Genomic DNA, 144,179 nt, shown 5'->3' on the forward strand with positions numbered 1-144,179 from the left:
TTCTCTCAGTCATACATTAGTCACACATTTCTTATTGTCCAGTCACGATTTCTAACATTCTATGAATATAAGAAAAAGCAAACGAGCCAGAGAATAAACGCTGCATGGAGACAGAACAGGTTTAGTTTAGTTTAATTACGGTTATAGCTTATTGTAACCTAGCACACTTAAAGAGCTCACAGGTAAATCATGTATTGATGTATAAAATGAACCAGCAGTCAGGATTTTGATAGATGCTTTTACATAGCAGTTTTATTTGACAAATACCCGTCCATATGGGCACATAAAAGAAACATAATAATCAAAAAGAACAAAATAACTCAACCCAGGCAGTACTGCGGTACAATTGGAGTGAAGAAATGAATAATACTCCAAACAAGCTATTAATTCTCCACAGCATTCACCTAGGGCTGGCCGATATGCCAAAAAAAATGATCACGATAATTTTTTTTATATCAGTCGATATCGATTATCACGATAAATGTCAAATCTTTATTTATTTCAAGTTTAAAGGCAGATTTTTGCTCCTAAGTGAAAGTTGTAGAAACCAGAGCATTAATTGTGGTTTTAAACTACTCTTTATTGTCAGAGCATGTCATGACAAACACTTGCCAAACAGGGGAATATTTCACAAATCTGAGGTATAACAGCCAAACATTTGTCATTTTTCCTTAAAATAAATATCTGAATAGAAAAATATATTTCTTAGTTTCTGCATGTGCTAATGAGGGATATTGTTTCAAGTCTTGAAACAGGTTTATGTTGCCTGACTTTGATGGCACGAATCTTCAGCACAGTTTGCAGTGCAGGCTGCAATATTAATATTACATGTTTTGTCTCGAAACGCATATTTGACAGTGAGTTAACTAGGGCTGCAACTAACGATTATTTTGATAATCGATTAATCGGGCGATTATTTTTTCGATTAATCGGATAGAAATTAAATTAGATTTTTTTATTATTATAACTAAATAAAACCGTAAATCAGGGTATTTATGTGTAAAAGTGTACTTTTAAAAGTGCAAAAGCCACACATTGAGTTTTACTAATATCAATATTTGCATTGTTTTTAATGATAATTGCTGATGGCAAGTTGACAAACATGATTATTGTTAAAAAAATGATATCCAACATATTATGTTTTAACACAATTTTTGTTAAAACAAATTTACACAGACATGTTGTTCAGATGTGAATATCTGAACTAAAAACAAACTAAAAACATCTAAAATATATAATTCATTTAATTTTTATTTAAAATTAATTATATAAGGAATATAAGGATAAAGAATATAATATATATTATATATATAATATATAAAATAATATAATATAAGGATAAATTGATTAAATAAATATAGAAAGACTGAAAACAATTGTGTGAATGTAGAGCCGCAGTAGATCGCGTTTGAAAAACAATTAAAACTTAGTAGACAAATGCTATAAAAAGAGAACGGAATGGAGGTAACGTTACCCAGAATTTAAAAAATCGGACTTAAATTTTTCACCTTTTAGAGCCAAATTATCCCTCTCTCTCTCTTTACACAATCTAGGTCAAGGACCTCTCTAGGACAAGTGGTGACCTCACCAGTAAGAGAGCTGGGTTTTCTCTGCACATTTTGATATAAACATATGGGATTATGTTATGTAATTGCCTTTAAAAAGTGAATTTAATAAGATATGTAAAATCGAAGGAAAAAGTGAAAAAATGCCCTTAGACCTCAGAGGGTTAATGTGAGGTACAGATTTAAGTCGTTAAACTCAAGTTCACCGAAGTGCTTCCCTCCGCTGCGACTGTCAGTCATTCTCCATTCAGCGTCGCACGCGGGTACGACAGTCATGAAACTCTCTCCAAGATGAGTCAATGTTCCTATTATTATACTGTAGATCTGTAGATAAAGGTCTATGGTTTGCATAAAAGGACTTTAACTTGCTGGAGTTTCACATGTTACTTTCTCCCGGGTGTCTGTTAGATCACAACACTGGAGTAGAGAGCGATATAATTGTTCTTCACGCGCACATTAACTGAAATTAAAACTGTTTAAAGGCTCAAACTAATGAATGAATAAATAAATAAATGTATATCTTACTTTTGTGCTTTGAACTTTTCAATGCGAAGCGCTGTGCGCTGTGACTCCATGTTGTTTCAAACACATCATTCTTCACACGGGAAGCGCATAAGTGTTTCGTGCCGCTCTGAATTGGAGCCTTTCATATTACAATACTTTTGCTCAATGGCAGTTTATTGATAGCCTTAGTAGTTCTGTCCTGTCTATCATATGTTGCTGCTTCATTACAATTTTAAAATAAATGTCTTAATTATATAGTATATATTTTGTCTGAATATTGTTTTACAAATTAAGGAAAATGTTTAAGTCAAGCTTGATACCTTTAACAAAAGAAAAATCACAATCTTTTCCCCACAGTGAGGCATACAGATACAGTTTATTAGGTAATTCGGCACTGTTTTTTTAATTGTTTGTATTTAATTATTTTAAGTATTGGATCGGTACTCTGTATCGGCCAATACTGAATCCCAGGTATCGGTATCGGAGGCAAAAAAGGCGGATCGTGTCACCCCTAATTAAAAGCCCAAACCTTCATAAACAAAAGCTCAAGCTATATAGTTAGCCTACCTCTTCTGAAAACGGTTAAGATGCTAACGGATTTTTTCGAAGACAAAGCATTTATATAAAGTAAATATTCAACAAAAGCATGTCAATTACAAGCAAGAGAAGCGTCAAGTACATTTGTGTGTATCATTTGTGTGATTTAAGAGACTAAACTAACCTGAAAGCAGTGAAAACACCACGAGAGAGGGAGTTTTGCTGCTTGTCAGTTGCAGCCGCCCCGTTTCCATGGCAACTCTTGCGCCGCGCCAGTGTTTGAAGGCGTTTCGGACGGTCACGCGCATTAAAACACGTCAAGTCGCGCACGCAGCATTTACACACAAAAAAAAACTAAAATTAGAACATTACATGAATAAAAATCTCAATAATATTAAATCATGTATTTCATTTTGAAGTTCTATAACCCCTTCATAGGTGCAAGATCCTGCACGTGATAGTGGGACAGTTGTGGCATCTTTATAATTACAGTAAAAACTATATAATCTATCCAAAACTAATCACGAAATCTAAACATTCATATTTATCTGTAACATATCGTGTTTATGATATATTAACATATACATGTTAATTTGCAGTTTGTTGCTTATACAGACATTTTACATTTTATTTCAACATATTTCAGTCTTTTTTTAATATCAGACACGATTCAATATCACGATTAGAACAAAGCACTTAAAGGGTTAGTTCGCCCATTTAAGACATGAAGTTGTATGCAATCATTACCAGCACTATAGTGTATACACACTGACCCACTCTGTTGTCACCCCCCTGGTCCGAGTTCTGACCGCTGGAAGTTTTTGAATGAAGTAATCCCGGCTACTTTCCGGGGCCACAAAACTGTGCGTTTTTACGTGAAAAAAGATTTGCGTTTCAAAGCTTGATTAATTTAACACAAAAAAAACACGCCGGGCAAAATTCATACCTCAGTTTTAATGCGGCACTATTTTCCTTCCGTTTCTATCAATCCGCGCTGCTGTCAATGTCAACAGTGCGCACGTGACGATCAGCTCTTCCATAGTGTTTACACAATCGATCGACAACAAGGTAAAAAATATTAAATTAACAATGGTGCGAACTTGTAAATTCCCAGGCTGTGACAACAAGCATGTGCCGGGATCAAAGTTCAAATTTCATCGTTTTCCTGTATCAAATATGAATATGAGACAGCTTTGGCTGGTTGCCATCGGCTACTCAGCGGGAGCTAAATTATCTCGAATAAAGGATTTTCGTGTGTGTAGTGCTCACTTCAGCGAAGACGATTACATCTCCAACCAAGGAGGAAAAGGAAAAAACATGATTTTAAAGAGTTTTGCTGTACCAGTACCACGGGTAAGCTCTATTTACTAACTTTATGATCCCATGTCTAAACTGTACGGTAAACAAGATGATGTTTAGACTCCATTATAAAACACGTGAAAAGATGTGTAAAAAAAAAAATATATATATATATATATTGTTACAATTTGCTGTGAAAAATATTTGATTGAACACACCATTTGTCATTCATCCTGCCTCTTGCTACAGCTGTGGTGGGCCCAGCATCAGATTGGACAACTTCTCTGTCCTCTCGCTCTCTCTCTTCCCGTTCTTTGTCCATCTGCTCAAGTTCGGCATCGGTATACTCCGGTTCATAAAGATATCCCTTTGTCGTTGAGTTAAAATTACTGTCTTCATCTGATCCGTCTGACACTGTGCTAAAATTAGTTTCATCATCTGAAGTTTCGTAGTCGGACATGTTGTCGGCGAGTCGCGCTATCAACAGCTAATCGTCACGTGCGCACTGTTGACATTGACAGCAGCGCGGATTGATAGAAACGGAAGGAAAATAGTGCCGCATTAAAACTGAGGTATGAATTTTGCCCGGCGTGTTTTTTTTGTGTTAAATTAATCAAGCTTTGAAACGCAAATCTTTTTTCACGTAAAAACGCACAGTTTTGTGGCCCCGGAAAGTAGCCGGGATTACTTAATTCAAAAACTTCCAGCGGTCAGAACTCGGACCAGGGGGGTGACAACAGAGTGGGTCAGTGTGTATACACTATAGTGCTGGTAAGGATTGCAAACAACTTCATGTCTTAAATGGGCGAACTAACCCTTTAAGAATAAATGACTTACTACATCAGCTGGATCCGTTGCTCCTCGAAATGAAACTACCAGCACTTCTGGTACATTTTCCAGGGTTATTAGATAGTATTATTCCTCACAGAGCAGCAAGACGAGGTAAAGTACATGATTCTTATTATACATGATGTGTTTTATCCAGCTGGTGGGCGTTGGCATGTTTGCATGGCTTGCCTTAGATCATTTGCGTTTGAATAGCGCGCGCTCTCCGTGGGCGTGGCACATTAACACGTAATCAAGTATAATGAGCTGAAAAGAAAAAGACTGACATCTCTCTCTTTTCATACAGATTACATAAACTGAGAATATTTGTTTATAGAATATACTTGAGAGTTCAAGCTTCATTATGAAAAAATCTCTCGTGCCTGTGTGACAAGTATTTGCGGAGTTACAGTTCATTTTCGGACGCGTTTCAGAATGGACTTCACTGACAGAGAGAAGGCAAAACTCGCATCATGTTTATTTTTCTTTATTTGGCAAAAAGCACAATACTTTGTTTTTATTGTGAGTATACACACAAAAAAAAAACACTTAACACGATCGAATTATGTATAACACTTATATGTAAGATCAAAATCAACAGAGTATTTTGAGTCTCTTTTGCACTGATAAGAAAAAAAGCGAGACTATCGCGCCGGCGCAATAGCCGACCCCAGGGGGTTAAACCATTTAATTGAAATTGTAAAATTTGTATCAAGCAATAATAAAAGCAGTAGCCTATACCAATTATTGCACCATGCTGTGTCACTAAACTTAAAAAAGTATGTTTAGTTAGGCTACCAAAATGACAATCACAATAGCTTATACTTATAGTTTGTGAGTCTCTAGTTATTACCACTCTGATTCATGTCCGTTTCAGCCTGATGTTTCTGATGTTAGTTTGAACATTTCCTTAGGTGACATACAGAAAGAAAACATCATGCATGCATCGTTACCCGCCTATACCAATTATTGCACCATGCTGTGTCACTAAACTTAAAAAAGTATGTTTAGTTAGGCTACCAAAATGACAATCACAATAGCTTATACTTATAGTTTGTGAGTCTCTAGTTATTACCACTCTGATTCATGTCCGTTTCAGCCTGATGTTTCTGATGTTAGTTTGAACATTTCCTTAGGTGACATGCAGAAAGAAAACATCATGCATGCATCGTTACCCGAGGGAATGGATAGCATCAGTGCTCAACCATCGACCAGCGCTGCTGTGTTATTGCAGGAGCGTCCTCAAACTCGCGGACAGGAGCCGACTCCAGCCACAGATACGCTTGAGACCGAGCCAATGGTGGATTACGCTCAACCATCGACCAGCGCTACTGTGTTATCGCAGGAGCGTCCTCAAACTCACGGACAGGAGCCGACTCCAGCCACAGATGCGCTTGAGACCGAGCCAATGGTGGATTACGCTCAACCATCGACCAGCGCTACTGTGTTATCGCAGGATCGTCCTCAAACTCCCGGACAGGAGCCGACTCCAGCCACAGATACGCTTGAGACCGAGCCAATGGTGGATTACGCTCAACCATCGACCAGCGCTGCTGTGTTATCGCAGGAGCGTCCTCAAACTAGCGGACAGGAGCCGACTCCAGCCACAGATACGCTTGAGACCGAGCCAATGGTGGATTACGCTCAACCATCGACCAGCGCTGCTGTGTTATCGCAGGAGCGTCCTCAAACTCGCGGACAGGAGCCGACTCCAGCCACAGATACGCTTGAGACCGAGCCAATGGTGGATTACGCTCAACCATCGACCAGCGCTGCTGTGTTATCTGAGAGAAACCCCAGCAGCAGCCCAACAGATGGACCTGTGAAGATTAACCCAACAGGTAACTGTCTGAGGACATTAATACAAACCAAAACTCACATGTAGTGGTCGACCGATATATCGGCCGATATTTGCCATTTTTAAAACATCGGCCGATAAGGTTTTCTGATTGGCTGATGTGTTGGAAGCGGGACTTTTATTTTGACGGGCGGCGCTGAAAACACAAGCGCCTGAGAAGAGAACGGCAGCGCCTGATCACACACTCACATTCTCCGTCTTCATTAGTTTACGATCTCTGTCAGTCATATCTTATACTTTTAGACAGAACTGGTAAACAAAGAAAGTAAATGGTATGCGAAAAAGTAAAGAGTTTGCTTTCGTATTATTTGTAACAGAAAAGGCAAACAATCATGCCAAAATACTTTCTCATCTGCCGTCAACATTCATCAAATCCACATCTACATCATTTAAACAAATCTCTGAATATCAAATACACATTTAATTTCACAATTCAGTGATATATGCAATTTCGGATCCAGCTGTGATATCTTGTGAAGTGTGCATTTGTAGCCGATATAAACGTGTTCCTGCGAGTGACGGTCGGGCCGTGTGAAGCGAGTGAATGTGAACAGAAGATCAGCGTCACGGGAGACATGATCGAAATCCTTCATTGTAAAATATGCTTTGCTATATCCAGTTGGCCACTGTGTCATATTCATATACTTTTCACTGTGTGCTGTATGTAAAATTAGCATTAACTTGCCTTTATTTGAAGAAATATGACTACCAGTGCGCACAAAATTACCAGATTACTGAGTGTCCTGTTACAGTGTTTACTTCCTTTTTATTCACATATTCATATATTTTTAAACAATGACTTTATTTGTGAAAAATACTGTAATAGGCTTGCCGATTCAAGAAGTTGCCATCTCAAGTATAAGGAATATGAACTTAAATGCAAAACCTCAATTTTGTTGCCTGATTCCTCGCCTGATCTGCACAGGTGTGTTTAGTCATAAGCAGCTCAGTCTCATGCTGTTGTGTGTTTTTCAGGATCCTTTGACTCTTTTTATGAACTGGGAAAGAAACTGGCATCAAAATCCCATGGCATCGTCCATGAAGGAATTCGAAAATCAGATGACAAACAAGTATGTTGCTCTTTCTGGATACACCAAACTTTCTGCCTCTTGTTTCCTTCTGTCTTTCGAGTCCTGACATAAACATCAGTGTTTACAGTTTTGATCAAAACATGTTTTAGAAAGATTGTAGATTGTCATCTAAACAACTAAAATGTATCAGTTCACTTACGCTTGCACATATTTCCTTTATTTTTTAGGTGATCATCAAATTTGTTAAGAAGCGCCGGTTTGATTTCCACGTAAGTTGACAGGATTTTATTCTTCATGAAAATTACTATTAAGAATTATTTATTAAATTCTTATTCTGTAATTGATAATTCTGCATGTAGACAGCATAAGATAAAACTGAAATAGACAATCAAAGCCTTGAAGCATCAGTTGTAGTGTACATGTACAGTTGGTGGTTTTCTTCTTGAATGTCCCTCACTCTTTAGTGAGGAGGTTTGAGGTTAGCTTTTGTCAATCTCTTCTTTTAGATTGGCCACTCCGAACCTTTGTGCCGAGAGGCAGCTATAATGCGGATAATGAAACACAGCGACCATGTCGTGAAGTTATACGACTGGTTTGACATGGAAGATCACAACATCTTAGTTATGGAGCGTCCAGGTACCAGCATCACCTTGTGTGATTTCATCAGAGAAAACGGAGGTCGTCTGACTGAAGCGGTAGCAAAAGACATCATGCAGAAACTCATCGCTGCGTTTCGGCTCTTCAGTGAACGGGGTGTTTATTATAAAGACATGAGCCTGAGAAAAGTACTCATCGACCCTGACACCATGCAGATCAAGATAACCGGCTTTTACAGAGCACTGACCATCAGCGAAAGACGTGAGTTTGCTTTTTGAGCACAAATCACTGATTTATTATGCACAGGATATGGAAATAAGGGTGTTTTAAAGTTTTTTTAACACTGAAAAACATATTGCTTACAGAAACAGCCAAATTGAAGTCAGTAGCAGAGAGGAGAATTCAGGCTTTAATGGCAACAAATGAAGGCTTATACAGAGTGCTGAAGGAGATGGTCGAAGCAAAATCTCTGAAACTCTGGTTTGGTTGGAAAAATACACCCGTGTCCAAAGGTGAGGCCAAAAACAAGAACGAAATGGAAATAGCATTGCTTGAAAACATGTCAAGCTCTTACACAAGTGACAGTAAAGTTACCTTGATGACAAATAAGCAAAGTGTAAAGCACAGCGGACTGACAGTGAAGTTCAGCACTGAATAAATGTTCATGGGCATCCAGAGAATGCCATAGTAACAGCAACAAATGCAGTGTATTTGATGGTCACATTACCTTACTTACATAAACGACATATCTCAAAATCAAACAGGACTAATCAGCTCTCTTCTGAAAACTTTTACAGAATGCCAGGATCTACTTCGGAAACTTCGTGACAGAGAGTCAGGGATCACCTTACAGAACATGTTAGATCATGACTGGTTTAAGAAAACACCAGGCACAGATGCACTCGAGTCAGACGGTGAGTCTCGAGTTATTACCACTCTGACTCATGTCCGCTTCGGCCTGATGTTTCTGATGCTGGTTTTAATTTTTCCTTAGGCACCATGCAGTTTGAGGGAATGGATAGCAGCAGTGCTCAACCATCGAGCAGAAGCCCAACAGATGTGCCTGCGCAGAACAACCCGACAGGTAACTGAGGACATCAATACAAATCAAAACTCACATGTACAGTAGGTAGTCAACCAGAATGCCTATTAGCTCCCGCGGCAAAGTCCCCGCAGCAAAACTAAACCGGACGCATTTCAAAGTCATTCACGAAATGACCGCCAGGTGGCGCTGAGGGACATTCTGCAAAACAGTAAGGATGAAATACTACAACTATGGTCATTTCCAAATAAGCCTACAACAAACATGAAAAATAAAAAAGAGCTATTGACATTCCCTGTACAATAATGAAACAAAAGTTACAAAAGTTGAAACTGTGTCACAACAGAAGCCTATTCAGCGCGAATAGCAGCGCAATAGCAAACAAACAAACAAAAGATACAGCAAAAGAGCATTATAGGCATATCTCGCAGTCAGTGAACATAAATGAGCTGCAATGATGCTGATTATTTATACTATTCTATTGAGGAGTGAGAATGAAGAGCGCTTTTCTCTCGTGTGAGCGAACACACACTTACTGAAGTGAACAACTGCACTTCTGTCTAGTGAATTTGTGGTCGTGTGGCAGAACTTAGGTTTCATTGATGTAGATGACACCGGTTCAGATCCCGAACAAACATGGACTTCTGTAATTGTTTTATTATTATTAATGGAGAGAGATTTGTCCTCTTCTAAAACTCTGTTACAGCATTTAGGTTTTTTTGTGCTTATTTTTAAAATAAAATGACCATGCATTTCCATTTTATACCAAGGAACAAATAGTATCCAACAGAATGACTGAATTTGTTTAATAATAATAAAAATATGGTTGTGCAAGGTGTGATTGGCCAGGGAGACGCGGATTTCCATTTGGTCTAAATATCCCTGCTTTTGCTGAATCATTTTATTCCCTCAATGATTCCCTCAATCAATGCTATACTTCACCAATAGAGCATATAAAATATATAAAACGATCATTAGTTATTAACTTTAGGGGCCGCTCAGACGAAATCGTTTTAACAGGAAACTCTTAGTTCTCTACGCAAACTTTAAACGTGAGCCTGTGATAGACGCTGATGGCGTTCACATGCACATTAAGAATTAAGTCTTATGTGCGTTTGAATGTGTTTGTGCGCAGGTTTGTAATTCCCTACAAACCAAACCAAACTACTTGTCTGGCCTGTATCAACATTTTGATACTGAATTTCATAACTTAGAGGTAGATACCCGAACCGAATTTCCCACAAGGCTTTATCTGTAGAGTGGTATAGGGATCCTCCATAGGGAGAGGCTAGTTGGCACTTCAGCACTGCATTGTCATCGGGTCCAGGCGAAAGTCCTTCGTCAGATAGGGATACGGCCTGGATCCGGCAGACTGCGGGAAAACCTCGGGATAAACAAAGACACTAAAATTAGCGTAGATGCCATTCTTCTTATGATGTAACGAGTACATCAGGATTTATGGGAAGTGTTCCCAGTTCCGGCTGACCTAATCTAAGCAGCCTAATATTGAATTATAGAAGTCTATAGAGTGTTATGTGAATGCTAGGTCAAAGAGATGTGTTTTTAGTCTAGCTTTGAACTGACAGACTGTGTCTGCTTCCCGGACAATGTTAGGAAGATTGTTCCAAAGTTTTGGTGCTAAATAGGAAAAGGATCTACCGCCAGCAGTCGATTTAGTCTGTCCTTAATGCATGCACCGCTTTTAAAAATGTCACAGCACGTTTTGGGATTGTTTTGAATGAGATATTGAAGTTTATAATTAAGTATTTTGGCACACAACTCCAAGTGGCGCTACAGCATTGTTCTAAAATCGGGTTTTATTCTGGCATGTTGAATGTTCGACAGATGCGGCGGCGCTTTCATTTGATTTATTTTTCTCATAAAACAACTTAATATAGACTAGACTACGTAGGCCATGTTTTGGTCTTACAGATACGAGTAAATCATTCAAAACTGTAAACTTTTATTCATGTACACTCACAATACACTAACGACAAAACGCTTTCTGTGGTGGAGATACCCACTGTGGTTCGAGATTTATTTGAAAAAATAAAAATAACTCTGCCTAATTCACTAATCGCTCCCTGGTTCTCAGGATCCAAAGATTCAGCCCGACTGATCTCTGTGGAATTTGATATATAATAATAATAATAATAACATATTTAGTTCAACTTTTTTATGACAGAAATATTACTACATGTAGCCTAAATGATTTAATTCTGTCATTATCAACACTTTAATAATGCTAATGTCTGCGACTTCTGTTGGTCTCAGCGCCTGTGGGGGTTTGGGGGGGCAGTTATCGGGGGGGCAGGACAGTAGTGTTAAGCCTATGGGTGTTAATGTCCTGTCTCTCAGACGGAGAGTGTCGGATAGCCAGCTGTGATACAGAACTGGCAAAGGAAAAATTCCTTTCAGATAAATCTCTCGATGTGTCCAAATAGGTTTTTCATAAAAAAATGGAATTGTTCAATGCAGTTGAATTGCACCCCCGCCCCCGCCCCCGTCCCGAATCTCATCTGGTCACCCTAGCTTAACGTCTTATCCTGACGCAAAGACTCATTGATGGGACATTTTTCTATTGCAATGTTTATGTTGAAATGTTTTTATTATTTATTAAAGAAAAGTATGCTAATAATAACATCCTACTGTAAGCCTTATTTAATTCTTAATTAATCCTAAAACACAAATGCTGCCGACTAACATCGGTTAGGAAGTCCTGACAATGTTTTAATTTTACAATCATTTATTTTAATTTATTTCACTGTTTTGTCACTTATTAAATCTACTAACAAATTAAAATAACACGAAGTAAAAGACAAGTAGGCTATTATAGTATACTCAAGTGTTTAACTTGAATTTATCTGCGCCCTCAGCCCTCAACGAGCCGCGGCAGATTACGCCATAGAGAATACACTGACACTTTTCAAAGTCTGTGATTACAGCGCCACTTAGCGGTTAAGGGCAGCAAATACACACCCCACATCCACAACCCCGCCATTCCCCCGCGGTAGCAAATATATATATTTTCCTAATACATGAAGTCATTCCAAAAAAAGTTTGATTCTCTCTGTTTATTGCCTGTTATTGCATCAGTGCATTTTCATTACAGTTTAGGACTATACCTATAAAAAGCCTTTTGCACTACATGGTGTTCCACTGTGTTGTTGCAGTTCATTTTTACTTGCTCACCCCTTTCCCATCGTTCCCTCTCTCTCTCACACACACACACACACACACACACACACACACACACACACACACACACACACACACACACACACACACACACACACACGGGAATCCAGGATTAAATCAGGCATGTTGCATGAAAATGCTGTAAACATATATATTTATATATATTTATTTTGTTTTTTTATATATATATTTGCAGTGCGAGAGGGAAAGATGGAGGATAAAGATCTTCTGTCTGATCTGCAGGACATCAGTGACAGTGAGAGGAAGACCATCACACCAGAGTCATCATCACTGGGTACATCTCTCTCTCTCTCTCTCTCTCTCTCTCTCTCTCTGAGTTGTGTTAGATGTGTGTTGATTGTGTGTGTGTGTTTCGTCAGGCTCTGGCACTGAGGAAGAAGAAGGTGAGGAGAATGAAGAGGAAGAGTCCAGCAGCCAGAGTGAGGGTGAGTCAGGATCAGAGTCTGAGGGGCCAGAACACAGCGGAGGTTCACACACACACACACACACACACACACCGCGGGGGAATGGCGGCATATTCTGGTTTAGTAACAACTGTATGCAGAAATAACAGCGGGACACATGGGGGTGTGCGATATCACAATATTTGATCGTGGAAGAGTCTCCACGATCTGCTTCTGAAGAAATGTCGTAGTATCGCGTTATAGCGCTCATTCTATCAGTGCCAGTTCTGTTACATTCACATCACATGTTAAGGCAGAGGTAGAGTCACACTCACCGGACACCGCCATTCACTAAAGTTCATTATTTGCATGTGATTGAAAGCCTTGCCGGCTAAACATTTCATTCACATACACCGACGCTCACAGGCACTAAAAGCCTGTCAAACAGCGCCTTGAGCGTCCACAAACACCCGGACAGGAGCCGAGGCCAGCCGAGCCACAGACCGTGAGTCTCCCGTCATCATGCAGCGCTGTAGTCTAGAGTAAACTGAGATTTCTGCACCCCTAGTTCTAGAGACAGTCCAATATAGCGACCACCCCCTGCTGCTACGGCTACGTTCATGAGAACATATATGCTACTTTTGCTTACAGTAGAGGCATCACGTACCACTGGAGTCATCTCCATCTCAAGCTGTTGTTCTGGTTTAGTTTGTAATCTCCACTCATACTGGCTCCTGTTCTGCACTGGTGTGTTCAGTCTCATGCTGTATGTTAACACGTTGATGCTATGTGTTTTTCAGTGAACTTAAGATTTCCTCATGAACCGACATGCTTTCGGTGTTTTTATAAAGTGGGAAAGAAAGTGGGATATGATGATCGTGTCCATGAAGGAATTAGAAGATCGGACGGCCACAAAGTATGTTGCTCTTTCTCCAAAAACAAACGTTTTGTCTCTTGTTTCCTTCTGTGAACTTAGAGTCTTGCCATAAACATCAGTGTTGACAGTTTTGATCAAAAAGTGTTTAAAAAATGTAGACTGTAGATGATCATGTGCAAAAAATTGTCTTTATTTTTTAGGTTGCCATCAAATTTGTTGAGAGGTGCAGATTTTGGGAAAGATCGGTAAGTTGACAACACTTTATTCTTCATGAAATCCTCTAGAAAGAATCGGTTTGTTAAATTAGGTAATATAGATAGTATGAGATATCACTGAATTACACAGCCAAAGCCTAGAAGCATCGGTTGTAGAGTTCATGTAAAGTTTTTTTTTCATTAGCTGGGTTTCCATCCAAACGTGAAGCAAATCTTTTTCGAATGAGCATCATTAAATGTGAGCAAATGTTTGACTATTCCTTTTAACTCTAAAGAAAATAGTGTCAAAGTCAGTTAGAATAATCAAATGTAACAATTTATTATGTCAGGTAAATGTATCATGCCAATTACATAATCAATCCAAAGATAATCGATACACAACATCAAATGCTCTGGAATAAAGAGAAGAGATGCAAACCCAGCATTTTAAAAGATACATGACGCTGAAAGTCTCGGTCACACTCTCAGCCTCACGGGCTGATCTGAAGTACAGAAAGGCCCAGAATCCCTTGCTGCGGTCCATTAAATAGCCAGAACCTCTTTTTGTTTTACTTATTTGGAAATGAGACATTTGTACCAGTCACACTGAGACATTGATTCGAATGATACTGTGATGTGCTTACAATGGTTTTATTTTGAATAGTTCAATATAAATCAAATTAATTTGGCAAATGCGTTTCCATCTCCCAATATTTGCATTAATCCTTTTTCGCACAAGTCAAAAACCACCTCAAGCGAGTGTGTGTGAACTTGAGTGTGTGAACGACTTAAGGGACTTAAGGGATTTTTTCCTCATTTGCCATTTCCATCACGTTTCTGATGCGAGACTTTAAAATGTGCATAAAAACAGGGTGATGGAAACATGGCTAATGCTTTCATCTTTCATTTCTTCCTCACTCTTTAATTAGGAGATTTGAATTTAGCCAATGTTTTGTCAATCTCTTTTCTTTAGCCTGAGTTTGTCAAGGAGGGCACTACATTGCGGGAAATGCAAAAGCCTCCAACTTGTGACCATTTCATACGGCTATATGAGCGTTTCTTCTTGAAAGACCAAACCGCCCTGGTAATGGAACATCTTCCTGCCTATGTGCCCTTGAGGAAGTTCATCAGAGGAAACAGAGGGTGCCTGACCGACGAGACAGCGAACCGCATCATGAGCCAAATCTATGTTGCAGTGCTTCACTGCAAGGATAAGGATGTTATTTACCCATTACTCAAGAGATTCATACTGATCAACCCAAAAACCCTGCATATAAAATATGCACACGTTGCCGAAAAAGAATTCAATAGTGAGTTGGCTTTTTGAGCACAGATCACTGATGACTGGTGATGTTTTACTAAACACTGGAAATGTATTGCTTGCAGGAATTCTTGAGGAAATTCAGGAAGAAACGGATGAGGTTTTGGGAATGGAATGCACGGCTCTATTCGCTATGGTACTACACAACATAGACCCGTCCTGGGGTAAGATCGATAACAAGAACAAAGTGGAACTAACATTGCTTGGAAAACACATAAAGCTCTGAAACATAAAGTGACATTAAAATGATAATTGTCAAACCTTGATGACGAATGAGCAAAGTGTAAAACACAGGGGACTGATAATGAATGTTAGCAGTGATTAGATGTTCATGTCATAGTAACAGCAACAAATGCTTTGTATGTCATGGTAGCATTCACCTTACGTGTACACGCCTATTACAGAAAGGCCAAACGTGATTAATCCGCTCTCTTCACAGCCATTTCCCCAGAACATGTGCCTGATGCAAAATACTACTTGACTACAGAGAACATGGCAGATCATCCCTTGTTTGCAGAAGATTTGGACAGAGAATGAAGAAGAGAGAAGCCAAAAAAGTAAGAACAAGAATTTTTTGTTTTGTCTCTTTTTGTTTTTTTTGTTTTGATTTTTGTTTAGATTTTTAGTTTTTTGTTCAATTCAGGTCTTTAAATCAAAAAGACATTATTTGAGATAGAACAGACTCGGACCTAGTCACCCTGAACAATATAATCTAAATAAACTTGAAATCGCTATGGCTTTATGAAAGTGCTCAGACTTGTGGGTGACTGACAACTGCGAGTCTGGAGAAACAAGCATTTATTTATTCATTCTCAGTGTTGAGAAATGTAGCATGAAGAATTTGTAATGTTCTTGTGCTAAAAATAACTAAAGTACCTAATTATGTTACGTATTCATTCAGTATGAAAACTAGCGTGTTCATTACTTCTGGATTTAAAAGTACCGTTGTCTCAGTGCTGCGCGAGCTCTCTCACAGACGCGACACAGAGAGAAGACGGGCTACTGTACGTCTAAAGTTTGTTCTTGCTTGTGTTTTTCTGTCAAAATATCAGAAAGCATCATATCAAGTAGCCTATATAATGAGGGGTTTTGTTTACGGTATTTTAACGATTTTTAAAACTGGAGAATACAAAACCCCTCATTATATAGGCCTACTTCATATTCTTTCTTGAATAAGTGATTCGTTTTGCTACTATTGGTCCTGTCTATTCATTGTCAACAGTTTTCTGTATAAGTTTGTTTTGGCTAACGTTTATTCAGCTAACGCGTGTCCTGTTTATAATGTGCAAGACAGCACAAATATAAAACCTTTCTCTGTGGGATTTAGTACCATATTTGGATATTGGAATAATAAATTAAGTGGCCTATTTTAAATGAATCACATGTACACACAATGTTCTTATGTTTTTTTTTTATTGTTTTCTATGAGTTTCTTAATTTTAGACTTGACCAGCACACATTATGCAAATCAATATTAATCATGAATAAAAATAGTTTTGAGCTGTATTGAAACTTTAAACTTTCACTTTATTATAATGTAGTGTACATTATAATGTAGCCCATTCAGTGCGGTGCAAGTGAACTTTTTGATTTGGGTCAAATTCAAAAAATGTTATAAGTATAAACTAGAATAATGAAGATAGGCGTGTGTTTTGTGTATGTCTTGCATTCTCAAAACTGTGAGAATATATGAGCCCACTCAAACCCCGTGTCCCGTCCCACTGATGCTACTCAGAAAAAATGTCAAGGTTGGCCGGTCTGCAGAGTAATAAATAACTAGATTTGTTTAATAGATGAAATTACTGTCACACAACAGCCAGTTCTTCAGTCGAGCAGTTTTAATGATTCTTAATATTTTAAACAATATTTAATTGTGTTACCGTGGCGAGCAGGACGAGGCGGAGATGAGCACCAGTCTCGAGTGTGTCACAGAGGAGCTACGGGAGCATTAAAGCAGGAGCGACGACAGTGAAGAACAGGAGAGGACCAGGCCTGGACATTCACATTACATTGAATCATTTATGGTGGACACCCAGCTGAATGGAGAGGTTGTGATGAAGTGCTGGGTTGTCGGGGGAGCGGAGGAGTCTCCACCGGGGGCCGGAGCTGCTGCCGTCCGCTTGATGGGGAGGAGCAGTGAATGAGGAGCCCGGAGAAGCCGTCGCTGTCCCGCAGGAGTGTGGAGCGTCACAGGCGGGGAGTGTGTGTGTGAGAGCAGGTCAGTCCAGCAATCATCACAGTTTATGCAAACACACAGTCTATAGACACAGTAGTGAGATACAGGTTACAAACGCAGTCTATAGACACAGTAGTGAGATACAGGTTACAAACGCAGTCTATAGACACAGTAGTGAGATACAGGTTACAAACGCAGTCTATAGACACAGTAGTGAGATACAGTTTACAAACGCAGTCTATAGACACAGTAGTGAGATACAGGTTACAAACGCAGTCTATAGACACAGTAGTGAGATACAGGTTACAAACGCAGTCTATAGACACAGTAGTGAGATACAGGTTACAAACGCAGTCTATAGACACAGTAGTGAGATACAAGTTACAAACGCAGTCTATAGACACAGTAGTGAGATACAGTTTACAAACGCAGTCTATAGACACAGTAGTGAGATACAGGTTACAAACGCAGTCTATAGACACAGTAGTGAGATACAGTTTACAAACGCAGTCTATAGACACAGTAGTGAGATACAGGTTACAAACGCAGTCTATAGACACAGTAGTGAGATACAGGTCACAAACGCAGTCTATAGACACAGTAGTGAGATACAGGCTACAAACACAGTCTATAGATACAGTAGTGAGATACAGGTTACAAACGCAGTCTATAGACACAGTAGTGAGATACAGGTTACAAACACAGTCTATAGACACAGTAGTGAGATACAGGTTACAAACGCAGTCTATAGACACAGTAGTGAGATACAGGTTACAAATGCAGTCTATAGACACAGTAGTGAGATACAGGTTACAAACGCAGTCTATAGACACAGTAGTGAGATACAGGTTACAAACGCAGTCTATAGACACAGTAGTGAGATACAGGTTACAAACGCAGTCTATAGACACAGTAGTGAGATACAGTTTACAAACGCAGTCTATAGACACAGTAGTGAGATACAGGTTACAAACGCAGTCTATAGACACAGTAGTGAGATACAGTTTACAAACGCAGTCTATAGACACAGTAGTGAGATACAGGTTACAAACGCAGTCTATAGACACAGTAGTGAGATACAGGTTGCAAACGCAGTCTATAGACACAGTAGTGAGATACAGTTTACAAACGCAGTCTATAGACACAGTAGTGAGATACAGGTTACAAACACAGTCTATAGACACAGTAGTGAGATACAGGTTACAAACGCAGTCTATAGACACAGTAGTGAGATACAGGTTACAAACACAGTCTATAGACACAGTAGTGAGATACAGGTTACAAACGCAGTCTATAGACACAGTAGTGAGATACAGGTTACAAACGCAGTCTATAGACACAGTAGTGAGATACAGGTTACAAACGCAGTCTATAGACACAGTAGTGAGATACAGGTTATAAACGCAGTCTATAGACACAGTAGTGAGATACAGGTTACAAACGCAGTCTATAGACACAGTAGTGAGATACAGGTTACAAACGCAGTCTATAGACACAGTAGTGAGATACAGTCTACAAACGCAGTCTATAGACACAGAAGTGAGATACAGGTTACAAACGCAGTCTATAGACACAGTAAGGAGATACAGTTTACAAACGCAGTCTATAGACACAGTAGTGAGATACAGGTTACAAACACAGTCTATAGACACAGTAGTGAGATACAGGTTACAAACGTAGTCTCGAGATTCACACAATAGGCAACATGGAGCCAATGTTGGGTTACGCTCAGCCCAGCAGTAACCCAACAGATGCTGTCTGAGGACATTAATACAAGCCAAAACTCACATGTGTGCAGAAATAACAGTGGGAAACGATTACTGGGGGACGTCTCACTCAACTCAAGCTTGCTAACAGTATGAATGAGAACGTAAGAATGCAGATTTGTCATTTTAACTGAAATTAGGACTGGCGTTGCTTAAGACATTGTCGGTCAGTGTTTCTGTAAAAAAAAAAAAAAAAAAAAAAAAGAATAACACTGATAGAATAGCAGGGCTCAACATTAAGGCTTGTCCGCTTGTCCGGGACAAGTGGTTTTTTTTTTTTAGGACAAGTGGAAAAGAAAATTAGTTGTCCCACTGGACAAGTTAAATTTCAAACAAAATAAAATGGCATGTTACTTCACGTTATGCGTCACTCATTACGTCGATTTTACAGATTTCATTTTACCGATTTGAAACAAACACATTTTTTCCCCCCACAATCAGTCGAACCAGCGTCCAGCTCAGAATGCTTCTATTGGCCAATCAGGAGTTTAAACATTTTTACCTGACTCAAGAACAGTGGTGGAGAGTGATGTTTCTTCAGGCTCCGCAGCCCGGCCAAGCGCCAGGAAAAGCTCCAAAAACAAGTCACCTTACACCAACAACCACACGAATTAAAACGGGAACGAAAATTTGTAACCAAATGGAAAGATGAATTCGACTGGGATATTTATGAAGACGGAGTTATGCTCTGTGGCGTCTGTCGGGGGCAACCCAACCTGGCTGACAAGCTAAGTGACGTTAGCTAGCTAGCCGTGTAACTGTAAACAACCATTAACAGCATTTGTATTAGGGCTGCACGACATTGGTAAAAAATGATACAGTATATGCAACGTTAAGGGATAATGTAGAGCTTCGCTTCGCGTCGGGGTCCTAATCAGCCTGAAGGGGTTGTATTCGCAATAACAACCGCCTCGCTCTACATTATCCCGCTTATTACATGGCTACCTACCAAATAAATCAATAATTTTACACAAAATATTGATTTAAAAAGGAGTTTATTGATTTAAAAACGATTGTATTGCTTCCGCTAAAGAAAATAGTCCGTTCCGTCTCTACGGTTAGAATCCATGGCAACACTCTGTTTTTCATGGCAACGGTGTGTTAAGTTAGCAGCGGTCTGTTATCAAGAAATAACACACCACATTCTACATTAGAATTCAACCAAGCCATGTAATAATGCGTTATAAAAACAATTTCACCCGATGACTTGAATAGCTCTATTTGGAAAGAATGAATCATTCTAGAATGACTGGGGTGGTTTTGTCATGGAGTAAATCCGCATATAAACTAATATTAATAGAATGTTAAATAATCAGTTAACTAGACTTTAATAAATGGAACCTTATTGTATCCACAAGTTTCCGACGTCCCATGAGGCCTTGCGTCAAAAGTGGGCGCATCTTCCGGTTCTAAGTAAACAAGCGAGACCTGACGGGACCTATGGACGGGACACTCGTTCATTCATTCAACCGTTGACAGTCATTCAAGATGTAACGTTAGCGATCCAAACTTGCTAACGATGTGGGAAAATAACCTCAACGAAATTAAAAAAGGGCGAAATAGCAGTAACTTAGCCTTCTAGGGATGGGCATTCGATTACATTTTCTTAATCGATCGTCGGGAGAATTAACGATCGACTGAAGGTGATGATGCACAGGGCAACTTTTTGAGCAATGTTGATGGGCAATGTTGCTGTCAACGGGCAACCAGATGAGACACAGGGCCCACAACCGATCTAAATTATCCAGATAGAAATATATTGCCCATTTTCAATGGGAAAGTGCCCAAGCAACAATCGCTCGGCAAGATTGCCCAGCAACATTGCTCAAAAAGTTGCCCTGTATCATCACCTTAACGTTATAGGCTAAACTAATATTTATATTCAAATCTATAATTATTTAACTTTTTATAAATTAAAAATGCAATAAAAATAGGCTATAGCATATCTTTAAATTACTATTAGTAGCCTATTATTTGAAGTTAACATTATACAATGCAATACCACAAAAAATGCATTTAATATATTAAAACTTCTGTTTATATATCATACTCCATTAATAAAGGAGTCCAGACATTAGAAAAATATAACACATGCATTTTATATTTAATATGAGGGAAATACACATGCTATGTGTAACGGACGTGACGCAAAAAAAGGTGGTTTTAGGTGGCAAATGTTTTTTTTAGTAATTCTGTGAAATGTGTGAATTACACTGCGCAACCTAAAGTAATACTACCCACTGTTCGCATTTATGGCGAAAAAAACAATGTTACGGGACGTGACAGCTCCCTGAAAGCGTTAGCCTACTAAAAGACTGCTTTAAAACTTTTACAGACCTCAAACAGAAAGCACTAAGCCTTTCTTTAAAGTTAAATTTTGTTTTGTATTAATTGTATCTTCATTTTAATTAATGTTTCATCCACAAGTTACCTGGATTTAATAAATAATAAGTAAATATAGCAGACAATAATATCACCACACGGAGGCGCCGGCGCCTGAACTGCAGCTCGTCTCATAAATGAACCGAAACTCAGCATAGTCTACTTGCCTTACAGACCTGAGAAATATATATATATATATATATATATATATATATATATATATATATATATTATCTACAGAACGCTTGAAATGTCTTAAACGGAACAATTCAAAACGAAAGAAAACGATGTAATCCGTATGAAATGTGCATTTTTCTCCGGCGCGTTCACTAATGTGTAGATCGCGAGTCAGCATCGACACAGAAAACACTTGTTTATTAATAAATAGCCTAATTAAAATTTATCATTGCCATATTTTACATATTCATAATCATTACTTTTGCCGGTTCTTTGTGACAGCTTTTAGGTGTTTTATTGGCAGCGCCACCCTTACATGTTACATGAACACGTCTGCATCAGCACCGAAAACATTGAGATGTTTATAATGGGATATTTGTAGGCTATAATAAAATTGGCCACTGAATTAGCACATGTTGTCCATGAGCCCCGTAACGACATCTCTCATAAAGGTTTGCGACTTAGTTTAAATAGTAAAAAAATGATCTGAATAAAAAGAAAACACCTAGCCTCTTCGCTAAATAGCACACAAAATACCATTGGTATGCTACTTCCGCCACCTGACCGGAAGTTGCACCCACTTTATTTTTTACAGTAGCGCCCCCCGGAAACAAGTGGATAGTGTTTCCGATTCCGATGTCTCTTGAGTTCAGTGTTGGACAGATCAGTTGTTTTAACCATTCATTAAAGTGAGTCGGTTTAAAGGAGTCATTAACGTTAGTTCGCGAATCAGACGTTAACGGACCACGGCACACGTTGTGTGATTATACAGGCAGTTTAGGACATCGTACAAGATTTGTGTCAACACGGAAAACATTTCATCACTGGATAGATTTTTTTTGTTTATTGAAAGTGTGGTTTATGTCATCTGAATGTGTGAAACGCTTTTCAGAGAAGATAAGGCAACGTTATTTTAGCACAATTCACAACCAGTGTTAGTTCAGAAAAAAAAAAACTTCGGTCTTCCGACCTTTTACCATCGTGTATTCTCAAAGATATTTCAGTCAACAACTCAATTCATTAATATGCGCGAGGGAGGGAGAGAGAGCAAGACAGTTTGAAGACAGTGAGAGTGCACGCGCGCGACCGGGGCTTTCACTCTCTCTGCTCGTTCTCTCAGTTAAACAAGCGCAGCAGTCAGTCATCTACACTCATCTACATCACTCACGGTCAAATAAGGCGATGGCGGGACAAAAATACGGTTTAGAAAGGCTGACAGAAAACAGTGCGCAAGTTCCAGTTCTTGCGCTTGATGTTTAAACTGACAGGACTTGCAAATTGATTACCCGGACAAGTGACTTTTGTGCATGGACAAGTGAAACATAAATTTAGTGCCTCAAAAAGTTAATGTCGAGCCCTGGATAATAGTACTACTACGAATTCTGCTACTAATAAGAATATAAACCGCACTAAGGATTGATGAGCTGCCGGGTTCGTGAATATTAATCAGTGCATTCGCTCAAACTGATTTGCTGAAATCAAAACGATGAGATTGCCGTTTGCGCATTAGTTTCTTGCTCATAAAGGCTGAATAGTTGAAATGAACTACATAATTTTTACAGGACAGTACAAATAATATTGTTCACATGTAGGGCTGGGGCGGTATGGATTTTTTCTAACCGCGGTTGAAAAGCAAGATTTTCCCGCGGTATGGCAGTAAACCGCTTTAAATAGCCATATTGTCAAATATTGTCACCTACACCTACATTGTCACCTACATCCGAAAAAAAACAAGCACAATTTGAAATAGTCTACAGTAGCCTAGTCAGGTAGGGTCAGGTTTTTTACTTATTCATATTTATCCCTGTGCGCCGATCGGAGACGGAGTTCACTGCTGATAGTCTGGGGATACAACATAGCCAATATGCTAGGGACTTTAGCCTTTAAATATCTTTGCTGCATTGGATCAGTGTTCTTTCTAGAACAGCCAAGAGCTTTCTAGCCTCGCGGCAGCAGCGCCTCGCATCGCTCATAGACCTTAAAACAGTCAGCGCCGCGGATGCGGTTTCGAAAATTGATTGACGAAGAAGACGAAGAAACGTTGGTGCGGGTGGATGGCGGACAGATGATGAGTTTTATGATGCGGTTGCGGATGAAATAATAATAGCCCATCCGCGCATCTCTAATACGAATAGAATGTTATTATGCGTCATGGAACATTGCGCTCCTCAACTCGTGAAAGATTGGATTTGCGCCATCTTTTGATGATAAGTTTTGTTTAGAAAACCTTGAATCCATGTAAGCCACAATATCATTAGACATAATCCATGTCATTAGAATCAATGAATCCATGTCATTAGACACAACGTGCACACACGTGCAGGCCAAGTTTTTTTTGTTTTTTTTTTGCGTTGATGACGGTGACGAGCTCAGACCCGCGGTCGGAGTCACGTGACCGCGGTATTGCGGTAATGCGGTATCCGTCCCAGCCCTATTCACATGTAGCACGTCAATGGACTACTTGCACAACTACTTCCGCGTTCTAGTTAGTGCATATCGGGAGTTCAGCGCACCTCCACACATGCAGATTATTATCAGTTTAATGGCTGCCATTGATTAAAACAGTGAATAATGATCTCTGTATTAATTATCTTGAGCCTGCTGAAATGTTCCTACAAATATATTTTCTTTCCAACTGTGCATTCTGAATAATAAATTTATTCAGTTTTAAAAATTTAAATTTAAAAAATATAAATTTAAAAAATATTTATCCACTAAGCTGCGGCAGTCCTATATGCTCGTCTTGTCATGAACAGTTTTTTTCTATTTCTGACATGTCATACCTGTTGGGTTTACATTTTTAAATGAAATTGAGTATTAAAAGGATTGCTTGTGTGCGCTGGTGTTTAATCCAGTCTTTTAAAATGGGGTGCCCGAGGTGCCTGTAACCATGTTAAATAGGCTAGGCTATTTGATCAATAACGCACACAGCGTAGAGGAGAATGACACTCAACTACTTGGAATATTATAGCATTTTGGGCATAAACATGTAAATAGTGAAAAGATTGACATTGAAAAATGACACAGAATGGTTAAAATATTTAATCCCAATAAACAAATATTGGTGGTTCGCACTGATGTTATTCCTCTGTTCTCACACACTTCAGCGTCGCGGTCGCTAGTTTAGACGAACACTGACATCTCATTGATCACAGTACATTGAAAGTAAACATAACCAGAAATAAGTGAGGTGTACTATATCATTCAAATATTATAAAGTTGTTGTAATTTGTGTCCAGGTGCAGGTCCACCATCTGATCTGGATACGGCCGGGATCCGGCTGACTTCAGTAACAGGGAAGGGACTGCTTGACACTTCAGGACTGCTGTGTCGTCATGTCCAGGCGCAAGATCTTCATCAGATCTGGATACGGCCTGGATCCGGCGGACTGCGGCAAACCTCGGATAATCAGAGAGAGTAGTATTAGCGTAGACGCCATCCTTCTTATGATGTAACGAGTAGATCAGGATTTATGGGGAGTGTTCCCGGTTCCGGCTGACCTAAACTATGCAGCCTAACATTGAATTATACACACACACACTCACTCATTCAATCTCTCACACACACACACTCACACTCAATCTCACAGACACACACACACTCACTCAATCTCTCTCACTCACACATACACACACACACACACACTATCTCACTCTCTCTCACACACACACACTCACACTTAATCTCACAGACACACACACACTCACTCAATCTCTCTCACTCACACATACACACACACACACACACACACACACACACACTATCTCACTCTCTCTCACACACACACACACACACTCAATCTCTCTCACACACACACTCCCTCACTCTCTCTCTCACACACACACACTCAATCTCTCTCAAACACACACACACACACTCACTCACTCACTAAGGCCGATCTCGATTGCTCCTGTCTACCTCGCTGCTCTGCTGAGTTGGTTTGCGTCTGTAGCTTCTAGGGATGGGAATCGAGAACCGGTTCTTCTTCAGAACCGGTGCCCAGTGAACCAATTCCTTGGAACCGTTAGTATGCCTGCTTAACGATTCCGCTTATCGGTTCCGCTCGTTGCAAATGTGTCATGACGTCACACACGCGCTGCCTTGTTTTGGTTCAAAACGCAGCAAACATGGCATTGAGGCAGAAGCGCTCTAAAGTTTGGTTATATTTTAAGGGAAAAGACAACAATATGAGGCGCCGTCTAGGGCTTAAATCAAATTTCATTCACGCACACATATATGAAACACTTGTATACACGTATACTAGTCAAACATACATGTACACTGCTGAATGCTCAAACAAATACATATGAAATGCACAACGACACACCCTCAAGTCGCTCACGCACATAACACGCAAAGTCTACACACACGAGATGCGAGATACAAGATACCGGTACTCACTCATATGAGACGCGCGCGCGCGCACACACAAACTCTCCACGCACATACTCATATGAGACGCGAGCACACACACACACACACACTCAAACTCACGCACATACTCAATGAGAGTATGACGGCGCCTCATAACAATACGGTCACTTGCAACACTTGTAAAATTTCCATTTCGTCAAAGGGGTGGGGGGGGGTGGGGGGGGGGGTTCACGAACAGGTGAACACGCGCACGCACACATCACTTTGGAAGTAAAATTGAAAATTGAGGAGCCAGTGCATGTACTGCGTCGAGATATTGAATTGAACTGAATCGATGACATGATAATCGTAATCGAACCGAGCAGTGAGACCAGTGTAGGTTCACACCCCTAATACTCTGTGCTGTGTCAGCGAGTTAATAATAATTAACAAACAAATAAGTTATAAGTTCAATAAGTTAATACAAACAAACAAATTTGTACTTATTCCCTCACCCAATGAGAATCGATAAGGAATCGAATCGTTAAGCAATATCGATAATGGAAACGGAATCGTTAAATTCTTATCAATTCCCATCCCTAGTAGCTTCGTATATCTTTCCATTTTGAATCATTATTTACTATCATTCTCTGTTGTTTATATTGCTTAAATATAACTTACTCAACATCACATATTAACCCGACATCGCTAGCTTCAATCTAAATCGTTACTAGTACAACACGCTAGTAATTCGCTAGCCTGTTGGCGTGCCATCCGTGCGCTCTTTATTTGTTTATTTATTTATTTATTTATTTCGCTCATGCCTTTTACAAATCCATCAAAGCTGTGGTAAGTAGAATCAGTCAACAAACACGGTAAGTCATGTCTTCTCCTCTTATTGTCACTTGCACTTCATGTAACATGTATAGTAAAGCCTTCTCCGTCTGCATAGGATTTACATGTGATAAATGCAGGGAGATAGTCAGGCTGACGGAGAAGATTTCAGAACTAGATACACGCATCCAAACTTTAATTGAGGATTGTAAGAGTGCAAGGGCTTTAGATACTGCTTTGGATGCGATTAGCTTAGAGAACACTGTACATTGTTCGGTTCCGGCTGAAGTAGAGCCCGTGCAGCAGGGCAATTGGGTGACAGTGAGCCGCTGTAGTTGCGGGACAAAACACCACTCTTCCGTTCCGATTACAACATCAAACAGATTCTCCCCTCTCAGTGAAACACCCACTGAGAATCCTGTTGAAAGTGGTAGTTACTGGCGATTCTATTACACGGAACGTGAAAATAGAGACACCAGCCACCATAGTCACATGTTTGCCGGGAGCCAGAGCGCTTGACATCAAAGCAAATTTAAAAGTGCTGACTAATGCTAATCGTAAATTCTCTAAGATTATTATTCACGTCGGCACTGATGATGTTCGACTTAGCCAGTCGGAGATCACTAAAATTAATGTTAAAGAGGTGTGTGAACTCGCAAGTACGATGTCAGGCTCTGTAATTTGCTCTGGCCCCCTTCCTGTTCGAAGGAGTGATGGTTAGCAGATTGTCATCACTCAATGGCTGGCTGTATAAGTGGTGTCCGCAAAATAATATAGAATTCATAGACAATTGGAAAAGTTTTTGGGGCAGACCTGACCTGTTGAAAAGAGATGGTATTCATCCCTCCTGGGATGGTGCTGCTCTTCTCTCTAGTAATATGGCTCATAGTCTTAGAGATCAAACATGACAATCTGGGGCTCAGGTCAGGAAGCAGACAAACTGGCTAAACCGACCGTCTGCTAGCGGCCTCGCGTCACCAAGGTCAGATAAATCCCATCACATAGAGGCTCTTTCACCTAGATATCATCATATAGAGACTGTGTCTGTTCCCCGAATTAGGAAATACAAAAAACTTTCAAACCCATCTAAGGTTAAAAATTTAATTGATGTTCAACAAATAAAAAACAGATTTAATACAAATGATAAAGCTTGGGTTGCTGAATATTCGATCCCTTACTTCAAAAACACTTATTGTTAATGATATGATTACAGACTATAACCTAGATGTGCTATGTTTGACAGAAACCAAACAATAACATTACTTTAAATGAGTGCACCCCCCAAGATTACCCCCCAATGCACCCCCCAAAGGGGGAGGTGTTGCTGTAATTTATAGTAATACTTTCAAAATTAGTCTAGTTTCAAATATAATTCTTTAGAAGTGTTGGTGCTTCATGTAAAAATATATAATTTAAATGATAAATCCCGTTTGAGATTTGTGCTGGCTACTGTATACAGGCCACCAGGGCACCATACAGACTTTATCAAATAATTTGCTGACTTTCTATCAGAGTTAGTACTGGCTGGAAATAAAGTCCTAATTGTTGGTGATTTTAATATACATGTAGATAATGAAAAAGATGCATTGGGATTGGCATTTAAAGACATTCTTAACTCTATTGGAGTTAGACAACACGTGTCAGGACCTACTCATTGTCATAATCATACTCTAGATTTAATATTATGACATGGAATAGATGTTGATGCTGTTGAAATTCTGCAGCAGAGCGATGACATCTCAGATCACTATCTAGTCTTGTGTAAACTTCATTTAGCCAAGGCTGCAAAGCCAACTCCGTGTTACAAATATGTTAGACCTATCACTTCTGCCACTAAAGATTGCTTTATCAATAATCTTCCTAATCAGTTTCATCATCTCAGCATCCCAGATAGCTTAGAAGAACTCGATATTGCGACAGAAACTTTTAACTCTCTCTTTTCCAGCACTTTAGACACAGTTGCTCCGTTGCGCTTAAAGAAGATTAAAGAAAATAGTCCAACGCCGTGGTACAACGAGCACACTCTGGCCCTTAAGAGAGCAGCCAGAAAAATGGAGCGAAACTGGAAGAAAACTAAACTAGAGGTATTTCGCATTGCATTGAAGAAGAGCTCGATTGTATAGATAGAGGCCTTAAAAACTGCTAGATCTGCTTATTTTTCAACCCTATTAGAAGAAAATAAACAAAACCCTAGGTATTTATTCGAAACAGTGACTAAATAAAGAAAATAAAGCTTCAAGCCCAGAAATTTTCAAGCGGCACAGCAGTAATGACTTTATGAACTTCTTTACTTACAAGATTGATAATATCAGGGAGAAAATTATAATTATGCAACCGTCTACTACAGTATCGCATCAGGCAGTGCAGTGTAGTCTCACTGAGGAAAAATTCGATTCATTCATTGCTATAGGAGAGGGTGAATTTTCTAAACTCGTTAAATCATCTAAATCGACAACATGTATGCTAGACCCTATACCGACTAAACTATTGAAAGAGATGCTTCCAGAGGTCATAGATCCTCTTCTTAATATCATTAATTCATTTTTGTCATTAGGATACATACCAAAAACTTTTAAGCTGGCTATGATTAAACCGCTTGTTAAAGAAACGCAACTTGATCCTACAGATTTAGTCAATTACAGGCCGACCTCGAATCAACCTTTTCTGTCAAGGATACAAGAAAAGGCAGTTTTTTCACAACTATGTTCCTTTTTAGTGCTTAGTGCTGCATTTGACACTATCGACCACATTCTTTTAAATAGACTCGAACATTATGTTGGCATTAGTGGAATTGCACTAGCATGGTTTAAATCATACTTACCTGACCGTTATCAGTTTGTAGCAGTAAATGAAGAGATGTCTTATCGGTCACAAGTTCAGTATGGCGTACCACAAGGCTCAGTACTAGGACCGTTGATGTTCACTCTGTACATGCTACCATTGGGAGATATTATTAGGAAGCATGGCATTAGTTTTCACTGTTATGCTGATGATACTCAGCTCTATATTTCTTCAAGCCCTGACAAAACTTACCAATTCACCAAATTAATGGAATGCATAGCTGATATAAAAAATTGGATGACTAGTATTATCCTACTACTAAATTCTGAAAAAAACAGAGATTCTAATTATTGGACAAAAAACTACCTCACGTAATAACCTAGAATACTGTCTAACACTTGATGGCTGCTCTGTCAAGTCCTCGTCGTCGGTTAGGAACCTGGGTGTGCTCTTAACGCACTATAGTCCTTCACGTCTATTGCGATCTCAAAATTCTGGCCAGTTGATAATACCTAGAAAATCAAAATCGACTGCTGGCGGTAGATCCTTTTCCTATTTACCACCGAAACTTTGGAACAGTCTTCCTAACATTGTCTGGGAAGCAGACACAGTCTGTCAGTTCAAATCTAGACTAAAAACACATCTCTTTGACTTAACATACACATAACACACTATAGACTTCTATAATTCAATGTTAGGCTGCATAGTTTAGATCAGCCGGAACCAGGAACACTCCTCATATTTCCTGATGTACTCGTTACATCATAAGGATGGCGTCTACGCTAATACTAGTCTCTCTGTTTATCCGAGGTTTGCCGCAGTCCGCCGGATCCAGGCCGTATCCAGATCTGATGAAGGACCTTCGCCTGGAGACGACGACAACGCAGTCCTGAAGTTTTAAGCAGTCCCTTCCCTGTTACTGAAGTCAGCCGGATCCCGGCCGTATCCAGATCAGATGGTGGACCTGCACCTGGACCCATCCATGACGCATCCTTCATCAGCCCTGTGAAGGCCTCATTGACACGACAGCCATCGGCACTGATCCTCAACAATCTCGTCTCCATACCGGCAGGATGACTCCGACTTCCAACCAGATGAACTGCATAATATAATGTTCTGATCCAATCTGACCTCTGACCTGTAATGCTGCCTGGATCATAAACAGACACTGTTCACTCGTTGGCCAAAGGAGAACTGGCCCCCCGACTGAGCCTGGGTTCTCCCAAGGTTTTTTTCTCCATCCTGTCACTGATGGAGTTTTGGTTCCTTGCCACTGTCGCCTTGGCTTTTAGCTTGCTTAGTTGGGGACATTTAATATTCAACAATATTATTGATCCGCCTCACTTAAGGTGGACGAGGATGCAGTTTTCTTCTAGAAATAAACTGTTGTATTATTTTCACGTTATCATTGTGAAGCTGCATTGATACAATCTATATTGTAATTAAAGCTGCAAGCAGCCTTACGGGGCCAAGCCCTTATGGTTGTTTGGCTTGTTTGGATACATGATTTATTAAGTTGGCTTGTGAGTTACTGAACTTACTGAAATACTATTTAAACTTCTTCTTTTTCTTCTTAACATAAAATGGCTGACTCTAACTCCTCCTTGAGCTTTAACTCTACATACTCCAAACTCGGCTCAGACACTCAGACTGTTCTGAATCGAGTTGCTATATCTTTTCTAACTAATTTGACTTTCAGATTTCTTAAATTAATATTAAAAACCTTGAAAATCCCATAGACTTTCATTGCAGAATGTTCAAATTGAGCCAAGGCTACGGTGGCCTAACCTGGCCCTAGCCAGATGAATTTCGCTCCGCCTAGCTTCACCCACATCCATCTGGAACCGATCCATTGAAATGTGATTTCAGAAGGCTGGGCCTTATCAAAAATCCTTGCATATGATTGGATAAGCCACTTGTCTGTCATCTTTATTGACGTGCTATTTCAACCACTCACTATAAGTTTAACCTGTCACTATAAGTTTCTCAGAATACAATAGTGGTCAAATACTGAAACTTGAGTCTTATATCTTTTTAATTATGTATAGTTTGTCAAGTTAATAACATTAAATATGATAGTAACTTTGAACTATTTAAAAAAAACGCTTCAGAGCGCCCACGCTCTGGTGAAGCTTAACAGGTTAACTTACCATTTATACGTGACGTGAACCTCATCGACTACGATCCCCACCAAGTTCTTCAGGTACACCTCTGAAGCAAGCATGCTCCGCCATTTCTCGTTGAGCCACGACTCGGGACTTCCAAATACCAGCTGGCAACGTCCGTCGAGAATGTCGTTTTCGTTTCTTCCTCCCAGCTGCATACCTGTAACACCCAATTTTCCAGCCTCTCTGATCTGATCCTCTATGAGAGCAATCAGCGGGGACACGATGATAACGATGGGGTGCTGCACTAGTCCCATTTCCTTAACTACCAGAGGAGCCATTTGGTAGATCAAGCTCTTGCCAAATCCGGTCGGGAGAAGGGCGAAAACATCGTTTCCACCAACAAAAGCCTTAAGAGCCGTTCTCTGATGTTCTTTTAATGAAACAATATTCGGTAGATTGGACAACACGGATGAAATAGCAGCATCAATGTTAACGCTTGCTTCCTCGATGCGAGCCGCCATTGTTGTCTGAATCAAAACAGTCTCACGGTCGCTTCTCCACTACGTCACATCTATGAAACTCCCGCCCTGCGTCCTGATTGGCTAAACCATAAAGTTGGTTGGAGAAATCACATTTCAATGGATCGGTTCCAGATGGATGTGAGTGAAGCTAGGCGGAGCGAAATTCAACTGGCTATGGCCAGGTTAACGGTGGCCCAGTTGTGCACAAAAACTCAAATCGAAACTGACTGAAGCCCTAGACTCAATTAAACTACCATTCAATAATAATAATACATTTTATTTGTAATGCGCCTTTCTCAGTCTCAAAGCGCTACAACATGAACAGAACAAAACAATCAAACAGGAAAATAAAAAAATATATATATAAAAGGATCAAAATACATAAAAATAATACAATTATAAATTAAAAGCTTTACCAAAAAGATGTGTTTTAAGAAGTTTCTTAAAACAACCCACAGAGACAGCATCCCTAATAGATGTGGGTAGCGTGTTCCATAACTTGGGTGCGTTACAGAAAAAGCCCCCCCCCCCCCCATGGTTTTTAATTTACAACGAGGCTGACACAGAGAAATAGAGCCAGCAGAGCGGAGAGAGCGAACGGGAATGGATGGAGTAACCAAGTCACAGATGTAATGTGGAGCCAACCCATGTACTGCTTCATAGGTTAAAATAAGAATTTTAAAATCAATACGTGACTGAACTGGAAGCCAATGCAGTTGCTGGAGCACGGGTGTTATATGATGGCGTGAGGATGTATGAGTCAAAACACGTGCGGCAGAGTTCTGAATATATTGCAACCTCCTAATAGAATTTGCTAGTTGACCCGCAAAAAGAGAGTTACAATAATCAAGCCTTGATGTGATGAAGGCATGGATAAGCTTCTCAGCATCAGGCCTAGAGAGAAATGGTCTAATACGTGCAATGTTCCTCAGGTGGAAAAAAGCAACCTTCGTTATGTTTTTAAAATGTGAATTAAAAGTTAGCTGGGCATCAAAAATCACACCTAAGTTACGCACCTGACCAGAAGGGGACAATTGCGTATTGTGTACTGAAAGTTTAAACTCCTTACATTTACTGACATTAATTTGAGTGCCAATTAATAAGATTTCAGTTTTGGAGCAGTTTAGTTTTAGAAAGTTGAGTTTCATCTGCGCTTTAATTTCCAACAGACAGTCAGAAAGTTTAGAAGAGGCAGAATTAAGATCGGGCTGAGAGCTGATATAAATCTGCGTGTCATCCGCGTAACAGTGATAGCTCAGGCCATACTTCTGAATGATCTGCCCAAGAGGCAACATATAAACACTAAATAAAACAGGACCCAAAACTGAACCCTGAGGGACACCCTGACTCAGGGGCACAGTCTGAGATCTGTTAGAACCCAGGCAGACAAATTGGGAACGATCTGAGAGGTAGGATTTAAACCAATTTAACACAGTTCCAGACAGACCTATCCACGTATGCAATCTGTCCAATAATATGCCGTGGGATATGGTATCGAATGCAGCATTAAGGTCTAACAAAACCAGAATGCCACAAGCCCCAGAGTCGGCTATAACGAGGAGGTCGTTCAGGACCCTGACTAGAGCAGTCTCTGTACTGTGTCCTGATCTAAACCCGGATTGAAAAGTTTCTAATAGGCTATTCGTACAGAGATGAGTATGGAGTTGGCCAACAACCACTCGCTCAAGCACTTTTGCCAGGAAAGGTAAATTGGAGATGGGTCGATAATTTGACATATCGGTGATATCACTCACAGGCTTTTTAAGAACTGGCGTAACTGCAGCCATTTTTAGAGCAGAAGAGACATTCCCTGTATTGAGTGAAGCATTTACAATAGCAGTGATGTGGGGCACAATGACAGGCAGACAGTTTTTCAGAATAGTTGTAGGTAGGGGATCAAGTATGCAAGTTGTAGAATTCATTGACAAAACAAGTTTAGAAATAAAATCAAAATCAACAGAAAGAAAACTTGAAAAAGCATGACCAGAAAGATTAGGAGAATGCACCTCAACAAACTCAGAAGCATCCTCACAGGCAATGGCGTTATAAATATTCTCAATCTTAGATGAAAAGTAGTTGAGAAATGCATTACACTGCTCGTTGGTAGAACAGTTAAAGCCACTGGGAGATTTAATTAGATTGTTGACTGTTCTAAAGAGAACTCTGGGATTCGAGATGTTACTGCTAATGATAGTAGAATAATATGCCACCTTTGCAGCTTTGAGAGCATTATAATACTCAATCTGATGCTGATCAAACATTGATCTATGAACTGTTAGGCCAGATTTTTTATATTTTCGTTCCAACTGCCTGCCTATCACCTTCAATTTGCGCAACTCAGATGTATACCAAGGGGATGATCTTTTATAAGAAACAACACGTTTTTTTCAAAGGGGCAAACTCCTACAGAATAGATGTGAAAGCAGCATTATACTGATCAATAGAGGCCGCAACTGGTAAATCACCCATAGTATGACTAAGCAGATCAAGATCCATCTCACTGATTTTCCTAAAACAAATAACACGTTCTTTCACTGTCTGCGAAGAAGAAAGAGTTAAATTGAACGTGAGGAGCTTGTGATCACTTATACATACCTCAGTACACTCAAGTTGTTCAATAAGTAGGCCTACTCCTGAAGTGCAAATCAGATCTAATATATGACCGTGTTTGTGTGTCTAAAAGTTAACATGCTGTGTGAAGTTAAAACATTCTAGTGTATCCATGAAACATAGCATTATTGCAAGCCATATTGTCAACATGAATATTAAAATCACCAGTTAAAAGAGTAACTGGACAGAGTGCACTGGCAAGTGTTAAACACTCAGTAAATTCAGATAAAAAGGTCAGAGTTAAGCTTGGGAGGACGATAGATGTTTAACACAATAACTGATGAGAGACCAGTCAGCTTAAAGGCCAATCATTCAAATGATGAAAAGCACGGCAATGGAACCTCAGTAACTGCAACATCAGATCTGTAGATGACAGCAAGACCGCCACCTCTACCGGTGTAGCGCGGCCAGTCAAGATAAGTGTAGCCAGGCAGAGCAAACATATTTAGATTGAAATAGTCATTTGGCTGATGCCACGTTTCACACAGGCAGAAAAAGTCCAGTTTTTTGTCCAAAACAATGTCACAGAGTATAGCCACTTTATTATTTATAGAGCGAGTGTTCAGATGTGCAAACCTGATTGTGTCAAGGCGGACACCACAGCTGGATGGAGTAGACTTCTGGAGGTAGGAGAAGTTAGCAGGGCAGACATGACGGATAGGTAAATAGTGGCGATCCAAACCCCTTTGCGGCCAAACTGAGTTAATAACGTCTCCGCTTGAATGCAAATTCCGGCGGGAGCCACGATGAACGTATTTAGGCCGACAGAGAATTTGTAGCGATCGCAGTTTTTCCCAAACGCCAGTCGCAGGGGGCACAAGATGACCAAGCTGTAAAAGTTCCATGGCAGAGTATTTCAGCATAGTGCGGTCCGGGAGGTCGAAATAAATCTTGCCGTAAACTCCAAAAAATGCCAGTATAAAAACAAATAAAAACCAGCAAGGCCGCATATTAGCAGCAGGTAACACAGCCGATAAAACCAATCAACAGCACCATAAAATAAACAACTTAACGCGCTGAAGGAGAAGCGGCAGCCAGAATTGCGCCAGCGTCCTCACACTTCCGGGCACCAATCTATCTATAACTAATCTCTCTTTCTAACAAATATTTCTTTCTTTCCTTCTAACTATTCTTTCTTTTTTCTTTCTAACTAATCTTTTTTTTTTTACTATTTAAAACTTTAAACTACTTCAAACTACTTTAAACTACTTTAAACTTCAAACTAAACTTCAAACTTGGTCCAAACTTTCACAAGCCAACTTAAAGGTTCTCAACGAACTTTTCAATCTAGTTTTTTACTAGGAATCTTTTGAACATTGCACAATTCACATGTTTTAACGCTTGCTACAAATTGGATTTGATTAAACAATCTTCAAAGTTATAGCCTTTTGCTTTGCTCAGCATTTGCTTTATAGTCATACACTGTGTTTTGCTTAATTTTACAGAGACTTAAGTTGTTGAAGGTAGAACTGCAGCAATTGGCTCCAAATTACACAATCATCTAAAGTTGTATAACATGGGGCTCGAACCCACTATCTCTGTGTCAGAAGCCTGTTACTCATCTCATTGCGCCACTGTGAAGTTGTGTTTTTGCTAAGATGCAGAAGGTCCATAGTTCAAGTGCATAAACCAAGGAACATAATGGCAAAGTAATCAAAATTTGATAAATTTTTTCAAAAGTTATAAGCGTTTTTGCAAAAAAACGTATATCTCAGGAACACTAGGTGGCGTTGTGTTCAAAATTTTCATGTCCCTTCAAGACATTTTGTCGATCATCCCTACCAAATTTTGTGCTAATATGTCAAAGAATTTAAAAGATATTGCAATTTATGACAAAATTCAAAATGGAGGACACGCGGTACATCCAATCCTGGAAAAAATTATATCCACAGAATCGACATGACACAAGGAATCCATAGATACATTTATGATTTTCTGACAAACTGTTCAAAAGTTATTGGCCAAAACATCATTTTTTCATATCTCATGACCCGTAGGTGGCGCTATTCCCAACTTTGGCATGGAACCTCAACACATGCTTCCGATGAAGTGTACCAATTTTCGTTTCGAATGATCAAACTTTGGCCGAGATACAGCCTCTTAGCCAATTTTAGATGGACCTCGTAAAGTTTGCGACACCATAACTTTTTTTTTCCCAGTAAATCAAAAAAATCGGGAACAGTACTTTTATGCGGCTCAGTCCGAAGATCATTGAGCACATGTTTGGAGAAAATTGATTCTCCAACCAACCTATATAAATTGGTAATAAATAACCATAATAATAATAGTAATAATAATAATAATAATAATGATAATAAAAAAAAATTAACCAACACAATAATCCTAATAATCATAACAATCATAAAAATAATCATAATAATAATGATCATAACAATCAGACAATCCTAATAATAATAATACTAATCATCATACTACTACTACTACTAATAATAATAATAATAATAATAATAATAACCTAAAAATCCCCCTCTTGTGAGGGGTAGGTTTAGGTATATTTAAATAACCATAGCCCTAATCTCCTATAAGGGGTAGGTTTTAGTACTTGTGGAGGTACAGGGATAGTCTAATTGTATCCTACTTAAATCACCCTCCTGTGAGGGGTAGGTTTAGGTATATAAAAAGAATTTGGTCCTAATCCCTTGTAAGGGGTAGGTTTTAGTGCTTGTGCAGGTACAGGGATAGTCTAATTGTATCCTACTTAAATCACCCTCCTGTGAGGGGTAGGTTTAGGTATATAAAAAGAATTTGGTCCTAATCCCCTGTAAAGGGTAGGTTTTAGTGTTTGTGCAGGTACAGGGATAGTCTAATTGTATCCTACTTAAATCACCCTTCTGTGAGGGGTAGGTTTAGGTATATAAAAAGAATTTGGTCCTAATCCTCTGTAAGGGGTAGGTTTTAGTGCTTGTGCAGGTACAGGGATAGGTTAGGGTTAGGGGAATGAAAAAACCATAAAGTGTCCGAAGACACTTCAGGTTGTGCACTGGCCCTGCGCGCAACTGGCGACTCCCCGAACACAAACACCCACATGCACCAAGCAACATCCCAGAGAGACGCACATAATTATAAAATATTAAAAAGGGCTAAATCGCCATGGGTTACATCCAAATGGGCTATATTGCCACGGTTTACCCCAACAAGGGTTTAATTTAACCTCAAAAAAACGAAGGGTAGGTTTTAGTCAGATGTGGTGAGGAGCATATATCCCACGTCTGTATGGACATGGAGAGGGTTAGGGTTAGGTTAGGATTTTTGTAAGGCCAATCGACAGGTCCCGAAGGGCCTGAAGACGGTTATGCACTGTCCATCCGTTCCGCTGACCGCTTTGCGATGGTGTGGGACCAGGAAGGATCCCACCACGGACTCACCCTTGTTACATGATTTTTTTCCCTTTCTTTTTTTCATTTCAGGTACCAGGATCACTCCCAAGACTGGAAGGTCAAGAGGTCAACCCAACCGGCATCCACGCCACAATGAGGCCAAGGATGACGTTTTACAGATGTGGTAATGTATAGTACTTTATAATTTTTATTTATTTATTTATTTATTTGTTTATTTATTTATTTGATCAATTATCTTGAGTTTCCAGGGTGTTCGTGAGCGGGCTATTTGGCCTCGTGTTGTTTTACCAGAGGCCGTTTTGTCCAGGGTTACTCTGGGTAGGGTTAGGGGTCTGTTAGAGGCTGGTCAGTCCAGGGATAGAGGGTTAGAATGGGTAGGTTTAGGAGCTGAGAGGGGTCATGTGTCCTGGGCTGGTGATGCACAGGCGGTTGTGACGGTAGGTTTTAGGGCTGTGGGGTGTGAGGGTCCAGGATGGGTTGGCCTGCAAGCCTGTGACCCTCAAGGCCACCAGGCCATGCAACAGAAAGTGTTGTACCACGTGTCTGCGTTTTTCCATTTTATGTGTGATGTTATGTGCGTGCTGATTTATGCGTACTCGTAGTTCATTCTTTGTCTGGCCGACATACTGTGGCACTTGGTACAGTATAGCAGATAAATGCAATTGCAGGTTTCGTGGGACAGAGTCCTGGGAAGCTGAAATACTTTTTTGGAGAATCTACTGACTACTAATTGTGCTTGAGTGTAGTATTTGCATTTGCCAATACGGCCTTTGGCAGGCGCTGTGTGAATCTTGCTTTGTACTAATCTATCCAGCAAATTGTCATTCCTCCTATATGCCGCTATTGGCTTATATCTTTTTAGATAGTTAGTTGTTTCTAGAAATTTTTGGAAGTTGGCTTTGAGTTCAAGATTCAGCTGTGTACTTTGTGGTGAGAAATGGGCCACCAGAGGGAGTATTTTGTCCCTCTGGCCTGTGTTTTCCACAGGAGGGGCCCGTGCCTTATCAAAGGTTTTCAGGATCCTTCTGAGGAAGGACCGAGAGTATCCCCTTTGTTTAAGGGCCCTAAAGAGGGTTTGTACAGCTGAATAAAAGGAGGACGGTTGTGTGCAGATCCTTTTAAATCTGAGCAATTGAGATTTTATTATACCCTTGAATGTATGTTTAGGGTGAAAGCTATTTTTGTGTAGAAGTGAATGTGTGTCCGTCTCCTTGAAATAGACTCTAAAATCAAGGAGGCCAGTTTCCAAAAATGTGGGTCCTTTGTAGGAGACCACATCCAGAAAATTGACCTCCTTGAGGTCAACTGTATATTTGATTTTTATGGATTTTTGGTGTGTGTTGAGATGGTCAGTGAAGGCAACAAAATCCTCCATAGAGTACGTCCATACCCCCCATATGTCGTCCAGGAACCTGTCGTAAGCATATGGTTTTTTACTAGCTGAGGTCAAAGCTGATTCTTCCCAGTCTGCCATAAATATGTTGGCATATAAGGGCGCAAATTTCTTCCCCATTGCTGTCCCCTTGGTCTGTAAATAGAATCTGGAATCAAATTCAAAGTCATTTCTAGTAAGATTGATATCTAATAATTTAAGTATATAATGATCTGGTCTTTTGGGGTCTGGATATTTTTCCATGAAATTTTTGACAGCTTTGAGGCCTACCTCAGTCTCTATATTTGTATATAAGCTATCTATGTCTATGGTGAAGAGGAATGCATTTTTCGGTATTTTTAATTTTGTAGGGTTTTTTGTAATTCCAATCGACAGGTCCCGAAGGACCTGAAGACGGTTATGCACTGTCCATCCGTTCCGCTGACCGCTTTGCGATGGTGTGGGACCAGGAAGGATCCCATCACAGACTCACCCTTGTTACATGATTTTTTTTCCCTTTCTTTTTTTCATTTCAGGTACCAGGATCACTCCCAAGACTGGAAGGTCAAGAGGTCAACCCAACCGGCATCCACGCCACAATGAGGCCAAGGATGACGTTTTACAGATGTGGTAATGTATAGTACTTTATAATATTTATTTATTTATTTATTTATTTATTTGTTTATTTATTTGTTTATTTATTTATTTGATCAATTATCTGAGTGTCCGGGGTGTTCGTGAGGGGGCTATTTGGCCTCGTGTTGTTTTACCAGAGGCCGTTTTGTCCAGGGTTACTCTGGGTAGGGTTAGGGGTCTGTTAGAGGCTGGTCAGTCCAGGGATAGAGGGTTAGAATGGGTAGGTTTAGGAGCTGAGAGGGGTCATGTGTCCTGGGCTGGTGATGCACAGGCGGTTGTGACGGTAGGTTTTAGGGCTGTGGGGTGTCCGCCGTCGAGGTTTAGACCCCACCAATCACAGATGGAGACTCAGGTTTCATTCAGACCTCTGGGAAAACGTGTAACCAAAAGTGGGATGTATTGGAGCCTCGCTATGCCGACGCCGTCACGAGTCCGGTGGTCCCAGTTCCGTTGGTCCCAAGTCCGGGGGTCCCCAGTCCGGTGGTCCGAAGGCGGAGGAGGAGGAAGAAAGAGACGTCTACCGTCACTTCTGCCGATTCAGAGACTGTTCACGCTCCATCTGCCCAGTCAGAGACTGTTCACGTCACGTCTGCCCAGCGAGAGATTTTTCACGTCACGTCTGCACAGCGAGAGACTGTTCAAATCCCGTCTGCCCAGTCAGAGACTGTTAACGTCCCGTCTGCCCAGTCAGAGACTGTTCACGTCCCGTCTGCCCAGTCAGATACTGTTCACTTCCCGTCTGCCCAGTCAGAGACTGTTCACTTCCCGTCTGCCCAGTCAGAGACTGTTCACGTCCCGTCTGCCCAGTCAGAGACTGTTCACGTCCCGTCTGCCCAATCAGAGAATGTTCACGTTCCGTCTGCCCAGTCAGAGACTGTTCACGTTCCGTCTGCCCTTCATGGACCTGGACTATCTGGAGCGTCTGGCTCGGATCCTGGACATGACCGTGTCTGCCGTTCAGGGGCCGGAGGCAGAGCCAGTGCCCGTTCCAGAGCCGGAGGCAGAGCCATTGCCCGTTCCAGAGCCGGAGGCAGAGCCAATGCCTGTTCCAGAGCCGGAGGCAGAGCCAGTGCCCGTTCCAGAGCCGGAGGCAGAGCCAGTGCCCGTTCCAGAGCCGGAGGCATAGCCAGTGTCCGTTCCAGAGCCGGAGGCAGAACCAATGCCTGTTCCAGAGCCGGAGGCAGAGCCAATGCCTGTTCCAGAGCCGGAGGCAGAGCCAAGGCCTGTTCCAGAGCTGGAGCCAATGTCTGTTCCAGAGCAAGCGCCTGTTCCAGTGCCAGAGCCAGTGTTTGTTTCTGTGTTTGTGTCTGTCCTTGTGACCATTTCTGTTCTAGTGACTGTTCCTGAGCCGGTGTTTGCAGTTCCTGAGCCGGTGGCTGCTGCTCCAGAGGCAGAGCCAGTGCCTGTTCCAGAGCCGGAGGCAGAGCCAGTGGCTGTTCCAGAGCCGGAGGCAGAGCCAGTGCCTGTTCCAGAGCCGGAGGCAGAACCAATGCCTGTTCCAGAGCCGGAGGCAGAGCCAATGCCTGTTCCAGAGCCGGAGGCAGAGCCAGTGCCTGTTCCAGAGCTGGAGCCAATGTCTGTTCCAAAGCCAGTGCCTGTTCCAGTGCATGAGCCGGTGTCTGTTCATGAGCCGGTGTCTGTTGCTGTTCCTGTGCCATGGTCGCCCTCGCCCTGGTCGTCATCGCCATGGCCACCCGAGGGGTCTTCACCGCCCTGGCCGCCCGAGGGGTCTTCACCGCCCTGGCCGCCCGAGGGGTCTTCACCGCCCTGGATGCCCGAGGGGTGTTCACCGCCCTGGCCGCCCGAGGGGTCTTCACCGCCCTGGCCGCCCGAGGGGTCTTCACCGCCCTGGCCGCCCGATGGACTGTCTGCTTCGCCCTGGCCGCCCGATGGACTGTCTGCTTCGCCCTGGCCGCCCGATGGACTGTCTGCTTAGCCCTGGCCACCCGATGGACTGTCTGCTTCGCCCTGGCCCCCGGCTAAACCATCACCCCCTGTTTCTGTTCCCTTTCATGGACCTGATCCTCCACCATTCCACCTCCCTCCGTAACTCTTGTGTTGTGTGTTTTGTCTTGGAGCGTCTGGTAGCCGCTCCGTAGAGGGGGGGTTATGTCACAGTGTTGGGTTTGTGTTCCCCAGGTGTCCACTAGATGTCCTCCTTCCCCACGGTGTCATCCACTTTATGAACTGCATTCCCTACAATCCTTGTCTGTACCCATCACTGCATCATTGCACTCAGCTGTTCCCCATCATCATTGCACTCAGCTGTTCCCCATTATCATTGTTAGCTCTGTGTTATATATACCCTGCCTGTTTAGTGTTTGTTACGGAGTCCTTGTATATTGTCACACCACTTCTGCTAGCCTGTTTTTGCCTGTTCTTGTTTGTTTTCTTGTTTTTGGATGTGACCCTTGCCTGGACTAGTTTGTGAGTACGGATTACCCTTTAAATAAAACTGCAATTGGATCTGTTTCCCGTGTGTGCATCGTGACACGCTCGTGATTATTTAGCTCCGCCCACACGGCACGCCTCCACCCGCTCGACTTTTTCCGGAAAGACTCGGTAAAGCCTATCTTTCTTTTATAAATATAATAAAACTAAAGACTTTTTGGAGATATGATGGATGCAATATTACTCTATAGGTACTCAAGATTAACATGAGTTTGACTGAAACTGAGTGTTTCACCCCCCCTTTAAGAAAATGTGGATTAAATTGCTCCATTATTTTGGAGTTATTTTCACAATCTCATTATGAACTTTTTGAAGTGTCAAATTGTTAGTTGCGTTTCTGTCAATGGAGGAACAAATCTCTCAGATTTCATTAAAAAATATCTTTAATTTGTGTTAATCAATTGACATCCGAATGTAAATGATACTGAATCTCTTTTGCTCATGTTGTGCTTATAATTCAGTGCTTTATAATACAAACACAATATATGTGATTCAATTGTGTTTTAATTCTGTTTGAAATTGAGTTACATTTTCATTTGAATATCTCCAAATGTAAGAGTTAAAAACTGCTGTAATTAAAGTAATCAGTCTATTACAATGTTTAGTGTGATTAATGAGGTTTGATTTAAATTTATAAAGTGATTGTGTAGTTTGTATATTGTGTACATATCACACACACGGCTATCTGATGTGTTTTCATCTGGAAGATGTATTTTTAAGAGTTTCATCTGTCATACTGTACGTCTGTAAAATGTCCCGTCAAATATTAAACACACACTTAGGAAACGTCTATGTTGCATTTGGTTACGAGTGAATCCGCACTTTTTTTAAACAAACGTTTATCAGATGTTTGTACACAGTTAAAGCAATACTTTCAAGAAAACAATGTTTAACTAATCTTGAGAAGTGTGTGTGTTTAATGAAGCACGACTGGTAGCTATATGAAAATGAAAGTGTTACAGCAACTTAATATAATTAATATATCAATATTTAATATTAATGTCTTCAAATCAATAGTTTCCAAGTCAGTTGTTAAATAAGTGCAATTTAAATGTTAATAATGACTGAATCAATAATATGTATGATTCTGTCAATAGACTCTTCAGAAATGTGTGTATAATAGCTTGGCATTTTGCAACATGAGAGTTTTTGGAAAATGTGTGTGTGACTGATCTACAGTCTTCAGGATAATGATTTAAATAGCGAGAGTCACTTTGCATTGTCAGCACATGCTTCAGTGCTCTGAGAGTGTTTATAGTGCTGTGAGTTTAACACTTCATGACTGAGAGCAGAACACACACACTCTTCATCATCACACAAGACTAAACTACAACAATGAACACAATCAACATCTTCATCTGGACCATTGCACTGTTTGCTCAAGGTTGTTACTTTTTAATATAAATGTAATATGCCATTGTTGTTTTGATCATTTTAATATACAATTATAAGGTGATAAACAAACCATTTTTACAATGATTGTTAGTTCTCTTAAAATGTGAAATATATTTATCATATACTGTATATCATCATATATATTATTTTCATCTTTATTTGTGTTTTCTTTCAGAGTGTAGAGGACAGATCACTGTAACTCAGAGTCCATCAATATCAGCAGTTCAACCAGGAGAAGAAGTCAGAATAAACTGTAAAACCAGCAGTAGAGTGACAGTGTATAGTGGTAATCATTATTATTTAGCCTGGTACTCACAGAAACCTGGAGAAGCTCCTAAACTCCTCATATATGTGACATCAACCCATTACACTGGAACTCCATCTAGATTCAGTGGCAGTGGATCTGGCAGTGATTTTACTCTGACCATCAGTGGAGTCCAGACTGAAGATACAGGAGATTATTACTGTCAGAGTTATCACAGCAGTGGTTCAGTGTTCACACAGTGATAAAGAGTGGTACAAAAACCTCTGTCAGTCAGACGTCACAGTGACTGCACTGATACAGCTGAGAGAAACTGCAGCTGCTGATGGAGGATCACAAACTACACAATATCAAACCTTTCACACACTTTATTCATTTATTATGATCTACTAAGTAAACATAATCTTATATCCATTACTAAACTGGACTAAAATGTGTAGTAAATGTGAGTGGTGCTTATTCTTGTAAAACTTGTTGTTCTTGTAAAGCCTCTACAATGTAATAATTGCACTTGGATGCTTCACCACTAGAGGAACATCTTTATATCACTGAGTTCCTCTCTGCCAGCAAGAGAGTTTCTCTGGGCACTTCAACGAGCATCTAGAAAGAGAAATCTCACACTTCACATCAGAAGGCCTACTCTTTCATCCCAGCATAGAAAGACACACGTACCAATAAGACGCTACAATTAAAATGGTTAAAATCACCATTTTTAATGAAAATGTACTAATCACACTGATGCACATTATGACAGAAACCCTTAACAATGTTCTAAAACCATTATATGATATACATTTAGAGAAAAAACGTCTCGGTTACGTATGTAACCCTCGTTCCCTGAGTAGGGAACGGAGACGTTACGTCGGATGACGACGAATGGGGGTTTCGCTTAGAACACCTATCGACTTCGAGTATTACAAAACGAGCCAATGGCGATGAAATGCCATGGGTCTGCGGAATTTGCATAGCGTATCTCCGCCCCACCGCGTGGGTATAAAGGAGGACGCCGGCAACATGCAGGTATGTCTTCGCTGAGGAGCCGAGACTGAACTCAGGCGTCTGCCCAGCGGTACAGCGGAAGTGGCAGGGAGACGTAACGTCTCCGTTCCCTACTCAGGGAACGAGGGTTACATACGTAACCGAGACGTTCCCTTTCGTAGTCACTCCGAGTTACGTCGGATGACGACGAATGGGGGTCCCCGTGAAATCACGCCACCTTCACAGCTGTCTTCCAGTGCCCTGCGAAAGTCTGATCCCCTTGTCGTGATACTGGCACAGACGAAGGAGTCCTACTTAACACAGGAATACCAAGGTACACTGGGAAGCATATCTCAGAGGAGATATGCCGCAGCATGCCTACCCGTAGGGAGGACTTAAGATACACATATGGCCGGAGGGCTACATATGGGTGAACACTGAAGTGACCAGCCCGAGGGGTGGCAACTTTCAACTCCAGGAGGGCAAGATGGCTTGCCAAGGGAAAGACACATGCTCAAGGAGGCTTACAGTGGAAATACACATGTGGGGGTTACTCAGGGAGGAACCATGCACACGGAGGCACCTAGCCGACGCCCAGGCAATAGACACTGGCGCCAGCGTCAACAGTGCAGGAGGAACTCAGGGCTTCAAAGAGGAAGGCTCACCTAAGGAATAATCGCACGTATCCAGTCCGTGGAGTGGAATGGCGAGCAAGCGAAGACACCTGAGCGGGTCCAGCACGAGAGGACACAGGCTCCACTCGGAGATTATAGAATCTGGCGAATGTGTTGGGTGTCGCCCAGCCTGCAGCTCTACAAATGTCTGCCAGCGAGGCGCCATGTGCTAGAGCCCAAGAGGAAGCCACACTCCGAGTGGAGTGGGCTGTCACACCAAGGGGGCACGGTCGGCCTTGCTGTTGGTAAGCCAAAGCAATGGCGTCCACTATCCAGTGAGACAACCTCTGCTTTGAGAGAGCCTTTCCCTTCAGTCTCCCACCATAACAGACAAAGAGCTGGTCTGAGGTCCTGAAACACTGCGTTCTGTCTACGTAAGCGCGGAGAGCGCGTACTGGACAGAGCAGTGCCAAGGCTGGGTCTGCCTCCTCCCGGGGCAGCGCTTGCAGGTCCACCACCTGGTCCCGGAGGGGAGTGGTGGGAACCTTGGGCACATATCCAGGCCGGGGTCTCAGGATCACGTGAGAGTGACCGGGCCCGAATTCCAGGCACGCTTCGTCAACGGAGAATGCGTGCAGGTCCCCTACCCTCTTGATGGAGGCCAATGCAACCAGGAGCGCTGTCTTCATAGACAGGAACTTAAGCTCAACTGGTTGCAGAGGCTCAAAGGGAGCCCTCTGCAGGGCATTTAAGACCACTGAGAGGTCCCAAGAGGGAACGAGAGGAGGGCGAGGAGGATTCAGTCTCCTCGCTCCTCTCAGGAACCTGACGATCAGGTCGTGCTTCCCCAGAGACTTACCTTGAACTGCTTCGTGATATGCGGCGATAGCGGCCACATACACCTTCAGGGTGGAGGGAGACAGCCTTCGCTCCAACCCATCTTGCAGGAAGGAAAGCACGACAGAGATCGAGCATCTCCTGGGGTCTTCTCGACGAGAAGAGCACCAGTTGACGAAGAGGTTCCACTTCAACGCATAGACATGTCCCGTGGACGATGCTCTAGCGGAAGTGATGGTAGCCGCCACCGCTGGTGGCAGGGAACTCAAACCTGACTCGTCCCGTCCAGGAGCCACACGTGGAGCCTCCAGAGATCGGGTCGAGGGTGCCAAAGGGTGCCCCGTCTCTGAGAAAGGAGATCCTTCCTCAGAGGAATTGGCCAAGGAGGTACTGTCGCGAGGAGTACCAGTTCGGAGAACCAGGTCCGGGTGGGCCAATACGGCGCAACCAGAATGAGCTGCTCCTCGTCCTCCATGATCTTGCACAAGGTCTGTGCGAGAAGGCTCACTGGGGGAAACGCATATTTGCGTAGGCCCCGCGGCCAGCTGTGCGCCAGTGCATCCGTGCCGAGAGAGCCCTCAGTCAGGGGATAGAACAGGGCGCAATGGGTCGAGTCGTGAGAGGCAAACAGATCTATCTGTGCGTCCCCGAACTGGTCCCAAATCAGCTGAACCGACTGGGGATGGAGTCTCCATTCGCAGGAGATGGGCCGAAACCGTGACAGCTCGTCGGCTGCAAAGTTCCGATCTCCCGGAATGTAGATAGCACGAAGGGACCTCAGGTGCTTCTGACTCCATAAGAGGAGGTGGCGTGCGAGTTGCGACATACGGCGGGAGCGTAGACCACCCTGACGGTTGATGTATGCTACAGTCGCGGTATTGTCTGAACGGACTAGTACGTGTTGACCCCTGAGCAACGTGAGGAAACGGTGCAGGGCAAGGCGTACTGCCAGCAACTCGAGGCAATTGACAAGCAGAAGGCGCTGGGGTCCTGTCCAGGAGCCCGCGGCAGCATGTCCGTTGCACATGGCGCCTCAGCCCGTGGAAGAGGCATCTGTGGAGACAACAACATGCCTGGAAACTCGTTCTAGGGGAACACCGGCCCGTAGAAACTGAGGTTCCACCACGGGGTGAAGGTCTGACGACAGGTCGGAGTTACTGTAACTCGGAGCGTGCCATGATGCCATGCCCACCTCGGGACTCGATCGCGAAGCCACAGCTGAAGCGGTCTCATATGAAGCAATCCGAGCGGCGTTGCCGCAGCTGCAGATGCCATATGCCCCAGGAGCCTCTGAAACAATTTCAGTGGGACCGCACTCTTGTTTAATGGCTGAGTGGAGAAGGCGACCAAGTCCATGCCGAGAAAAGAGCTCCCCTGCACGGGGCAAAGTTTACTCCTTTCCCAGTTGACCCGAAGGCCCAGACGAGCTAGGTGCCGGAGCACTGGGTCCCTGTATTCACAAACCTGGTCTCAGGAGTGAGCTTAAGACAGCCAGTCACCGAGATAGTTCAGGATGCGAACCCCGTGCTCCCATGGAGGAACAAGGGCTGCCTCAACAACCTTGTGAAGGCGCGAGGAGACAGGGCTAGCCCGAATGGGAGAACAGCGTACTGACATGCGCGCGCCCTGACAGCAGAACGTAGGTACGGTCTGAGTCGAAGGAGAACGGAGACATAAGAGTAGGCGTCCTTCAGGTCGATCGCTGCAAACCAATCCTGTGGCCGCACACATCCAGAAATGCGTTTGGCCAGGAGCATCTTGAACGGCAGCCTGAGAAGGGAGCGGTTCAGATGCATAGGTCCAGGATTGGCCGTAACCCACCAGACTTCTCCGGGACAATGAGGTAGGGACTGTTAACCCGGACCTCATCTCGGCTGGAGGGACAGTCTCAATCGCACCCTTCGCCAGTAGGGAGCAACCTCCGCTCTCATGATAGGGGCATAGCCACCGACGAAAGTGGAGCGGACTCCCGTGAAGACGGGAGGAGACCGTGCGAACTGAATCGCATAGCCGAGCCGATGGTTCGCACGACCCAGCGGAACAGATAGGGAGCTCTAGTGCAGGCTCCCAACTGTGCCAGCGGAGTGAAGAACCACAGACGTCCCCCCGGTGGTGCAGCGAAGCGGAAATGACCAGCCCAGACGAGGGCGGCATAGCGGCCCGGTGTGGGGGCAAGGTCATAACCGCACCCTGACAGAGGAGGCCAGGGAAGGACCAGCGTTCCACGGGGGCCTGCTCTGTCAGGGGTCTGGCGACAGAGGGGGACAGGGGCGAAACGGTCCGTGGACGGCACGCCGTGTCAACCACCTCTGGGGCAGAGGGGGAAGAGGAGAGCACGGCTTGTGGGCGGCGCTCTGTGTCGTCCGAGAACTCTGTATGCTCAGAGAGGAGAGAGTCAGTTCTTCCTGAATAAGGATTCTTCCCCAGCCCTCCACCGGGGAAAGGAGTGGCCCTGCTACCAACTCCTGGAAAGAACTGAGTCTCATCTCTGAGCAGCCCATCTCAAAAGTGCCGCTTAACCCGGCGTTTAGCGGGGTGCGGGGCTGGAGAGGGCTGAGGCATCCCCCTACGGTCTTCCAGAGCCAGGCCCGGGTGGACGGGCGGGGTTGGAACCGTGGGAGGGAGCCTTCGGCGGTGGGCAGACTGAGGGATCTGAGCGGACGGCGGGCCGTCGGGCAGAATAACCTCAATCTGCTCACGGGCGGTTGAGAACTGTGGGCAGAAGCACTCAACCGCACCGCCGAAGAGGCCGACCTGGGAGATGGGGTGTCGAGCAGACGGGTCCGCCCGACATCTTGCACATCAGACCGGTCAGCCCCAAACTGGTGAACATCACCTGACTCCGAGAGCGTACGGCCACTTTCGTCGCTCGGAGAGCAAGGTCAGTGGCGGCGCGCAGCTCACTGAAGAGCCTCGGGTCAGTCCCGCCCTCCTGCATGTCCATGAGCGTCTGGGTCAGGTAGACCAGCAGAACGGTCATGGGATGCAGTGAGGCAGCTGCCTGTCCTGTGGCACTATAGGATTTCGCCACAGATTACTGTGACGAAAAGAACTACAGGCTTGGACGGGTGCTTAGGATTGCGCCGGGAAGCACTCTGAGGACACAGTAGCATGGCAACAGAGCGTTCAACCGGGGGAACCCCAGTGTACCCATGGGCAGCGGCCCCTGAGGGGAGGAAAGGCGGATGAGACCAACGAGAGGACCCGTGAACTCATCATGCACGTCCGGGAGGAAAGATATTGGGGTATGCCGTGGACGCGTCGGCGGCCTCACCCAAAAACCAATCGTCCCGGGAAAGCATGGCCATCATCTCCGGATCAGACTCAGGCACAGCCGTATGCACACCAAGGGGTGGCAGCTGTGAAGAGTCGTCATTTCCAGAAGAATCAAGCCCACCTAGTGATGCTGCTACAGACACAGCATCATCCTCTGTAGCTTCAAATGAAAACACACGGGCCACCCGTGGGTAGACTCGTGGAATCATCAGTTCGCTAGCGGGCACCGTCATTAAAGAGGGGGGGCTGGGGCGTGGACACAGAGTCGGCGCCTTGTTCCAGACCAACACCCTCAGGTCACCCTGTCCACCAGCCGAAGATCGGGTAGTGGATGGGGGGACTCTCACTCTTGCGAGTTCACCGAGTCTCGACCTATATATGACGCGATGATCACGTTCCCAGAGAGAACATGAGTCATCCACGAGCGCTGTTCAAGCATGATCAAAGCCCAAACACACTAGACAGCGCTCGTGCCCATCAGAGTCCGATACCAGTCCGCTGCAACCAGAAATGCACGGGCGAGCCGTCTTTAAAAAGACGTGCCGCGTGCGAGCTCTTTTATGAGAGGAGAAAAAAACTCCGCGATGTTGAAGCGCACAGGGAGACACACACACACTGGCAGATCACTGCACAGATCAGCAGGCACTGTGAGCTCGCTGCAGATCGCCGTCACACCAACACCGGAGAGAGAAGCTCGTCTCATAGAGCGAAGTCAGAGATGATTGTGGAGTGAAGAAATATTCTTGGCTCCGAAGCGAAAACATACCTGCATGTTGCCGGCGTCCTCCTTTATACCCACGCGGTGGGGCGGAGATACGCTATGCAAATTCCGCAGACCCATGGCATTTCATCGCCATTGGCTCGTTTTGTAATACTCGAAGTCGATAGGTGTTCTAAGCGAAACCCCCATTCGTCGTCATCCGACGTAACTCGGAGTGACTACGAAAGGGAACTATTGTTTACTGTAATTTAAAACAATTTTTTTTTTATTTGTTTATTTGAAAAGGGACAATGTACACTGATCAACATTCAGAACAAATGTAAGCGTACCCGAGTTAGCCACAGGCTTGTTTTCATCGGCAGTCCCCTTGCCAGATGTTATTAGGCATCCTTAAATAGCAAACTGTTACAATACAATACAATTATTTATACAATAAACAAAAGGTAAAAAATTAGACTGGTTTAAAATCACAAAAAATCGAGTAAACAAGACGAGCAGATAAAATCTAAAAATAGATGATAATAGATGATACAGTTATTGTTGGTGGATGGGACCAGCGTCAGTGTTGTGTCACGGTGTTTGAATTCATTGTATCCTTCTTGTCTCGTGTCATTGTTGTTTTGTGTGTGTGAGTGTGGGCGTAGTCTCCCGTCCGTACCGCTGATCAGTGGCGCCAGCTGCATTCGATCCCAGCACCAGCTGAACCTGATCAGCGATGCCTATTTATACTCACTGTTTTCGTCTTATCCTTGTCAGATCGTTGTGAAGTGTTCCTGGTGTTCGTTCCTGTTCCTGTCTGACTGATTCTTGTACCTGCGTTCCTGTCCTGGATGTCTTCGTGTTACTCGTCACTACTCTACAGCACTTCCTGGACTGGCTATCACCGCTTCACATTCATCACATCACTTCACCGGCGTTCATCAAGGTCCCTGCATCCCTTGCCCGTCTCTGTGTGTCTGAGACTGTGACTTTGTTTCCCCGTGCTATTTACTTCACTGTAAATAAACCTCACTTACCTGCTCTTGTCTCCACTCTCGTTCCTTGTCATGACTGAACGATCTGACCGTGGCATGGAGGCAGCAGGGGGTTCGGAGATTTCTTTTAATGAGTTTGTTTCTTCTTTAATGAGTCAATCGGATGGATTCTCAAGAGGAATGTATCTCGAACACAGGGCGGGCAGTTCAAGCTTTAGTGATGCAGGTGTCCGAGCTCACCCAACAGCTTCAACATCTTAGGAGTCCCACTGCGCCGCCCACACCGCCGGTTCAACCCACACCACCGGGACCGTCCTTCCAGTCGGAACCTCGTCTTCCTGTCCCGGAGGCTTACGGAGGGGAACCCAACTACTGCAGGGCGTTCCTTACTAGGTGTTCAATGCACTTTTCGCTCCAACCTCGCACCTTCAGCAGCAAAAGTTCCAAGGTGGCCTTCGTGTTGACGCTGCTGACTGGGAGGGCGGCGCTATGGGGAACTGCGGTGTGGGAGAACCAAGACCCATGCTGCGCCTCGTTCCAGGCACTCGCCGAAGAAATAAAGAGAGTATTTGACCGGTCGGTCGCGGGACGAGAGGCAGCCAGACTCCTCGCCGATTTACATCAGGGAGACCGACCGGTCTCCGATTACTCCATTGAGTTACGCACGCTGGCGGCCGAGTGCCAGTGGAACGAGGAGGCGCAGTGGGACATGTTCCTGCGTGGGCTGGCTGACCGTGTCCAACGGGAAATTTACACTCTGGACCTACCCACAAGTTTGAATGGCCTCATAGATCTGGCTCTCAGAGTGGATGCTAGACTCGCCAGGATGGAACGTCTAGCTCCCCCGGCTCGTTTTCCTGGAATCACGGAACCCCCACGAGCCAGCGGCAGAGACACGGTCAGCCCCGTCGTCGATCATGAGCCCATGCAGGTGGGTAGAGCTCGGCTTTCCCGGGAGGAAAAGGAAAGGCGGAGGTCCCTCAGACTCTGCCTTTACTGCGGAGGGGCAGGCCATTTCGCACATGACTGTCCGTTAAAAGGCCAAGCCCGGTAGTAACATTGAGGCTACTATCGGGTGGGATCTCCGCCGAGAAGTCCTCACCACCATCATCCACGCTCCTCCCGGTAAGACTGAGATGGACGACCGGTACTCACGACTGTCATGCACTTCTGGACTCAGGGGCTGAGGGAAATTTCATGGACCGTGAGTTGGCACATAAACTTTTCATTCCTGTCACTTATCTTGATCACAGCATATCCGTCAACGCTCTCAATGGTCAAAGACTGTCCAACATTGCTCTCACTACCGGCCCTATAACACTTACTACATCTGGTAATCACACTGAGACACTGTCATTTTTCATCCTGGACTCGCCCCTGACACCCATTGTCCTTGCTCACCTCTGGCTCACATTACACAACCCCCGTATTGACTGGCGCCATAACTCCATCTCCGAATGGAGTACTCAATGTTATAAGTCTTGTCTTACGTCTGCCTGTCCGTCTGTACCTGTTTCTGTGTTTCAGGAGGAAACAGTGGATTTATCCAACGTGCCCGTTGAGTACCTGGACCTGAAGGAAGTGTTCAGTAAGTCCCGTGCTGCTTCTCTCCCTCCTCACCGTCCCTATGACTGTGCCATAGATTTACTGCCAGGTAAGTCTCCGCCTAAGGGCAAGTTATATTCACTTTCTGTTCCAGAAAGGGAGGCTATGGAGAAATATATTTCTGATTCTCTAGCATCTAAGTTTATCCGGCCTTCCTCTTCTCCAGCGGGGGCGGGGTTCTTTTTTGTGGGGAAGAAGGATGGTTCGCTGCGACCTTGTATTGATTACCGGGGGTTGAACAACATCACGATAAAGAATACCTATCCTTTACCGTTGATGTCTTCAGCTTTCGAGAGGTTGCAGGGAGCGTCGATCTTCACTAAATTGGACTTGCGCAATGCCTATCATTTGGTTCGCATCAGAGAGGGGGATGAATGGAAAACCGCTTTTAATACCCCCAGGGGAAATTTTGAATACTTGGTTATGCCGTTCGGGCTATCCAACTCCCCAGCGGTTTTCCAGGCACTCGTCAACGACGTGCTGCGAGATATGGTTGATCAGTTCATATATGTCTACCTGGACGACATATTGATTTTTTCATCTTCTCTCCAGGAACACGTGCAGCACGTACGACGAGTGCTTCATAGACTGCTAGAGAATGGGCTTTTTGTCAAGGCGGAGAAATGCGATTTTCATGCACAGTCTGTTTCTTTTCTAGGGTACATCGTGTCATCTGAGGGAATGCGCATGGATCCTGACAAGGTTAAGGCTGTGGTAGAATGGCCAAGCCCAGACTCCCGTAAGGCCCTACAGAGGTTTCTGGGATTCGCCAATTTCTATAGGCGTTTCATTTGCAATTTCAGCCAACTAGCCGCGCCTCTGACTGCCTTGACCTCCCCCAGAACGACGTTCAGGTGGTCCGATACAGCTGAGGCTGTATTCGCCAAACTGAAGAGCCGCTTCGTTTCGGCCCCCATCTTGATAGCCCCTGATTCCTCACGTCAGTTTGTGGTGGAGGTCGACGCGTCAGAGGTGGGGGTAGGCGCAGTTCTTTCCCAGCGCTCTCCCACAGACGACAAGATGCATCCGTGCGCGTTTTTCTCCCGTCGTCTATCACCTGCTGAACGTAACTATGACATTGGCAACAGGGAGTTGTTGGCGGTCAAGCTTGCGTTAGAAGAGTGGCGTCATTGGTTAGAGGGGTCGGGGGTACCTTTTATCGTCTGGACTGATCATAAGAACTTAGAATATATCAGCACGGCCAAAAGACTCAACTCCAGGCAAGCTCGGTGGGCTCTTTTTTTTCGGTCGTTTTGATTTTTCTCTATCGTACCGCCCAGGTTCCAAAAACATCAAACCTGACTCATTATCTCGTATTTTTGACCCATTCGAACGCCCGCTTACTCCCGAGTGCATTTTACCCGAGACCCTAGTTGTTTCCACACTCACATGGGAGATCGAGTCGAAGGTCAAGACGGCCTTAGAAGGGGTAACGCCTCCGCCCGGTGGCCCACCGAGTCAATTATTTGTGCCAGAGGGGTTACGGTCCGACGTCATCAAATGGGGGCATTGTTCTAACGTGGCTTGTCATCCAGGGGTTAATCGCACCTGTTTTTTGGTTAAGCAACGATTCTGGTGGCCACTAATGGCTCGCGACATTCGCAGTTTCATCTTGGCTTGCTCGGTTTGTGCCACTGGTAAGACTTCCAATCGACCCCCGGATGGGCTACTCCAACCGCTGTCTGTCCCTTCGAGACCCTGGTCCTACATTGCGCTAGATTTCATTACCGCCCTCCCAGGGCAAGACGGTCGTTTTGACCGTAGTGGACCGGTTCTCGAAGGCGGCTCATTTCATCCCCTTGCCCAAATTACCCTCTGCCAAGGAGACAGCGGTTACTGTGGTGGACCACATCTTTCGCTTACATGGCCTCCCGATTGACGTGGTTTCCGACAGGGGTCCCCAGTTTGTGTCCAAATTCTGGCGTGAGTTTTGTAAGTTACTGGGAGCGACTGTCAGTCTGTCCTCTGGGTTTCACCCCCAGAGCAATGGCCAAACCGAGAGAGCCAACCAGGATCTGGAAAGAGTGTTGCGATGTTTGGTCTCAAAGAATCCTTCCTCCTGGAGTCAACAGCTTTCCATGGTTGAGTACGCTCATAACTCGTTGCCAGTGTCATCCACGGGCCTATCTCCGTTTAAGGGTAGTTTAGGTTACCAGCCACCGATTTTTCCTAGCCTGGAATCCGAAGTCGCGGTCCCCTCCGCTCACGCCTTCGTCCAGAGATGCCACCGCACATGGACCAGAGCCCGCGAGACTCTGCTCCAGGTGAGGGCGCGCACCAAGGCTAAGGCCGATTGCCACCGGTCGAAGCCTCCCGTTTACGTCGTTGGTCAAAAAGTGTGGCTTTCAACCAAGAACATTCCTCTCCGCTCCGTTTCCAATAAGTTAGCTCCTAAATTTATCGGCCCGTTTCCTGTCACCAAAATCCTTAGTCCGGTGGCAGTCCGAATCAAACTTCCTCCGGCGTACAGGAGAATTCACCCCGTCTTCCATGTTTCCAAATTAAAGCCCGTGTTTCATTCACTTTTTAATCCGCCTGCCCCGGTCCAACCCCCCCCCCCCCCCCCCCCCCCCCCCCCCCCCGCCGCGACTCGTAGATGGGGAACCAACCTATTCGGTTAGTCGTATACTGGACTCTAGACGAGGGGACGCGGATTCCAGTATCTGGTGGACTGGGAAGGTTACGGTCCGGAGGAGAGAAGTTGGGTACCTGCTAGGGACATCCTGGATCACTCCCTTATCGATGATTACAATCGACAGGTAAGGGCGTCTGGGAACGCCAGGAGGCGTTCCTAGGAGGAGGGGTACTGTCACGGTGTTTGAATTCATTGTATCCTTCTTGTCTCGTGTCATTGTTGTTGTGTGTGTGTGAGTGTGGGCGTGGTCTCCAATCCGTACCGCTGATCAGTGGCGCCAGCTGCATTCGATCCCAGCACCAGCTGAACCTGATCAGCGATGCCTATTTATACTCACTGTTTTCGTCTTATCCTTGTCAGATCGTTGTGAAGTGTTCCTGGTGTTCGTTCCTGTTCCTGTCTGACTGATTCTTGTACCTGCGTTCCTGTCCTGGATGTCTTCGTGTTACTCGTCACTACTCTACAGCACTTCCTGGACTGGCTATCACCGCTTCACATTCATCACATCACTTCACCGGCGTTCATCAAGGTCCCTGCATCGCTTGCCCGTCTCTGTGTGTCTGAGACTGTGACTTTGTTTCCCCGTGCTATTTACTTCACTGTAAATAAACCTCACTTACCTGCTCTTGTCTCCACTCTCGTTCCTTGTCATGACATGTTGACAGTGTTGATTTTCAATAAGCCATTTCTTAATATTAATCTTAAATGAGTAATAGGATTGGCACTCTCTAATTGATGGTGGTACTGAGTTCCATTGATGTGATGCTGTGAATGAAAAGACGGCCTGACTGAATGCAGTTGTTTTGAGTGGAAGTGTGCAGTCCCTCCTAACTGCACCTCTTGTAACTCTGTTTGCATTCGATTTAAAGTTGACAAGGCCAAACAAAGGCGGAGGAGCTAAACTGTGCATGATCTTATAAACTAAGCAGACATTTCTGTATTTTATGAGGTTTTCCCAACTAAGCAGTTTATACTTCTTTAGAATATGGCAATGATGGCAACGAAATGGCCTTTTGTCTAGAGTTTTAAGTGCTTGTTTGTATAATGATTTCAGTGGTTTTAAGGCTGTAGAGTGTGCGTTGGACCAACTTATCAAAAAGTAGGTGATGTGGGAGAGAGAACCAATAAGTGGAAATATACCTTAGCTGCCTCAGTTGATAGGAGGTTTCTGATATACCTGAAATTAGCCAAACTGAACTTTACTTTATTACAGACCCTCTTTATGTGGGTTTTGAAGGCAAGATTTGAGTCTAAGTGTAGTCCTAGATACTTGTATTCCGAGACAACTTTTAGTCTGTGTCCTGAAATGGAAATGTCTTGTTCTGCGTCTATGCGCGAGCCTTTGGAAAGAAACATACAAACTGTTTTTGAAACATTCAGTTGCAAACAACAGTGATTAAGCCTGGATGTGACCTTCACTAATACATCTGTTAGCTGGATTGCAATCTCTGCAGCAGTTTTACCATGAGTACAAATAACTGTGTCATCAGCAAACACTGTAAAAAAAATTCCTAATTTCACAGAAAATAACTGTGATTTTTTGATGATCATTTTCTTTCATTTTAAATTGTACTCAAAACACTGTAAAATTACAAATAATATCTGTAAAATTAAAATGCAGCTGATATTTTAGGTATTGTGACATTAATGACAAATTCCAGTCATTCACTTTTTTTTTTTACAGAAAATTTATTGTATTTTTCATACAATATTTTTCTATTTTCTTAAAGTACATACAAATGTATGTAAAATTACAAATATAATCTGTAATTAAACGGTAACAAAACAGTTAAATGATTACATGACTGGCAGCCCAAAAAAACGGTAACATTAAAGTAAAACATCATCAATTAAATAAACTGAAAAACACTGTTATTTACAGGTATTTCCTGCATTATTATGATCAAATACCTTCATTGTAAAAAAATCATAAAAAAAATGGTCAAATGACTGGCAGCAAAGGCTGCCAAACAAAAACCATAAAATTAAAGTAAAATATTCTATTTTAAATAAACTGAAAAAACACTGTTATTTACAGGTATTTCCTGCATTATTATGATCAAATACCTTCATTGTAAAAAAATCGTAAAAAACGGGTCAAATGATTGGCAGCAAAGGCTGCCAAACAAAAACCATAAAATTAAAGTAAAATATTCTATTTTAAATAAACCAAAAATACTGTTATTTCACAGGTATTTCCTGCATTATTATGATCAAATACCTTCATTGTAGAAAAATCGTAAAAAAAAAGGGTCAAATGACTGGCAGCTACGGCTCCCATACAAAAAACATTAAATTAAAGTAAAATATGTTAATTTAAATAAAGTGCAAAAAACTTTAACAGAAATTTGATGTCACCATTATTGAGATCAGTGTTTGCTTCAGTTGGGATCTGGACCTTTAATTTTACACCATTAGATTTTATCTGGCTGCTTTAACTTTGTATTTGATATACATTTGTTATAGCAATTAAAGCAGGAGAAAATATCAGCTGATGTTGGTCATTTGTTGGTGATGTTATAGTCATCATATGGTGTCCTGATTCGCTGATATGACAGTGAAATCCTTGAGTGTATCTGTTGAGAGTACATTATAAATAGATGTGCTTAAGTTTTAAATAAAGTCTATGATTGTCATACTTTTCCCCATGAACCTTAAAATATTGAAACAATATTATTCCAATCTAAAATTTAAGAAAAAATATCTATTATAAAGAAAATGTTTGAGCTGGTTTATTTTTTTTTAGGGGTATGACATCAATAATCAACATATGAATCTCAACAATGGTGACAATCAACAAAGCCTTTATGTGACTTTATAGTAGTTGATCACCATTGTAGTGATTCATACGCTATTCTTGATGTATGTGTGAGTCTGTATGATCCTGTCAAAACATTTTCTGTATAATGACTTGATAAAATCTTAGTATCACGGCACTGTATGATCTTCTATAACCGTATTGGTTTGCAAAATTAACAACTAATATTTAACGAATTAATCAGATATTACACTCTTCAGGTAGCATCAATAAAGCATTCAACTACATGATGACTATTATCACTAATAAGTGACCAGATCTTCTGATCTGAGATTCTCTTGGATTCCTACCATAACAAATATGTATCAGCGACACACAGTTAAAGCAGCCAGAGAAAAAGTAAAATTAAAACTAAAGGGTCAAGAGCCCAACTAAAGCAAACACTGATCTCAATCATGGTGACATCAAACTTTATTATTTTCCATAAAAAAACAACTTCTAAACATCTGTTAATTCTCTGTAAGAATATTAGTATGCAATAAATAAAGTCTGGATTGTAATAAGTGAGGATGCAGAGATCTTGAGAGATCTGTTAGTGTTTAATGTTCTGTTGGGATGTAAATTGTTTCTGTATGGTGTGTTTTGTTGGTCACGATTGTGTTGAAGTGTAGAGCCTGTGCTTCAGTCCAGGATGAGCAGAGAAACACTGATGAAATGCTGCATGTTGCTTTATTTAACTGACAGTAACTGTGTAGTTGCTGATGCAGCGACGTATACTCACAGTAAATCATGCATCACCTACATGTTTATTAATAAAAAAATCTGAAAATATGTGAAATAACTGTGTTTCTGTTAAAAAGCTTAATGAAGATTTCTACTTTTCCAGTTATTTAAATTAGGCTATTTTACATTCATTGTATGGTTTTTGTATGGCAGCCATTGCTGACAGTCATTGACTGTTTTTTTATGGGATTGTTTTTACAGTTAGGGTGTTTGATCGTAATAATCCAGATAATAGCTGTAAAATAACAGTGTTTTTCTGTAAAACATTTTAGAAAAATATCTGTAAAATGTTTTTGCACTTAATTTAAATTTGTATATTTTACTTTATTTTTACGGTATTTGTTTGGCATATTTGCCAGTCATTTGACCCTTTTTTTGCGATTTTATTTTTTACAGTGTACATTAAGATATCACAATTTCCACAAACAAAGGGTAGATCATTAATGTAAACGCTAAAAAGGGTTGGACCAAGTATGGAGCCCTGCGGGACCCCATTTGAAAGACATAGGGGGTTAGATTTATAGGTAACACTTTACAATACGGGTGCACTAATATGCATTAATTCATGTTTAACTAATGCACAGATAATCATGAGTTAATGTATGACTCATGAAGAATTAAACCATTAATTAATGATTACTGCATCAGCAACTAATAAAGAGTCTATATGATTAATAGATTAAGTAATACATGAATTGCTATTAATTCAATGTGTCATTGTGTATTAATTCCTTAATAAAATATTTGATTAACTAATAGTGTAAATTAATGTGTTAATTACCACAATTAGTCAAAGCTATGCACTTCAACTTCCAGTTGTCTGCTTTAATTAATCATTAGCTAATGATTTGCAAATCTATCATTATGTTATGACTTTACTTGTTGAGGCACATGACTATTAACTAATTGTTAAGTAATATGTAATTTTGGTTTTGACATCCCGCTATTTCAATGTCCCGCCTTTTACAACCGGGATTCCACTGTGCCAGATGAACTACCGCTGCATCCAACAGTTCATGGCACAGGAGTGTGTCAGGTTAAGCTTGAGCTCGAGGATTTAAAGGAAGAACACTGAGAACATGCGGCCGAGCTCTGCTATTTCATAACACTGTGTCTAGACCAGACAAAGAAACTAGAACCCATTATAATCAGTGATACAACACTGGATGTGACACAATGCTACAAGACACAACAAAACCCCGACAGTAAACTGATGCCTCACTCTATTTCTGACGTACTCCGAGCTCTTGCGCTACTTCTGTTACGAAGGACAAATGGACTTGCAATGGTCTGTCATGTCCAGTGTAGACAGCTGTAATGGTCTGTCATGTCCAGTGTAGACAGTTGTAATGGTCTGTCATGTCCAGTGTAGACAGCTGTAATGGTCTGTCATGTCCAGTGTAGACAGTTGTAATGGTCTGTCATGTCCAGTGTAGACAGCTGTAATGGTCTGTCATGTCCAGTGTAGACAGTTGTAATGGTCTGTCATGTCCAGTGTAGACAGCTGTAATGGTCTCGTCCAGTGTAGACAGCTGTAATGGTCTGTCATGTCCAGTGTAGACAGCTGTAATGGTCTGTCATGTCCAGTGTAGACAGTTGTAATGGTCTGTCATGTCCAGTGTAGACAGCTGTAATGGTCTGTCATGTCCAGTGTAAACAGCTGTAATGGTCTGTCATGTCCAGTGTAGACAGCTGTAATGGTCTGTCATGTCCAGTGTAAACAGCTGTAATGGTCTGTCATGTCCAGTGTAAACAGCTGTAATGGTCTCGTCCAGTGTAGACAGCTGTAATGGTCTGTCATGTCCAGTGTAGACAGCTGTAATGGTCTGTCATGTCCAGTGTAAACAGCTGTAATGGTCTGTCATGTCCAGTGTAGACAGCTGTAATGGTCTCGTCCAGTGTAGACAGCTGTAATGGTCTGTCATGTCCAGTGTAGACAGCTGTAATGGTCTGTCATGTCCAGTGTAGACAGCTGTAATGGTCTGTCATGTCCAGTGTAGACAGTTGTAATGGTCTGTCATGTCCAGTGTTGACAGTTGTAATGGTCTGTCATGTCCAGTGTAGACAGTTGTAATGGTCTGTCATGTCCAGTGTAAACAGCTGTAATGGTCTGTCATGTCCAGTGTAGACAGTTGTAATGGTCTGTCATGTCCAGTGTAAACAGCTGTAATGGTCTGTCATGTCCAGTGTAGACAGCTGTAATGGTCTGTCATGTCCAGTGTAGACAGTTGTAATGGTCTGTCATGTCCAGTGTAAACAGCTGTAATGGTCTGTCATGTCCAGTGTAGACAGTTGTAATGGTCTGTCATGTCCAGTGTAAACAGCTGTAATGGTCTCGTCCAGTGTAGACAGCTGTAATGGTCTGTCATGTCCAGTGTAGACAGCTGTAATGGTCTGTCATGTCCAGTGTAGACAGTTGTAATGGTCTGTCATGTCCAGTGTAAACAGCTGTAATGGTCTCGTCCAGTGTAGACAGCTGTAATGGTCTGTCATGTCCAGTGTAGACAGCTGTAATGGTCTGTCATGTCCAGTGTAGACAGTTGTAATGGTCTGTCATGTCCAGTGTAGACAGCTGTAATGGTCTGTCATGTCCAGTGTAGACAGCTGTAATGGTCTGTCATGTCCAGTGTAAACAGCTGTAATGGTCTCGTCCAGTGTAGACAGCTGTAATGGTCTGTCATGTCCAGTGTAGACAGCTGTAATGGTCTGTCATGTCCAGTGTAAACAGCTGTAATGGTCTCGTCCAGTTTAAACACGGTGTAACAGCGTCAGTATTTCAGATTCTGGTGTGCTGATATTTGTGTGCGGCCCAACTTACCCATCCTTCAAACACTCTCTGACATTACACTCACTGCATGTGCAACTGTCAAAACCCATAACCATAATGACATATTACTTAACAATTAGTTAATAGTCTAATGTGCCTCAACAAGTCATAACATAATGATAGATTTGCAAATCATTAGCTAATGATTAATTAAAGCAGACAACTGGAAGTTGATGTGTATAGTGTTGACTAATTGTGGTAATTAACACATTCATTTACACTATTAGTTAATAAAATATGTTATTAAGAAATTAATACATTATGACACGTTTAATTAATAGCAATTCATTTATTACTTAATCTATTAATCATATAGACTCTTTTTTAGTTGCTGATGCAGTAATCATTAATTAATGGTGTAGTTCTTCATGAGTCATACATTAACTCATGATTATCTGTGCATTAGTTAAGTATGAATTAATGCTGATTAGTGCACACGTATTGTAAAGTGTTACCAATATTTCTTAAATGTGTAGGTAAAGTATTCCAGTCATGTACATCTCTATAAGAAAAAGCTGACTGCCCAAAAGCACTGGTATTATACAGTCTCCTCTAGTAGTGGCTCTAGTAGATGAGTTAGGCCTATGATTTTGTCTAATAAACTCATTAAGTGGAGGGGAGACCATACCATCCAAAAGTTTATACACAAGTAAAATATCCACACATTTAATCATATTTTCCCAATTTAAAAACTCATATTTGGTTAAAATTTTACAATGATGATATAAAATAGACCTTTTATCCAAAATTTTCATAGCCTGCTTATAGAGTCTTTCGATTGATTGTAATTTAGTTCCCCATGTCTGCGTCCAACTGGTAAGGCAGTAAGTCAAAAGTATGTGAAAAGATCATCGCATTAACATATAACTTTGAAGCCTCAGTGGTTAAATTATTTCAGAATTAATAACTATTTGTGAAGTCTTATTGCTTACCTGGACACACTGTTTTCTATCAACAAGGTGTGATCTTATCAATTTAATTACCTCTGGTGAAAAAAGTCTCGGTTACGTAAGTAACCCGCGTTCCCTGAAGGAGGGAACGGAGACGTAGTTGACGTGTCGACTGATTGGGATCACGCTTAGAGAGCCCGTCATCTTCGAGGACCAATAAAACGAGCCAATGAATTTGGCGTGCGCGAAATGCATCACACACTCCGCCCCTGCGCCGCGGGTATAAATACGGAAGTGGATGCACACACTAGTTGGTTTTCGCTGAGGAGCCGAGCGTAACCCGGAGTCAGCGGTGGTCCAGCAATAGTGGCTACGGGACTACGTCTCCGTTCCTTCAGGGAACGAGGGTTACAACTTAGAGACTTATATTGGTGGCCTAAGATGGATTTGCATGTACAGTCCACAACTGCTACCTGTCACTGTCCAACTTAACAATAAGATAGCTAGAAGCATGTACCACTGATCCCAGTTCAGTATCCAGCCGGTCCGTGGCAGAAACTGGGCATTGATGTGGTAGGTTATTTTATGTTAGGCCCTGTTAGCTGAAAATATGCCATTACATTAATGCAAGGAAATGGAGCAGTTGAGCGAATAAGCTACTGAAGGATGCCATTGTGACTGTGGAGAGAGAGAGAGAGGGGTCCATGGACATCATCAAACCTACAGAGCTACACCTCATGCTACCACAGGAATTTCTCCTTTCGAGCTCGTGTTTGGAAGGAAAATAAAAACAAAACTGTCAGTCCTTCCAAAGTGCAATCTGAACCCTGCCAGGAAAAAACTGAGAACAAAAGTTATGCAAAATGCATTGAGTCTAGTCTTGAGTTGTTGTATTATGTGGGGAACTGGTATGCATGTAAAAGGGAGAGAAAGCTGTTTTTGTACATAGAATGTTAGCAGAGTGACGTGAGTTTCCTGAAGGTGATCTCTTGATTTACGTGACTATACAACAATGTCCACTAACTCTCATTAGAGTATTAGTATAGTAAGTATTAGTTGTGATTGACGATCAGTTAAACTTCACAGAGCACATTTCTAGAACGGCCCGGTCCTGCAGATCTGCCTTTTACAACATTAGGAGGATCAGGCTCTTCCTATCAGAGCGACACAACTCTTGTTCTCTCCAGACTGGACTATTGTAATAATCTCTTGACTCTTCCAGCATCACTGTCAAACCTCTGCAACTGATCCAAACACTAATAACACTATCATTACAATCAACATCAAGAGAATGAGTCAGTGTTTTAATATGATCATCATGTTTTAGGTGTAATATATGATCCCTGTCAATCAAACTGAACAGACTGCATTCAGTCACTTCTGCTGTCTGGACGAGATGCTTTACATTGAGTCACAGAAACTTTTACATTCTTACAGAATTACTGTCACAACGGCTGATTCTTGATTTATGATCATGTTTTTACTCATTGTTTTTATTATATTTTTATACATTAAAGTCCATCACCTTCTTTATATGTAAATGTGCAGCAGAAGTGAAACTGTTGTGTTCCAGTCCAGATCATGTAACCAATCAAAGAGTGAGACTGAAAAGCCCATTTGCATTGTCAGGGTGGAGTGATTGTGATCTCTCAGAATAGAGCAGCTCTGTCTCCAGAGACCATGTTCAAACCCCAAGAGCTTTATTTGACATTTACTGCTACATCAACCTTCTGAAAAGCACCTGCATCTTCATCTGTTAGTTGAATGATGTTGTCAGACACAAAGTGAACTTGTTGAGAAGCTTTATTGAATGTTGCAGCAAACACAGCAGATTGAAAGATCACACACACACACACACACACACACACACACACACACACACACACACACACACACACACACACACACACACACACACACACACACACACACACTGTTTCAGTATTGAGTTGTAAAGCACTACAGCTGCAGCACTAGACTCATGTGAATCCTGCCTGACACAGGACACTCAGATACGGCTCATCTTCAGGAGAGAAACATCAGCACTCAGAGCTCTTGTGGAACGAGACCTCATGAGGAGCTCCATCATGTGTTACTCTGCAGACGTACAGCTTTCCCTCTTCCCAGAGTGCTTTGCTGAGGGTCAGGACGCTACTGCGGCTGTAGCGGCCGTCCTGCTGGCTCTCTGCGCTGGTCAGAACCCCCTCGGTGACCTCTGACCCGTCCAGTGTCCAGCTCACCAGCGCCCCCTGTGGAGAGTAAGAGCTGAGCAGGCAGAGCAGTGCGGCTGAGTCTCCAGAGATCTGCAGAGAAGAGGGCGGCAGCAGAGACACTGAGGGCTTCACTGTGGGACCAGCTGCAGGAGACAAACACAACACATTCACAAACACACACACAACACACTGCACTGCACATTCACAGCATTTCAACAGGACTGAAGCAGCAGACATGAGGAATGCAGGAAAAATCACCAGCATCTGATCCTTCATGTCCTTCAGCTTCACTACAGTGAATATATATATATATATAAATATACATACAATATACAAACTAAACAATCACTATATGCATTTAAACCTCATTATAATATATAACATTGTAATACACTGACTACTTTAATTTTATCAGTTTTTTTATATCCCAAAAGTGAGATATTCAAGTCAAAACTCAATTTCAAACAGAATTAAAACACCGAATAAACATTTGTTTACAATTTTATTTAAATGTTTTTTTTTTGTTTTTTTTTAACTGTTTCATTTTAATAATGCTATTCTTATAATATCATTGTTTTAGATTAAATAATTATACAAAAATATCAGTAACACTTTAATTAAAGCCTTTAAACATATTGCACTATAAAAGTATTTTTAATGCAGTAGTTATATATTGTTTTACAAATTATAAAGCATGTATGATCACATGAATAATTGTAACTGCAGTTTTAACACATTATAATATTATCTATTCACTGTTACACCTTCCAAAAATTATAATACACTAAAACACATGATAAACAACCACTTAAATTATAATACTTTAAAACTCATGACAAAAAAAACAATTTCAGATGTTTGATTTTAACTTTGGTTACAATAATATATGAAAAGATGTAAAGCATTATAATCTACATTATTGATACCTTTATAATGCATTATACATAAAGGCTTCAAGCAAATTGTCGCCACAATATCTAATACTCATTATTATTAATAAATGTTGTTCTTGTTTCAACTGTAAAACACTTTCTGAAATCTAAATTGTATTTTTTATTAGGTGATTAAATCGACAGACTTACCGATCACCAGTTTAGTTCCTCCACCGAATGTCCACCACAGTGATACAATCTAATGAAACACTCGTACAAAAACCTCTATTCCACTCGAGTGAACACACACTCCAGCAGAGAGAGAGAAACAACACTTCAACACACTGATATTAGAAGATCCTCAGCTCTTCTCAACACTCACTCATTCAGATTTGACTAAATGCTTTCTGATATAACACTGTTTAAAGAAATATATGTGATGAGCTGTGACCTCTGAGGTGACCTTTGACCTCTTTGATCATGGATGATGTTGTGGAGTTTCTCATAATGATGCTTCTGTTCTTCATATGCAGATCAATCATCATGATTGACAGAAAAACCTGCAGCTTCACACTTCAATCTTCAGTGAGAATCTGTTCAAATAATGACTTTATTGAATATTAGAGCCAAAGTCAATAGAAAGTGTGACAATGAAGATATAAAAGGTGTTTTGCATGTTCTACACAGTCAAGCATGTTTTCATATTCAAGGTCTGTTATAAAAGTATCTGGACTGGTTATGAATCTCCACACAAGATCATGAAACGTGAACATGATCTAATATGTGTCCATCTTTAACAGCCTGTTTCTTCTCCATCTGATGATTTCAGACACACATGAGGCTTCATGATAGATGGAGTGACACCATGAACTCTGATTAGAGATTCACAATCAGTCCTGATACTTTCTGAACACACTCATGATTCATGATCTTACTTTAGTGATGGCGCTTCATCTAGTGGAAGTGTAGCAGTGATGATGGTCACATGACTGAATATGGACACAGAGATGGACGTTCATCTGCACATCCTCAGTGTCTCAGGAGTCACAATAAACATACTAAATAAAGTCATGATTGTGTAACTCTAGTGTATATGAGTTTGTTCTCAGCACAAGCTGTTGTAAATCCTGCCCACTTCTTTGCATTGTCAGCACATGCTTCAGTGCTCTGAGAGTGTTTATAGTGCTGTGAGTTTAACACTTCATGACTGAGAGCAGAACACACACACTCTTCATCATCACACAAGACTAAACTACAACTATGAACACAATCAACATCTTCATCTGGACTCTCACACTGTTTGCTCAAGGTTTGTTTAATACAGTTTTTAAAATGATTATTAATTCTCTTAAAATGTGAAATATATCAATTCATCATTTTTGTTTGTGTTTTCTTTCAGAGTGTAGAGGACAGATCACTGTAACTCAGAGTCCATCAATATCAGCAGTTCAACCAGGAGAAGAAGTCAGAATAAACTGTAAAACCAGCAGTTATGTGAATGGTGGTAATTGGTTACACTGGTACTCACAGAAACCTGGAGAAGCTCCTAAACTCCTCATATATTATGCAACAACCCGTTATACTGGAACTCCATCTAGATTCAGTGGCAGTGGATCTGGCAGTGATTTTACTCTGACCATCAGTGGAGTCCAGACTGAAGATACATGAGATTATTACTGTCAGAGTTATCACTATATAAACAGTAAATGGGTGTTCACACAGTGATAAAGAGTGGTACAAAAACCTCTGTCAGTCAGACGTCACAGTGACTGCACTGATACAGCTGAGAGAAACTGCAGCTGCTGATGGAGGATCACAAACTACACAATATCAAACCTTTGTTGTTTCAACAACCTTGTATCAACCTTGTTTCAGAGTCAGTGAAATAACATTGTATTTTATATGTATGGAACAAGATACATACATACAATCTTATTTCACTGACTCTGAAACATTTATTTGAAAAACAACTTAATTCAAAACAGATTTACAACACTACTTTTTCGTTACTTTTCGTTACTTTTCCACTTAATTTACGGCCCGCAATGTCACACTTACCCTGTAACTACATGAAACAAGAGTGTCTTTCCCCAATATTTAAGCAGAAGTTGCAATTGTTTTAGTTTTCAGTGCACTTTTGTTAAAAAGATTACTGTATTAATGCATAAATATGTACCCTGTAATTATTAAAAAGCCTATACAGTATGTATTGGTACACCATTATTACAAAATACACAGGGTATGCTCTTGCTAAATTCCTCCCAAATTGCTGTATCATAATAGTAGAATAAGTACCCTTTAGTTCTATAATACAGTATAAATATTTATTTTTATTCTCCTGGCTGTTACCCCTTTATTCCCCAAACTTTACATATTGTTCCTTTATACTTGCATGTAAGTACTTTATAGGTACAATATAATTACAGAAAGTTACACTGTAAAATCACTTTAATTATGCAGTACTTTCCGGGCTGTAATCTAAAGAGTTACCTAACATTGTAAAAAATATGTAGAGTTCACTGGGAGGCGATGTGAACTCTGTGAACCCATGAACCACTGTCTATTTGATTTTACCTGATCTCGAACCAGTTTTAAATTTTTATAGACATTTATTGACACATTTTTATAATAAAAAAGGAGTTGTAGTTAAAAGTGTCTGATTAAACAAGCTCTCCATAAAACAAACAAAACAAGCATCTTAATTTAATACAATAACACATATTATAAAGACTTTTCATATTTAATGGTATTAGATGATTTGATAATTGCATTTAATAGATTACACTTTCAATAAAACATTTGCGTTTGGTTTGTAAAGGTGTTTTTCAGCTGAGTTTTGGCTGTTCTGACCAGTACGGGTCTCCAGCGTGTGGCGTTTCCAGAGCTTCAATACAGTGAATCATTTTGCAAATCAATTGGTTCAATGGTTTCTAAAAGCTTTGTTTCTGCAGTCACTAGAGCAACATGATTTTGGTTCATTTTGATATTGATAACAGCAGACTATGCGGCTGCACTTTATTTTACAGTATGAGAACTTACATGTACTTACAATGTACTAAGAAAAGTACTGGGTAATATAAAGTAACTACATGAGTTCAGGGTTAGTACCTAGTTATTACCCAGTTATGTCAATTACTATAATGAATACATATGTACATGGGGAACAGGACTGTAAAATACATTTCTACTGACTATGCAACATTGTTTAGTGTGGAACAGCGTGGGAATTATACCGCGGCCATGGCCGCCGTTGCCCTACACTTTGGCCTTCGTGCCCTGTGAAAAAAACATCATCGTACGGCCACAGTGGCCTGTGTGTCCTGGCCCTGTCCAAGCTCCATATAAAGCGTCAATGCGTCGATGTAATCATTATGAGCGCTGTATACTGATGTGCTGTGTTTTCAATTCATACCAGCAGCCTGAGGGCGCTCTACTGAACATTATAGTCCATATTTGAAACACATGAAGAAGAGCGTTCGACGATGCAGGAAATCCCAAATCTCCGACCACAAACAGAGCTAACAGATCACATGCAGATTATGTCGTTTTGAAGACAATAAACATTTTTGCAATGATATTTGACTTACCTGTGTTCTTCGAGCCATGTCAGGCATTTTCATAATAATAGATTATGTATAATGTTATGCTAATGGATAGACTTTATCATTGTTGCTTTATACATAAAATATTATATTTTCTGTCTAATTTTTTTAAATCTGAAGCCAAATCAGATCACAGAAGGTTATTTAGAACACTCGACTTGCGTTGTAAAGTAGGTTTGGAGCACAAACAAGGTTTTAATCTCATAAATTGTGGTGTATTGATGGCGTGCTAAGCTAATAAATAAAGTCATATGACACGTAAATACAGAGTTTTAGACATATCATCTTCAGATTTTAAGTATAACATGGTCAGACATGTGGCTTTAGCTGCAGTGCATTTCTAGATTGATACAGTGCCAACTTCTTTTCATAAAAAAAATTCTCTTCAATTTAACTTTATTTTTTTTAATCTATTTATAACTATGTTTTCATTATGACAATAATTAATTTTACAATAAACTACCAGGTGTCAGCTTTCAAATGAGATCATACTTGCGCTTTTAGTACAAAGGGTTCATGAACTGTATGTGTTTCAGTTTGGGTATGCCATTTCTGGGGATTTTTCAAAAGTGGGGTTGCAGCTTAACAGGTTGTAGTTGGAAACAGAGACCTCTTTCAATACATTCAAGGGTTGCTGAATTTGACAAGCCCTGATCTCAAGCTGAATTTTCTTATTTGTACAATCGTATAGGCCTCCATAGACAATAAATTGCAGACCAGCACATGTGCATTTCCCGATGCAATTGTGTTTTTGAAAAATTGCACAATTTGATTTCATAACAGTAAGGCCAGTCAGGCTCACCATGATGCACAGGGAATTACCATGTTATGGTATCAATCTGAATGGGAAAACCATCGAATTGTACTCAATGGCCTTTGTGCCCTGGCATATGGCCTTGGTGCCCAAAAAAAAGAGAAAAGGTGGAGGCCAAATGGCCTTGCCCCTAAAATTACATAATTCCCACCCTGGTGTGGAATGATAAAAGTTCAACTATCTTAAGAGGATGAATTTCAGAGGAACTATCAGCAAACACTGAACCAGACTAAGATCAAAGATTAAGGATTTTTTATTGTCAGTCCAGAATGTGGTACATGAGCACAAATCATACACACACACACACATATATATACACTCTAAAAACTCAGAAAAATTAGCAGCATAGTAATAAACTGCAGTGTAACTTCAGGACAAAACGTTCAGTTAGTCAGTTCTGGAGTGTATCAGAGTTGATAAGTCTGACAGCGTCTGGACAGAAGCTGTTCTTTATCCTGGTTGTTCTGGTTCTGATGCACAGACTCCTGCCGGAGGGGAGAGGGACACATAGTCTATTGGCAGGGTGGGAGAAGTCCTTCTTAATGCTCAGCCCTAGTCCTACATCTGTGGATGTGTGTGACTCCGGATGCCGGGAGACTGCATCCCATGATCCTCTCTGCTGTCTGAACCACACACTACAGGGCCTTCCTATCTGTAGACGAGCAGTTTCCAAACCACACCGTAACACACGAGCTGAGAATGCTCTCCACCACACACTTATACAAAGATACAAGGACTGCAGTTCCCAAACAAGCCCGTTTGAGCCTCCTCAGAAAATACAGCCTTCGGTGAGCCTTTTTTACCAGGCTACTACCGTTGCTTTTCCAACTGAAGTTGTCGTTGATGTGTACTCTGAGTATTTGTAACTGGAGACAACTTCCACCTCAGCCCCCAATGCAGACGGAGGGGAATGGTTCCTGTTGCTTTTTCTGAAGTCCACAATCATTTCTTTAGTTTTTCCACATTAATGCAGAGATTGTTATCCCTGCACCAGGACACCATGTGTTCCTCCTCTAATCTGTGAGCTGACTCGTCATTCTGAGAAATGAGTCCCACCACAACAGTATCCTCTGCCAACTTGACAATATGTTTACTCGGATGTCTGGCGGAGCAATCACATGTCAGCAGTGTGTACAGCATCGGCTCAGGACACATCCCTGCAGCGAGACAGTATTGAGAACAATGGTGGAAGAAATGATGTTATGGATTTCTACAGACTGTCTTCTATTGGTTAAAAAGTCCAGTACCCAGTTGCACAGTGAATAACTCAGTCCAAGAGTCTCCAGTTTATGTATCGATGTCTGTGGAATGATTGTTTTAAAAGCAGAACTAAAATCCATAAAAAGCAGTCTCACATAGGTGTCTCTGCTGTCAAGGTGTGTAAGAGCCAGATGTACTGTATGTAATGCGTTTAAAAACATGTAAAAACTGCAGATGGATGTTATATTGTGAACGCTTGCTTAGCACGGAGATTTCAGTGGAGTTACGACAGACGCAATGTTTCATAATAGGTAGGGCCTATGATGTCCTTTTATGAATGACAACACAGTGCATTGATCTCATAAGGCACAATTATTTTCTCTATAATGCCGTTCAGTGTCCAATATGTGTGTGTGTAGACTGTATATTTGTCACAAAACACTTTAGCTTAATGCCGTTTTTAAGAGTTCAAAACTCATTCCCTTCTTGGAGGGAGCCCGGTCTACAGGGTGTCACGTGATTTTCGTGCATCTAACCTGGACCTGCCATTGCCAACATCAGACCGAAAATATGGAAAAATCATTTACTATGGTGATTTTTCTTAAGTATTTAATTATTTGAAATACTCTAAATACACTCCCTCAAAATATTTTGTTACAAACTACATTTAATTTTTTCCACACCTGCAAAATACAAATTACAAAATACACTAAAGTAATTAAATACGTATTTAAAATACATTTAATTGAAATACTGCCCATGTCTGGTTGTTGTGCACCTTCTGAATGGACCTACAGATCCCAAGGACCATCTCCTCTAAAGCCTCGTCACAGTCCTTGAAGTTGGAGAGCACAAGAAACAAACATTGCGTGTGTGTAATGGTTAAAACAAAACAAAAATCCCACTAAACTTGCATTACAAACAGCAACACTAAGGGCTGGGGCAGAATTAGTTTTTTTTTTTTTCAGGGGCAAGATTTAAGAAGTTTAGAATAGGTATTGCAGTACCGAACATAACACTTTGTGAAGGAAGCTGAATCCATCACAGGTTTTCAAACACTGGGTCGTGAGACTTAAAAAAAAGGGTTGCCATGATGATTTAAGGAAATTGTTCCAAAAATGTCATTATTCCAATTTTTATTATAATAACAAATGGGCTAATAAGAAGAAGAACAACAACTTGGAATAGAAATGGACTGAAATTCATCATTCAACAAAATGCAAAATAAATCACCTCTGTCACCTGAACCACGTAAATGCAATCATAAAACTTTTTTTTCTCTACGCAGATGCCAGAAGTAGTGATCAAAATATGTGTTGTATTATGCAGCCAGCGGAGATCAGCAGAAATGATTGTGAATGCGATGGAAGTGATGTCAGAAGTACCGGTAGTACCGAGTACAGACACAATTAGGCGCCCCATAGAAGAGCTCTTTGTCCGCTTATGATAATACGGCTGTGTGTGACTGTGTGTGAGCGGTTTAATGCACTACTTCAAAATTCTCATCTTGACGATATTTCAGAATTGTAATTTAGATTTATCAGCCAATATATCGGTTATCAGCTTTCAAATGTAAAGATTTATCGGTTATCGGACAAAATTCTCATATCGGTGCATCCCTACTATACATTATATATATATATATATATATATATATATATATATATATATAAAATAGGGTTGCTCTTAAAAAAAGTGTGAAAACCACAGATGTACATCCACCCACCCACATATTTGACATATCTTACCAAGCACTCCTTGATAAGGTCCCTATAGTCCTCCTCGAGGTATTCACACAGGCCTTTAATCACCGCTTCTCTCTTCAGGTCAATACTGTTGCACTAAAAAACAAAAAAACATTTTGCTTTCTGCTCTAGAGTATATACTTGGAAAGAAAGTCACTGACAGAAGGAAAGGGAGGAGAGTAGAGAATGAAAAATGTAATTCAGGGATGTAAAGACGGCGGAAAGGGACAACCAGGAGAAAAGAGGCTAAGAAAGACAGAAATTTTGGAGATAAGACCAGAAGATGTAGGGCCCGATTGATTTCCACGATGTGGAAAATGTGGACAGAATTGTGCAATCCAGGTATAAAAATGGAATTTAGGAATGAAAGGAGTTTGAAAGGTATGAAAAGAAATTATACAGTTAAATCTAATATTTGATCAAATATTTACTATTAGAAAAAAATACACAAAAGTTATGAAATAACTGTGCATGTGTAGAAACTGGATATGCATATTTACATGTGTTTAAGCATAGCTTAAATATAACATACCTCATCCAACTCAGCCAAAATGTTGTGTATCTTCCTGTGAACAACTCCTTTGGCGCTGCGGAAGACTTTAATGAGCCTGTCAGAATCCTGGTCGAGATGCGGAACTGTAGTAATCCTGATGAATTCAGCATTTATCTGTAAAGACATAAAAAGACATACAGTTCAAGACAGAGAGACAGGAAGATATATAATTCCCCCTATTTACCTCTGTATGGTACTTACTTCCTTCACCTGGAACAGGGCTGGCCATCTTCTTTGGAAATCTGCTATGGTAGGCTCTTGGACCACCTCTTCCCTTCTGTAAGAAAATGTGCGCTTCAGTCTTTGCCTTATTACTGCCTCTGTATTTTTCTTTGTCAGGTCACTCAGCATTGAAACCCTGTCCTCTTCAAGACTTTCCTTGGTAATTCCCTTTGGGTGGCAGGGAATATAATTGACCTCTGCCCTCCTACACAGTAAAATCGGCAGTGTAAAAATTCCAGTGTTAAAAGTTATAAATTCCTAAAGAGTTAAATTAACAATCTACAATGTTAAAAAGTACTCCTCTTCAGTGTAGTTACAGGGTGCTACGTAGGGTAATTTTATTTTTACACTGAAAGTGCAAAAAACCGCGCCGAATTATATTGACTCCGCCCCTCGATGACTTCTGCCTCGCAAGACGACTACGCCATTTTATCTTCATGCGACCGAGACGGTAGGTTGAATTGCTTTTCTCTTTCTAAAATTAAATAGTAAATGCATTTGTTAACATTTTTAGTAAACTATGGTGGTGAACACATTTAGAAATGAGTAATTGTGCGTTTTTGTATGGATTAAGGAAGCTTGTCAAGTTCATGAGATGCAGGGATGTACAGAAGAAAAAAGAAGAAAACATTTCTCATGCCGATTTAATTCAAACTTTTAAAATACATTTGTTGGAATGTGCTTACAATTTGTTATGTATATATATTTAGCTTCTTTCATTTTGGTTTGTTGACAGCCTTCATGAAAGTAAGCATTCCCGCCTCCAGTGGCGCCGAGGCCTGGGTTTACGACGAGTCTGGCACTGAAGCTGATGAGCAGGTCTGAAGCAGCACTATTTGGGCTTTTTTCTGCACAGATGAGAGAATTCTTAAAATGGTAATACATTTTATATATTTGTTTTGTGTGTATAAAAGTAGCTGTGTTATACATTAAAACGTTAACAATTCAGTTTTCGTGACGCATGCGCATTATTAACGCAGTCTATGTTTAACGTTAAGTGTGAATGACGTAATCTGTATGTTGCTTGTTCTTAGCAGCACTGAATATCATGTCGTCATATCTGCGTCAAGACACAAACTTCCTACCATCAAGTTTTTTTTATGACAGTTAAATTCCACCATTGTGAAAGTGAGTTAAAGCTAATCTATAAATCCGTCTGTCTTCTAGTTCAGTTTACAGGTAACGTTATTTGCGTGAGCACTGGCAGAGCATACAGGTACTTTAGCTTGAAATCAGTCTTTGTCAATTCATACTGCACGTTATTGTAAATTATGTACTAACTATTTATCTGTATTTTATTAATATGAATCTGGATTTTCTGTTCACATTATAAATACCATTAACACATTATGGGTCAAACAAATTCTAAACAACATGTCTTTAAATCGAATGAGATTGCAACAGAAGTGAAGAAAGCAACAGAATGCTGAAGATTAATCCATAATTGTGAGTGTCACTATATGTTATTCTATGTGCAGTACAAATTTTAATACATGACAAATGAACATGAAAAATCTAAACCTAACTGGGCAACCACACAATGCCTTTGTTCAGACCTGGAATTTACATGTGTCGTTGGTGATTGATTTGTCTTGATTGTCAAAATGGCATAGTGATGGATGTGTCATCATGAATTAAATTCAAGATATTAAACTGCAAAAAGTTAAAGGGCTAGTTGACCCAAAAGTTTAAAATTGTCTTTTCTCACCCTCATGTCATTCCAAACCCGGAAAGACTTTCGTTCATCTTCGAAACTCAAATGAATGTATTTTAAATCTGAGTGATTTCTGTCCCTCCATTGACAGTCCAGGCAACTACCATTTTGACGCTTCAAAAAGGTCATAAATGGTTCATAAAACTAACCTATATGAATTGAGCGGTTTAGTCCAATTTTTCTGAAGAGACTCGATTACTTTATGATAAATAGATTGAATTTAGACTTTTATTCACATATAAACATTAATCAAAAAACATAAACAGAAGAAAAATTTAATTTGGACTAAACTGCTTGGTTCATATGGATTAGTTTTAAGATGTCTTTATGAACTTTTAAAAGCGTCAAAGTGGTAGTTGCGTAGCTGTCAGTGAAGGGACAGAAAGCTCTCAGATTTTATCAAAAAGATCTTCATTTGTGTTTCAACGACAAAAGTAAGTCTTGCGGGTTTGGAACGACATGAGGGTGAGTAAATTACAGAATTAATTTTTTTGGGTGAACTAACCCTCTATTAAAAGAATGTGGCCTAGACCTCATCAGAACAATCGAAACTCAATGCGTCTTGGGGGCGTTTACACCTGTACTTCGAGTTGTTCACTTGTGCGTCACCCAAGATGAATGTTAATGCCGGCACTGAGAGAGATTGGGTTGTCATTATGCTATGTAACTGTTGATGTTTTATTGTTTTTTGAGTTTTGGTTAGAAGACCTCAACTAAGTTCCTGAAAAGGCTTCTCTCAAGAGCTTCAAGGACCTGATTGACTCTGCAGAATCTGTTGTGAAAGATGATGAAACTGATGATTCAGGTTAGACTATAATTCAGAATAAGATTATCTATATGCGCACATGCATTTTTTGCTGAAGTTGTCACATCTGTAATTTAGAATGGGGCAGCGATCTTGCATCAATTTGTCTCCTCCTTGATTTGATTCCACCATCACCACAAGGCTGCAAGAGACCTGGAAAGATGTGCTCATATCAAGCTGAAAAACACCTGGTTGTCATCAATAAAGGTCAATTTGGGCATTTCTGTCACTATTTAATGTCTGCCTCAAAATATTGCCATTTGGGTTGACTGTATTGTGGAAAACTATGAAGACGGCCAATTGGAGAGCTGACTTTGATTTGTTATTTTTGTCTTTGGCAGAGACCAGCATACAAAAACACATTGATTGCATTGAACCGACCACACAGCATACCTGCTCGCTGCCGGTGGCAATAAACTCAAATACTACTACTACTACCTGCTCGCTGCCGGTGGCAGTAAACTCAAATACTACTACTACTACCTGCTCGCTGATGGTGGCAGTAAACTCAAATACTACTACTACTACCTGCTCACTGATGGTGGCAATAAACTCAAATACTACTACTACTACCTGCTCGCTGATGGTGGCAGTAAACTCAAATACTACTACTACTACCTGCTCGCTGATGGTGGCAGTAAACTCAAACACTACTACTACTACCTGCTCGCTGATGGTGGCAGTAAACTCAAACACTACTACTACTACCTGCTCGCTGATGGTGGCAATAAACTCAAACACTACTACTACTACCTGCTCACTGATGGTGGCAGTAAACTCAAGTACTACTACTACTACCTGCTCGCTGATGGTGGCAGTAAACTCAAATACTACTACTACTACCTGCTCGCTGCCGGTGGCAATAAACTCAAATACTACTACTACTACCTGCTCGCTGATGGTGGCAGTAAACTCAAATACTACTACTACTACCTGCTCGCTGATGGTGGCAGTAAACTCAAATACTACTACTACTACCTGCTCGCTGATGGTGGCAGTAAACTCAAACACTACTACTACTACCTGCTCGCTGATGGTGGCAGTAAACTCAAACACTACTACTACTACCTGCTCGCTGATGGTGGCAGTAAACTCAAACACTACTACTACTACCTGCTCGCTGATGGTGGCAGTAAACTCAAGTACTACTACTACTACCTGCTCGCTGATGGTGGCAGTAAACTCAAATACTACTACTACTACCTGCTCGCTGATGGTGGCAGTAAACTCAAACACTACTACTACTACCTGCTCGCTGATGGTGGCAGTAAACTCAAACACTACTACTACTACCTGCTCGCTGATGGTGGCAGTAAACTCAAACACTACTACTACTACCTGCTCGCTGATGGTGGCAATAAACTCAAATACTACTACTACTACCTGCTCACTGATGGTGGCAATAAACTCAAACACTACTACTACTACCTGCTCACTGATGGTGGCAGTAAACTCAAATACTACTACTACTACCTGCTCGCTGATGGTGGCAATAAACTCAAAAACTACTACTACTACCTGCTCGCTGATGGTGGCAGTAAACTCAAGTACTACTACTACTACCTGCTCGCTGATGGTGGCAGTAAACTCAAACACTACTACTACTACCTGCTCGCTGATGGTGGCAGTAAACTCAAACACTACTACTACTACCTGCTCGCTGATGGTGGCAGTAAACTCAAACACTACTACTACTACCTGCTCGCTGATGGTGGCAGTAAACTCAAGTACTACTACTACTACCTGCTCGCTGCCGGTGGCAATAAACTCAAATACTACTACTACTACCTGCTCGCTGATGGTGGCAGTAAACTCAAACACTACTACTACTACCTGCTCGCTGATGGTGGCAGTAAACTCAAATACTACTACTACTACCTGCTCGCTGATGGTGGCAGTAAACTCAAATACTACTACTACTACCTGCTCGCTGATGGTGGCAGTAAACTCAAATACTACTACTACTACCTGCTCGCTGATGGTGGCAGTAAACTCAAATACTACTACTACTACCTGCTCACTGATGGTGGCAGTAAACTCAAACACTACTACTACTACCTGCTCACTGATGGTGGCAGTAAACTCAAACACTACTACTACTACCTGCTCGCTGATGGTGGCAGTAAACTCAAATACTACTACTACTACCTGCTCGCTGATGGTGGCAGTAAACTCAAACACTACTACTACTACCTGCTCACTGATGGTGGCAGTAAACTCAAACACTACTACTACTACCTGCTCACTGATGGTGGCAGTAAACTCAAATACTACTACTACTACCTGCTCGCTGCCGGTGGCAGTAAACTCAAACACTACTACAACTACCTGCTCACTGATGGTGGCAGTAAACTCAAACACTACTACTACTACCTGCTCGCTGATGGTGGCAATAAACTCAAATACTACTACTACTACCTGCTCGCTGCCGGTGGCAGTAAACTCAAACACTACTACAACTACCTGCTCACTGATGGTGGCAGTAAACTCAAATACTGCTACTACTACCTGCTCGCTGATGGTGGCAGTAAACTCAAATACTACTACTACTACCTGCTCGCTGATGGTGGCAGTAAACTCAAACACTACTACTACTACCTGCTCACTGATGGTGGCAGTAAACTCAAACACTACTACTACTACCTGCTCACTGATGGTGGCAGTAAACTCAAACACTACTACTACTACCTGCTCGCTGATGGTGGCAGTAAACTCAAATACTACTACTACTACCTGCTCGCTGATGGTGGCAGTAAACTCAAATACTACTACTACTACCTGCTCGCTGATGGTGGCAATAAACTCAAATACTACTACTACTACCTGCTCGCTGATGGGACAAAGAGGAACTGCATCCATGGATGGTACACAACTGTCGACAAGTAGTTTTCTGCAATCTTGTTCAAATCTACCTGTCATATTTGTCATGTCTTGGCAAATTGGCATAAAAAAATTATGCTTTTTTTTTTTTTTTTTTTTTTTGCTTTTTCTTTGCAACTCCTCATGAATGTCATAATTTGACTTTTTAACATCTGGCATATGTTTTAAAGGAGCCACTTTTCCCATTTGTTGAATAAACTTAACATAAAGTGTTAATTTGACACTGCGTTTTTTACTGTATTTGCAGCAGGCTTGCCTTTGCCACGTTTTTTGTTTTTCTGGGAGTTGACAAGGACCTCTGGACATCCTAGTGGAACAAGCTTAGTGCGATAGTTTGCCATCTTCATATTAAGAGAGTTTTTCCATCCCCAATGGCCCGAGGAGGATCCTTGCTCTGTCAAACAGGGGTGGGTTCAGATTTACGCTATAGCTGCTTTCTGTAAAAACAACAACCTCATCAGTAGCTCAACTTTCTGAGGGCTCTGGCAAGTTATCAGTAAACGTAATAACTTCATTTTTAAAGTCCTTTAAGGTGTAACTGCTGTGTTTCCTGTTTCTGTGTGAGTTATAAGTGCCGTACACATTAGTTGAAATGTACATCCTACAAATGCACAAGGCACAGACTGTCTCATGTCGTTTAAGGTGAGCACGGATATGAAGGAAATACTCTCTTTCTGTTGATAATTCCTTACATTTACAAAGTTGACACTGGAAATTAGATAAATCTGATGACTTTGGAGTAGCTTTTTTTGCATGGGCTTTATAAATATGGCTCATTAGACTCTTCCATGACGTGAACGTACATGGGCAGTCTGTGTATGTACAAGGATATCTATATTTGCACCCATAATGACCATGAATTCATCTCAAATGTTTTAGTAACTCGTACCTACTTCCCACTGATATATATCGCAATCTGTGCAGGTCCACATTCACATATCTGCAAAACAAGGAAAAAAAAGTTTATACAAATAAAGGAAATAACAAAATAATTAATATTATAGGAATCAATGAGTGTCAAATCCTGAACACTAAAGGTGATGATACACAGGGCAACTTTTTGAGCAATGTTGCTGGGTGATGTTGTCGTCAACGGGGAACCAGATGAGACACAGGGCCCACAACCAATCTAAATTATCCAGATCCAGATTTATTGCCCATTTTCAATGGGAGATTGCCCAAGCAACAACCGCACGACAACAATCGCTCAGCAAAATTGCTCAAAAAGTTGCCCTGTGTATCATCACCTTTAGACTCATTATTAGTCCTATGGCAGAGCTGTTGTATTGAATAGCATTAGATAGTCAGGTATAAGCCTAGCTGAAGTGATGTCTATGTGTAGTCTGCGAATATTTAAGGTCAAAATTCAGTACTTACAGCCACTAGGAGATTCCCACTTTTGTTTTATTTGTAGAACTGGTCCATATGCACTGGTCCAAGATTTCTATTTAGGAAAATAAAAAAATTCAGTACCAGTCAAAAATAATGTGAACATTTTTTGTAATTATTTTCAGACTGTTGAATGTTAGTGCATTCAAGTATATTGTGCAAGTATATTGTAGGCCTATATATTTAATTAACGTGCAGCTATTAGTTGACTAATAACAGATTTAATGCTTTCTATAACTGTCAAGCAATATGAAAATGAATGTTGATTTAGTTAATCATGTGTATGTGTTCTTAATCCATGGCCATTAGTGGTGGAACGGATCACAAGATTCACGGTTCAGATCATTAACAGTTTTTTGAGCCACGGATTGGATAATTTTTCGAATCAGCTGAAAAAAAATGATAAGGGGGGTAACTTCGTTTTTCAAATATACGTCTCTGTGGAACAACAAGAAGGCGTTTCCCAATTATTGGGCGTTTTCAAACCGGTCTAGGCATTTTCCAACCATCCAGTCAAAACCGTACGGATTCGGAAGCCCTTTCAGAAGCGGAAATGCGTAAAATTATTTCTCGTTTTTTTTCCCTTGATTTTTACTATTTTGTCTACATCGCAACAACATTTATGTCAAAATAAAATACAGGCTACAGCTACCTATTTTCTTTAAAAAGGAATTCTTTCATAAAGCAAATGTCCCGTTCTTATGTTATAAGATACAGATCTTCTATATAATAGCCTGTAAGTGTGCATTATATTTTATAATATTCTCTCCTACCTACATGCAATTTTTCTCTAAATGTAAACCTTACACTAAATGTAAAATTACTTTATTATTCAACTTTTTATAATTACATTAGTTTTATTTTCGTTTTGTGTGTGTGTGTGAACAACACAACATAAATCAAGTTGTAACGGTGATTAACAAGGAAAATTAATAGCAATTTCCAATAAAGTTACCAAATCCTACTGTAAAGCAAAGGTGAAAATGATTGTATTGGTCTTCCTCACCTGTATTTTTCTAAATATTATATATGTAATGACTGATATTTAAGTGATATTTGTAGCTTACATTAAATATATAAAGTGAAACGTATTGACCTTTAAATTAAGGTAAAATCTGTTTACTTAGAATAATGACTCTGAAAACTTTAAACATTAGCTTCACTTTATTGACTGTATATACTGTAACCAATATGATGAAAAACTGTATTGATAAATGCAGCATTCTCTACTTAATGTAATAGTAAAAAAGAGAGAATCCAATCAAATAAAATAAGCAATAAATGTGGCAAGTTCAAACATGAGGAACACATTGCATGAAACATTAGATGCTTCCTCCAGCCTCATAGAAACAGTCGTCTCCGCAGTATCCTTGGAAGTCATCAGAGCCGTAGAACCCCTGCAACACACCTCTCTGCCCTCTTCCTCTGTAGCCTTCGCCACAGTCTTTGTATGTAGTCTCACAATGGAGTCATCTGGATAGACTGTATGGAACACAGTACAGGTTTCTGAAATTTTCACTGAATGGCTTTCAGTTCACGACACCTGAAAAAAAAAAGTTGTCAGCTGACCTCATCATTGTCTTAATATTCAACCATACATAACTGAGAAAGAACAGAGAGAGAGCTGTGATTAACCAAACAGTGACACTAATAAAACCTACTGTCCAACCACCGAAAGTGAGCCTCTCTGCGGAAACTTTCCTCACAATGCTGTTGAAGCACCTGCAGGTGAGGGCAAGGGAGCCAATTGCAACATCACCATCTTGAAGCACAACCTCCAGTAAGATTTCACGAAGGACCAGCGGAGGAAGCTATACATGAACAAAACATACCAATCTGAACTTCTTGTGGTTATAATGATTCCCTTGCATTTTATACATTGAGTAATACCAGATACATGCCTCCTGTATGTTCAGGGGTTGGTCAACAGTTGCCACTATGAAGGGACAAATGAAGAACATCAGTAAATGACAGTCAACATTTACTATAAATAACAAAGCACCTCAAACAAAATAAATCATACCAGTTTTATGTGGCTTGTCAGTCCGCCTTCTCTTTCTTTGCTGGATTTCCATGACCGATCTTGATAAATTTATGACATAAAAACACATTAATAATAATAACAACTAAAAGTCACACTAACTGTAAAGATATTTTGCCATCCTTGTCATTATTTTTTTAGAAAAGGACTAATAACAATAAAAATGAAAGAAAGAAAGAAAGAAAGTAACACCTTGGTGGGAATTTCTCCAGCAAAAGGACAGACCACCACCTTCTTATACTTGGTATGTCTGACTATAGTTGGAAAAAGCACAAGTTTATCAAAACAATTCTTAAACTTGCAGAATGTTTTTCAATGAGCTTGGAAAACCCACCTCTGAAAAGTCAGATGTTCCCCCCAAGATGACATAGAGACATACTGCAGCATGAATTATGTATTAATAACTGCACATGGGTTTAATTCTGACCAGGCACCTGCAGAATCAATAGTAACCATTGATCCTACCATTAGAATGAAGACTCCACAGCTGCAAGACATCTCTTGTCGAGGTATATCCTAGATATAAGTAAATTACATATGACAATGACAGCAGTGAAAATGATTGGCCTTTTGGCCACAGCTGTATATAACATAATCTAAAGCAAAATTGAAAATAGCCATGTTAGTAGACGTGAAAAAAATGTTTAATACACATTTATAAGATATGCATATACACTCACCTCCATATTCAGTTGCTCTTATTTTATGCCCAGCTATATGGGCCACTATTTGATGATACTGTCTGGGTTTACATATTTGAGATGTGCAGAAGGGGCATGTGAATAAGTTAGTATCTGCAAGGTAGCGCTGTGGTTGAGGCTCTTGTCCTCTCCGCTGAATTGTGAGGTTCTGAATAGACAACAAATGCATCCATTTTAATATTAAAAAAGTTTCTCCACTGTAAATAATCATTTTGTGATAACACAATTTTGTGAAATGTCTCGCCATGTCAGTCCCCTTAGATAAGGCTACTGCAGTGGTGTATTTGGCAGCCAACGAGCCGGTAATGCAACCCGCTCGCCTGCACACATCCACCGTTCTCGCGGCGACCCAGAGAAATCTCAAGTGAGTATAATGTCAGATTAAGAATGTAAGTTACGTGCCCGCTCACGAGCGCTCACGCTTACTAACAGACACATCGCCTCCGAAAAGACGTGCGTGTTTAAGTTTATTCCCTGTCAGTCCCCTTCAAACAGGCTACTGCAGTGGTTCATTTAGCAGCCAACGAGCCGGTCTGTTGACCCTCTCGCCTGCACACAAACGCCGTTTTCACGGCGACCCAGAAAAATCTCAAAATGAGTAAAATGTCTGGTCCGGCTCATGCCGTCGGTGTTGTAAGTGTAATGAAAGTGCCCACGCCCCAGTGTTCACCACTACACATAAGCACTCCGAACCTCGCAGAGCACACTCTCATGAAGCGCAGAAAAGCCGCTCGAGTGTTGAATGTAAGAAATGTGTCCACAAGTCTGTGCCCACTATCTGCCCGCTCTGTTACACGATCAAGAAAGCAGGTTATGAATGTAAGTCTCGTGCCCGCCAGAGTGCGTTCACGCTTGCTAACACAAACCTCCCCCCGGGCTCCGCCCGCGCGTTTAAGCGTTATCACAAAACGCAAGGCATTAATAAAACGTTCCCCATCCATTATGATCGGGGCGTCAAATACACTTGTAAGTCTAGTGCCCGCGCTCACGCTTACCGGAAGCTTTTCCACCCGGAGCGCTGCTCGCGCGTCAAAGAGTGAAAAAATAATGTTCCCCATCCCTTATGATTGGGACATCTCACATAAATCAGCCGGTCTCGGCTTTCAGCGAGCAGCCATTGCCCAGGACCGAGAGCGCGCGTGCCGCGCTTTCGGCTAAGGGGTCAGTTTCACAAAAGAAAGCAGGTTATGGATGTAAGTCTCGTGCCCGCCAGAGTGCGTTCACGCTTGCTAACACAAACCTCCCCCCGGGCTCCACCCGAGCATTTTAAGTGTTATCACAAAACGCAGGGCATTAATAAAACGCTCCCCATCCATTATGATCGGGGCGTCAAATACACTTGTAAGTCTCGTGCCCGCGCACACGCGCTCACGCTTACAGGAAGCTTTTCAGCCGGGAGCGCTGCTCGCGCGTCAAAAAGTAAAAAAAAAAAAAAAAAAAGAATGTTCCCCATCCCTTATGATTGGGACATCTCATATAAATCAGACGGTCTCGGCTTACAGCGAGCAGCCATTGCCCAGAACCGAGAGCGCGCGCGCCGCGCTTTCGGCTCCGGGTCAGTTTCACAAAAGAAAGCAGGTTATGAATGTAAGTCTCGTGCCCGCCTGAGTGCGTTCACGCTTGCTAACACTAACCTCCCCCCGGGCTGCGCCTGCGCGTTTAAGTGTTATCACAAAACGCAGGGCATTAATAAAACGCTCCCCATCCATTATGATCGGGGCATCAAATACACTTGTAAGTCTCGTGCCCGCGCACACGCGCTCACGCTTACAGGAAGCTTTCCCGCCCGGAGCGCTGCTCGCGCGTCAAAAAAATGACAAAAGACTGTTCCCCATCCCTTATGATTGGGACATCTCACATAAATCAGCCGGTTTCGGCTTTTCAGCGAGCAGCCATTGCCCAGAACCGAGAGCGCGCGCACCGCGCTTTCGGCTCCGGTCCAGTTTCACAAGCCCGCAAATGGAGATTTTCCCCCCTAGCGGCTCACATAGCTGCGTGGGAAACTATCCCAGGGATTTCAGAATGGGTGTTGAGCACAATAAAGCAGGGCTATACACTTCAATTCATTCGCCGTCCCCCGCGCTTTCAAGCCCGGACCGCGACGATTGTGAATGCGTAAGTAGCACACCTACTTCACGCAGAAATAGCAAAGCTGCTGTGCAAAGGGGCTATAGAAAAGGTACCGCCTTCTCTGAGCGAGTCAGGCTTTTACAGCCGATATTTTCTCGGACCCAAGAAAGACGGAGCCTTCAGACCTATCCTAGATCTGAGATATTTGAACTAAGTGCTTGCGAAAAGACCGTTCAAAATGCTTACGACCAGGAAAATCCTCACGCACGTTCGCCCGAGGGACTGGTTTATTTCTCTAGATCTGAAGGATGCCTATTTTCAGATTCAGATAGTACCCCGTCACAGGCAATTTTTGAGATTCGCCTTCGACGGTCAGGTATATCATTACACCGTCCTGCCGTTCGGCCTGTCCCTGGCACCCTGTACATTTACGAAGTGCATGGACGCGGCGCTCGCCCCCCTGAGAAGTCAGGGGCTGCGAATAATGAACTATCTGGATGATTGGCTGATATTGGCACAGTCAGAGACAGAACTGCTATCTCACAGAACAGTGCTTCTCAGTCATCTGGAAAGCTTGGGTCTCACGATCAACTGGACCAAGAGCTCATTACTGCCCAGCCAGTCAATTTCCTTTTAGGAATAGCACTGGACTCGGTGACCATGACGGCTCGTTTATCGACACAGCGCGCGCGCCGTGTTCGCCACCTAGCCGCATCTTTCCAGAAGGGCAGCTTTCTCCCTTTGAAAACATTTCAAAGGATGTTGGGCTGTATGGCATCAGCTGCAGCGGTGCTCCAGCTGGGCCTACTGCGCATGCGCCCGCTCCAACGCTGGTTGAATGCTCGCGTGTCCCGCCGGGTGTCTGGCGGCCAGAAAATCAGAGTGACTCAGGCCTGCATAGCAGCTCTGCAGCCCTGGTTAGTGGCCGACTGGTACCAGCAGGGAGTAATGATGGGAACCATCTCTTAACGTAAAGTCATCTCGTCAGACGCGTCCAACTCGGGTTGGGGCGCACTGTTCGAGGGCAGACCGGCCTTTGGCCAGTGGTCAGACCAGGAGAAGGGTTTTCACATAAACTGTCTGGAAATGATAGCGGTCGAGAACGCGCTGCAGTGCTTCCTCCCGTTCATACAGGACCAGCATGTTCTTGTCCGCTCGGACAACATGTCTGTGGTATCCTATGTAAACCGTCAGGGCGGTGTCAGATCCAGAAATCTCTGCAATCTGACGGAACGCCTCCTTATTTGGTCTCCGATGCACCTGCGCTCGCTGAGGGCGGCGCATGTGCCTGGCCATTTGAACGACGGCCCAGACAAACTGTCCAGGGACAACGTTCCCCCAGGGGAATGATCCCTGCACCCCAAACGGTCCAGAAACTGTGGCGCCTATTCGTCAGAGCGGAAGTCGACCTATTTGTGTCAAAATACAACGCTCAATGCCCGACGGTCTGTTCGAAGGATGAGGATGCGCTGGCCCAGGTTTGGCCCAGCCTCCCGCTATAAGCTTTCCCTCCGGTCTATCTGTTGCCACAGGTGATCAAGAGAATCAGGGAAACGCGCCACTCGGTGCTCCTCATAGCCCCGCGTTGGGAGAATCAGATTTGGTTCCCGGAACTAGCAGGGCTGTCACATACAGCTCCGTGGCCGAATCCGGTGAGGGCAGATCTCCTCTCTCAGGCTCGCGGCACGATCTGGCATCCCAATCCAGAGCGCTGGTCTCTGCATTTATGGTTGATCAACGGGTACTCGTTGCCCTGCCAGAAGGAGTGATGAACACGATCACGCAGTCTAGAGCCCCTTCCACGAGAAGGCTCTACGCGTCTAAATGGTCGGTGTTCTCTGGATGGTGCACCGACAGAGATCTGGAACCGGGGACATGCGGGGTGGCGCATCTGCTCACCTTCCTACAAGAGCTGTTGGATAAGGGAAGTTCCCCATCCACGCTCAATGTATACGTGGCGGCCGTGGCAGCGTTCGCAGAATCGACGCACGGCCAGTCATTGGTAAGACACGAGTTGGCCATCCGCTTCCTTAGAGGAGCTAGAAGGATGAATCCGCCGCGCCCCCCGTCGGTTCCCATGTGGGATCTTTCATTGGTCCTCGAGGCCCTGAAAGCTTTTCCATTTGAACCACTAGACACCGTGGGGTTGAAATATCTATCACTGAAAACCGTCTTTCTGACTGCACTGTCGTCAGTAAAACGTGTAGGGGACCTGCATGTGCTGTCTGTCAGCGCATCGTGTCTTGAGTTCGGACCGAATGACTCTAAAGTCATCCTCAGACCTAGACATGGCTATGTCCCTAAAGTGATGGGCACTCCATTCAGAGCGCAAGTTATTTCGTTGTCAGCTCTCCCAGCATCTGACAGCGAAGGTGATGTGAATCTCCTCTGCCCTGTCAGAGCGCTGAGGTTTTACATTACGCGCTCCGCCTCCTTCAGGCGTTCGGAACAGCTTTTTGTTTCATTGGTGGGCGCACCAAGGGTCTCGCCTCCTCGAAACAGAGCCTGTCCAGATGGATAGTAGACGCTATAGCGGCCGCTTACGCGTCAAAAGGTCTGCAATGCCCTCTGGGCATCAGGGCTCATTCCACGAGAGGCGTGGCCTCTTCGTGGGCATGGTCCAGTGGAATTTCTATCCATGACATATGTGTAGCGGCGGGCTGGAGCTCCCCGTCTACCTTTGTCAGGTTTTATAACCTAGAAGTTCCTGCCTTGCAGGCTAAACTGTTGTCAGTCTGAAGGAGAGGTGTATTCTGCCCAGATCTCCTGCTCAGATCACTCTCACATGACTCAGCTCTCCTGGTTGAGCTGCGCTAAGTAGGGTATGTGCCATGTGCCTATACAGACCGGCGCGCTGCTCTGTATTCCCTATGTGTGCTTATGTACAAGTGATGGCCCGCGTGGCTGGCCACCTTATTTTTTCCACTTATGGGGTCCCCCTGAAAGCTCGGGGTCTCATGTGGATGCTTGGCGCGCACGGCGTTGACAAAGTGTTCCCGTAGCGTAAGCTAAACTTACGCAATACGAGAGAACCTCTCGTAAGAGAACGATACTCGGTTACTAACGTAACCTCGGTTCTCTCTAGAGAGGGAATGAGTATTGCGTAACCGGCCGTGCTCGCGCCACGAGCGACTTCGCTTCAGTCGACGAAAACCAGGGAATTCAGCCTACAGCCCCTAGTGTTATACGCTAAGCCACGCCCATTCTGGCGGGCTGTGACGCTATGAAGGCGCGGGCGCCCTTCATTGGGCGTGACGTCACGCCGGGCTCACTGGTAGGCTGCAGCAGTTGCCCGCAGGGCAGCCAATGAGCACGCGAGATGGCCTGCTCTAGGTCTGCTAGCTGCTGCACTGCGTTGACAAGGAATACAAAATTAAGGATAATTTTTTGGCTTCAGTATCTCGAGAAGATGAATCTTTCCCGTAGCGTAAGCTAAACTTACGCAATACTCGTTCCCTCTCTAGAGAGAACCGAGGTTACGTTAGTAACCGAGTATCGTTTCTTTTTATAACATGTTTGCAGCGTTGAGGGATGTAGCCAATCACAGACATATGTGTTGATTTCTTGAACGCAATGGCCAATCAGAAGCATTTAAAATAGACTCCCCTCACCGCTCAAAACAGACTTTTTGTTCAGTGCTGAATTCTGTATGCTGGCAAATCCTCAAATTATAACAAACAAAGTGTATATATTATGAAATATGCATTGTGCAGTCAGCTTCATTGATAATAACAGATGTGTGAGATTGCGATGAACTGATGTCAGCTTTTTAGGAATTATTAAGGGAGCGCACTTTGCGCGCATTCAGTCATGCCAAACCATGCACTCAGTAGCCTGCTTGCTTTTATGTTATAACAGTGGTTTGTGTGTTAATGCTTTAATAACAAATAATTTATCAGGAGCATTTATGCTTATGTGTATGGTGGCGACACGTAGGCGAAAGTATTTGGAGGTGGCCTACAAAAAAAAGAGTGTATTTGCGGGCGGGAGCGGGACAAAAATGTTGCGGGCGGGAGAAAGTAACATAGAAAGTAGTTGAGAACGTCAGTTAAAACGACCCACGTATTAAAAAAATGGACGGGTTTAAATCGGGCTCGGGCTCATAATTACAGTTTATGTGTCGGGCCGGGCCGGGCTCGGACACAATGCGCACGGGCTCGGGTCGGGCTTGATTTTTTGGGCCCGATCTAAGCTCTACAATGGATGACTTCAGACAGAAGCACATGGATACCACAGCTAAGAACAAACTTACTGCTGATCCACTTTTCCATGTTGATAAGAGCATTAAAATTAGAAAAAATAATGAGACAAATAGAAATCAAGGGACATTTAGAATAGATAAAAATGTGCGATTAATCGCGAGTTAACTATGGCATTAATGCGATTAATCGCGATTAAATATTTTAATCGTTTGACAGCTAGTACATTAGTATTTGTATAGTAATTTTAAAGCCTAGTCCTAGACCAAATTGTAAGTCTGAGCTGTTCCAACTTCCAACTGAAAAAAACTTGCACTGACTGATCTTAAAATATACCAGTGCCTTTGTTCTGTCTCAAGACGAACACCAGTAATGTTTTATTTTTTTCTAAGCATGTTTATGAAAATTATTTAAATGTCCTAATTGAAATATGGACTAATCCTGGTTTGGCAAAACCCTGTCCCTGTCTGTGAAACCGGGCCATAATGTCCTGGGGACATAAATGGCATATTCGGTGGAATAGCACATTAACATTTGTTTACAACTATTGTTTTCTAGTCTGACAAGCTAACGTTAACTATTTTTTTAATATTAGAATACGCCGACAGGAAAAAATTAAGCAAACTACCACTATCAACACTAAAGTAACAAACTTATGCACCAAAAAGTTAGCGAATGTTTGCTAATAATGGTTAGCGATAGATTGTAAGTGGCAGCCCTCTTGGAGCTTTTCCTGTCTAACTTATTCATGTTGCAAGCAAATTTACACAAACTAATTAACGTTAACCTAGACAAAATGACAATTTACACAAATCCACTTACATTCATATGCAGGACCGCTTTCTCGCTTTATCACTCATATCTGATGGGAAAAGCGTATTCAAGTATTAGGAATCGCCCACTCAAGTTTTAGCAAACAAGGCAGAGAGGTTGTAAAACGCCCCAAAATTGAGGCACGCCTTTTGTTGCTCTGTAGAGACCTCCTTCTCGGTTTGGCAGCTATAGCTGCCAGTCATTTGACCATTTTTTTACGATTTATTTTTCTTTCTATATGCGTACTGATTCTGGTCAATGCTGGCATCAGTTTTCTCACTGATTTGAGTCATGACCAGCCGCTCAAAGCACTTCATCATTATCGGGGCGAGTGCTACCGGGAGATAGTCATTCCAGCATGACACTGGTAGTCTTAGGCACAGGAATGATGGCAGCAGATTTGAAGCATGATGGCACAACTGCTTTAGAGAGTGATATATTAAACATGTCAGTCAGTTCCTCTGAGAGCTGATGTGCACAGTCTTTCAGGACCCTGTCTGGGATGTTATCTGGGCCTGCAGCTTTCCGTGGCTTGACTCTCTGTAGGACCTCCTAACGTCTTCTGTGGTTACACTGAGTGTCTCACCAGCTGGTGTAGTGAGTCTAATGCTAGGAGTGCTGTTAGAGGCCTCAAAGCCAGCTTAAAAAGTGTTGAGAGCATCAGGAAGAGATGGGTCTCTGGGCATTCAGTGTCTATTTAACATCAGTTTTTAGATTAGATTTAAATCTATTTAAATGTTGAGCAAGCAATCTCATTGGCTACAGGAACAGCAGAGCCAATCAGCTGTGATTGCTTACAGACTGCATGTAAAAGCCTGTGCCAGTCCTGGAGACGCCAACTATGTATATTCTGTATGTGTCCCTCATCAAACACACATGATTCAACTCATCAGCTCATCAATAGAGACTCCAAGATCTGAAATGTTTGTCAGATTAGAGAGACATTGTTGGGGAAACACTGATCTAGAGTTTCATGACTGAACTCCATATATATATTTTACCTGTGTGTATTTGTGTGTAAATGTGTATGTCAGTATATGTAATGTTACTGTGCTTCGGCCATGTAAAGCCGTTCTTTAACCCTGTCAGTAAAGCTCTTTGACTCTGATGAGTCTGAGGTGAGTCTGTATCTCGTCCTGATCTCTCTTCGGTCTCGTCTTGAGCTCACAGTCTACAGCAGCTTTTGCATTCAGAGGGTGTTTTATATGATCAGCACATGCTTCACTCTGCATGTGTTTATAGCTCTATGAACTGAACATGACATGATCAAGAGCTCTTCTTCATCAACCAACAAACATGACTTTCAGCATCATCTTCCTCTTGACTCTGCCAGTGTTTAGTCCAGGTTTGAATAATAATTTATGATTGTATTTTCAAACACTAATAACACTATATCATTACAATCAACATCAATCTTGTGTTTATGAAGAGAATGAGTCAGTTTTTCAATATGATCATCATGTTTTAGGTGTAATATAATCCCTGTCAATCAAACTGAACAGACTGCATTCAGTCACTTAAATTATTTTTATTTTTTAAATACCATCATTATCTTTTGCTTATGCTTCTTTTGCAGAAGTGAAAGTGTTGTGTTCAAGTCCAGATCATGTAACCAATCAAAGAGTGAGACTGAAAAGCCCATTTGCATTGTCAGGGTGGAGTGATTGTGATCTCTCAGAATAGAGCAGCTCTGTCTCCAGAGACCATGTTCAAACCCCAAGAGCTTTATTTGACATTTACTGCTACATCAACCTTCTGAAAAGCACCTGCATCTTCATCTGTTATTTGAATGATGTTGTCAGACACAAAGTGAACTTGTTGAGAAGCTTTATTGAATGTTGCAGCAAACACAGCAGATAGAAAGATCACACACACACACACACACACACACACACACACACACACACACACACACACACACACACACACACACACACACACACACACACACCACACACACACACACTGTTTCAGTATTGAGTTGTAAATCACTACAGCTGCAGCACTAGACTCATGTGAATCCTGCCTGACACAGGACACTCAGATACGGCTCATCTTCAGGAGAGAAACATCAGCACTCAGAGCTCTTGCGGAACGAGACCTCATGAGGAGCTCCATCATGTGTTACTCTGCAGACGTACAGCTCTCCCTCTTCCCAGCGTGTTTTGCTGAGGGTCAGGACGCTACTGCGGCTGTAGCGGCCGTCCTGCTGGCTCTCTGCGCTGGTCAGAACCCCCTCGGTGACCTCTGACCCGTCCAGTGTCCAGCTCACCAGCGCCCCCTGTGGAGAGTAAGAGCTGAGCAGGCAGAGCAGTGCGGCTGATTCTCCAGAGATCTGCAGAGAAGAGGGCGGCAGCAGAGACACTGAGGGCTTCACTGTGGGACCAGCTGCAGGAGACAAACACAACACATTCACTAACACACACAAAACACACTGCACTGCACATTCACAGCATTTCAACAGGACTGAAGCAGCAGACATGAGGAATGCAGGAAAAATCACCAGCATCTGATCCTTCATGTCCTTCAGCTTCACTACAGTGAATATATATATATATATATATATATATATATATATATATATACACACAATATACAAACTACACAATCACTATATAAATTTAAATCACAAAAACGTCTCAGGTTACGTATGTAACCCTGGTTCCCTGATAGGGAACGAGACGCTGCGTTTGAGACGCGATGGGAACGCTCTGCGTGATTACGTCGTGAAGCACGTGTAAAATCAGTCCAATGGAAGCCCACTACGACATAGGTGACGTCATAGACCAGGAAACTATATAGCAGCCCTGAAATCAGACCGCGACAGTTTCTGAAAAACCTGAAGCAAGTCGATCAGGGCATGCAGGAAGTATGGCAGGCAAACGCAGCGTCTCGTTCCCTATCAGGGAACCAGGGTTACATACGTAACCTGAGACGTTCCCTTTCAAGGGAACTCGAGCTGCGTTTGAGACGCGATGGGAACCCCATACCCACTACACCATAGTGACAAATGCCCGTTCTGTGTGAAGTCCTGCGCACACTAAGAAGCAAGGAACCTCGCCCCAGGAGTGGAGAGGTCAAGGTCATAAAACCTGACAAATGTATGCGGAGAGGACCATCCTGCCGCATTACACACGTCAAGAAGGGAAACTCCCGAAATTAAGGCCATAGAGGCCGCCATACTCCGAGTAGAATGGGCCCGCACAGCCATGGGTGAAGTCTGTCCCGCCGCTTCATAAGCCAATGAATAGCCTCGACTATCCATTTACTCATCACCTGTTTAGATGCAGGGCATCCTCTCTTGAGTGACCCAAAACAAACAAATAATTGCTCAAATTTACGCCACAGAGAAGCTCTGTGAATGTAGGCATCTAAAGCCCGGACTGGACATAACAGGTTAAGCTGTTCCTGATCTGGGGTATTAAAGGGAGGAGGATAAAAGGCCTGCCGCACTATTGGGCCCCCAACATTTAGTGGGACCTTAGGAATATAACCCGGTCTAGGGTAGAGGAATGCTTTCACCATACTAGGTGCAAATTCCAGACATGAAGGAGCAAACGACAGAGCATGTAAATCACCAATTCTCTTGATAGAAGAAATAGCAAGGAGAAATATAATCTTTAGAGTGAGGAATTTTTCTGAAACCTCCTCGATGGGCTCGAAGGCAGCCAAGGCCAGACCCTCAAGTACAATGGCCAAATCCCAAGCCGGTGCTCTAGATTGCAGTGCAGGCCTGAGCCTCAATGTACCACGGAGAAAACAAATAATAAGAGGATCTCTCCCAAGAGAAGAAGCCCCGAGAGGGGTGATAAGCAGATATAGCCGCTACGAACACCTTTAAGTTGGAGGGAGATAATCCAGCAGAGAATCGGTCTGCTGGACATAGTTGTACATAGTTTTCTCGTGGAAGGAGCTCTGGATTGAAGGACGGTCTCAACGACCTCAGTCGAGAGACCGGATTCTATGAGCTGGGCCCCCTCAGAGGCCAAGCCCACCGTTTCCACAACTCCGTTTAACCCTTTTCTATTATGTGCAGGACCCATAGAGAAATATTTGGCAGAAGTTTCCACGCTGCCAGAAATTCCGATAAGGGAACCAGTCTCTCGAGACTGGCCTCTGGATTTGATTGAACAATCATTTCGGCGCCCTGAAGCGGCGAACCGGCAGGGAACAACCGAACTGACCGTTCTACAACCCTCCTCAGAGGATTGCACGGGGACGCTGACACCTCGGCGCCCTGAAGCGGCGAACCGGCAGGGAACAACCGAAGTGGCAGCGCTGCGACCCTCCTCAGAGAGTCGCACCCCAGCAGAACTCCCGGGAGCATTGATAACAGGGGGAATGTGTACAGGTGCAGCCTCGGCCACACCTGCACCATAGCGTCCAGTCCGAGAGGAGCTGGATATGTGAGGGAAAACCATAGCGAAAAGATCGACCTGAGCTTGACCAAAGATTTCCCATAGGGAAAACCCCTTGGTCCTGAGCCACCACTGCAGGGGTCTCATGTACAGAAAGCCAAAAGTAATTACGTTGAACGCAGCTGACATGAGACCCACAGTCTGAAATTGTTTCACAGTGAATGACTGGCCTAGATAAACCCATATTACACCTAGAAAAGTGGTTCTCTGAGCTGGGAGGATCACACTCTTCTGGCGTTGAGTGGCAACCCCAACATCTTTAAATGAGACAGAACGACATCTCGATGCCGAACTGCCATATGCTCAAATTGAGCTAGGATCAACCAATCGTCGATATAATACAATACACGAACGCCCTGGAATCTCAAAGGAGCCAGAGCTACATCCAAGCATTTTGTAAAGGTGCGGGGTGATAAACCTAGGCCAAATGGAAGAACCTGATACTGGTATGCTTCGCCCCATTTTTAAAGCGAACCTCAGGAACTTCCTGTGATGAATAGATACTTGGAAGTACGCGTCTTTCAAGTCTATTGTGACAAACCAGTCCTCGGACTGAATCTGTGATACAATCTGTTTGAGTGTAAGCACTTCCTGCTCCATAACCAGAGCCTGCTGTGAGTCCACTACCGTAGGGAGGACCCCCTGAAATCTGGGCGGACGAGAACCGCTGTAACCCTTTTCTATTATGTGCAGGACCCATAGAGAAATATTTGGCAGAAGTTTCCACGCTGCCAGAAATTCAGATAAGGGGAACCAGTCTCTCGAGACTGGCCTCTGGATTTGCTTGAACAATCATTTCGGTGCCCTGAAGCGGCGAACCGGCAGGGAACAACCGAACCGACCGTTCTACAACCCTCCTCTGAGGATTGCACGGGGACGCTGACACCTCGGCACCCTGAAGCGGCGAACCGGCAGGGAACACCCGAACTGGCAGCGCTGCGACCCTCCTCAGAGAGTCGCACCCCAGTGGAAGCCGAGGAGAAACGATTTCTCAAAACCGTCCCTCCTTTTATTTTTTAGACAGGACTTCTTGTCTAAGCTTTATTAGAGATGACGACACTCCTCTTTTTATTTAGATCTTGCCTACCTCTAACAGCTTAGTTCCTACGACCCTCCTCGGAGGATCGTAGGAAAAAGCAGGCACCTCGGCACCCTGAAACGGCGAACCGGCAGGGAGACCGAACTGACTGCTCTACGACCCTCCTCAGAGGATCGTATGGGGACGCTGACACCTCGGTGCCCTGAACGGCGAACCGGCAGGGAACAACCGAACTGGCAGCTCTGCGACCCTCCTCAGAGAGTCGCACCCCAGAGGGCGCCGAGGAGAAACGATTTCTCAAAACCGTCCCTACCCCGGAGGGGACCACCCTTAGAAGCCTGATAGCCTCAGCATCAGGTCTTCTTCTTTGCACTCTATGCCAGTTTAAGGAACATAGATTGGTGAGGAAGAAACCTCTGGAACGCCGCTGAAAGGTTTAGTTTTCTTGAAAGTGGAGCGTCCAGAAGAACAGACATTTTTATCTTTCTTTTTCTTTATTTTTATATCAGAAAAACGTATACATATAAACATATATATATATATATATATATATATATATATATATATATATATATATATATATATATATGTATATATTCTCGAATATATTCTCGAATAGAGTCAATGCTGACATCCTCACATTCATCTATGTCCTTAAATACTTTACCCACCAGTACTGCCTCATAAAATTTATTTATTATTAAAGATGGCTGGTGGGTAACGTCGTGGTTAAAAATGATGACGCCGACTCGGGAGAGAGAAAGCTCGCAAGCGTCTCTATAATCCAAGGCACTGTCATACCATGATACTTAATACCCATACCATTACTCTAGTTAAGACGTTTGGGTATTAAACACATAAAATAGAAACCGGTTTATTCCACGATCTCGACACCTCAGTGGGGAGATAGGGAAAAACCAGTAGTCCCCGACGAGGAGGCTGAGATACAGAGTTTTCCTGTTTTTTTAGATACATTTCATCTAATAAACTCTTTTTATTTTCACTATCATAATGTTCAGCTGTCCAGTAAATATTTAACTAGCAACAGCATTAGAAAAACCTCCTTTAAAAAGCTCATCTTTACTGCCCATGAGCTGAGTTGCATGAGCATGAGTTATGAGCTGCCCATTTATTGAAAAATCAAACATCTGCCTTTTTCTTAATACTTTTATTTGTTTTGTTCACTTTTTCTTAACAAAACACTAACGATACCAATTCCTCGGAACTGGAAATCGCAGCACACTGGATCTGCAGGTGAAAGCTAAGATAGGGCGGAGCCCGTCCCAACCCACGCTGTCAGATCCGTTTGCGAACCCCAAAATGCGAGTCGCCGCGGTGTCTAGGCAACAGCGGGACCCACGCGGGTAGCGCGAACCGAACCATTCTCCTCAAAGAACGATCGGCGAGAGCGGAGCGTCTTCATCGATAGACTCATACAATGCACACAATCAGCCCCCTCGAGGACTGACTGGGCATGCTCCACTCCCAAACAAGCAACACAAAGCTGATGTGTGTCCCCACCCGTAATATAACGAGGGCAGGGAACAACACACCGTCTATAATCTTGCTTGCTCGCCATAATAATGATAGATTGGGCTTGACAGACAACAATAAATAGAAAAGGACAGATATACAGAGAGCGCTTGCTGAAGGTACAGAAGCTGTCGCGGTCTGATTTCAGGGCTGCTATATAGTTTCCTGGTCTATGACGTCACCTATGTCGTAGTGGGCTTCCATTGGACTGATTTTACACGTGCTTCACGACGTAATCACGCAGAGCGTTCCCATCGCGTCTCAAATGCAGCTCGAGTTCCCTTGAAAGGGAACATTGTAATTCCAGCAGTTTTTCACTCAAACAGTTTTGCACATAGAGATCTTACATTTTGAGATATTTCAACTGAATTCAACTCAATTTCAAACAGAATTAATTAATTTATGAAACATATATTGTGTTTTTATTATAAAGCACTGAATTATAAGCACAAGATGAGCAAAAGAGATTCAGTATCATTGACTGAACTACAGAAAGTAGCAACATTTACATTCTGATGTCAAATCTCTTTTTTACATGTATGATTTCTACAATAAAAGATGAACTAAATATGAACTCAGTGTAGAAATACATGAAGGGAAAACAAACGTAATAAACTGAATGAACTCATAGTGAGACACATTATGGAAATATGTCTAGAATGTTATTTCATTTTTTTTTTTTTTTTTTGTCGAAAGGTATAATGCTATACTTATAATAATATCATTGTTTTAGATTAAATAATTATACAAAAATATCAGTAACACTTTAATTAAAACTTTTAAACATATTACATTATAAAATTATTTTAATGCATTAATTATATATTGTTTTACACATTATAATGCATGTATGATCTCATCAATAATTGTAACCACAGTTTTAACCCATTATAATATTATTATATTATTATTATAATATCTATTCATTGTTACACCTTAAGAAATTATAATACTTTAAAAACTCATGACAAACAACCAATTTCAGATGTAACAACGAATTTTTAAGTATTATAATACATTTTAACTTTGGTTTTATTTACGAAAATATATACTGCATTATATCATACATTATGAAAACTTTTATAATGCATTATACATGTAGGGTATCTGGACTGTGTCAGGACGACTCATGCACTTATACATGTAAGAATGCTTTTAACCTCTCTGACTCTGGTTCATAACTCAGGTTGGGCACCACAGAGTCTGCCCCTAATGGCGTTCATTGACACTTTCATGGCGAACTGAGTAAAAACCAAGCCTCCCCTTTCCAACGAGAAGGAACTTGTGTACGACACACAGCAAGGGGGTCAGGCCTCAAAGATGTTATCTCCTCAGAGCCAAGCCAGAATGGAGACCAGAGCACATTCAAACACACACACACAAGAACCTTTCTCCAATATCCTCACTGTAAGGACTGGGCGAGGGGTGAATCTGAATAACTAAATACATCCTAGCTAAAATCCCATTGCCTTCAGGCCCAAAAAGCCTGGATGTAAATTAACATACACACACACACACACACAACCACACACGCATCCCCCACAAGTGAAGCCCGCTCAGGACAGAGCGTGGTGTCCAGTTACGAGACATTTTTATGACTGACTGGAATGTCCCAAAGAAGGTGATTCTAAAGAGGAAGAAACTTCTCTTTTTAGAAATTTAACCAGATATATTCGATGTGTTTTTATGTGTGTCCATTTGCCCATGTCACATTGGAATGACTATGATTTTATCGTAGCTTAAAGTGAATTATAAATACCTTCATTATGCATTTCAAATATAACTGTCTATTCCCATAACTTGTACACATAGTTCTGGACACCTCCAGAATGCTTTCGGTGTGATCAATCAGAATACGTACAGTAATATCCAGTAAAATATAGTTTACTATGTTTTCCATCTTTGGAGTGAAAAGAGACCAAAACTAACATCACTGGTGTTCTTAGATAACAGCGTTTACAACCCAAAGGAATGTTCACAGAACTGTGGCTCTCTCGGAATTCTAACCAAGGAGGAGAAATGAATCCTGTATTCATATATATATATATGCTATTATATATCCACTTGAGAATTGAATGAACAATGTATCTAAGTTCCCTATTTCATGAGTTGCCTTTTTGTGGTTTGGTCTATGTTTCTCGACAACTCTAATGCAATAATGTTTAAACTTTGCCAACTAATGTTTAACCAAATCCATTTGTGGCAAGTTTGGTCTCGATAAACTCCAATCTTCATTCCCCATTTGTTAATTGACATTACATTTTGCTAAACTTTGTGACACATTAGTATTATAAGAATTGTGAAGATTCTTCTCTTAAACACCCACTGAAACTAGAGATTTAAATGCCTGGTTATAACACAAAGGGTCATAAAATCTCCCTCCAAAGGGACAGCTCCTGATTGGACCCTCTTCCAAAAGAAGGCGGAAACGTCAGGTCTTCAAAAGGACTGAATACCAGTTCCCTTTCGTTGTCACTCCGAGTTACGTCGGATGACGACGAATGGGGTTTCGCTTAGAACACCTATCGACTTCGAGTATTACAAAACGAGCCAATGGCAAAGAAATGCCATGGGTCTGCGGAATTTGCATAGCGTATCTCCGCCTTACCTCGTGGGTATAAAAGGAGGACGCCAGCAACATGCAGATATGTTTTCGCTTCGGAGCCAAGAATATTTCTTCACTCCACAGTCATCTCTGACTTCGCTCTACGAGACGAGCTTCTCTCTCCGATGTTGGTGTGACGGCGATCTGCAGCGAGCTCACAGTGCCTGCTGATCTGTGCAGTGATCTGCCAGTGTGTGTGTGTCTCCCTGTTGTGCTTCAACATCGCGGAGTTTTTCTCTCCTCTCTTAAAAGAGCTCGCACGCGGCACGTCTTTTTAAAGACGGCTCGCCCGTGCATTTCTGGTTGCAGCGGACTGGTATCGGACTCTGATGGGCACGAGCGCTGTCTAGTGTGTTGGGCTTTGATCATGCTTGAACAGCGCTCGTGGATGACTCATGTTCTCTCTGGGAACGTGATCATCGCGTCATATATAGGTCGAGACTCGGTGAACTCGCAAGAGTGAGAGTCCCCTCATCCACCCCCCGATCTTCGGCTGGTGGCCAGGGTGACCTGACGGTGTTGGTCTGGAACAAGGCGCCGACTCTGTCCGCGACCCCAGCCCCCCTCTTTAATGACGGTGCCCGCTAGCGAACTGATGATTCCACGAGTCTACCCCAAAAAAAAAAAAAAAAAGGGGTGGCCCGTGTGTTTTCATTTGAAGCTACAGAGGATGATGCTGTGTCTGTAGCAGCATCACTAGGTGGGCTTGATTCTTCTGGAAATGACGACTCGTCACAGCTGCCACCCTCTGGTGTGCATACGGTTGTGCCTGAGTCTGATCCGGAGATGACGGCCATGCTTTCCCGGGACGATTGGTTTTTGGGTGAGGCTGCCGACCCGCGTCCACGGCAAACCCCAATATCTTTCCTCCCGGACGTGCATGATGAGACCACGGGTCCGCTCGTTGGTCTCATCCGCCTTTCCTCCCCTCAGGGGCCGCTGCCCATGGGTACACTGGGGTCCCCCCGGTTGAACGCTCTGTTGCCATGCTACTGTGTCCTCAGAGTGCTTCCCGGCGCAATCCTAAGCACCCGTCCTAAGCCTGTAGTTCTTTGCGTCTACACTAATCTGTGGCGAAATCCTATAGTGCCACAGGACAGGCAGCCGCCTCACTGCATCCCATGACCGTTCTGCTGGTCTACCTGACCCAGTCGCTCATGGACATGCAGGAGGGCGGGACTGACCCGAGGCTCTTCAGTGAGCTGCGCGCCGCCACTGACCTTGCTCTCCGAGCGACGAAAGTGGCCGTACGCTCTCGGAGTCAGGTGATGTTCATCATTCTGGGGCTGACCGGTCTGATGTGCACGATGTCGGGTGGACCCGTCTGCTCGACACCCCCATCTCCCAAGTCTGCCTCTTCGGCGGTGCGGATGAGTGCTTCTGCCCTACAGTTCTCAACCGCCCATGAGCAGATTGAGGTTATTCTGCCCGACGGCCCCGCCGTCCGCTCAGATCTCTCAGTCTGCCCACCGCCGAAGGCACCCTCCTACGGTTCCAACCCCGCCCATTCACCCGGGCCTGGCTCTGGAAGACCGTAGGTGGGACGCCACAGCCTTCTCCAGCCCCGCCCCCCGCTAAACGCCGGGTTAGCGGCACTTTTGAGATGGGCTGCTCAGAGATGAGACTCAGTTCTTCCAGGAGTTGGTAGCAGGGCCACTCCTTTCCCCGGTGGAGGGTTGGCGAAGAATCCTTATTCAGAAAGAACTGACTCTCTCGTCTCTGAGCATATAGAGTTATCGGAAGACACAGAGCGCCGCCCACAAGCCGTGCTCTCCTCGTCCCCCTCTGTTCCAGAGGCGGTTGACACGGCGTGCCGTCCACGGACCGCTTCGCCCCTGTCCCCCTCTGTCGCCAGACCCCTGACAGAGCAGGCCCCCGTGGAACGCTGGTCCTTCCCTGGGCTCCTCTGTCAGGGTGCGGTTATGACCTTGCCCCCACACCGGGCCGCTATGCCGTCCACGTCTGGGCCGGTCATTCCGCTTCGCTGCACCACCGGGGGGACGTCTGTGGTTCTTGACGCCGTTGGTACAGTTGGGAGCCTGCCTAGAGCTTCCCTTCTGTTCCGCTGGGTCGCGCGAACCATCGGCTCGGCTTGCGATTCAGTTCGCACGGTCTCCTCCCCACTTCAGGGGAGTCTGCTCCACTTTGGTCGGTGGCTATGCCCCTATCATGAGAGCGGAGGTTGCTACCCTACTGGCGATGGGTGCGATTGAGCCCCTACCTCATTGTCCCGGAGAAGTCTGGTGGGTCACGGCCAATCCTGGACCTACGCATCTGAACCGCTCCCTTCACAGGCTGCCGTTCAAGATGCTCCTGGCCAAACGCATTTCTGGATGTGTGCGGCCACAGGATTGGTTTGCAGCGATCGACCTGAAGGACGCCTACTTTTATGTCTTCGTTCTCCTTCGACTCAGACCATACCTACGGTTTGCTGTCAGGGCACGCGCATATCAGTACGCTGTTCTCCCATTCGGGCTAGCCCTGTCTCCTCGCGCCTTCACAGGGGTTGTTGAGGCAGCCCTTGTTCCTCCATGGGAACACGGGGTTCGCATCCTGAACTATCTCGGTGACTGGCTGTCTTAAGCTCACTCCTGAGACCAGGTTTGCGAATACAGGGACCCAGTGCTCCGGCACCTAGCTCGTCTGGGCCTTCGGGTCAACTGGGGAAGGAGTAAACTTTGCCCCGTGCAGAGGATCTCTTTTCTCGGTGTGGACTTGGTCGCCTTCTCCACTCAGCCATTGCTGACTTGCCTGAGACTATCAAGCGCAAGAGTGCGGTTCCACTGAAGCTTTTTCAGAGGCTCCTGGGGCATATGGCATCTGCAGCCGCGGTACGCCGCTCAGATTGCTTTATATGAGACCGCTTCAGCTTTGGCTTCGCGACCGAGTCCCGAGGTGGGCATGGCAACACGGCACCCTCCGAGTACCAGTTACTCCGACCTGCCGTCAGTACTCACCCGGTGGTCGAACCTCAGTTTTCTACGGGCCCGAGTGCCCCTGGAACGAGCTTCCCGGCATGTTGTTGTCTCAACAGATGCCTCCACGGGCTGGGGCGCCATGCGCAATGGACATGCTATCACACTCTCATGTTGAGCAGAAATGCTCCTGAAAAATTCTGTGAGATTTATCACACCCAGGTGTTGAGCAAGGTTGCTCCTGAAGCTCAGTGATTCTCGCATGTAGTGTTGAGCAGTATGGCATGTCTATTCCCTCGAGTTGCTGGCAGTACGCCTTGCCCTGCACCGCTTCCGGGCGTTGCTCTGGGGTCAATACGTACTAGTCCGATCAGACAATACCGCCACAGTAGCGTACATCAACCATCAAGGTGGTCTAAGCTCGTGCCGTATGTCGCAACTCGCCCGCCACCTCCTCTTATGGAGTCAGAAGCATCTGAGGTCGCTTCGAGCCATCTTCATTCCCGGAGCGCTGAACTGTGCAGCCGACGAGCTCTCACGGCTTCGGCCACTCCCTGGAGAATGGCGACTCCCTCCCCAGTCGGTTCAGCTGATTTGGGAGCAGTTCGGGGACGCGCAGATAGATCTGTTTGCCTCTCACGACTCGACCCATTGCGCCCAGTTTTATTCCCTGACCGAGGGCACGCTCGGCACGGATGCTCTGGCGCACAGCTGGCCGCAGGGCCGCAAGTATGCGTTTCCCCCAGTGAGCCTTCTTGCACACACCTTGTGCAAGGTCAGGGAGGACGATGAGCAGGTCATTCTGGTTGCCCCTTACTGGCCCAACCGGACCTGGTTCCCCGAACTAGTACTCCTCGCGACAGCACCTCCCTGGCCGATCCCTCTGAGGAAGAAACATATCTGCATGTTGCTGGCGTCCTCCTTTTATACCCACGAGGTAAGGCGGAGATACGCTATGCAAATTCCGCAGACCCATGGCATTTCTTTGCCATTGGCTCGTTTTGTAATACTCAAAGTCGATAGGTGTTCTAAGCGAAACCCCATTCGTCGTCATCCGACGTAACGTCTCCGTTCCCTACTCAGGGAACGAGGGTTACATACGTAACCGTAGACGTTTATCCCTCTCTTACCCTCTTGTCCTCGTGTCATAATGTAACGTCTCGCCTCCGGGCGAGCTCTTCGCCTTTCTTTTATTTGTTTCTAGTCTAGTTGGTGTTTTTCAGTCTTAGATAAGTCTCCGTGTTTAATTCCAATCGACGTGTGAAAAGACCACCGCGTGACATATCTCTTCAGCAAATCCATCTACAAGGGACCTTTAAACGAGCGCGCGCTCGTTTTGAAGGAGAAACACGCGCACGTGACCACGTGGCGAGAGAGGCACAGACGCTTCTTCACCAGCCATGCAAAGATGTAACTCCGCGTGATTTCCCCGTAGAGATCTTTATTTCTTTTCTTTGTTAGTCAAAGTTTTGTTTTCCGTAGTCGACTCTGTTCACTTCCACAAAGTGAAACGATTAGTAATTAATAAATTAATTATTAATTAATAATATTTAATTATTAATGAATAATTATTAATTATGATATGCAAATCCCCCACGGATTAGATCCGCCCCTGAGGCTTTACATAATTGGTGGAGAATGCAGGCACATTTTAAACTTGTTTTTGAGCAATTCAGTTTCAATCGATGTCTATATTGTGATTTAATATTGTACGTGCGCCTCGAGTGAGCGAACGCAACGCGAACTCACTGGCTGACTTATTAAAGGCACAAAGCCGAGTCCATTTCAGCACATTAACAGCTGCAAAATAATGTCTAACATTCCTTTTGCCATTGTTAATAACTAAAAGTAAAACTACAGTTTCATAGTATTAAATTTGTCCAACAAAAGACGAAGAAACCTCTTTTGAATTGTGACATTTTAATGTTAAACTCCCCTGTCCGAACGAGATTCTTCTGTCAGGGTGAAGACTAGATTTAGTGAAACGATGCTCTTTCACTATTGTTAAGAAAGGCCTGATATTATAATCGTTAGATTAACGATGAACTCCTGGTTAAACATTGACGTAGCTACTCAATTGTAAAAAACCTAAAGCATATTTAATCATAAGTGCTATTTGATAATATGTCATGGGAGTCGAAAAAACAGACGAATATTTCCTGTTTTATTTTGCACGACACGCAGCGAAGCAATCCCGCCAGACGTGTTTGTTAAAATGTAGCACCAAAAAAATCCAAAACCTAAAAACATTTTTAATCATAAATGCTATTTGATAAATGTTATTTGGATCCGAACGAAAGACGTATAAATCCTGTTGTCCATATTAGTGTGTGGAAGCGAAGAAATCCTTCCGTGCAGACGTGTGTCGAATAGAGAAAACCCGCCGAGGTTTAAAATTCATAAGCGAACACGTGTGAATCATAGCGCTAATTGTTGTATGTGGGAATCGAAAAACCGATGCCTAATTCCTGTTGTCCCTATGTGTGTGTGTAGGAAAAAAAAAATCCTGCCACGCCGTTTTGTGAAATATAGCCGAAAAAAAAAAAAAAACCCGCTGAGATTTTATTTTGGATAAGTGTGATCTTACAGAAAACAAAGCGTCTGCACGCTCAAATTTGAATCACACATGGAAGCAGGCTGGTTGTTATTCCGCTGACAAACACTAGAGGGCAGCCCTAGGCCTAAGTGCTTGACAGTTCTCGAATTCCGCACCGCCCCCTGACTTTACCCTCCATGAGCGAAATAGCGCCATCTCGTGGACACTAGTAACGAGGTCGTCCTTTCCTAAACAATCTCTCTCATCACAATTTCAGATTTTTCCAGTGAATTTCTGAAATTGTGCTTCTAACTTTCAATGCATGTGCAAGTTCCAGTTTTACTAACATGATTTCACTCCTGACTGTGTACACTTATTTTGAATTTGGTTCAAACCACAGTTGAATTTAAAATTTAAAAGTAAGTACTAGCAGTTTCTGATGACCACTTAGGAGGAATGCGCCCCTTGTGGCCTCCCCCCTCTACGACAGCTCATCACTTAGTTCCTAACATCATTCTTATCTGAAGTGGCTTTCTCCCAGTTGGTTTTATTTTGGTTATTATCATTGATACCTCACCGTAGTCGTGATCATCATCAAATATAATGCCAACCTTTAATTTCCTACACTTATTCAAATTTGGTTTGAAACAAACAAATTACAAGATCAATTTGAATTCAGTCTCCTTTCCTGATGGGAATGGTTTTATGGCTTTATTTCTATATTTCCTTTTTCAAATTATTTTTAATAATTTTGATTTGATACGTTACGTTATGTATTTGATACCTTATGACAACTGTATCCTTACTATTCTAGAAGTTACTTAACATCTATGCACACACTTGATTTGAATTGTATTTAAACCAGTTTGAATGCAATTTAAATCAAGTTCTCTGTCAGCCAGGTTGACCACTAAGAGGAAGTGGCCCAACTCCGACAAAAGTGAAGCCCCTTGCAAAGAGCAGAGACTGAACTTAAAGAGACTCGAAAGCCACGGCCTGCGAAAGAAACTCGCAAGAGGCCCGTGCTACCATCCACAAGCTCATTCAGCAGAGACAAGATCTCAAACACGAACTTGACAACGTTCACACAGAGTTGCAACACTCTTATAAACTGCAGCATGACCGGAAAAGGGGAAACGCACACCACAAGTTTCCCCTGACCGGTCCGCACCTTTCAGCCAAGAACCCAGAGCTCTACAGGGGGGTGAAAGCCCACTGTTCAAAACATCCCCAGCCAGCCCACAAGAACCCCCGTCAGCAGCGAGGGGGGAAGAGCCTTTCCAGGAGAGCCCCTGCCACTAACCACGGCATGGCTCCCAAAAGACTTAACAAGCTGGCCAGAAACATCCCTACGTTCACTCCGAACCCTGCAGGAGGCCACAACGTGCACGCCACCTGCAGGACATTGACTTTCACTTACAAACTGTTACCAACGTCACCGCGTGGGACAGATCGTACCTGCTCAGAACCACGTCCAGTCGTGATGCGCGCAGCTTCCTCGACCGTCAACCAGAGACAGTCAAGTCGGACTACCAGCCGCTGCGGTAAGCCTTCACTAAAGAATTCTCTGATCCAGAATCAGACCAAAGACTAATCACAGCCATGGACCTCAATCAGTCCGGCATGGAGGATGATTTCAACTTCAGAACTTTGTCTCTCCGAAACCTGCACCCCACAGTGAGTCATCACCTAGACATCCTGGCCTGACCACATAGCATGACTACTCAACAGCTAAAAGAAGCTTACACCAAGCAAAAGACTGTGTCCGAAAAGACTTTGAAAAACCCCACAATCTACTCTGTCTCTGAGCTCTATTCAGAGCTGCCTCTAGAGGGCGCCCCACAACACCATAGCCCTGTTTACAGAGAGTCAAGACCGTTCCAGGCCAACAGAGGGCAGCACTACTGCGATGGTGCTCGTCCAAGACACCAGAGCGAGCGCTTTGACAGATTCTGGGACCTACAACAACCACCCGACCACCCAAAAGGTGGAACCACATGGGAAACCGACCAATGGCCCAGAAAGAGCCGAGCCCCATCGACCAGACCATCAAGCCCAGACAGCCCAGAGCAGAACCCCTCTCGACATGCCACTGGTAAGCACAAGTCTGAACCCACATCAGAAAAAAAAAAACAGTGCCGCCACATCTGAGACAGCTGAGACCCTGAAGTCGCTGAAAGAGCTTCTTCACAAAAGACTTTCCAAAGGAGACAAGAGAGACGAGACAGACATCCTATGTCTAAGCGTAAGACCTGAACCAGGCAACCAGAACACTGCTCGTCAGCCTCAGAGCACAGAGCTAACTGTCACATCACAAAATGACAGCATCACCCAGCCACCACAGCTGACAGCTGCCCAGCCTGAGCAAGACGGCACAAGTTCCCATGTTTTGGCTACCTGCCTCCGCAGCAAACCACATGAGACCGGCCCTAACCGCCCATCGATCACCACACCAGCCCCTACGCTAAGACTCCTGGGGAACCTGATCGAAAAGGGGGGTGGCCCGGAAACTCTACCTAGCCATCACTTTGGAAAATAAGGTGAGCCTGGAAGCCCTGGTAGACACCGGCTCAGACCTCACTTTAATGTCAGCTCAGCCCTTTGAAAGACTCGGCACTAAAGCTAAGAGCAAAGATCGAACTCTTATACCCCAAACGTGCCAGCTGAACGTGCAGTCGTACAGCCAGAACAACATCCGGCTCGAACAGGTAGTTCCCATTCACCTGACAGTCTGGGCCCAAGTCTAAGAACCCCTCCCCCAACAGTCACACAGGTCACCGAAGCCAGACTCCAAGGTCACAGAGTTCCCAGGAACTCCAGCAGCCATCCATGGGTACACAGCCTCACCACCAAGTCAAGATTCAAGTTCGCTACCCTGCACCTTCCAGCTCGCCAAAGACCAAGAAATGCTGCTCAACGATGCGTGAACTGATACAGAAGGCCTCTAACACAGAAGGCCTCCTCAGAAAGGGTCCCTAAGATCCCATTGATTCCGAACTGCAAAACCAGAAGGCACACAGAATGAACACAATGCAAGACTCTGTAAAAGGGTCCCTGGTCAGCATAAAACATAAAACTTTTAAAGTAGATGAAAATGTGTGCTCGAAGAGAAGCAAGACTCTGCATTAGACAATTTAGAATTTAACTGATTTAAAGAAAATCTTGAATGATTTGAATGATCAGCCTCACCTGCCAACACACTATGCACAACTTTTTCGAAACAAACATTTGCTACATGCTGGTTGAAATGACACTGCTAAACATTAGTTTCCATGACAATAAAGGGTTACAGGAAACACTAGCTCCCAATAAGGCATACGTCACCTTTACGCCATAGTGTAGGAAAACCACCTGAGTTTTAAACTACTTTTAACCTACAGGTATGCATGTGCTCAGTGCGATCCAAACGGAACACAACATGCGATATGCATTTTGATCACTGGTTGCTGGCTTGTCTAAATGCAGATACAATAATAGCTGAAATTAACATCCCTACTGTAAGTGAAAGAGTCTTAGATTTCCAACTAATATCAGTAAGTTCAGCAGTACAGCGTAAGTCTGTTTGACAAAGAAATCCCATATCAGCAGCTTGTAAACTGTACCGATATCTATTCTGCTTTGGTTAAAGAAATCCAAATTGCAGTATTGCTAAACCTGTTCCTGACATAGAAAGCTCAGGACAGAGTTATATATATGTAGACCTGGGTGATGCTCCCCTTTCTACAATGTAAAGGCCTTAAAAATTATTGTTAGATTGATGTAATTCAACTAAATCCTAGCTACAAGCAGAGAGCTACCTAGCGATCAAAACTGTTTACTCGCTGAAAAGTCAATATTTGTGCATGAGAGGGACGTAACTATAGATGCTTAGACAACCTTTGACTTACAGCAAATCTATTTCCTTACTCGGTAAACAAATAGAATAAGTTGTGTAAAGTAAAGAGAAGGGTTACATGAGTAAAATTAGCAAATGCCAAAACACAGTCGCATTTTACTTAATGTAACGTCAAGTTCTCGAAAGACTTTAAAGTATAGGCGCCCCCTTTTAACCCATTTAAACATGCATAACTCATTTTAAAGGTGCAGATATTCTTCAGGTACTGTTGAATTGTTCTGACATGCTCTGGTTCCCATGACAACGACTTGTCACAGGAAGTGCTAACTCGTGATGTCACTTTGTAAACAAACCAGCCTAGGTGGCTAAGCTAACCTAACCTAGCGTCCATCCAGCTTAGGCTAAGCTAACCTAACCTAGCATCCATCCAGCTTAGGCTAAGCTAACCTAACCTAGCATCCATCTAGCTTAGGCTAGGCTAACCTAATCTAACATCCATCCAGCTTAGGCTAAGCTAAATAATAACTTCTACAGTAAGCAGTTAAGCATCATTTACTTGAAGCCTTAATTACAGCTGCTGTTTATACAGCCCAAAGTATTCTAGAATACTTTCTTTAACCCCAGTTAGGGTTTGTAATTCTTCACTTTCCGTACTTTCAATTCTGCTCAGCTAAAGTTCACCTTCACTAGTTTAGGCATAGTCCTTGCTGAGCACTGTAGGTTAAATCGCCAATTAAACTTAAGCTGAAGTACATGTAAAATGTGTAGCTAGAGAAGAATCTGTATAGTAATGAGAATTTTCATCAGCATGTTGACTAAACCTTTGAAGGGACACACAGAGTGGTCGTGAACACGCAACCGCTGTAACCCACCATGGAGTGTTGGTCCAAGCAAATTCAAAGTTTAGTCACTAGTGCTACTGACTATTCTCACATTCAGATCATTCCCGCTGTTTTGACCACTCACCTACGTTTTATTTTTATTTTTACTTTAATAATAATAGCAGTCAGCTATTGCCTTGTCTTTTCGGTCATCTATATGATTCAATTCCATTTCCTCTCTTGTTGGAATGTGGTTCCATTTCCCATAGGGCCCAGAAAGGGAACAGAGACACCTTTATTTGTGATTTTGTTTATTTTCAACAAGTGCACTCATTTTTATGACCCTGCAACACAAGTAATTTCAACGATTACTAGGGCATAACTATAGTCCTGAGGATTGATAATAAGCATAATTTGAATAGGAAAGCTGTCCTTTTTCCCCCTATCATTCACTTCGTCAAGCCGTAGTGAACCACTCCAAAAGTCCAGAGAAATAATATAGTCATAAGAACCATCTTAAGTCATTTATTTAATTTCGGATAGGCCCTTTCCAGGAAATACTATCGGAACCAACATAAGTCTTAGCCTCCTAACATCCACAGCTAAGATAAGGATACAAGACACACTTCACTAGCTAGCTACACGTGAAACGCATAGCTTTATGCTAAATTACTAGCGAACCCATTAAACCTTGGTTCTGAACTTTTAGGGTCATGCATTAGTCTCACCACAAGTGCGACAAAATGTCACAGAGCCTCTGCTTAACCTGACCTTAACCTTCCAGCTTACCAAAGACTATGACAAACAATGGACACTATGAGAAACCACCTCTCATACCCCTCCAACCACCCACGAACGCCGTCTGCACCCACCGACAACCAATGCCCTAGACAACCGACGTCAACTGGCACATGACAACATTCAGCGTTCTGCACCTGATGCCATCACTACGCCACAGCTTGTGGTGCCACAGTGCAAGGGGGGTCATGCCAATGTATGCCCATGACGCACCATGTGCTGCACACCGCAGCACCAGAGACACTTGCAAGACACTGAACCAAGTGGCATACCGGCGTCCTCAAAAGCGGAAAGACTGTCCTAGCCAACCAAGGACGACACTCGCTGAAATTTTTCCTCCCTTTATCTTTCTCTCTCCCTTTCACTTTTACCAGGATGCTGCTGTGCCTCCAGCCAACCAGAGGGCAGCCGCAATCGAACATCTCACCAGGTCCGGCATCAGGCATCGTCCTAAGGGAACAACCAGGACTCCTTTTCTGCCGGACCCGCACTCAGAAAGTGTATGTGCCACCTGATCCTCGCAACGCCTACAGAACACAATACAGCTGGGTAGGGGCCGATGGACAGAAGACGCCCTCACTCACGCTGAGGCCGATGTCGAGCACATGCTCAACGAACTTGAGAAAATGACTATCACACAAGCGGAGTTAGGTGGACACAACCACTGCTCCAAACAGTTCCGGGGAGCTTTGCCCGGAGCCGCCGCCACTCTGTTTAACACTTGTATGTCCAGTGTGAATACAGTGAACCTAGCCACTGTGAGGCGGCATGCAGCCGAAATCCAGACCGAGATTCCACAGATAAAAGAGCAACTCGCAACACAGAGTGCATCCCTGCAGACCATCGACAAGACACTAAAGGGGATTGTGGTAATTTTCAACACTCTCAGCGTTCTGCTGACCCAGACAGTGAACTCCATGAAACAGCTGTTTACTGTCTTCCAGAATGACTTTGCTCAAACTCAGCTGGTAACAGCCCTGATGACAGACACGCTGCTGGAGGTGAACTCCTCCATTGACAGCCTAGCCATGGGTAGAATTCCACCGCACCTGATACCCTTAAGCCTTGTGCAAACCGTGCTGGCTTCCGCCATCACCACGCCAGCTGACTCTCTACAAATACACCTTGCCTACTCGCTGGGTAGTGCCAGCCCACTCTGCGTCGACCCCAAGCAGAGAGAAGTAGGTTTTGCTCCGGAACTTACCCATCATAGAGCCAAGCCGAATCTAACGGCTCAAGAACATTGTCAATGTCAGATTTTGAAAAGTAACACTCACATCTAGATCCGCACGCCGGACGTGGTTGACTTCAACGACAGCTACACAAAGCTGTCCTTAGCTCCGAACCCGTACGTGTGCACATTGACCAAAGACACTCACTATCTCTGCCCTAACAAACCCTTCCTCGGAGACAACACTGACGGAATCTGCAGGCTGCAGATCAGCGACACCCGCTGCCCTGCCGAAGCTAAGCCTCGCACTCAAATCATCGAGACCCAAGCAGAGATTGTAGGTGACAGGGCTCGTTAACACTCCTGTGCGCACAGCTGCACTCAATTACGACCAGAATGACACTGACACCTGTGTCACCTCACTCCACCAGAGCATGTGAATCCAAGTACCGAAAGGCGCCATCCTTCACCTTGACGACCTGGCATGGTACCATCTTCCAAGCAAAGAGTACAAATTAGAACGGGAAATCCCATTCTTCTCCATGAACCACACTTTCACCCTAACTCCAGAACAGGAGTTGTGGTTTGCGAAAGGGGGATCCCAGCTAATTGACATTGCTCCTACCGACACAGCCCTCCAAGCTTTGTCTCGACTGCCCATCCTGACTACATCGCCTGTTGTCCAGGCCTGGACCACAGCCGACTCAGCGCTGTGCATCTCCATGGTACCCAGCCACACCCTGACGCTGGGCTTGGCCTTCATCCTGTACCAGGGACCCAACGAGATGCGAACATCTACAGCCAAGCTCATAAAAGCCGTGTCTGGAACTTTCCGACGAAACCCTCGGAAAGAGTGTACCACACCACAGACCGCTTTGACCCTCATCGAGCTGAATCCACAGCCCTAACAGCCACCTGCTACCCGATCATCATGATTCACCAGTCATCCGTCCATTGTGATGATTGTCGTCCGATGATGTCCACACAGGGACTTCATCTGACGAAAAGGGGGACTGTAGGCTATCTGGACTGTGTCAGGACGACTCATGCACTTATACATGTAAGAATGCTTTTAACCTCTCTGACTCTGGTTCATAACTCAGGTTGGGCACCACAGAGTCTGCCCCTGATGGCGTTCATTGACACTTTCATGGCGAACTGAGTAAAAACCAAGCCTCTCCTTTCCAACGAGAAGGAACTTGTGTACGACACACAGCAGGGGGGTCAGGCCTCAAAGATGTTATCTCCTCAGAGCCAAGCCAGAATGGAGACCGGAGCACATTCAAACACACACACACAAGAACCTTTCTCCAAAATCCTCACTGTAAGGACTGGGCGAGGGGTGAATCTGAATAACTAAATACATCCTAGCTAAAATCCCATTGCCTTCAGGCCCAAAAAGCCTGGATGTAAATTAACATACACACACACACACACACACACACACACACACACAACCACACACGCATCCCCCACAAGTGAAGCCCGCTCAGGACAGAGCGTGGTGTCCAGTTACGAGACATTTTTATGACTGACTGGAATGTCCCAAAGAAGGTGATTCTAAAGAGAAAGAAACTTCTCTTTTTAGACATTTAACCAGATATATTCGATGTGTTTTTATGTGTGTCCATTTGCCCATGTCACATTGGAATGACTATGATTTTATCGTAGCTTAAAGTGAATTATAAATACCTTCATTATGCATTTCAAATATAACTGTCTATTCCCATAACTTGTACACATAGTTCTGGACACCTCCAGAATGCTTTCGGTGTGATCAATCAGAATACGTACAGTAATATCCAGTAAAATATAGTTTACTATGTTTTCCATCTTTGGAGTGAAAAGAGACCAAAACTAACATCACTGGTGTTCTTAGATAACAGCGTTTACAACCCAAAGGAATGTTCACAGAACTGTGGCTCTCTCTGAATTCTAACCAAGGAGGAGAAATGAATCCTGTATTCATATATATATATGCTATTATATATCCACTTGAGAATTGTATGAACAATGTATCTAAGTTCCCTATTTCATGAGTTGCCTTTTTGTGGTTTGGTCTATGTTTCTCGACAACTCTAATGCGATAATGTTTAAACTTTGCCGACTAATGTTTAACCAAATCCATTTGTGGCAAGTTTGGTCTCGATAAACTCCAATCTTCATTCCCCATTTGTTAATTGACATTACATTTTGCTAAACTTTGTGACACATTAGTATTATAAGAATTGTGAAGATTCTTCTCTTAAACACCCAATGAAACTAGAGATTTAAATGCCTGGTTATAACACAAAGGGTCATAAAATCTCCCTCCAAAGGGACAGCTCCTGATTGGACCCTCTTCCAAAAGAAGGCGGAAACGTCAGGTCTTCAAAAGGACTGAATACCAGTTTATCCCTCTCTTACCCTCTTGTCCTCGTGTCATAATGTAACGTCTCGCCTCCGGGCGAGCTCTTCGCCTTTCTTTTATTTGTTTCTAGTCTAGTTTGTGTTTTTCAGTCTTAGATAAGTCTCCGTGTTTATTTCCAATCGACGTGTGAAAAGAACACCGCGTGACATATCTCTTCAGCAAATCCATCTACAAGGGACCTTTAAACGAGCGTGCGCTCGTTTTGAAGGAGAAACACGCGCACGTGACAACGTGGCGAGAGAGGCACACACGCTTCTTCACCAGCCATGCAAAGATGTAACGTTAACTCCGCGTGATTTCCCCGTAGAGATCTTTATTTCTTTTCTTTGTTAGTCAAAGTTTTGTTTTCCGTAGTCGACTCTGTTCACTTCCACAAAGTGAAACGAACTTAGCCAAACTATTTTCCTTTGGTAATGTTACCCCAAAGACTTGGAAACTCCGTTCAACACGCGCGCCAAGCAGCACCCAGTGACGCTTCCTAAAGGACTTCGCTCCGCGCAGGAATGCCGCGACACAGAGAGACCCAGAAACTTAAGTATATCTCTTTATAGAGCTTCTAAGAAGCATTAAGATGATGTTTTCGTGTTGTTATATACAGGGGACTGTCAGGGTGAATGTTGCCAATGCTCTCTCTCTCTCTCTCTCTCTCTCTCTCTCTCTCTCTCTCTCTCTCTCTCTCTCCCTCTTCCCCTCTCACGCGTGTTTCCATTGTCCACACTCTATGCATTTCTCGTTCATCGATGCCTTATTGTGTTTTGTTTGTTTATTATGTTTGTAAATACATATATCCCATGTAACCGTAGTAAATACATAAGTAGTTCTGCCGTATTAAATTCATTATATTCATGTTGATTGTTTACTGGCTCTTTGCTCATTTTCAAGTCCCTTAAGTGAAAGACCTTTAGCTACAAGCTTACAAATTAACGATACTTTAAAGAGTTTTTGTTTATAGGGCAGGAAACCCAATTCTTGTGGCCACAGAATTGCTTTTCCTGAAATCCTATAAAGTAGGATGATATTGTGGATCCCCACAAATATTATTCGGACAATTGAGCTAATTAATTTTGCCTGTTTCGCAGGACGTGGTCCTTGTAATTAATTACAATCAACTTGTGGTTAATTGCAAGGATACGCATGCATGCAGGTAAAATGACATATCATCCCTTATCAGGAGATTTATTAACATGTAAGAATGAAATAATCCAAACATGTATGAATAATTATTAATTACCAATTATTAATTATGATATGCAAATCCCCCACGGATTAGATCCGCCCCTGAGTCTTTACATACATAAAGGCTTCAAGTAAATCTAATAATCATTATTATTAATAATTGTTGTTCCCTTTCAGGAACTTCGAGCTGCGTGAAACGCTGCGTCATGAAGCACGTATGGAATCAGCCCAATGGCTAGATGGAACGTCACGAGTGACGTCATCGACCAGGAAACTATAAAGCACACCCCTGAACACAATGGCGACAGCTTCTGTTGTCTTCAGCAAGCGCTCTGTGTGTTAATCTGTCCCTGTGTTTTTGTCTGTTCTTAGTGATTGCTAGGCAGGAGTTTTTCACTTAAAAAAAAATATATATATATATATATATTCACATATATCAGTATGACGAGCGAGCAGCAATACAGAAAGTGTGTTCCCCCCTGTACTCGTTTTCTCACGGGTGGGGATACACACGATCTGTGTGTTGTTTGTTTGGGAGTGCAGCATGCCCAGTCAGCTCTCGAGGGGGCTGATTGTGAGCATTGCGAGCGTTTTCCATTAAGAACGCTCCGCTCCCGCCGATCACTCTTCGAGGAGAGTGGTTCGGTTCGCGTACCCCACGGCTCGGGTCCCGCTTCTGTCGAGGCAGAGCGGCTGCGCCTGTTCGGGGGATCGCAAATGGATCTGTCAGCGGGGTTTGAGACGGGCTCTGCCTTATCTCAGCCTTTACCTGCCAGTTCCAGTGCCTCAGTTCCGGGTGTGGAAGCACGCATTGCGGTTTCTTCCCCCCAGGCTGAGGCACCAATACTGCAGCTATCCAGTTCTGAGGAGCTGGATGTTGTCTGTATTGAGACAGGGGATGTTGAGGACTCGTCACCTCATTCCCCTGAACATGAGGAGCTTATGGAGGTGCTCACTCGTGCTGTATCAAAACTAAGCATTGAGTGGCCAGCTGTTAGGCAGGAATATGTTTCTAAAAGCAAGCTTGACGAACGATTTTTGCCTTCCCGCTTTCAGCCTCCACGGCGGTGCCTTCCGTTTCTTCCCGATCTCCACACCGAGGTGTCGAGGTCGTGGAAGAGACCCGCCTCTTATCGTGTGTTTAGCCCCCAGACTTCCACATATACTAATATATCGGGGGCTAAGTTATATGGTTATGGGGCGATGCCCAAGGCGGAGGAGACTCTAGCTAGCCATCTTTCTGCTGAGTCTTCCTCGTCTCTTAAGAAACCAGCTTTACCCACCAAGCCTCTCAGAAATACTTCGGCTCTGGTGGGTAAGGCTTATTCGGCGGGTGGTCAGGCTTCGGCGTGTCTGCACACGATGTCAATATTGCAGGCATACCAAGCCGATCTTTTAAAAGATATGAGTGAGAGTGAGGAGGTCAGCACTGATGTGGTTCGAGAACTGCGTCAGGCTGCAGATTTATCTCTGCGTGCCACCAGGGAATCGGCTAAACTAATGGGCCGTTCTATGGCAGCCCTGGTGGCCGCAAGAGAAACTTGTGGCTTAATCTGTCTGACATGAAGGATAAAGAGAAAGCTTTTCTTTTGGATGCTCCACTTTCTCCATCTGGTTTATTCGGTGACGCGGTAAACACGGTCATAGATAAATTTCAGGAAGAAAAGAAACAAGCTGCAGCTTTTCAAAAATTCCTCCCACTTAAAGTTCATGTCCCAGGGTCTGCTGGGCGAGGGCAGACCAAGCCGTCGACTAGCTCCTCACATAGGGCGCAACAAAGGCAGAGTGTCGCGTCTCATGGCCCCCCTTCTAAACAGTGGGAACAGACGCGACAGTCTCAGGCGAAGCCTTCTAGTGGTAAGACTGATCTGAGGACAGTCATTATGGCTAGGAAGGCTTCGTCTAAGAAGTCCTGACGCCACTGGTGTCAGGATGCTGAGGGTGGTCCCCACCGTGAGAGGGAGGTGTTCACCGCTTCAGACGGTGCCCGTTCTCTCACGGTGCCCTCAGGGGTCCCTTCTGCCAACCCCGCCTTCGTGTCGGGGCACAGACGGGCCCAGCGAGCGCTTTCCCGAGGGACGCTCGCCCCCTCTGAGGAGGGGTTTAGAGCAGTCAGACCAGTCGTCCCCTGCCGGTGCGCCGTTACAGGGCGCTGTGTCTGCTGCTCAAAATATTCCAGAGGCCAGCCTCGAGAGGCTGGTACCCTTAGTAGATTTTCTGGCAGAGTGGAAAAGTCTTCAAAAAATATCTCAGTGGGTTCTGCATTCGATAGAAAGGGGTTATGCCATTCAGTTCAGATCTCCTCCTCCTCGATTCAACGGGGTCCTGCCCACCGTGGTGGGCCCCGAGCAGGCTCTGGTAATGGAACAAGAGGTGAAAACGCTTCTTCAAAAGGAGGCTATAGAACGGGTTCCTCCTCCCAGCGAGGAGTCAGGTTATTACAGCCGATATTTCATCGTTCCAAAGAAGGATGGGGGGTTGCGTCCAATTTTAGATCTGCGCCTATTAAATCGTGCTGGAGCCAAGCTCAAATTCAAGATGCTTACGCTAAAGCAAATCGTGTCACAAATCAGGTCCGAGGACTGGTTTGTCACGATAGATCTGAAGGACGCATACTTCCACATCTCCATCCTTCCGCAACACAGGAAGTTCCTGAGGTTCGCTTTCGGGGGCGAAGCGTACCAATATCGTGTTCTTCCGTTTGGCCTAGCTTTATCTCCCCGCACGTTCACGAAGTGCATGGACGCAGCGCTAGTCCCGCTGCGGCTCCAGGGCGTTCGTATACTGAACTACATAGACGATTGGTTGATTCTCGCTCAATCGCAGCAGCAAGCGGCTCGGCATCGAGATGTCGTCCTCGCACACATCAAAAAATTGGGGTTGAGGCTGAATGCCAAAAAGAGTGTTCTATCTCCATCACAGATAACATCTTTTCTGGGGGTACTATGGGATTCTGTGGCAATGCGGGCTCGCCTGTCGCCTGCCCGCATCGCTTCGATTCTTTCAGCTGTAAAAAGAGTAAAGCTAGGCCAGTTGCTCACTGTAAAGCAGTTCCAGAGACTGCTGGGTCTGATGGCAGCAGCGTCCAGTGTTATACCCTGCGGCCTGCTGTACATGAGACCATTACAGTGGTGGCTCAGGACCAAGGGGTTCTCCCCGAGGGGAAACCCCCTCCGCGTGATCAAAGTTACACGGAGTTGTCTCCGTGCTCTGGTCATGTGGAGGGATCCTTGGTTTCTGTCCCAGGGACCTGTGCTGGGAGCTCGTTGTCGTCGTGTAACGCTAACGACAGATGCTTCCCTCACAGGCTGGGGGGCGATCATGAGTGGTCGCCCAGCCCAGGGTCTGTGGCAGGACCATCATCGATTTTGGCATATAAATTGTCTAGAGATGTTGGCAGTGTTTCAGGCTCTGAAGCACTTCCTGCCAGACCTGAGAGGTCATCATGTTCTTGTCCGGTCCGACAACACATCGGTGGTCTCTTACATAAACCATCAGGGGGGTCTGCGCTCTCGCCCGTTATACAATCTGGCTCGCCGGATCCTTCTATGGTCCCAGGGGAAGCTTCTCTCATTGAGGGCGATTTATCTCCCGGGGTATTTAAATCGGGGAGCGGACATCCTGTCGAGGCAGGGGCCGAGGCCCGGGGAATGGAGACTCCACCCCGAGGTGGTGGAGCTCCTTTGATTGCAGTATGGTCGTGCCGAGGTAGACCTATTTGCGTCCAGGGAGACATCACACTGTCCACTGTGGTTTTCTCTCAGTCATCCAGCCCCGCTGGGGTTGGACGCTATGGTGCAGGCGTGGCCGAGGTCACGCCTGTACGCCTTTCCCCAGATTGCTCTGCTCCCAGGAGTTCTGGAGAGGGTTCGCCGGGACGGGGTCAGTCTATTATTGGTAGCCCCGTTTTGGTCGGCCCGAGTATGGTTCACGGACCTAGTGTCTCTTCTAGACGGCTCTCCTCTGGAGATTCCGATCAGGAGGGACCTTCTCTCTCAGGCGAGCGGGTTGATACTTCACCCCCGCCCAGAGTTGTGGAAGCTATGGGCTTGGCCTCTGAGGGGGCCCAGCTCGTAGGGGCTGGTCTCTCAACCGAGGTTGTTGAGACCATCCTTCATTCCAGAGCTCCTTCCACGAGGAGGTTATATGCCTTGAAGTGGAGGCTCTTCATTTCTTGGTGTGGAGAACACCTGTTGGACCCAGTTAACTGCCCAGTGGGTGCAGTGATGGAGTTCCTGCAGGAGCGTTTCTCCTCAGGGCTATCCCCGTCCACACTAAAGGTGTATGTGGTGGCACTTGCTGCTTACCATGTCCCTTTCAGTGGAGTCTCTCTGGGGAGACACCCATTTATAACTCGCTTTCATCGTGGTACTTTGAGGCTGAGGCCTGTAGTCCGCACGAGGGTGCCAGCATGGGACTTAGCTATCGCCCTAGAAGGTCTTTCCCTAGCTCCCTTTGAGCCTATTGAAGAAGTTGCTGATACGTTTATTACTTTGAAGACTATTTTTCTCCTTGCCATTTCTTCTCTTAAGAGAATCGGAGATATTCAGGCTCTCTCGGTTGCTCCTTCGTGTTTGGAGTTTTCACCTGGGATGGTGAAGGCTTTTCTCCACCCCAGGCCAGGTTATGTCCCTAAGGTTCCTACCAATGTGGCCAGACCTATAGTTCTGCAGGCCTTCTGTCCTCCTCCTTTTACATCATCTGATCAGGAAAAACTTAATCTGCTCTGGCCTGTTCGGGCTTTAGATGCTTACGTCCACAGAGCTGCCCTGTGGAGAAAATCAGAACAGCTGTTCATTTGTTTTGGACCACCTAAGAAGGGGTCCCCAGTGTCTAAGCAGAGGATGAGCAAGTGGGTGGTTGAGGCCATCTCACTTGCCTATGAGTCGGTTGGTCAGCCTTCACCTTTGGCTGTCCGAGCTCACTCTACCAGGAGTATGGCGGCTTCCAAAGCCTTATTGTCAGGAGTCTCCCTCCAGGACGTTTGTGATGTGGCAGGCTGGTCCTCACCGCATACTTTCGTCAGGTTTTATGACCTAGACCTCAGCTCCACCCCTGGGGCGCAGGTGCTTTCGGCTGAATTTAATCTTTGATTCACACAGTCCGTCACTTGCTCTTATGGCGACGTGGGTATTAGCGTTCCCGCAGCGTTTCACGCAGCTCGACGTTTCTGAAAGGGAACGTCCCGGGTTACGTATGTAACCCTAGTTCCCTGAAGGAACGAGACGCTGCGTGTCGTTGCCATACTCCCGGCATTCCCTTGATCGACTTGCTTCAGACTTTTTCCAGAAGCTGTCGCCATTGTGTTCAGGGGTGTGCTTTATAGTTTCCTGGTCGATGACGTCACTCGTGACGTTCCGTCTCGCCATTGGGCTGATTCCATACGTGCTTCATGATGCAGCGTTTCACGCAGCGTCTCGTTCCTTCAGGGAACTAGGGTTACATACGTAACCCGGGACGTTCTTGTTTCAACTGTAAAATACTTTCTGAAATCTAAATTGTATTTTTTATTAGGTGATTAAATAGACAGACTTACCGATCACCAGTTTTGTTCCTCCACCGAATGTGTACCACAGTGATACAATCTAATGAAACACTCGTACAAAAACCTCTATTCCACTCGAGTGAACACACACTTCAGCAGAGAGAGAAACAACACTTCAACACACTGATATTAGAAGATCCTCAGCTCTTCTCAACACTCACTCATTCAGATTTGACTAAATGCTTTCTGATATAACACTGTTTAAAGAAATATATGTGATGAGCTGTGACCTCTGAGGTGACCTTTGACCTCTTTGATCATGGATGATGTTGTGGAGTTTCTCATAATGATGCTTCTGTTCTTCATATGCAGATCAATCAGATTCTGAATCTGTTCAAATAATGACTTTATTGAATATTAGAGTCAATAGAAAGTGTGACAATGAATATATAAAAGGTGTTTTGCATGTTCTACACAGTCAAGCATGTTGTCATATTCAAGGTCTGTTATAAATGTATCTGGACTGGTTATGAATCTCCACACAAGATCATGAAACGTGAACAAGCTCTAATATGTGTCCATCTTTAACCCGTTTAATCCCAAATTTTTTCTTGCAACTTAAGTACATTATTTTTACTCCTTAGACCTCCCTAACACTCAAACATTATGCCTTTTTTGATTTTATGTTGGTTAAGTTAGTGAAATATTAGGTTTTATACTCGGTCACAATAGTGACCGGTGGGAAACACCATAGTCAGAATTCATACAAATTCTTCAATTAGACCTATTGACACAATTCATTCCAAGACATCCAATACCTCGTTTTGTCATTTCATGAAGGAGGCTTAGTGAGGTGAAAAGGTTGTCATGTACAAATTTACACCCTGGAGGAACTTCTGCTTGTTCGGGCTAGACCCCTATAGGCTAGACCATGACTTCACTTGGGCCCTGTCCTAGGCCAGTTTCAGGGAGATGTGTGTGCACTCATTCAGTGCACTGAAGATGGGCCGTAAATTCTAGAAAGGGTTGTTTGTGGTCATGTGTGGGGCACACCAATTGGTTCTCATGAACATCTGCCTAATCCTCCAGATAGTTCACCTCTGCATCGCCATTCAATAGTCTACTTGGCAAATGGGCCGTTTCACCCATGGTACTCCCTATCTGAGCCATCACTATCTCAGTCACTTTCAATTGGGGGGAGGGGGAGGGGGGTGGTGTCACGTACGTCTAGAAGGTCCAACACATTGAAAGTTTCTGGAATACTGATAACTACACTGAACAAAATTATAAACGCAGCACATTTGTTTTTGCCCCCATTTTTCATGAGCTGAACTCAAAGATCTAAGACCTTTTCTATGTACACAAAAGGCCTATTTCTCTCAAATATTGTTCGCAAACCTGTCTAAATCTGTGTTAGTGAGCACTTCTCCTTTGTCAAGATCATCCATCCCCCTCACAGGTGTTGCATATGTTCAGTGTAGGATTGCCAATACCTGCCAATACCAGCCAATACCTTTTTTTCAATTGAAGTACTGTGTTATACTACCGGTCACAATTGTGGCCGTAAACAAATTTACAAGTCTTACGAGCAAAATATATATGCAGGAGTATAATTTTCAAAATATATCAGCAGTAGACCCTTTAAAGAATATATGTACAAAATATGATAGTTCTATCTGATAATTAAGATGTTTTACATACTACTTTTTGTAGTAGTTTGAGGAAGACATCTTCTTCTAGATGTGCAAGCAGGAAGTAACTGATCTGGTCATGTGACCTTTCACACTAGTCACATGACATTAATAGATTTTAATCAAGACAATCTATTTTGTCATTTAAAAGTTGAATTTTCTTGTCCAAAGTCAATAACAACGTTTTGAGAGCTTCCAGAAATAAGAAAAAAGATGCGGTCACAATCGTGACCGGTGGGATTAAACGGGTTAACAGCCTGTTTCTTCTCCATCTGATGATTTCAGACACACATGAGGCTTCATGATAGATGGAGTGACACCATGAATTCTGATTAGAGATTCACAATCAGTCCTGATACTTTCTGAACACACTCATGATTCATGATCTTACTTTAGTGATGGCGCTTCATCTAGTGGAAGTGTAGCAGTGATGATGGTCACATGACTGAATATGGACACAGAGATGGACGTTCATCTGCACATCCTCAGTGTCTCAGGAGTCACAATAAACATACTAAATAAAGTCATGATTGTGTAACTCTAGTGTATATGAGTTTGTTCTCAGCACAAGCTGTTGTAAATCCTGCCCACTTCTTTGCATTGTCAGCACATGCTTCAGTGCTCTGAGAGTGTTTATAGTGCTGTGAGTTTAACACTTCATGACTGAGAGCAGAACACACACACTCTTCATCATCACACAAGACTAAACTACAACAATGAACACAATCAACATCTTCATCTGGACCATTGCACTGTTTGCTCAAGGTTTGTGTAATACAGTTTTTACAATAAGTATGAATTCTCTTCAAATGTAAAATGTATATATTTATCATATACTGGATATCATCATATAAATAATTTTCATTTTTGTTTGTGTTTTCTTTCAGAGTGTAGAGGACAGATCACTGTAACTCAGAGTCCATCAATATCAGCAGTTCAACCAGGAGAAGAAGTCAGAATAAACTGTAAAACCAGCAGTAATGTTCCCTGCTGTTGTGGAGGAACTGGATGTCTTAGCTGGTATCTACAAAAACCCAGAGAAGCTCCTAAACTCCTGATTTATGGAGTGAATCAACTCCAGTCAGGAACTCCATCTAGATTCAGTGGCAGTGGATCTGGCAGTGATTTTACTCTGACCATCAGTGGAGTCCAGACTGAAGATACAGGAGATTATTACTGTCAGAGTTATCACAGCAGTGGTTCAGTGTTCACACAGTGATAAAGAGTGGTACAAAAACCTCTGTCAGTCAGACGTCACAGTGACTGCACTGATACAGCTGAGAGAAACTGCAGCTGCTGATGGAGGATCACAAACTACACAATATCAAACCTTTCACACACTTTATTCATGTATTATGATGTAAGAAAACATATAACATATAATCTAATATACCTTACTAACTGGACTAAAATGTGTAGAAAATGTGAGTGATGCTTGTCCCTTCAAAACTTTCCACTATATTACTATTTTAAGATAATTACACATTTGTAAAAGTATGCCATTTTGGGCGGTACCGCCCAATCCGTAAACAATTAAAATGCCTCGTTATTTTTGAAGACATATTTATTATCATTAGCCTGCTTTTGCGGCAAGATTTATGCGTGCGCTTGAGCGCGGGATACGTTATATTCCTCATGCACACTGTATTTAAGCAGAAATTAATATAAACCTGCGATTAGTGTTTACTAATTATTTATGATTACTAGTCGACTAGAAAAATCGGTAACACTTTAGAAAACTGTATCTTACTTAATGCATAATTAATAAGGAATTATTGCAGAACTAATAGGTAATTATTTATGAACACTTCAGTCACTACTATTAACTACTAAGGAAGATGTGTTAAATAATCGGTATTTAATTCCATTTTTTTTATTGTTAAGTAACAATTAACTAATCAATAACTACTGAATTCAGTCATATCTCCTGAAGAACTACTATTAAATATCTACTAATTAAGGATCAAGAAAAATAACTATGAAGTAACTACTAATGAACAGTCACACAATTAGCCATTACAATAATCAGGTTGGTCTTTTTCTTTACTTCCAATACTATTATTATTAGTATTACTACTATAGAAATGCGATGTGGATTTAGTGGAATTTCTGCACTCCAAAAAGAGTCATTACAGCAACATTTATTTCCTGTATGGTCAGTTGCTTTGTGAGTGAGGTCTTCAAGAAGAAATAAACTTCGGAGTGGAACCCCATCCCAACTCTAAGTGCCTTGCCATAACTAGCCAACTTACCTCAAGTTTATGAATGTATATACAATACAGTATGTGTGTCTGTATTGGGAAAATTATTTCAAATTAGCCAATGACTGAGCGGAAGTGAATATACAGGAAACCCATGAATATTAAAAAAAAAAATTACTACATAATTCTGAAGGAATTAGTTAGAAATTATTGGGGGAAAGTGAAAATATAGGGAACCTATTAGTAATTAATAAATAATTTCTACATAACTCTGAGGGAATTTCTTAGAAAGTGGTCAGTATTCTAAAGGGAAAAGGGAACCCATGCATTAGTAATGAGTGATTGTTTTAGTATTTCAATAAAGTTAGGACTCAAGTGTCTATTTTTTTTTATCATCTTTATATACTCAAACAACTTTACTGAAAAATGTTTTGAACAATGTTTGAATTACAGTATCTGTTGTAATGCCTTAAATGCAGTAATATCTTCTAATATCCTTCATCAAACGCCCCAGAGGACCATATCTGTGCTCCATCCCCATCCAATAAGTCCATTCAATACAAGCCATTTGTTCCTTCAAGAGCTTCTCGGTCTTGTTGCCTCTCAATCTCCAGATCTGACTTTTGTATGTAGACCATGCCCTGTCACAGTTCATGGATTCATTGACTCTCTCTCACTATGTGTGTGCGTGTTGAGTGAATGGGCGCGGCTCATCAGCTGGCTCGTTTTCCACTGATGAGCCGATCAGCGCCAGCTGTTCTGAATGAGGATTTCCTATATATTGTTTGCTCACTCGTCTTGTCTCTGTCAGATGGTTGTGGAGGTTCTCCTGGGTCTGTGCCTTGTCTCCTGTTCCAGTCCTGCTTCTTCGACGCCTTCCAGAGGATCTTCTTCTCCACGCAGATCTGCATTCTGCCCACTGAGTCCCTGCGTTACCGAGTCTGCCCGAGTATGTTCCGAGTCTACCTGAGGATTATCTGCCACTTCAACTCTGTGTTGGTCTGAGAACTGTCACTCTTCGTGCACTGAGCAATCCCTGTGGATGCTGCTTGTCAATTGAGCTTTGTCTTTTCTTTTGTCTAATAAACACTCTTTCACTCGCATATGAATCCTTGACTATTTTCCAGCGCATCACGACATGCCCTTTCAATATGTTGTGTGTGTCCTCCATGATTTGGGTTCACAAAGAACCTGCTGTGATTCACAGAGTAGTGAGAGTAGCCCAGCCTTGTCAAAGCCCTGTAGGGTCTCCACTCCTCACTTAAAACTGTGGATCCTGGGTGAACATGTCTTCTGATAATGGGAATAAGATGATTTCTTGAACGGCATTCTACGAGTCGCAAAATCGGTCGTCGTCTTTGAGCTTTAATGGCCAGCATGCCAAACACCCACTTTTTCCTTTTCCATGTACCACCTACTCTCACACGTCCATGCTAGAAATACAAAAATACTGTTAATAACTGCTTTTTACTAATTGGCTGCATAAGCATTGTCCTTTAAAATAATAATAAAAAAATTCAACCGAACTTTCATCCAAACCACAGTAAAATAATAACATTTTATGTTTTACAAAGAAACATGTAAAATGCATAGTAGTAATTTTTAAATTTTTAAATATTGAAATAAAAATACTGTAAGTAAAAAAAGAACAAACTGGAGGGGGAGGGGGGGGGGATTGGAATCCACTGCTGCTTCAATGTATATGTAATGATTGATTATAATTAAGGTATTAATCAATATTTTTCCTTCTAAATATGAAATGACTTCTCTGGAGATTTTACTTTGTTATAAAGTTACCTGTGTGATTACTGAAATGTTATTTTCATGTATTCTTTAATGTCAGTATTTGCTATCTGAATGCAGTAACAGTGCTTGCTTATTCAGCCCGGATTTTGTTTTGTGTTTGAGAAAGGTCTTCAACGTGTTAAAACATATAGAGATCTTTAGTTTATCTTTAGAGATAGTTTACAGTTTTTGCCCGTTGCTTGAACACATTTTGCAAAACTTCGCTCATTGTGCCAAAACTCTACACACAAGTAAACATGACACAACATTGGGAAGTATTCCATTCACATCTGTGTCAAATTGAAACTTTACTATCAAAACCTAAACTCTGCTATCAAAACCTAACATTCCTTTGTCAAAATGTAACTCTGATGACAAATTGACACATACTTGCATCATATGCATACACTTTCAGATCAGGGGGATCACACTAGTCTACTTTATATAAAACACTGCAGTCTTTGATTTTCACTGTTTATTCAGAAGGCATATTTTCAGGAGGCACATTTTCAAACAACCAAAAGAGCAAATAGGCCTACTCAATATTGTACATTGCAGCACAGTACATTGCAGTAACATGAATCCAGATAAAGCAAAAAAAAAAAAATTATTATAACAGAAAAAACACTATACTGTAAACACAGAAAATCATGGCAATTGTGCATACGTGGGCTCATGGATCCCGACGTCTGTTGGGGTCTGGCCACAGGACCTCATCGACATCGCAAGCAATGTCTTCTCCCGCTAGGCACCGGGGAAAATATCCCCTTGCATGTCAAAACCATCCATGGATTGCGGTCTCCTGAATGTTGTCGCAGGCCTGTTCCATTGCCTGCAGAAGAGGCATGCCGACATGTGGTTGGCGGTCATATACACGCCATCTCCAAGCCGAAAAGAATTCCTCTATAGGGTTTAAAAATGGTGAGTATGGGGGCAAGTATACCATTTCAAATTGATTGTGGTTGGTGGACCAGAGCAGCCCGATGGAAACTGACATTATCCCATTCCACCACAAACCTGGGCTGATCTGGTCTGTTCTGTACAACTATATTATAGAGAGCATGTAGAAATGTGCGTATATGTTGGCTATTGTATGGACCTAGTTTTGCATGATAATGCAGAAGCCCTCGAAGGCTTATGGCGGCACACAATGTGATATTTCCCCCGCGCTGCCCCGGGACGTGCACAATTGCCCTTTGGCCAATTACATTACGAACCCGTCGTCTTGTTTTGCTCAGGTCGAATCCAGCTTCATCAATGGAAATGAATTAATGCGGCTGTGCTGTGTCCTCCTCCTCCTCCTCCTCCTCCTATCCCTCCTCCTCCTCCTCCTATCCCTCCTCCTCCTATCCCTCCTCCTCCTATCCCTCCTCCTCCTCCTCCTATCCCTCCTCCTCCTCCTCCTCCTATCCCTCCTCCTCCTCCTATCCCTCCTCCTCCTCCTCCTCCTATCCCTCCTCCTCCTCCTATCCCTCCTCCTCCTCCTCCTCCTCCTCCTATCCCTCCTCCTCCTCCTCCTCCTCCTCCTCCTATCCCTCCTCCTCCTATCCCTCCTCCTCCTCCTCCTATCCCTCCTCCTCCTCCTCCTCCTCCTATCCCTCCTCCTCCTCCTCCTCCTCCTCCTCCTCCTATCCCTCCTCCTCCTATCCCTCCTCCTCCTCCTCCTCCTATCCCTCCTCCTCCTCCTATCCCTCCTCCTCCTCCTCCTATCCCTCCTCCTCCTCCTTCTCCTATCCCTCCTCCTCCTCCTCCTCCTATCCTCCTCCTCCTCCTCCTATCCCTCCTCCTCCTCCTATCCCTCCTCCTCCTCCTCCTATCCCTCCTCCTCCTCCTCCTATCCCTCCTCCTCCTCCTCCTCCTATCCCTCCTCCTCCTTCTCCTATCCCTCCTCCTCCTTCTCCTATCCCTCCTCCTCCTCCTATCCCTCCTCCTCCTCCTCCTCCTATCCCTCCTCCTCCTCCTCCTATCCCTCCTCCTCCTCCTCCTATCCCTCCTCCTCCTATCCCTCCTCCTCCTCCTATCCCTCCTCCTCCTATCCCTCCTCCTCCTCCTATCCCTCCTCCTCCTCCTATCCCTCCTCCTCCTTCTCCTATCCCTCCTCCTCCTCCTATCCCTCCTCCTCCTCCTCCTATCCCTCCTCCTCCTCCTCCTCCTATCCCTCCTCCTCCTCCTCCTATCCCTCCTCCTCCTCCTCCTCCTATCCCTCCTCCTCCTCCTCCTATCCCTCCTCCTCCTCCTCCTATCCCTCCTCCTCCTCCTCCTCCTATCCCTCCTCCTCCTCCTCCTCCTATCCCTCCTCCTCCTCCTCCTATCCCTCCTCCTCCTCCTCCTCCTATCCCTCCTCCTCCTCCTCCTCCTATCCCTCCTCCTCCTATCCCTCCATCCATGCTTGCAAAGTTCTTGAAATGGCTAAACTAAGGGCTTTTTGTAGCTGGCTGATTGGTGTTCGGTTTTGCAAGTAAGTGCCTTCAGGTGTGTATTTGAGTGGTTGCAATTACTCGATGTGTTTTGTATTTTGGATACATGTGTTTTCCAAATGGCACCCTGAGATTTAATTTTTGAACAAAGTGTCTTATGTATGAAATAGAGTGTAGTATGCAGGACCAAGTGTGTTGCATAAAGGAGTAAGTGTGTTGCAGAATTGCAACTAGAGTGCAAAGCAGCGCTTTTGTTTAAGGTATGGGTACATGTGTTTGAGGTATGGTACCAAAAGCTTTAAGTTGTGTTACTTTAGTCTAAGCATGGGTCTATAGTGTTCAAGCAACGGGCAAAAACTGTAAGAGACCATTTCTCAGTTAAAGCCTATATTCTCCAGTTAGACTAAAGTATAGCTCTCCTTGAGAGAAAGAACGCACTATCTTGATGTTTTGAGAATACTCTCCTGTTTATAGTTAGAGCCTGGCCAAATCCAACCTTGGAAAAGCTGTGTCGTGTGTGTGTATGTGTGTGTGTGTGTTAGTCTTCTTTGTTACAGGTTAAGGAACCACTGGCATTATTGGAGATTGACTGAGTTGTTGTTCGGGACAGGCTGGCGTCCAGCAACCCAAATCTGCGACCTGGAAGGTCATGACGTGCCTAACTTCAGGGTCCGAGTGTCAGCTGTATAATCCATGGAGATATGCTTCAGTCTATCTGTATATGTGTGGAAAATTACTGTGTTTATCTATTTCTTAGCCAATGAGAATCATTCATCCTGTAAGCAATGACGTAGCTTAGACCTTGGAAATGGTAAAACTGCTGTGATCTTTGTAACTGTAAGGGGGCGGCCTACGAACTCCTGTGTGAGTCTTGAAGCTGAACTTCTGCTGATGAAACTGCAAACTATCTTCAGTAAAACTTTTCTTTAATGTATTATAATTCTGACTCCGCGTCTTCATTCTTCATATTTGGTTCTGGGTCTTTAACTGTAAATCCCCTTACAAAACAAATAAATAAATCAAATGCAGGGGTGCTATTTTACCGAATAAAATTTTAAGTTCCAGGTTTGTTCCTCAATTTGCTTTCTATTGCTCATTAAAGACTGATACTGAAAGCAGAGTACATTAAAGGAAAAGTTCTGCCTAAAATTACAATACTATTATTTAGTCACACTCATAGCATTCCAGATGTGTATTCCTTTTTTTTTGCTCAACACAAATTAAGCTTTTTAGAAGAATATATTAGCTCTACACTTCCATACAATGCAAGTGAATAGCTGCAAACACTTCAAAAACATACAAATAGTCTTTAATAAATATCTTCTGAAGTAATTCAAAAGTATTTGGGCGAGAACCGAATAAAATATAACTCCTTTCTCAATGTAAATCAATGTAAATGTTTTTAGGCCTTAAAGCATCTTTCCAGACCAATCTGAGCTTTTGACTCATTTACTCAGGGTTGCTGAACTTCCAGCTATGCCATCCTGCATCATGTCGACCTGCCTTAATCTTAGTCCTTGACAGTATCTGAAAAAAAAGTGAATTAATTTCATTACTGTTTTTTTTACAGTACTTTAACTAGCACTTACAGATGCACAGCTTAAACTAACACCACGACATTATAGACACGATAAATTCCCGACAGAAGACTGATGCCCCATTCTATTTCTGACATAATTTAAGCGATCATGCTACTTCTGACATAAGAACAATATGAATTTCTTTTTTTTTTTTTTTACACTTCATTTTTGCATTTCATCCTTGACTTGATGAGTCGATGTTTTTGTAGCCATTCAATTAACCTTCTGGTCCCTCTTCTGCTGGTTTGCTCACAAAGTGAAACAACTTTCGTTCCAACCATTATTTTGTTGTTCAAAAACCTGCAACCAAGCAAAACTACACCAAGGGGATATGAAGTAAAGGGGGGAAACCTACAACGTCCCGTTCAGTAGGCGCCTTTTTGTCATTATTTGGAAAAGTTACGTTCTACCCTTAAGCCACTTAATATCTGAAAAAGCAATGCCCTCATTGGACAATTGAGTTTTTCGTGATAGTATTATAATAACTTAACATTTCGAAGCTTTACTTTTCTTCTTTTGAAATTCCAGGGAAAGTGCATGTGGTCCCAGGACGATTACAACATTATCTAAATCTTAAAGCATACTTAAAAGGGATTTGGATCTATTTGCCCATTCCAGATCAGTATTTGCGAACCGGTTGAAAAGATCCGGAGAGCAGCGTTTCATTTAAGAGCCATTTAGCGGACCAAACATGGCATGTACACAGCTTGAGCAAGACAGAATAAAAAATAAAAACGTTAATAAAATGTTGGAAGATGTTAAAATAACTGGGATAAAGCAAGCCATTAATATCATTACACTTTGGAGTAATGAACTCGACGAGGAGTCACACCAAATGATTGAGTTCATTAGCCGAGATGGGCGTTATACGCAAATAGGATTGGAGAACCGTATGACATACAGTTCCAGCTCGGAAGAAAGCATGGCGATGAAGAAAAATCCACGGAAAAGGGCACAACCTCAATGTCTGATCGACGAGAATAACGAAGAAGCCGGTAACTGTATATTTTATTATATGTTTTCTTAAAGTTGTACAGTATTAGCATGTAACGTTACGTCTTAATCAGACACATGCTGGTGTTGTGCTGAATTCTGTGGCCCACCAAAGTGACCGCAGTAGGCACTGTATTGAGCTAATCCTAATCCTAATCCTAAACCTACCATCACTACAATCCTAATCCTAATCCTACCATCACTACAATCCTAATCCATAAACCTACCATCACTACAATCCTAATCCTAATCCTACCATCACTACAATCCTAATCCTAAACCTACCATCACTACAATCCTAATCCATAAACCTACCATCACTACAATCCTAATCCTAATCCTACCATCACTACAATCCTAATCCTAAACCTACCATCACTACAATCCTAATCCATAAACCTACCATCACTACAATCCTAATCCTAATCCTACCATCACTACAATCCTAATCCTAAACCTACCATCACTACAATCCTAATCCATAAACCTACCATCACTACAATCCTAATCCTAATCCTACCATCACTACAATCCTAATCCTAAACCTACCATCACTACAATCCTAATCCATAAACCTACCATCACTACAATCCTAATCCATAAACCTACCATCACTACAATCCTAATCCTAATCCTACCATCACTACAATCCTAATCCTAATCCTACCATCACTACAATCCTAATCCATAAACCTACCATCACTACAATCCTAATCCTAATCCTACCATCACTACAATCCTAATCCTAAACCTACCATCACTACATTATGTGCATTATATACGGTCACAGAATTCGGCATAACACCGGTATTCGGTAATACGATATCGCTGTAATGAACAAACGGTTTTGTTAACGTGATTTGTGGCTACTTCAAAATACCGCAAATAAGTATAGTACATCATTATCAGAATTGTTTAGTGTTTTAGAACGCACTTAACTTATTTTACATGTATGCCAGTTGGTGCATGTATGTTGCCCATAGGCCAAATTAAATTCTGATTTACTCCCTGACAGCAGATTGTGCTATAGACCGGTTACCCTGGTAACCACTGCTGGGCAATTTTCTGTTTGATTACCAGTTTAATGAATACAATGAAAACTGTGGGAACCATTACTTAGATTACATGTATTCGATTATCAGTTTATGCATTTTAAAACTTGTTTTCTCGGAGTGAAAACAATAAATCCTCTTTTTTGGGAAGTGGAACATTTTGAGCTCTGTAACTTTTTAATTGTAAATTATTATATCACAACATCAAGGCAAATTTTATTTTTTATGAAATTTTATGAAATTTTGATTTCATATGACATTTTATATTTAATCTAATAATAAATCCAATAACTTTGGCTGTTCTCTTAACATAAATAAAATGTTTTTGTTTTGTTTCAACAGCAGCATCAACCCTGCAGGCGTCCTTAATGAAGATTAAGGAAGAAAACATATTTTTGCAATCAAAAATCAAAGTCCTTAAGGAAAAATGCAGAGATCTAGAGAGTGAGAGGGATTTCCTGCGCAGCAGTCTGACAAATGGTAAAATGCTCTCTGTCTAATAAAAAGCAAGTAGGCCTACTGTACAGTTTTTAATATGCACTCATTTAAACATACGTAAATCTTTATAACTGTTGCGGCAAATCGCCCGTCACCCCGCATTCCCTCATTAGTACCAGGTGAAGCTAATCCGCAATCAGTTGTGCGTGCCCAGGCCGGATAAGGCAACGCACCGTTGCTCTTGTGTGTGTGCACCGGGAACTGACGCTACGGCAGACAGCAGCGCTGGCTCGAGTATAGAGCTTGATGTCTGTATTGAACACTGTGCGGGATCGGGTAACGTTACTCACCAAAGAACTGACAGCCGGTAAGCTTGAATCTCTGCTGGTGGAGAAACGCTGAACTTTGTTATGCTTGTTATGCTTGCTAGTTGCTGTATATTTGAGATGTTTAACAGCTGTCCAAATCTTGTGAAATTCTGCTTAAAACCCATTTGATATAGAAATAAAAAAATTTGACTATATAATTGCATATAGATTGTTAATTATTAAAATAGCAATTGATTTATAAATATGGGTAAAAGCATTGGACTTTAACCACAAAGGCCATAAAATTACCTGTCAATTTAAACCATGCAAATGTGTAAAAGCTATTAAAATGCATTTATTTTGTACTTAAGAATGTAGAATAAATTACGGATGTAATTTGTTGTTATTGAGCTGTATAATACTTACCACCTTTAACTGAATGTTTAATATTTACCAACTCAGCCCTATATGCAATATATTGTAGGTTTGGTAAAATGTTCATGTTTTAAATGGTTCATTAACTTAAGGTACTGATGTGTTTGTAGTGTTGCGCAAAAGTTAAAATTAAGTCATGTTAAACCTGCCAACCTATCCACTTTATTGGGTTTCCTTGTGATTAATACTGTATGTATGTTTATGGCTTCAAAGGTGTTTTACCTAAGGTGATATCAGCTAAATTGGGCCACTTTTTGGTAAATCGTTTGGGACAATAATACAATACCATACACCTTTTCCATGTGTTTTTATGATTAATAATGACTGTTTTTGATAATTTTGTGTTGAAATTATGTAATAAAATATAATTATTTAGGCCCTACATTTCTTGAAACAACAGCTGTGCCAACTTTTTTTTGCATGAGCAGTTTCATGTAAAATGGGCCAGTTGTTCAGGTAAAATGGGCCAGTCAAACTGCAAAGGGAAATAGTAGGCTAATTTATCCTCAATTTTAATTTTAAAACACAATTGCTTATACAGCCACATGACATTTAAACTGCATTAAACAAACATATGCATATGCGCCATTAAAAAAAAACATTTTGGGTGCAAACCATTATTATTCAAATGTGCAATTAAAAAAGTCCATTTTGGAACAGCATCAGTAAACTGATGTCAGTGGTGTGTGGGTGTGAGGGTGTGTGTGCACACACAAGTCTGATTTGCTATCTTTGTGGGGACTCTCCATAGGCATAATGGTTTTTATACTAGACAAACTGTATATTCTATCCCCTTACACTAATCCTACCCCTAAACCTGCCCATCACAGAAAACTTTATGCATTTTTACATTTTCAAAATTCAAAGTTTAGTATATTTATTAAACCATTCCCCTCGTGGGACTGCTGGCTGGTCCACACAATGTAGGTGATCTCAGGTTTTACTATCCTTGTGGGGGCATTTGGTCCCCGCAATGTAATATAAACACAGGCAGACACACACACACACACACACACACAGTGGCCCATTTTAGTGGGTTAAGGTAAATTGGGCCACCAAGAAAAACATCACTTTTTTAAAAAATATGCTCATATACCAAACTAACAACATTATTTCTGATTGATGCCATCAAGACAGATATTATGCATAGTTCCCTTTCGAGGGAACTCGAACTGCGTCGGTGACGACACTAGGGGAACGCCCTTCAGCGTAGCACGTCTGAATTTATGAATGAAACCGAATCCAATCCTATTGGCGTTGCGTGATGACGTAGCGTGTGACGGCATAAGCGGATGTGTACAAAAGCACGCCGGCACACAGAAAATGTCAGCTTTTTGCTATTCAGCAAGCGCTCTGTGTTGTGGTGAAATCAGTTTGTCCTATTTGGTGTTGTTTGTCTCAGTTCTGATTTATTGTGAGAATGAGTGAGCAGTTTAAAAATTGTGTGTTCCCGTGCCCTCGCTTTATCACGGCTGGGGACACACACGAGATGTGTGTGGCTTGTTTTGGAATGCAGCACGCCCAAGCAGCTCTCGAGGGGGCTGCTTGTGGCCACTGTGATTCTCTTTCTATGAGAGTGCTGTGTTCCCGTCTGGCTTTATTTTCTGAGGATGGCCAGATGCGCGCTCCCCGCGGTTCAGGTCCCGCATCTGCCGAGGCGATGCGGCGGCTTAGATCGTGGGGTTCGCAAAGGGAGCTTTCAGAGGGGATCGGGACTGCCGAGGCACTTTCCCAATCCTCATCTGAAAGCTCAGATTCCCCTATCCCCCGTTCGGGAGCTCGCTCCGCGGCTTCTCCCGTTCGGGATGCAGACCCAGTGCTGCAGCTGTCTGATTCTGAGGAATTAGATGTGCTCAGCGTCGTGGAGGGGGATCTGCATGAAGCACACACACACACACAAACTGCGCCCAGTTATAATGAGCTTTTGGAGGTGGTGACACGGGCTGTGACTAAGCTGCATATTAGTTGGCCACAGGAGAGGCAGGAAGAGCGAGTCAGAAGTAAACTCGACGAGCGCTTCCTGCAGCACCGCGCACATCCTCCACGCCGGTCTCTACCGTTCTTCCCGGATTTACACAACGAGTTGTGTAAATCCTGGAACAGGCCCTTTTCAGCACGCCTGTCTAACCCCCCGATGTTGAACTATAGTGACATTATGGGGGTTAGAGAGAACGGTTATGGGACGATGCCTCGGGTTGAGGAAGCTCTAGCCAGTTACCTTTCACCCGATCTTGCATCGTCCCTTAAGACACCGGCGCTGCCCTCCAAGCCATGTCGCACTACATCTGCGTTGGTGGGCAGGGCCTATATGGCGGCAGGTCGGGCTGGTGCGAGCCTGCACACGATGGCCATTCTGCAGGCGTACCAGGCCGACCTCTTAAAAGACATGGACCAGGGCGAGGGTCCTACTATGGAGGATATTGCCGAGCTTTGTAAGGCCACAGACTTGTCTCTCCGGGTTACCAAGGAGACGGCCCGCGCCATCGGCCGCTCCATGTCAGCTCTGGTGACCACGGAGAGGCATCTGTGGCTTAATCTCTCTGGCATCAAGGAGAAGGACAGGGCTTTTCTTCTTGATGCACCCATTTGTACCTCTGGTCTGTTCGGCGAGGCGGTTAATGCTGTTGTCGACAGATTTCAGGACACTAAGAAGCAGAGTGAAGCGTTTAGGCAATATCTCCCTCGCCGGTCGAGGTCTAGGAAGTCGGCTGCTAGAGGGTCAAAACAGCCACAGCCGTCATCCAGCTCCTATCGCCAAGGCCAAAGAGGGAGTGTCGCTTCTAGAGGTCCCCCTCAAGCAGCTTGGGACCCTAGGCAGCGCTCTCACCCACAGCCTTCTGGAAGGACGGATCTGAGGACCGTCATCCAGTCCAGGAAGGCGAAGGGAAAGAGGTCCTAACTCCTGTGGGACCTCTAACGGCCACCCCCCCCCCCCCCGAGAGAGAGCGACCGAGGTCCCCTCTCTCGTCGGGCCCTCAGGAAGCGAGCACACGCTGTCTTCTCTGCCCCAAAGGCTTGCAGTCAGACAGCGTTCGCGCTCGCACACTGTGGGTCGTTGTCGGTTTTCCCCTGCCGGTCTTCCGCTTCAGGGTGCTGCCAAGGGCTTACACAAAACACTGGACACCAGCCCCGAGGGGCTGGTTCCGTTGGTGAATTTCGCAGAGGCATGGCAAAACCTCACGAATATTTCTCCATGGGTCCTGCGCACTGTGGAAATTGGGTACAGACTACAGTTCCAGGTCCGCCCACCAAAATTCAACGGGGTGGTCTGGACGTTAGTGCGCCCAGAGCAGGGTCTGCAGTTGGGACAGGAAGTCAACTCGCTGCTAGAAAAAGGGGCCATAGAGCGTGTTCCCCCACTAGTCAGAGAGTCCGGGTTCTACAGCCGGTACTTCATAGTTCCAAAGAAGGATGGAGGGTTGCGTCCAATTTTAGATCTGAGGCATCTGAATCGGTCTCTAAGGAGATTCAGGTTCAAAATGCTCACTATTCCCATTATCGTGAGTCAAATCTAATCCGAGGATTGGTTTGTCACGATAGATCTAAAAGACGCCTACTTCCACATCTCCATCCTTCCATCTCACAGGAGGCTCCTAAGGTTTGCTTTCGGGGGCGAAGCTTACCAATATCGGGTTCTTCCGTTCGGCCTAGCACTCTCCCCTCGCACCTTTACCAAGTGTATGGATGCAGCTCTAGCACCCCTGAGGCTCGAGGGCATCAGGGTGCTCAATTACATCGACGACTGGTTAATACTGGCACAGTCGAGAGAGTTGGCGATTCGGCATCGAGATGTCGTCCTCGCCCACATCCAGAGCCTGGGGTTGAGACTCAACACGGAGAAGAGCGTGTTGACACCAGCCCAGAGAACCACGTTCCTGGGAGTGGTGTGGAACTCAGTCACGATGCAGGCACAATTGTCTCCTGCTCGGATCGAGTCTATCCTGACCTCAGTGTCCAGGATAAAGCTAGGCCAGGCCGTCACTGTCAAACACTTTCAGAGAGTGTTGGGTCTAATGGCAGCAGCGTCCAGCGTGATACCTTCTGGCCTGCTGCACATGAGAGCCCTGCAGTGGTGGTTAAGAGCCAAGGGGTTTTCCCCGAGGGGAAATCCATTCCGCTTGATAAGGGTTACGCGCAGATGCCTTCGTTCCCTATCAATTTGGAAGAAGCCTTGGTTCTTGTCCCAGGCTCCCAGGCTGGGAGCGTTGTGTCACCGGATATCTATTTCGACAGACGCCTCCCTCACGGGCTGGGGCGCGGTCATGGACGGCCGTTTTACGAGAGGTCTCTGGCAGGACCAACATTCCTCTTGGCACATAAATTGCCTAGAAATGTTGGCGGTGTTCCGGGCTCTGAGGAGCTTTCTGTCAGACCTCCATGGTCGCCATGTCCTAGTAAGATCCGACAATATGTCGGTGGTATCTTACTTAAATCATCAGGGGGGTCTGAGGTCGCGCCCTCTGTGCAGACTGGCGCATCAGATCCTCCTGTGGTCCCAGCGGAGACTGTCGTCTCTCAGGGCGATGTATGTCCCTGGGGACCAGAACCAGGGAGCAGACATGCTGTCGAGGCAGGGGCTAAGGCCCGGGGATTGGAGACTCCACCCCGAGGTGGTGGAGTTAATATGCGAGAGGTTTGGCCCAGTGGAAGTGGACCTATTTGCGTCCCGAGAGACGACACACTGTCCACTGTGGTTCTCCCTCACACATCCAGCCCCGCTGGGGTTGGATGCCATTGTGCAGACGTGGCCGAGGCTGCGTCTGTACGCCTTTCCCCCAATCGCTCTGCTCCCAGCAGTTCTGGAGAGGGTCCGTCAGGACGGAGTCAGCCTACTATTAGTAGCCCCGTTTTGGCCGGCCCGAGTATGGTTCTCGGACATCATCTTGCTTCTGACAGGCCCGCCATGGCAGATCCCTCTGAGGAGGGACCTGTTGTCTCAGGCGGGGGGCTCAGTTCTCCACCCTCGGCCCGAGCTGTGGAAACTGTGGGTCTGGCCCCTGAGGGGGCACAGTACCTAGAAGCCGGCCTGTCAGCAGAGGTGGTTGAAACTATACTCACTTCCAGAGCTCCCTCCACGAGGAAGTTATACGGCCTTAAGCGGAATGTATTTTCCATTTGGTGCAGAGAGCGTGATTTGGACCCAGTTAACTGCCCAGTGGCTTCTGTACTGGAGTTTCTCCAAGACCGCTTTTCTGCCGGGCTTACCCCGTCCACACTCAAGGTTTATGTGGCTGCCATTGCGGCTTTCCACGCTCCTCTGAGTGATGGTCCTCTGGGGAGGCATCACCTGGTCGTACGTTTCCTCCGTGGAGCCTGGAGGATGAGACCTGCGACTCGCACCAGGGTTCCCTCTTGGGACCTGGCAGTGGTGCTCGAAGGGCTGGCCGAGGCCCCTTTCGAACCATTGGAGTCGGCTGAGGCCAAGAACCTTTCATTTAAGGTGGTCTTTTTGTTGGCTATTACTTCTCTGAGGAGGGTAGGAGATCTCCAGGCGCTCTCTATTTCCAATGAGTGCTTGGAGTTTGCTCCCGGCAACATTAAGGCCATCCTTCACCCCAGGCCTGGCTATTTGCCCAAGGTGCCATCTAATGTGGCACGGCCTTTGGTTCTGCAGGCATTTCATCCTCCGCCTCATGTGACGGCGGATGAGGAGAGACTTCATCTGCTCTGCCCTGTCAGAGCACTTCAGTATTACATCCAGAAGTCCTCCTCATGGCGGGAGTCGGACCAGTTGCTGGTGTGTTTTGGGTCTCCCAAGAAGGGGCTTCCCGCCTCTAAGCAGACCATCAGCAACTGGATCGTTCAGACTATTTCCCTGGCCTATCAGGTGCGCAATTTGCCTTCACCTATGGCCGTGAGGGCTCACTCCACCAGAGGCATGGCGTCCTCTAGAGCCCTCCTTTCAGGGGTTTCCATACATGACATATGGGAGGCGGCTGGCTGGGCTACTCCGCACACATTCATGAGGTTTTACAGTCTGGACCTTCCCTCTACACCCGGTGCACGAGTGCTTTTGTCCTAAGTTGTGCCTGAAGACAGCTTCACACTAGGATGAGCGGGGTTCGTTGTGGCATAGTGGGTATCTCGTTCCCCTAGTGTCGTCACCGACGCAGTTCGAGTTCCCTCGAAAGGGAACGTCTCGGGTTACGTATGTAACCCTTGTTCCCTGAGAAGGGGAACGAGACACTGCGTCGGTTCGCCACACCTCACCCTGCTTGGAGCACTTGCTTCATAGCAAAAGCTGACATTTTCTGTGTGCCGGCGTGCTTTTGTACACATCCGCTTATGCCGTCACACGCTACGTCATCACGCAACGCCAATAGGATTGGATTCGGTTTCATTCATAAATTCAGACGTGCTACGCTGAAGGGCGTTCCCCTAGTGTCGTCACCGACGCAGTGTCTCGTTCCCCTTCTCAGGGAACAAGGGTTACATACGTAACCCGAGACGTTTTTTATGTGCATGTTGTTTTTTTTATAGATTTATAATCCTTATAATAGTTTAGTTAGATTTGGTATGCCAGGCTACTTACCATGCAGCTATCTGGTGTAGTCTTGATTTGAATGATTCCCCGCCCACCATATCAACCATAAACTAATCAAATCACCGGTTACTTGTCAAGCACAGTTATGACAACAGTTTGAAATCATTTGCAGTCATTGGCTCTAAATCCAGAGGAGCTGGGACCCCCAAACCTTAAATGGCCCATTTTACCTGATATCACCCTACATGAATTCTAAATAAATGGATGGAAATAATTCACAAGGCCTAATCATTGAGTGGAATCCGGTTTATAACTTCAAATAGTGATCCTGTCTCTTTCAAGTGTGGGGAAACGCACAGTCAAACAGACGCTTTACTAACGATTGAAGAGCATACAAATTTGTATAAAATTCTGAGGACTCACTTGACATTTCAATCACATAAGTCACATTATGGAGAGTTTCGTTAACTAGTTAAAGGAATCATCATGGCTAACTGAGACTGGACCCTTTTTTCATCTCCACAGTTATCTAGTTTTTCATATTTTTATTTTTAAAACATTTAAAACTCAGTGATTTTAGTCCCATCCGAATCTGCAATCTCAGTAATAATTACGGACAATGTCAGTAAAGATTACGTTGACTTTTACCTTCTGTAAAAAGGTCTGGGAAAATTACCACCGGTAATATTAATCCCGTGCGAATAGTTCTACTGAGATTTCTTATCCCATGCGAATTGGCCATTAAAGGGTTAGTTCACCCAAAAATGAAAATGAGTAATTACTGTCCCTCATGTTGTTCAACCCCGTAAGACTTTCGTTCGTCTTCGGAACACGAATGAAGATATTTTTGATGAAATCTGAGAGCTGGATCACTCCTCCACAGGCTTCTATTGTAATTGAAACTTGCCGGCCCAGAAAGTTAGAAAAGACAATGTTTATGTTCGGAGTATATATATATGAGAAAACTGTCTTAAACTCATTGTCAACTCTCCCCCCTCCCATCTCGCTCAGGCCATGTGCATTTGTTTTCAGAGAAGCTGGCGAACGGAGCCATGTCCACTGAGGTATGTATGATTATCAGAACAATATCATATAAATGTTGAGAGAGTGTATATTTTTATAGTGTTGCCAAACGTAATCAGTAACATTATGGCGAAAAACAATACTATAAGAAATATTTCAGCTATTTATTTATTTTTAGTTTAGCCTACAGCTATAGCTACTTAGATTATGCATTATCAAAATAAATGTTACGTTACATTCTTTTATAATTTTTCCGGTGATCCGAGTTGTCCATCATAACGATTGACCACACAAAGTCAAACCCGTAGCCTAGTTTGTTTATTTATTTTTCAAGAATACGTGTACTATGGTAAGGCTATAATTTATTAGTTCATAACTTTTGGTTTGAAATTTCATAATAACAGTGGTCAGTGTCCCGTTTCCTCTTTCTTTGGTCCACTGACAAAGATTTCCGAGCTGTCTTCTTCTTGTTTACATCGGCCATTGCGAAAACTTGAAGAATTCAATATCTAGCGTTACCTTTTTCTTATAGCTATCCGCTTCACGCGTATAGCTCAAAATGCGTATAGATAACACGCCACTTGACTTGAAAGTGGCATGTATGTTTACGCAAAGTCATGATATCATGTTGCTGTGCAAGAATTGGTTATGCAAAAAGACAAGCTATAGTGTAGCTTAACTTCAATTTCATATTATTAATGTGGTTGTAAATCCTACAAATGTACATATGATGCCAAAATATTATACACACCTCACACTTAGTAGCATGGGCTCGAGCATGCATCACACTGAGAAAGGGTTTCATAGTGGTCAGCTCCTGAAGAGCAGGAAGAACACTAGCAGCTTTCTCCAAGTATGGCCAGTATTTGCAAGCCACGTCCATCACGAAGAATTGTGCCTTGGCTGGCATGAGGTCCTTCTGAAGATACATAGGGTAGGCAAATATCTCCCCCCTGTACATATTAAGGGCTTTCAGAAGGAATCCATGGCGACACACAGCAACCTCCATCCCCTCTTCATCCAATTTTGAAGCCCTCCTTGAAGTTTCCCTCGCTGCTGTCCACTGGGAGTCCCCACATGTGCCTCTTTCCTGTGTCTATGACACACAAAACAAACATGACAAATCAAATAAAAGCAATGGTGTCATTCAATATATGGCATTTATTCTCTCAATTTGATTTTGTAGTTGGTAGGCAGAAGTAATTGAAGTGGGGTTATGGTTAATATTGTAACAACTATTTTGTCAACTTGCATTTCTCACTGCTTTCTGTATGGTGTCGACAAATCTAGACACCGCACTGTCTTCAGCCACAAAGAGCCCCTCAAAAAAGCCAGGATCATCAGAGCTGAGGAAGAAAGAAAAAATTAAAAATCCATCCATGAAATATATAAAGTAAGAAAATAAATCAGTAAAAAGACTGAAAGAAAGATCACCTTCCGTTTCGGCGAAAGCGATATAGCTTTCTGTTTCCATCTGCTGAATAAGGCAACATTTCCGGCGTGCAGGCTGGGCAGGTGAAAGGAGCACTACAGCAGAGCGGGTCTTCTTCAAATGATGCATATGAAAGCTCTAAGAAGCTGCGCTGCAGTGCATCGCCGTTGATAGGTCCAGACTGGAAAATATATAGAATTAAATAGTATTTGTGATGAATGTTATAATATGGTAATAACATTTACACTTACTCTTCCTCCACACTTAGTGCGATGCTCCAGCAGCTTTGCGAAGGCTTGTCTGGAGAATCCCGGAGAAATGATCTTGAGTTCCTGAAGGGAGCTCAGGAGGTCCAGTGTATAAAGTGTGGAGTTCTGGACAGAGGCTGGCCAATATCCACTTCTTAGGAGGTCCTTCATGTCAGGGGTCCAC

The 144,179-nt window shown here is 43.3% G+C and overlaps 1 protein-coding gene, 4 long non-coding RNA genes and 2 gene segments (V, D, J or C); 4 read left to right on the forward strand and 3 right to left on the reverse strand.

Annotated features, from left to right (window-relative positions):
• The first annotated feature begins 5,871 nt into the window (after positions 1 to 5,871).
• Positions 5,872 to 31,221, forward strand: LOC143731923 (uncharacterized). Its single transcript, XM_077222525.1, has 16 exons — positions 5,872 to 6,571; positions 7,564 to 7,658; positions 7,847 to 7,888; positions 8,126 to 8,477; positions 8,582 to 8,728; positions 9,014 to 9,130; positions 9,211 to 9,300; positions 12,653 to 12,751; positions 12,837 to 12,944; positions 13,661 to 13,776; positions 13,938 to 13,982; positions 14,905 to 15,241; positions 15,318 to 15,416; positions 15,692 to 15,809; positions 17,145 to 17,470; positions 30,677 to 31,221. The coding sequence occupies exons 1-14, from the start codon at positions 5,872 to 5,874 to the stop codon at positions 15,787 to 15,789; spliced, it is 2,445 nt and encodes an 814-aa protein (XP_077078640.1). The 3' UTR covers positions 15,790 to 15,809; positions 17,145 to 17,470; positions 30,677 to 31,221.
• Positions 31,222 to 44,098: 12,877 nt separating this feature from the next.
• On the forward strand, positions 44,099 to 44,882 carry LOC143731926 (immunoglobulin kappa variable 4-1-like). The segment is given in 2 exon segments: positions 44,099 to 44,162; positions 44,349 to 44,882. Coding segments are annotated over 2 exon segments (381 nt in total).
• Positions 44,883 to 65,118: 20,236 nt separating this feature from the next.
• On the reverse strand, positions 65,119 to 67,518 carry LOC143731911 (uncharacterized). 2 transcript variants are annotated; one of them, XR_013201004.1, is made up of 3 exons: positions 67,354 to 67,518; positions 66,629 to 67,011; positions 65,119 to 65,689 (listed from the first exon to the last, which is right to left on the reverse strand). It is a non-coding gene; the product is annotated as an uncharacterized LOC143731911 (long non-coding RNA). The 2 variants fall into 2 exon arrangements; XR_013201003.1 differs by having other exon boundaries at positions 66,629 to 67,518.
• Positions 67,519 to 67,551: 33 nt separating this feature from the next.
• On the forward strand, positions 67,552 to 68,252 carry LOC143731910 (immunoglobulin kappa variable 3D-7-like). The segment is given in 2 exon segments: positions 67,552 to 67,727; positions 67,818 to 68,252. Coding segments are annotated over 2 exon segments (318 nt in total).
• Positions 68,253 to 75,943: 7,691 nt separating this feature from the next.
• On the forward strand, positions 75,944 to 77,517 carry LOC143731921 (uncharacterized). The gene is made up of 4 exons (XR_013201007.1): positions 75,944 to 76,000; positions 76,972 to 77,073; positions 77,152 to 77,264; positions 77,415 to 77,517. It is a non-coding gene; the product is annotated as an uncharacterized LOC143731921 (long non-coding RNA).
• A 5,005-nt stretch (positions 77,518 to 82,522) lies between these two features.
• On the reverse strand, positions 82,523 to 83,659 carry LOC143731907 (uncharacterized). Its single transcript, XR_013201000.1, has 5 exons — positions 83,576 to 83,659; positions 83,366 to 83,424; positions 83,244 to 83,278; positions 83,004 to 83,153; positions 82,523 to 82,885 (listed from the first exon to the last, which is right to left on the reverse strand). It is a non-coding gene; the product is annotated as an uncharacterized LOC143731907 (long non-coding RNA).
• A 9,317-nt stretch (positions 83,660 to 92,976) lies between these two features.
• Positions 92,977 to 122,281, reverse strand: LOC143731918 (uncharacterized). Its single transcript, XR_013201005.1, has 2 exons — positions 121,960 to 122,281; positions 92,977 to 93,554 (listed from the first exon to the last, which is right to left on the reverse strand). It is a non-coding gene; the product is annotated as an uncharacterized LOC143731918 (long non-coding RNA).
• Positions 122,282 to 144,179: the final 21,898 nt, after the last annotated feature.

Source organism: Siphateles boraxobius, unplaced genomic scaffold, assembly GCF_051911475.1.
Source record: "Siphateles boraxobius isolate OS27281-9 unplaced genomic scaffold, OSU_SipBor_1 88, whole genome shotgun sequence".
Classification (NCBI taxonomy): Eukaryota; Metazoa; Chordata; class Actinopteri; order Cypriniformes; family Leuciscidae; genus Siphateles; species Siphateles boraxobius.

Excerpts from the sequence above, each read along its gene's own strand:
- LOC143731923 (XM_077222525.1), top strand. The coding sequence starts at position 5,872 with ATGCAGAAAGAAAACATCATGCATGCATCGTTACCCGAGGGAATGGAT. Across the intron at positions 6,572-7,563 it reads TGTGAAGATTAACCCAACAG|GATCCTTTGACTCTTTTTAT; the intron begins GTAACTGTCTGA and ends TGTGTTTTTCAG. Across the intron at positions 15,417-15,691 it reads CAACATAGACCCGTCCTGGG|CCATTTCCCCAGAACATGTG; the intron begins GTAAGATCGATA and ends CTCTCTTCACAG.